The 144,179-nt window shown below is 38.7% G+C and overlaps 6 protein-coding genes and 1 long non-coding RNA gene across 9 annotated transcripts in view; 3 read left to right on the top strand and 4 right to left on the bottom strand.

The window, feature by feature from the left end:
* Positions 1-3,616, bottom strand: part of LOC137286892 (uncharacterized) — a 10,210-nt gene extending 6,594 nt beyond the window's left edge. The window contains exons 1-5 of the mRNA XM_067818910.1: positions 2,782-3,616; positions 1,941-2,030; positions 1,071-1,175; positions 467-544; positions 1-38 (exon numbers count right to left, since the gene is read on the bottom strand). The exon at positions 1-38 is cut by the window's left edge and continues 64 nt beyond it. Of these exons, the coding sequence (XP_067675011.1) occupies positions 1-38; positions 467-544; positions 1,071-1,175; positions 1,941-2,030; positions 2,782-3,550 (1,080 nt within the window). The 5' untranslated portion in view covers positions 3,551-3,616. The remainder of the gene's footprint in view (positions 39-466; positions 545-1,070; positions 1,176-1,940; positions 2,031-2,781) is intronic.
* Positions 3,617-39,142: 35,526 nt separating this feature from the next.
* LOC137287119 (uncharacterized) lies at positions 39,143-41,886 on the top strand. The gene is made up of 2 exons (XR_010957016.1): positions 39,143-39,547; positions 41,228-41,886. It is a non-coding gene; the product is annotated as an uncharacterized lncRNA (long non-coding RNA).
* Positions 41,887-42,747: 861 nt separating this feature from the next.
* Positions 42,748-49,809, bottom strand: LOC137286767 (uncharacterized). Its single transcript, XM_067818758.1, has 5 exons — positions 49,582-49,809; positions 46,036-46,161; positions 45,309-45,396; positions 44,440-44,637; positions 42,748-43,826 (listed from the first exon to the last, which is right to left on the bottom strand). Exons 1-5 carry the CDS (start codon positions 49,606-49,608, stop codon positions 43,294-43,296), a joined length of 972 nt encoding a protein of 323 aa, XP_067674859.1. The 5' UTR covers positions 49,609-49,809; the 3' UTR covers positions 42,748-43,293.
* Positions 49,810-63,616: 13,807 nt separating this feature from the next.
* On the top strand, positions 63,617-71,069 carry LOC137287180 (ADP-ribose glycohydrolase OARD1-like). Of its 3 annotated transcripts, none has more exons than XM_067819351.1 (4): positions 63,617-63,714; positions 67,643-67,728; positions 68,758-68,911; positions 69,747-71,069. In XM_067819351.1, exons 2-4 carry the CDS (start codon positions 67,714-67,716, stop codon positions 70,019-70,021), a joined length of 444 nt encoding a protein of 147 aa, XP_067675452.1. In that variant the 5' UTR covers positions 63,617-63,714; positions 67,643-67,713; the 3' UTR covers positions 70,022-71,069. The 3 variants fall into 3 exon arrangements, with proteins under 3 accessions (XP_067675452.1, XP_067675453.1, XP_067675454.1); XM_067819352.1 differs by having other exon boundaries at positions 63,632-63,718; XM_067819353.1 differs by having other exon boundaries at positions 63,704-63,902.
* A 915-nt stretch (positions 71,070-71,984) lies between these two features.
* On the bottom strand, positions 71,985-76,924 carry LOC137286940 (small nuclear ribonucleoprotein E). The gene is made up of 5 exons (XM_067818981.1): positions 76,739-76,924; positions 75,448-75,474; positions 74,614-74,676; positions 73,799-73,877; positions 71,985-73,077 (listed from the first exon to the last, which is right to left on the bottom strand). The coding sequence occupies exons 1-5, from the start codon at positions 76,787-76,789 to the stop codon at positions 73,016-73,018; spliced, it is 282 nt and encodes a 93-aa protein (XP_067675082.1). The 5' UTR covers positions 76,790-76,924; the 3' UTR covers positions 71,985-73,015.
* Positions 76,925-77,261: 337 nt separating this feature from the next.
* On the top strand, positions 77,262-95,527 carry LOC137286563 (calcyphosin-2-like). Its single transcript, XM_067818490.1, has 19 exons — positions 77,262-77,394; positions 78,129-78,256; positions 78,608-78,684; positions 80,052-80,162; positions 81,680-81,731; positions 82,874-82,975; positions 83,414-83,554; positions 83,806-83,976; positions 84,355-84,422; positions 85,498-85,590; positions 85,956-86,030; positions 86,320-86,412; positions 88,001-88,094; positions 89,363-89,481; positions 90,588-90,679; positions 91,776-91,930; positions 92,483-92,602; positions 92,708-92,804; positions 94,890-95,527. The coding sequence occupies exons 2-19, from the start codon at positions 78,149-78,151 to the stop codon at positions 95,057-95,059; spliced, it is 1,938 nt and encodes a 645-aa protein (XP_067674591.1). The 5' UTR covers positions 77,262-77,394; positions 78,129-78,148; the 3' UTR covers positions 95,060-95,527.
* A 6,079-nt stretch (positions 95,528-101,606) lies between these two features.
* Positions 101,607-142,022, bottom strand: LOC137287440 (uncharacterized). The gene is made up of 25 exons (XM_067819710.1): positions 141,726-142,022; positions 140,191-140,514; positions 138,518-138,678; positions 125,028-125,171; positions 123,916-124,004; positions 123,301-123,651; positions 122,808-122,889; positions 122,277-122,341; positions 121,816-121,891; positions 121,094-121,155; positions 120,211-120,327; positions 118,903-119,493; positions 117,259-117,369; positions 116,228-116,748; positions 114,971-115,177; positions 112,809-112,992; positions 112,204-112,307; positions 111,042-111,233; positions 110,414-110,509; positions 109,616-109,936; positions 108,931-108,999; positions 108,187-108,299; positions 106,510-106,612; positions 106,178-106,371; positions 101,607-103,354 (listed from the first exon to the last, which is right to left on the bottom strand). The coding sequence occupies exons 1-25, from the start codon at positions 141,804-141,806 to the stop codon at positions 103,195-103,197; spliced, it is 4,518 nt and encodes a 1,505-aa protein (XP_067675811.1). The 5' UTR covers positions 141,807-142,022; the 3' UTR covers positions 101,607-103,194.
* Positions 142,023-144,179: the final 2,157 nt, after the last annotated feature.

The raw sequence follows: 144,179 nt of genomic DNA, 5'->3' as shown, positions 1-144,179 counted from the left end.
GATAGTCATTAAAGGTGGGGGTGGATGCGATGCGAGTTCTGCAAGTTAAATGAACATTTCCAGTGAATCACGGGGTTTTTTTTTTCAAATATTTTAATCATTAATATCTAGGACAGCTTTCAGCATATGGTAACCTGACATCTCCATAATTTGTCAACACGTGTTTTTTTTCTATGTTGTATTTTTTACACTAAGGGCTTTCTCAACACGAACATGTTTCATTTTGAATTTTGTGTGTGTCAGAGGGTACCTTCTATAGAGTGGTGTCGAGACCTCGAACACAGAGTTGTTCATTTGACTCACAGAACAAGAGAACCAATAGGCCGCAGATTTAATGCCTACACCTGAAAACGATCAATGTCTATGACAGATGAATGCTAAGATTTGTTCAGCTACTAATTTGATTTGGGAATATGATTGACACATAGGTTTCGCTTGGGAGGAAAACTTCGAAACGCAATCCTACTGGATGGTGTGGTTTCTCTGGCCGACGGTGATGATAACGACATCGTCTCTGACGCCGTTTTCTCTGTCGATGTTCTTTCTGAAAGTGCAGTAGATTATCTGTTTGAAATAATGAATAATGAAATAAAACGTATATCACTGCAAGTATTTGTCCAATACATGTTACTTTTCAACAATAACAGTTCAACTTTAAATGAATTCATAGATCAGTGAACAAAATCCAGTGATTTCTATCCTTAGATCCTCGTTAATCCCATACCAACAATATATCTAGTTTACATTTACACGTTACTTAAAAGTCCCGGATCCAGTCCGACATTGCGCTTGTCTCCAACTACGGATAACTCGACACTATCAGGTCCACACAGGTTCCCTGTAATATACCTTGCTGGGGATTAAAACCTGGAGCCTGTGGCGTTAAGATGTAGAGAGAACGCTACAGATCCTTATTGCAGTTTTACCATTGATATACACGACAGGACATTCTCTCTCGGTACCAGACTCCATTGTGAAGAACAGTTGTTATTCCTAGTACACACGTAGATACACTCAAATACCTTTGAGAACGTATATGTGTGAATTTTGATGCAGAATCATTAGCCTACCAAACGGCTTCCTCGGGATCAGTGTTATAAGCTTTTCCTCTTGAAGCTCATCAGCGAAATTATCCGTGACGTCGGTAGTCGGCGTCAACGTATGCATGGCTGGATCTGAAATTCATTCAAGACATGACCGATTGTGTGAGCCAACTTGAAATATTTTTCGACTTCGTGTGAGAGGAAAATGTAGATGAAAAGATGTAGGCCGTTGACATTTAACTAGAATTATTTTTGGAGCAAACGGGATTCGAACCCGTAATCATGGCTTTGGGGTCAACTCTTCACAAGGCATTGCGGCTCCTTATTCTAATAGACCACCAGTGGAAATGAAATCAGACCAGGTGAGCTTTGGTGTCCGAGACGGACCCTGTTACCGTCATTATACATCGAGTGTCTGGGACAGACCTTGTTACCATCATGAATACATCGCATGTCTAGGACGGAACTTGTTACCATCACATTATAATACATCATGTAACTAGACATCATATTTGTTTTCATGTCGCTTTATTGTAACATACCTTGTTACCATCATAATCACATCGAGTGACTACAACGAGCCAGGTACAATCATAATACATCTCATCACAGGGAATATGCTTGTTTCAATCATGGCTTTTTTCATTAAAATTATTAAAACAGGCCTTATTACCATCACAATTCATCACTTTGACTTATAAACAGCAAAAACATTTAATGTCCATTACCCTGGTATTACTGAGTTCGTAATGCTGTATATGAACAGAACGAAATGGTTGACCCCTTCCACCGCCGACCCTCCCCACCCCCCACCCACCTTAAAATCATCACGATCCCCCCAGCCATAAATTATGAACGGTCCCTTACAAGAACGAATTACGAACATTTTTTAAATACCTGTATGCTCTCCGGAACCCATAGAGAACGTATAGCTTCCATTGTCCTGCTTCTCAGCATCAATTGGAGTATCCGGGGTTAACGTCACGTCTATTGGAGTGAAACATTGTGACATACATTATGCACAAGATCAAATCAAATTTCAAAACAGGCGATCAACAGCATATATGTGGTACATGAGCGGACCTTTGGCCATTTATTCTCTCATCTCATCCGCTCAATAATCACTGTATTCCATCTGCGTGTTTGTCTTAATAATGGTTCACTTCTGCATGTACCCGTTCGTAATAGGTGCGCTTGCAATTTGTGTGTACTATTCCCTTAACATAGGAATGTACACGTCATTGACGAATTTCTTATCTTCTTGGTATACACCTCAATGGTTATCTTAACATCTGCTGGGGTGGTGAAGTAGTCTGTTGGTTAAAAGCGTTCGCCCGTCACGCCCAAGAACCGGGTTCGATTCCCCATATGAGTACAGTGTAAGAAGACTCTTATTGGTGTCTCAGACGCGATATTTCTGGAATGTTGTTCAAACCTCGTCACTCAGTCACTTTGAATCTGCGTGTTCATCTTAATGATGATTCTCTGATCATTTACCTGTATTTTCTTGATAATGATCCTCTTATCATGTGGGTGTAACCGTCAATAATGATTCTCTTATCATGTGAGTGTACCCTCCATTGATAGTTCTGTTATAAACTTATTGTCCTCTCACTGATGACTACTTTACCATATGCATATACCCCCAATAATGTTGCTCAGTACAGACAGGGGTAGGGTTGGGGTGATGTGTGTGTTTTTGTTGGGCGAGTGGCGGTCGGGGACAGAGAGCACCTACCTGGTGTAATCGTGTGAAGCAATTCATCGTGCCCAGTAGCCTCCACAGTGTATCCACTAGAGTATTCGGTCATCAAGACAGGGTCCCAGGTATTAGTGGAGACCACATGGGTGCTCGTGTCCTTAGCTACACCACATGACGTGCCCAAAGGAAAGCAAGCAGACAGCTCCGTCATTTGCTTCTCGATCCCACTCAAGGTCTGTTTCAAACGAGCATTTTCTTCACGGACTTCATCAAAACTACTTTTGAACCCATTGACACTCGTCTGAAGAGACTTGATCTGCCGAGCCAGCTCTTTTGATTCTCGACTGGACCTTCTCACCAGCGCTATAACCCCTTCCAACTGACGATATGCCCAGTTCAAGTGGACCTTGACCAGTTGGTGTTGGCTGTATATTCGGTCAATTCTTTGTTGGTTGTAATCGTCCACTGCGATGCTCAGCATACCAGACTTCAAAATGTCCAGCAATTTCTTTTGGATGAGGCCTGGCAGTGTTTCGCGTACGACCCTGTTCAAGAATTTCCTCTCCATCATGTTGTGAAAAATCAACATTTCGTTTTTCCAGTGAGACCGATGTGCGTAGATTGTATCTTCAAGATGAGACAATTTCCTGTACACAGGACGAAGCTTATGTCCATTGGTAAGAAGTAACTGGCTCGTCATGATGATGACATAAGCTAGGAGATATTTTACATCCATGGCTATTATGTATATGCACAGAAATGACAAACTTACAAACATTAAATATTGAAGAACAAGGAAGCTCATTTATCACGAAGTATCGCTAACTTCCATTGTTATTCGTCTCTATATAAGTAAAATCCCAGCGATAATGAGCTGTTGTAGTCAAGCATGTTCTTCCTGATTTCAATACCACTTTACTTGATGTACTGAGTAGCCTGTGTAGCCCATAACTTCCAGTGTTATGCATTTAGGAAATGCATCGTGTTATGTTCAACACATAAAATCCTGTGAAGGCCCGGGTTAGAAAATTAATCATCAGTAACCAATGTTTATCGTAAGAGGCCACTAACGGGATCGGGTGGTCAGGCTTACTGGCTTGCTTGACAAATGACATCGGTTCCTAGTTGTGCAGATGTTGTGCTTTGGGTCACTGAATTGTCTGGTCCACATTATTTACAGACACTAATTAGCTGCAATATTACTAAGTGCAGCGTAAAACTAAACTCACTCACTCAACACATTTATTCCATCTCGTTTGCAAAAAAGAACCAGATATTCTTTTCCGTAGTTCTTGAAAACTCGGTCTCAAAGTGTTGGCAAATATAACGACAATTTTGCTAGTCAAACCTGAGACGTGTATGTGATTATTAAGTTTACATTTTTCTTCGAAGGTTGATAAGTTATGGCCATTCTTCATATTATGCCAGTAGATCTCATCTAAAGTAATCATTTGCCTCCGGTCACCAGACAGCGAATAGTACCCGCAGCCTTTCACTCACTCACTCACTCACTCACTCACTCACTCACTCATTCACTCACTCACACACTCACTGAGGAAGTTCTGTAGTATGAGGCATATGACTTCTAGCATATGCTTATTTTACTCTTTTATCGGGTAAGTGATATGCATGTGATATCTTACAAAAGTAGACCTGGCTTGTATTTGTCAGTTGCCTTTGCCAGTCTGCGCAAATTAACTAGTTATGTGTCTATCTTTGCTGTGTTATCACTTTTCTTGTGTTAACATACACACACACACACACACACACACACACACACACATATATATATATATATATATATATAGAGAGAGAGAGAGAGACCTTCATGAAGTAGACCTTCATGAAATTTCCCATCTGAGAGAAAACGTAAAGAGCGAGTCTACACTGTTCAGAGTGATTGAGCAATATCAATAATTTCAATAAATCAATAAATTCCAACAATATCAGTGCGGGGGACAATAGATATAGGATTCACACACTGTACCCATGTGGGGATTCAAACCCAGGTTCTCGACATGACGAACGCTTTAACCACTAGGCTACCTCACCCCTTCAGATGATAAAGATGTAACGAATTCTGATTTGGCGATATATCAGCAATAACAAGCGTCACGTAAATCCCGGAGATGTAGTATCACACTGTTCCTTGTTCGGATGTAAGTTCACAACTTGTCGGAGAAGAGTGAACATGACACAGAGATACATAAGGAGTAGTGTCAGTACAGGAATTACTGTTAGATATTGTAAGCACTCCACGCCGAAACGGAAGTACTTACGCGTCATCACTTGGCGTATCACGAGATTGACAATTTTTAATTTAATTCAATTCAATTTATAATTATTTACTGGAAAACCACCAAGCTGGCACTTGAGAGTATGTATAGACTTTCAATAAATGATACAAGCAAGGTGCCCGACTGAATATTGTTTTTCCATCAGCAACCTATTCAAACAGCGCATAAATATTTTTTAATTATGTTTCATTTTTGTTTTTTGGGTTTTTTTGGGTTTTTTTGTTTTGTTTTGTTTTTTAATTCGGGATACGTACAATTTTCTTATGCGTACATGTTTGACAATTCGTACATTGTTTGTAGATACATGTACAAATGTAAATAGTGACGTCATAGCTGTTTTTGTGCTGATGTGAAATATTTCTGTGTGTAACTGACCATGACATGGAGTGCGTGAGTGAGTTAAACTTTTACGTAGCATTAATATTATTTCAGCAGTCTATGACACGGATGTATTGCCAGTGGTGTATGGACAATGGTGTAATGACAATGCATGGCGGTTTGATCAGTACTAAAACAACCTGAAACAATCTCCAAGCGGTTAGGTTGAAGATAACCCGGTTTAAGATATTTATCTCATACGCGTTATTGCTTGATGATATCCACCTGAACATCCCCCATGATATCCACCTGAAGATATTAATACGTTATTTTGATTTTAAAAATACATACTTTACGGGATTATGATGATCCAGACCCGTGAATGTGCGGTTACAGATGGTCCTCACGACCAGTAACCCATGCTTGTCTTAAGAGGTGACTCGATAATTTACAGACCACAGCCATATACTGCTTGACATATTTGCATGCATGGGAACGTCCTCCAGAACGTTCCATTTGAAACAAGAGGGAAACAGGTTGTCGTATAAATATTGAAAAGTTCACTTTCCTCTACAAGACACTAGTTAAACAGTAGCGGTATTGATTTCACGCCACGGTCAGCATATATTGCACGTGCTTAATCGCCAATCCATCTGGAGCAACCAAGTGCATTCGTCCAGATTACTTGCCTCGCCTGCTTGTCACAAACGCGTTCACTGCGCTGGGGTATATAATACTTGTCAGCAATAGCTGGAATATTGCTAACTGCGGTGTTAAGCAACAGGTCATCCAACCAACCTTTCAAAGGGAAACTTCACATTCTTTCTTCAGGGCACTATAAAAGAACAAGAGATGATAAGATGGTTAAATTGTTTTTATTTCATTGCTGAGATCTGTGTGATGTACTCGATACACTGACAGTGCCACAACCAGCTCCATTAGACTACACCTCCGTTCCAAAACATGGTTATACAGAATGTCAAGTCACAAGAATACAAATTCGAAATTTCTCAGTTGAATATTGTGAATGGCCGCCCCGCACATTCACCACTGCCAAACACCGTCTGCTTGATGCTTGTGAACACGTGGTTGGGGATTCTGCGCCATTGCTCTTGCAAGGCAAGTTCCTGCAAATTCTGAGGTAGTTTCCTAAGACCACGATGCCTTCTCCCAAGTGCATACCAAACGTGCTCTATTGGATTATGGTCAGGGGACCTCGATGGCCAGTCCATGACGTTGATTCCAGCGTCAATATTGGCCCACGATATGGACGTCGAGAATGGAGACTGGCAGCCCGTAACCGATTTCGAATGGTCTGTGAGGACAGTCGACATCTAAACATCTCAGCCCACGTTCGTGTAGCCGGCAGAAATCTGTCACGTAGGTAACGTACGACGATTTGACGGTCTTCGGCTCGTGAAGTCACACGTGGACAACCCGACCTTGGGCGATCAGAAGTGGTGCCAGTTTGTTGGAGACGACATTGTAAGTCATACACAGTACGACGGCTGCATCCCATTGTTCTTGCGACGTCAATAACCGATTTTCCCGCTTGCAGCATGCCCGCGGTACCTTCACGTTGCACATTTGACAATCGTGGAATTTAATGTACCGTTAGAACTGTGGTTTAAACGTGTTTTGTTTTCTATAATTCTGGAAGCCAATGCAAACACGTGCAAATGAAGAAAACTTCGATGCGAAGATCACCTGATCGACTGCACATGCAAAACCTGACTTGATCCTAACGTCATTTGCACGACGAATGGATGATTAGAGTGGGTTTTGTTAACGTTTTTCCAGACTCGACAGATAGAGATCCCATTTCGGATATATAGATGTGTCATCAGAGAAAATGTATCTGGTATTTTAAAAAATTACATTTTGTGAAGTTTCTTTTTTGACTCAGTATATAAAGTGAACACGTTTCAATATGTTTTTGTACCTATGTGGGGCACTTTACTTCAGAATCTATACTACAAACAAAATGTATGGGAACACCCTAAAATGTGATATCACATATGACAAACGTGCTGAGGTCATTTATCCTCAAGGGTAAATGCAACTTTCTATGTGCTTAATGGACCCTTTACACCACAGCTGGGAGTGTGCAGTGAAGCAACTGATTTAATATCAGTTTTTTAGTAAGATGAAAATTTGTCAAAACATGGGAAAACAAGAGTAATGAAATACACCAACACCATGTTTGTTTCAAACACCCAAACACAGCAGACAGACTTCCAATGCAGCTTGTATAAAGTGTCCATTAAGCACAGAAATGACAATGACAATTTGTTTTTGTCATTGTCATTGTCACTGTCATTAAGCACATAAATAGTTGCATGTACCTGAGAGTATAAATGAGATCACCAAATTCAAGTTTATTTATGACAATCACATTTTAGGTTGTTCCTATAATTTTTTTTTTTGTAGAATATGCGTTATGTCTGCAAAACGCCAGCAAATCTGAGTGCCGATCCACAAAGCGTTCGTCACGTTACGACCTGTCGTAACTCTATAAGGTCATTAGAGGCTTACGAATGTCGTATCTCTACGAAGGCTTTACGGATCGGACCCAGATGCGTCATGGTATTACAGCTCAGCGCTACAGATCTTTTCAAACGTCTCATAGACGCTCTCTCATTCTTGTGAGAACACACACAATGAAATATGTTTGTTCTCTGTTAGTCAGCTGCCACACAGTATGAAAAGACTCTGTGAAATTGTTTTCACCAAAAAGGGCAGGACCATTAACCTGCAGGTGTTAAAAGTTTACATTTGAAGGTTAACATATTCTCTCCGGTATTTTGCGCCTTTTCTATCATAGCGAAAGGACGTGTAATTTATGGAATGGTCCTTGGTAAATCAGCCAACTTCAGCGAGCAACTAGCCAACCAAACAAAAAAAAACATATAAAGGCAGAAACATTGCTCATTAACCTGCAAGTGTTGTAAGTCTACATTTGACGATTAAAATACTCTCTCTGCTGTTTTGCGCATTTCTGTTCATAAGTAATGTGCGTTTTTTTAACTCCAGTGCCTCTATTGTGTGGAATGGTGCAACTAGCCAACCAAAGTATCATAGTGTATCCAGTGATACCGTACACATACTAGAGTTGAAGTGTTACGACAGACTCACTCAGCGAACGCCTTCAGTAAAACAATATAAGTCTAAACAAATAAATGAAATGCTAAAAAGCACCAAGAATCATGTGCCTCCGGTAAAAAGGTAGAGCGTAAAAGTGGCAGTACGAGCAAAATGACTGCCAAGATTCAAACTCTTACCCTACTTGGTAAATCAGAATAGTCTCAATTTAACGTTGCCATGTTGCGAGTAGCTCCACAATCAAAAGAAAATGCTGTGCATGTCTATTTATGTGGAATTGCTTCATTTTGTATTCAGTTTGACGTGACATGTATTACAACACGGCTTATATAACAAAGCCAGAAAAATCCCCGACAAACAAGGCAGCTTCTCTTCAATAGTTTGCTGGAGTCGGGGTACTCTCTAACCCACGCGCGACGAAACAAAGGGGACGGGCAAACATGAAATTCTGAAAAAAAGGATCCCAAAATATTAAATCAAAACATGCGAACCTGGTTAGCTACACCTCCTGACTTTGCAAGGGTATGGGTTGCCAATGTTAGAATCTACTCAACAATGAGGCCTATGAATACGTACTGAGAGTCACGTATAAAACAAACACAGTTTGATGCTTTGCTATTCCTTTGTGAGAAAGTTTGATGCTTTCTTCTCCTTCTTAGTAAGTAAAGTATATTTCACCATGAGTGCAGCTTCTTATCTCAAACGTCTACCTTAACTTGTTTATTCGCACACTGTAGAGAATGGTGCAAAGAATAGGGTTTCTAGTGTGATGGCAATTGTGCGTTGATGGGAGCATAATTATATACCCCATACCCTACACGCTCCCCACATCCAGTACTACTTGAGTTTACCAACACGAGTACTCCTTTAGCTGTCGTGCATGTGTCCAACTTCCTCACGCAGGTTGCCCTCCGACTCCTCCAAATCAGTCACCCCTGTAATAAGCGCAAACATCCAAACTTACCCCCACCGCTCTACACGTGGTACATCTTAAACGTCCCACATCATTGAATTAACCCAAACCTATCATGCCATCTTCTACTTCTTTTATGTCGATCCCACCAATACCATTGTGACTAGTCCACATCTGGCAGGTCTTCATCACCAAGCTCCACCCCAACACTGTTCCACTGTACGTTCCCAAACCCGCTACGTCTTCACAATCCACACACCCAACACACTATACGATTCCCACTAACCAACACCTCATCTGGTTCTCCTTCAGCTTGCACCAACCTGGTACCTCTTTAATATCCACTCCACCCTCAACCTCTTGACCACATCCGGCACGCCTTCAACACCCATCACATTGTATCCCTTCAATTTATCCGCACCCCGATTCCTCTTAACTACCGCAACACCATCCATGGACCCTTTGATCAGTTCGTAAACAACGTGATGCTATCTCCCAGCGATAAGGTTGAAAATAACCCAGTTTAAGTAGAGATATATGCTTGATTACATCCACTCGGATATGTTGGTACGTTATTTAAATAGATATGAATATCACGTGATCATGATGATCCTCTTCAGCGTCCACCTTCGTCTTCCCGACAGTTGCCTGGTGTGATGTTACTTTCTCGTCTTTTCCAGATTGACACTGCCATCAGTACAGATGATCAAAGTGACACTTCAGCTGTTTGTTAAGTCCTGTATCCATTGTGGGAAACGTCAACACGCGTCCTTGTGTCCTGTCATTGTTTCAGTGAGTGAGTGAGTGAGTTCAGTTTTATGCTGCACTCAGCAATATTTCAGCTATATGGCGGCGGTCTGTAAAAAATCGAGTCTGGACCAGACAATCCAGTGATCAACAACATGAGCATCGATCTGCACTACTGGGAACCGATGACACGTGTCAACCAAGTCAGCGAGCCTGACCACCCGATCCCGTAAGTCGCCTCTTGCGACAAGCATAGTCGCCTTGGAAGTTGAATTAGCAACTAAGATTGTTAGTGGCTGTATCCTCGAAGGGGGTTGAAGTACCGTAAAATTATTGTCCTCCTGACAGGGTACGTAAGTCCCAAAACAGTTGAAGTCAGATTTAATCTTCCACTTATTTAATCGCAGAATTTGTGTCATTTTAATTTGTGGCTAATCTTGCATACAGTCGACAACAGCTGAGGGAATGATGTAAATCCAGCCAGGGACCATGCAGGTAGCAGAGGTACTGTAAGTCTCCATGGTCCCTGATATGTTGATCTACTCTCTGTTGTTGGCGATCTAAGGCCTGTTGTTATATTGTATTGTCCAAATATTGATACTATCATTTTTTTTAAAGTTTCCACGCTAGTTTTAATACCAGCTGTGATAGTCTAGTGGTTTTACTGTCCTTCGTCGACAGGGTCTTCATAATATACATATATATTCTTTTTGGCACGTATGTTCTCGTCACGATATGGCTGCAATATTGCCGATGTGACGTTAAATATTAACTCACTCACTCACTCTATTCGTATAGTATGACCTATATTCGTGTAATATGGCCTCTATTCGTGTACTACGGCCTCTATTCGTGACTGATATTGACTAACCAGATTTTCACCGTGCTCTTTAAATGAAAGTGTACTGAGGAGGGCTACTGTAAATCTATACTGCCAGATATAAGTACTTTTGTCCCATTTGGAACATATACTGATCCGGCACAGTCTTCGTCAGGGGCCCAAAACAGTCCACAACCCTTTCCGTCTGTGTCTATATCTTCCCAGATGGAAAGGTAAAAGTCATCCGGGTACAGACTTGCCCTGTAAATAAGATGTTTACTGATGCTTTTGCGTATTACACACCTCTACTAGAAGATAATTACTCATTTCTCAACATTTTGCACATTCCACACCTCTCCCCGGTAGGTTGTTTATTATTTCGCCGCGTTTTAACATCTTGTTATTCACTGACATTTGATAAAATGACGTAGGTCATGACGGGTGTAATTGTACGCCGTCATTTACATGCCAGCCATAAGTATGAGATTCCTGTTGGAAAGCTGAAGGTCTTTACCAGTTTGCGTGTGTGCTGCTAAGTGGTGGCCAGAGAGTAACGTTCACCTAAAATAATGCAGTGAGACATCCTTGAGTGAGTGAGTGAGTTTAGTTTTATGCTGCACTCAGCAATGTTCCCAGCTATATGGCTCGGTCTGTAAATAATCGAGTCTGGACCAGACAATTCAGTGACCAACAACAGGAGCATCGATCTGTGCTATTGCGAACCGATGACATGCGTCAACCAAGTCAGCGAGCCTGACCACCCGATCCCGTTAGTCGCCTCTTACGACAAGCATAGTCGCCTTTTATGGCAAGCATGGGTTGCTGAAGGCCTATTCTACCCCTGGGCAATCACGGGTCTGTCATTGTTTCAAAGAGATAAATGATAACTTCTTAATAAAAAAAAAGATGACGGATGGTTTAAATGAGATCGAAATTCCAGATTTACTAGTTTGCATATCCCGGTATTGGTCGGTTATCTGAGAGCGAGAACGCCAACATGACAATCCCGTCGATCCATATCAGTGTGACTGATGGCTCTTGTTCCTGTACAGTACTGCATGCCAGCAGAGTTACTGGCAAAATATGACGGGGTTTCCTTTGTGAGCAGTGAAAGTTACCGTAATTTCCGAGTCTGGGCCAATGTAAGGAAATGCTTGTATCTCAGTCTCGTCTAGACATGATAATCTTTGAAATAAATCTTTATTCCACATTCATAGGCACAACGACTGGGATACTGGACACCCGCCCGTCTCGCTAATAAGACGTGAAGGTCAGCAAGTGGTCGAGAAATGACCATTCAGAGACATTAATACAATGAAGGTTTCAGACTGGACGCCCCAATGCCATAATGTTGTTATCTAGACGCCCAGCAGTACATTCAGGCTGCTTCCAAAGTTTACTTTCATGTTGATTGTGTGCATCGCATCCCTGGCACGCTCATACTGGAACCATAAACTGGAGAAAATAACTTGAGTAAATAACAAAGGAAAGATGATGAAATATTGGAGGTTTTGTGTCACCGAAAGGGGCAATTGGACATTCGGTTTGAGATGACGAGAGTTGAGCAGAATTTACATACGTTCAGTATGGCAAACTGCTCGGCCGACAGACTAAATTTAAGAGATTAACCATATTTTATACCATTGTGCAGATTTTAAAAAATATTTTAACATTTATTGTCGAGGTTTGACTCGTTACAATTTGCTCGATAGAGATAAGTTTGAAATAACCAGAAAATAATCGAAATTACAAGATAAAACTCGAAATGACGAGAAAATCGATTCAGTCAATAAAACATGAAGACGAAAGCTCGGAATCGGATTCATGGGGATATACAATGCTATCGGATCATTAAACAAAGTGTGTTTGTTTGTTTGTTTGTTTGTTTGTTTCACGCCACACTGAGAAATATTCATGAATCTGTTTGGAAAGTTCATAAGTTGTTTTTTGCCTTTTTTTAGTGGGAGTGGGGGAGTGGGTTGTTTGGTTTTGTTTTGGGGATTTAAGTCACTTTTCCATAACTAGTCGCAAACCAATTTGGGACGTACCTATATGCCGAGGGTTCTTTTTGTCAAGATGTCGTGAAAAGCATTTCCTGTGGCATTTTTTAACGTTACTGTAGAAGCATCGTGCTGTGCACATGTGCGAGTGGCGGTGAAACGTAAACCATTGATTGCGAAGGGAGCTCTACCGACATACCAATGTACCTTCCGTCACGAACACGCTTCGCAGCAATCCCCGAGCCACTTTCTGCCAAGTATCTTCTCAGTGTGCAATATGTTTGACAAACGAGTAAATCTTATCTAAATAAGACAGAATGCTTGGTCGTAAGAAGAACGAGGAATGTTTTAGTAGACTTGTTCCATAATAAGCCCAAAGGGACTGTTTAAGATTCAAGACGACATGTTTAGTGTTACACAGTCTTATATGAGAAATGTTAAAAGACACCGAACATGTGTTGTCCTTGTGTTGTCATTTTGTCGGGCCCTAGTGTTTTTGTTTTCTCGTCCACGTGGTCATGGGAGATTCTCGGATCCCGTGCACCACCAGCTGAAATGTAACAACAAGCCACACTTGTAGTTGGAACAACTGTGTTTTCAGTCTCTGAATAGCTAAAGACACACAGGAGGGCAGTAAACCAAAATCTATTGTAAAACTAAGAAGAAACGTAACAAAAAACGTGAAATGCCTTTTCGGATGTGTGTTTTTATACTCTTTAAGTGTGTGCAACCACCGTGAACGAGCGTGTCATTTTGCTGTAATGGTTTTCCTGGAATAAGCGGGAAGTGTTTAGAAATTGAAGCGACATACATAAGAAATCTCCATTGTACACTCATGACTATACGTTTTAACAGTATTACAACTGCATGATGTTGTTTGAAAACAGATTTGTTATGAACCAGACAATCCAGTGATTGCTACCAGGCTGTACGATGTCAGAGCATGTGTTTATCACTATGAAATAGAGTTGATAGCAGGTGTTCGCAACGTAGTGCATGCAAAGTAACATTTTAAAAACTGTAAGCATGCTGAAATGAAGTATTTGCTCGATGTCACACCTAGACTGTGACGTAGGGTTTTGTTCAATAAATATTATAAAGTGTTTGAGTAACACAGCATCAGTCCAGAGGAACAATGACTGTCTTGAAAAGGACATCAAGAAGTAGAAAATACAGTCTAGTCGTTTTACTATTCTTCGATGCCAGACTTTTAAGTCCTAAATTTATCGCTTTCAATATTGATACTAAATTACATTGTTCTCTCTCAGCATAAAAGATACAGATATAGCGTTACCCTTATGTATTATCACAAAATACCAACACAACTTCATACCCTGAATGTTGAATTGTGTGAAGCGACATAAAATCCTGACGGATCTCCAGCCAACAACTTGTCATGGCTACAAGCTGGATGTAAAGCGCATGTGAAGTACCTCGGATACAAACGATGAATTAATGTGAAAAGCCACACGACATGGCGATCTGAAAATCCATGTCAACAAACAAAGAAAACTCAAATACTCCTGTCACTTTGTCCGCTGTCTTCCTGTTTCTGGAGCACAACTCTCAAACCGTTGAATATTTATTGATGAAACTTGTCAGACTAGGTGAGGTGAAACGGGTTAAACTGTACGTTAGACGTTTGATTACTAGCTACATTCGCAATGAAGTTACTCTGCATATACTAGGAAAGAGAAGAAAATATCTAATTACTGTACTTTAGCACTAGATGCACTTTAACACATTAGTCGGCTAGTTACACGTTGAAGTTCCACACAAATCACGCTAGATGTTGAGCATAACACAAAATTAAGTGGACATAATGAAAATACTCCATTATTAGAAACAGTATATTCGAGATTCTTCGAGGATGCAGGTTCCATGATGACCAAGTACACAGGAGCTGCCATGTTAGATACTCGCAGTCCACACAACAAATCTTCGTTTTCATTGTTTATTTTACGAACTATACTAACAATAATGTGCTGTCATTTTACTTCATTTCTAACACTCTTTTGTAATAGTTTGTGACATCCCTCTGAACCTGGATGGTTGTATAACGCTACAGCCAGCTTCATGACGTGACAAAGTTCTTCAAACGAGTCCTTCAGAAGGGATGAACTGCTGTATCCAGGGCTCGAGGTCCCAATTACCCGACATTCCTAACTGGCTCATGTTTCAACAAGATTAAGAATGATAGACTTTACTTTACTGTCTTTACACGTAGTTGACTTTCTTTTGCCGTTTCGATCAATTCCAAATCGGCGAGGACATCAGGAGCGTCGCCGACATTTTGAATCTCCTGTATGAATTTGCGTTTTATGAACGGCTGAGTTGTCACTGTCATAAAGTGCAGGGAGACTACTGGGGTCCATAGACCTTGTAGTATGGCCTATATTCGTGTCGTGTGGTCTCCGTTCGTGTTCTATGGCCTCTGTTTGTTTAGTATAGCTCTATTCGTACAGCGTGGTCGGATAGTATGACCTCTATTTGTATAGTATGGCCCTATTCGTGTAGTATTCCCTCTATTCGTATAGTATGGCCTCTGTTTGTAAAGTATGGCCTCTATTCGTGTAGTATGGTCTCTATTTGTATATTATGATCTCTATTCGTGTAGTATGACCTCTGTTTGTATAGTATGGCCTCTGTTTGTACAGCGTGGTCTCTGTTCGGATAGTATGACCTCTATCTGTATAGTATGGCCCTATTCGTGTAGTATGGCCTCTGTTTGTATAGTATGGCATCTATTCCTGTAGTATGGCTTCTGTTCGTGTAGTATGGCCTCTATTCGTGTAGTATGGCCTCTGTTTGTACAGCGTGGTCTCTGTTCGGATAGTATGACCTCTATCTGTATAGTATGGCCCTATTCGTGTAGTATGGCCTCTGTTTGTATAGTATGGCATCTATTCCTGTAGTATGGTCTCTATTTGTATATTATGGCTTCTATTCGTGCAGTATGGCATCTATTCGTGTAGTATGGCCTCTATTCGTACAGTATGGTCTCTATTTGTATATTATGGCCTCTATTCGTGTAGTATGACCTCTATTCGTATAGTATGGCCTCTATTCGTGTAATATGGCCTCTGTTCGTGTAGTATGGCTTCTATTCGTGTAGTATGGCATCTATTCGTGTAGTATGGCCTCTGTTCGTGTAGTATGAGATCTATTCGTGTAGTATGAGATCTATTCGTGTAGTAGGGCATCTATTCGTGTAGTATGGCATCTATTCGTGTAGTATGAGATCTATTCGTGTAGTATGGCATCTATTCGTGTAATATGGCCTCTGTTCGTGTAGTATGGCTTCTATTCGTGTAGTATGGCATCTATTCGTGTAGTATGGCCTCTGTTCGTGTAGTATGAGATCTGTTCGTGTAGTATGAGATCTATTCGTGTAGTAGGGCATCTATTCGTGTAGTATGGCATCTATTCGTGTAGTATGGCTTCTATTCGTGTAGTATGAGATCTATTCGTGTAGTATGGCATCTATTCGTGTAGTATGGCCTCTGTTCGTGTAGTATGGCCTCTATTCGTATAGTATGGCATCTATTCGTGTAGTATGGTCTCTGTTCGTATAGTATGACCTCTATTCGTATAGTATGACCTTATATAATATGCTATATTCATGTAATATGGCCTCTGTTCGTGTACTACGGCCTCTATTCGTGACTGATATTGACTAACCAGATTTTCACCGTGCTCTTTAAATGAATGTGTACTGAAGAGGGCTACTGTAAATCTATACTGCCAGATATAAGTACTTTTGTCCCATTTGGAACATATACTGATCCGGCACAGTCTTCGTCAGGGGCCCAAAACAGTCCACAACCCTTTCCGTCTGTGTCTATATCTTCCCAGATGGAAAGGTAAAAGTCATCCGGGTACAGACTTGCCCTGTAAATAAGATGTTTACTGATGCTTTTACGTATTACACACCTCTACTAGAAGATAATTACTCATTTCTCAACATTTTGCACATTCCACACCTCTCCCTGGTAGGTTGTTTATTATTTCGCCGCGTTTTAATAGCTTGTCCTCTAGAAATTGACCTTGCTGACAACGATCTCAGAATGTCCAAACCAGTTGATAACTGGCCACGATTTGTTGTAATGGAGACAAAGGATTTGACACCATTAAAACTGAACCCTTTTGCTGTGTCTAAGGGTATCCAAGGCATTGTCGGCGAAGTGAAGAATATGAGAAGATTGCGTTCAGGTGCCCTGTTGATTGAGTGTGCCAAGAGACAACAGTCAACTAATCTTTTGAACACAAAAACTTTTGTTGGCATTTCTGTTACCGTCTCAGCTCACAAGACCCTCAATACGAGCAAGGGAATTGTTAGAGATCGTGAGCGATTGCTGGCTGACATGTCGGAACTAGATATCGTTTCCGAGATGAAGGATCATAGTGTACTTTATGTCAAACGTTTCTCTACACGTAAGAATGGCACAACCATCCAAACTAACACTTATCTGTTTTCCTTTTCTCTACCGAATGCACCAAAAGGCAGGTTATTGTAACCTCAATGTTGAGACATACATTCCTAACCCTCTTAGGTGTTTCAAATGTCAAAAGTGTGGGCACGGTGTAAATACTTGCACGTTGTCTGTTGTGTGCGCTCACTGCAGTGAAAAGACACACACAACAGAAGATTGTGACAGTAATGTAAAAATTGTGCTAACTGCAAACACTTATCATTCTCAAAAGACTGTCCTGTTTGGAAAGAGCACATGGCAATCAATCGAATAAAATTTACACAGAATGTTAGCTTTGAAGACGCACAGAAACTGGTTCAAAGCTCAGAACACACACAAAGCTATGGTTCCATTGCCGGAACGTCAGCAGCCACCCCTACAGCCACCAAATTATCTGTAAGTTGTCAGACCAACTTAACATGGATGACAACAGATATTCCCTCAACTTATTTCACCTGCCATATCTACCCAAACAGCAGAACCACTTCCTAGTACATCCCAAATCCAATCACAGGCATCCTCTAATCATGAACCGTCTTCTCTGTCAACAGGGAAGTCTCAACAAATTACTACCAACAAAGGTGAAAAGACAGATTCCTCGAAAAGGCTCAGTGGCAGAACCCCCAAAGGATCAGAAAACAAAATTCAGTTGTTCAACAAATATGGATCACTCGAAGACATGGACGTGTATGAAAACGTCCGCTCTAGGGCACACAGCTTGTCGCCCACCAAAAAAGTGCAGGGTAGATCCCCAATAAAACCCCCGAAAAGATAGGTTATCAGAATAATATTATTCAGTGGAACTGCAGAGGACTAAGGACTAATTTGAATGAATTGCAGCTTTTAATCCAGGATTTTACACCGTCAGCAATCTGTCTACAGGAACATATTTAAAACACACATATTTAAAACACACTCTTGACCTCCGTCATTTCAATGCGTATCAATATTTTGCACCTCCGGGTGATAGGGCAAGTGGAGGATCGTCATTCTTGGTACGACAAAATGTTATACATAGTTCAATAGCGCTTTAAAACAAATCTCCAAGCCGTAGCTGTGCGACTTACATTGCAAGTTGCATTTACGCTTTGTTCATTGTATATTCCACCTTCATCTACTGTCCAGTTAACTGATCTACAAGCTCTTTACAATGAACTTCCTAAACCCTGTACAATCATGGGCGATTTAAATGCTCACAACCCACTCTGGGGTGGTACTACTACGAACACCAAAGGTAAAGTACTTGAGGATTTTCTTTGAAATAATGATCTCTGTATTTACAGTGACGGGTCTGATACATATTTACATCCTGGCACAGGAACATATTCAGCTCTTGATTTATCAGGTACTGACTATAATCTTTTAAATGAATTTGAATGGTTGTTTCACGATGACCTGTGTGGGAGCGACCATTTCCCTACAATACTAAAGCCTGTGAACCCATCTGATGTACCTCCATCATCACGATGGAATTTTAAAAAGGCCAACTGGACTCTACATGAATCTCTCTGTACTTAATTTTATTAATGTTCCTGATGCTATTAAATGTTTCTCAGATGTACTCAATGACACTGCTGACGAGTGTAACCCAAAGTCTTCTGCAGTTCCACACATAAGAAAACCATGGATCAATGATGAATGCAAACAGGCTAGGAAAGCAAGGAAAAAAGCAGAACATTATTTCCGTCGCCATCTTATGGTGCATAATTTAAATAAATTCAAAATTATATATGCTAAAGCATGGCTTACTTTTACACAGAATAAACGCCAATCCTGGAAAGAATATGTATCTAAAATAAATTCGAGGACACCCATGTCCAAGGTATGGAACATGGTCCAGAAAATTAAAGGTAAAGGTACTAAATCTAGTATCCAACATCTTAAACATGGAGAGCAATTACTTACTGATAAATCAGATATTGCAAATAAACTGGGTGAAACTCTGGCTAAACATTCTTCCTCTTCTAATTACGTGCCTAAATTCCAGCAGTATCAAAAACAGCAAGAAAAGAAAACTATTAATTTTAATTCTGGTAATGGGGAAGATTATAATGAACTATTTTCTATTCATGAACTCCATACTGCTCTTGATCAAGCACATGATACTGCTACAGGAGCTGATAACATACATTATCAACTCCCGAAGCACTTACCAGAATCCTGCCTTGAAACTCTTCTAAATATTTGTGATGATATTTGGACATCGGGTAACTTTCCCCCCTCATGGCATGACGCCATAGTAGTACCAATACCTAAACCTGGACGTGATCATACGGATCCGTCCAATTATCGACCTATTTCACTAACTAGCTGTGTTTGCAAGACCATGGATAAATAATCGACTTGTTTGGTACTTGGAAACTAATAACCTTATCACAGATATACAATGTGGTTTCCGTAACAACAGAAGTACTGTCGATCACTTAGTGCGTTTGGAATCATTTGTAAAAAACGCCCTGATTAATAAACAACACGCTGTGTCTATCTTTTTTGATCTTGAGAAAGCATATGACACAACCTGGAAATATGGCATTCTGAGAGATTTACATAATTTCGGTTTGCGAGGTCGTTTGCCCGAATTCATGACCAACTTTTTAAATAACAGACAATTTCAAGTCCGCGTGGGTTGTACCCTGTCTGATCATTACAGTCCCACAAGGCAGTATTTTGTCTGTCACACTTTTCAGTATAAGATAAATAGTTTATAAAAAAGTTTTAAACGATTCAGTTGATGGATCGTTGTTTGTGGATGATTTTAATATTTCTTGCTGTGGGAAAAATATGCATACTATTGAACGGCAACTGCAGCTGTGTTTAAACAAAATAAAATAATATGGTGTCTTGAAAACGGCTTTAAGTTTTCTAAATCCAAAACTAATTGTATACATTTTTGTAGAAACTATAAACCACATAAGGACCCAGAACTATCTTTAGATGGCACTCCCATCAGAGTTGTTAAGGAGGCCAAATTCATGGGCCTAATCTTTGACTCCCACTTCTGCCTCATATTCAGTTCCTTAAGACTAAATGCCTGAAGGCTCTTGAATTGTTGAAAGTTGTTTCCAACTCAAAGTGGGGAAGGGATCAAGCGACCCTCTTACACCTATATCGATCACTCGTCCGTTCAAAACTTGATATGGCTCCATCGTATATGGTGGAGCCTGCAAAAGCAACCTTAAACTTCTTGATTCTGTCCACCACCAAGGCCGACGACTTTGTCTTGGGTCCTTCAGAACTTCACCTATTGACAGTTTCTACGTTGAGGCTGATGAATCATCTCTTGAGCAGCGCCGTATGTTAGCTTTACAGTACATTACTAAGTTATACTCTAATGAATCTAACCCTGCCTATAACTGTGTTTTCAATCCCCATTATGAGGATTTATACAACAAGAAATCTTCGCTTGTCCCTCCTCTAGGACATTAGGAATTAAACCCTTTCTTTCTTCGGCCGTTATTGAGCTGGAAAACATAGCTCCCTCCCGTCTTCTTTCTTCTCCTCCTTGGCAGATCGTTAGGCCACAAGTCGACCTAACATTAACTTCATTTAAAAAATCAGAAACTAATGAATTACAATACAAACAAGAATATAATCAATTAAGACATAAATATAGCAATTACAAATCCTTATTTACAGATGGGTCCAAGGACGGTGGCGCAGTTGCTAGTGCCACTGTCATTGGATCCAGAACAATATCTTCTAGATTACCAGGGTTGGGTTGTCAGTCCAGATTTGAAGAGGTCTTCATGCGACGATGTCGTATTGGCCACACACGATATACACATGAATATTTGCTTAAAGGTGAAGATCCTCCGTTTTGTATCCCTTGTGATGAAAGAATCACGATCAAGCATGTCTTGCTTGACTGTGTGGAATATTCCATCACAAGGGATAACTTTTTTAAATCAAGAACTATGAACGATATTTTTAGTAATGTTAGTGCTCATTTAATCACTGCGTTTTTAAAAGAATTAGACCTGTTACTTGACTTGTAAATAGATTAATATTTTATGATTGGAAGTTGAATTAACAACTAAGATTATTACTGGCTGTGTCCTCGAAGGGGGTTGAAGTACCGTAAAATTATTGTCCTCCTGACAGGGTACGTAAGTCCCAAAGCAGTTGAAGTCAGATTTAATCTTCCACTTTTTTAATCGTAGAATATGTGTCATTTTAAATTGTGGCTAATCTTGCATACAGTCGCCGGCAGCTAAAAATAGTGTAAATCCAGCTAGGGACCATGCAGGTAGCAAAGTCCCAACAGTCCCTAGTATAGTGATCTACCTTCTGTAGCCTGTTTTATATTGTACTGTCCAAGTAGTGATATATTAGTTTTTAAGTTTCCACGCTAGTTTTAAATCCTAACTGTGATAGTCTAGTGGATTTACTGTCCTTCGTCGACAGGTTCTTCATAATATGCATTATATATTCTTTTCTATGTCACGTATATTCTCGTCACGATATGGCTGCAATATTGCCGACGTGACGTTAAATATAAACTCACACTCTCACTCACTAGAGTGTACTTTTGCCGACACAGTAGACACAAGATGGGAGAGTCCAAAGTGAAGTTGTTGCAAACATGTTACAGGACAGTCAGGGAAATTGATAACGGCCGTTCCGGTGTGACAAAAAACGGAAATATCAGGAAATTTGTGAACTTTGTTTTGTATTACTCAAGTACCAAACTGCGATGGTGTGAAATAAGATCTTGCTGATAAGTTGTGAAGGGTTGGTTTTACAAAAGACAGGACCATTCCTCGAGCCCCGTGTCACCCTGTACTAAGGGAAGTGTGTAATTACAATTGATGTTTCCAATACACACAGGTCGTCACTATCCACTTGCATGCACATTATATATTTACTTACGTTAATTTCAGATGTACTTGTCAGTTAGACTTTACACATGAGTATCATAGATTATAAGGGTCAAATCTAGAAACAGGGGAGAGCACTGCTGACAACATGGGCTTTCAGCAATAGCGCAGTGGCAAAGGGTGAAAACAGATGCTTGGCGGACTAAAGTTTATAGGGAAAACAAGTTCTATGAATAATCAACTTCTTTATTGCAATTGGTGCGACGTTTCGGTGCAGGTACTAACGCCGTTATTGAGCAAGTGATACATAGAGTTGTAAAATTAAGAATATATACATAGCTTCAAGTGTGTATATACAAAGAAACGAGGTTGATGTACATTGGATTGCTGGTGAGTGATTTAAGCAGAGTAGGTAAATGTATAGAGTAATAGTGATTAAAACAATATGTTGTATGAGTTTATACAATAGGTAAGTTCATAGTGACATGGTTGAAGAGAGTAGGTTGGTGTACATATTGATTGGTTGTGTTTATAGTCTCTAGAGGTTTCCTAATCTTGTTGTCTGAGCGATTGAATTCCAAGATTCGGATGTTGTAACATAGGATGACATGGTCAAGGTTGGCTATGGCGGATATGGAGTCTTTTTTTTCTCTGGACTGAAGTTTTGTTTTCATTAATTCGTAGTGGGAGAGGACGGGACGTTTCACCTATGTAAGACTCTCCACATTCGATATTACGAACGTGCGCTAGATATAACATCATTGTTTTTTGGTAAAATATGTTTAAGTTTGTCAATTGCTCTGAAAAATTATGGGTCATAAACTTCTTCATGGCGCACGTTCATGATGTTCGTAATCATCGGCACGACTTCGATGTTCAGATGTAAACAGCCTCCAGGGGCATGACTTGTGACACTCTTCTAGAGTGACTATCTTTTCCTAAAAACATAAGCTATTGCCCCGACAACACATATTGATCTGGTAGACTACTCCTATGAGGTCTTCTTTAGGGATTTGCCTGTGGCCTGGAGGATGTTTTGGATGGACTTGCCTCTCTGGAACTCCTTGCAGCTGAAGGAGTCTTATCTGGTGACTAACTGCGATTCTTATTACGAAGGGACCTAATTGGCGACAGGGTGATTTATCTCTAGGGTTGAGGGTGGATCTGATGTGGGCGACCCTGGTTATAATGAGGGAAGACATGAAGGAGATGTTTCCTTTTGTCCTAGGGCTTCCGTTTGTCGAACAGTTTTTGGTTCTTCGGGTACAGGTGGAAATTACGCCATTATTACCCAGCAGAGGATGACTGGAGTTGAAATGAAGGTATTGGTAGGTGTGAGTTGGTTTCCTGTAGATAGTGGTAGAGAGCTTGTTTTCTTGTTTCTGTACCAGGGCATCGAGGAAAGGGGGTTTGTTGTCCGATTCTTCTTCCATTGTGAACTGCATACGTGGATGTTGAGAATCAAATAAATCCATTTAGTCCTGGAAATATGTAGTGAAGGGGTTGTTTGACATCTACTAGAAGGCACATGTTTATTCTAGTAGTAAATTCCATGGCTCTTGCCAGGCACCCATAGCCGTTACAGTCCTGTCACTCATGAAGATAACCTCTACTTTGCTGAGGAGTAGCCAGTGAGAGACTAATTGGAAGCCCATGGGGTTATTTGAAGTCTTGGACCCCAGGCTTTAACTTTGCACAGTGCTTGGGAACATCATGGTAGAACACTGCGAACGATTGCCGTTCTAGCTGCTATGGCAGCACTCAACAAACATGTGACACCACTCGCTTACTCATACTCTGATTGCAAACCTATGATTAAATCGTATATCCGTGATCTGATGCAGAAGAAGTGGGACACCCAAGTAGGTATTAATAAATCACATGCAATGTCGCGTTGGCCATGCTAGATATACTGGCTAGTATTAGTTAATGGCGAAGATCCTCTGTGTTCATCATCACCATCGCAAGGGATAAATATTTCAGTGTCAAAACAATTAAAGATTCTTTATAATGTAAATTATCATTCAATAATATTTTAAGGAATAGAATTGTTGGATAAGTTTTGAACAATATGTTTTGTAAATAGAAAACTGTTATTGTATAAATGGCAGTGTAAATTAGCAACTGAGATTGTTTATGGCTGTCTCCTGATAGGGGGTTAAAAGTATTATAAAATCTTTGTCCTCCTGAGAGGATCGTAAGTCCCAGACCTTTCAAAGTAAAGTTTTCACGTACCAAGTTTTTCAACGTAGTATTTTTTTTTTGTCATTTTAAACCTAGACAAAATTTTCCTACAATTTTCCAGTGACTGAAGGAATGTGTAAAACAAGTTAGGGTCCATGCAGGAATGGATGGGGTGAAATCAGCTAGGGTCCATGCAGGAATGGATGGTGTAAAACCAGCAGGTCCATGCACGTAAGTCCCCATGGTCCCTGGCATGGTGATGTACCTCCAGTTGTTGTGATCTTTAACCTGATTTTCGATTATGTATTGTCCAAACAGTACTAAAAGTTTTAACTTCACATACTATAGTATCTTTAATTCGAACTGTAATAGTCTAGTTGTTTTACTGCCCTTTGACGATTTTCGATTATGTATTGTCCAAACAGTACTAAAAGTTTTAACTTCACATACTATAGTATCTTTAATTCGAACTGTAATAGTCTAGTTCTTTTACTGTCCTTTGACGATAAAAAAATACACATTCATTGTAAACGTCAAATTTGTTTAAGCTATGGTTGAAACACTGACAATTTACGAGCGGCTTACGGATATTAGCGCTATCCGTTCGTGCGTGTGTGTGATGTTTGCATATATGGTGTTGATTTTCTTACATTTGATAGGCGGGAACGTAAATATTTAACACTTTCTGGGCGTGATATGACAGAGTATAAGAAATTAACACCCAAATATTGTAGGAAAACACAATTTCTAGTTGGGTATCATTGTAACTTTTTTCGTTTTTCCTTAATCTACCATCTTTCTAGAAAACCATACATTTAATTTTACTAATGTTGGCGTTCAATGCCACTTTTTACAATGTACTGGAAGACTATTGAATCTTTTTTGTAAGGTTTGGGCAGCGCTATAAAACCAGTAAGATATGAGCGAAGAGTAACGTGAAAAGTCGACATTAAAGTCAACACATCTATGTCCAACATTGTGCCATTAAGATACCACAAGTCATAATTGTGTGAGGCCTGGGCATCAAAGAGTTGTAAGCGTTGTATCGCCTGCACATGGGATGAATTAGCCGGTTGATGAAGGCCATGGGTACTTGGGTCTTCTTGTTGTTTCGGCTAATTTACACTGTAGGATCGTTGCTGAAAAAGTAGAATTCGTTTTCTTGACTGGTTCAACATCAGATATCTTAAAAGTACTTTCGAAATACTTATAATGTAGTTCCTGAGATACCGTTCCGTGTTGTTGAGTCGTTGTTAGTCATATTTTAAAGGTTAACTACTGCAAGTGAATGTTCAGTCACACTTGGAGATAAACGTGACTCACTGGCCCCCACGAAGCACAACACATGCAAAGGGCAAACTAATGCTTCATGCTTAATTTTATTTGTCCCGTACGCCCTACAGTAAAATTATCTGAGATCTTTCATGCGATTTGGGGGCATCGTAGGTTGCAGCAGTGTTTGTGTACACAAACAATCTGCGAACATCTTTTCATTTCTTGTATTGGCCCTCGGTGGCAGATTGTACGGAAATCGTGCTACGCCTCTGCGGCTATTATGTAGAGGCTTCGCTTAGACAGCGCGGTGACCGTGCAGCTATCGAGTCGTTTTGGAGCATGCGAGTACCCGATATAAATGGAGGAGCTTTGTGTACTTATATCATATACATCACCATATCGCACATTGATGAAATAGAAGTTTAAAGTGTATTTTTGTAACCAGTGTGTCTGGCCTCGCTTAAGGGAGGTGCGGGGTTGCCGTCAGTTGACTGCTCAGTTGCACGGGTGCTGCACTTGCGGCGAGCGGCAACCTTGCGATACCTGTAAGATGGCCGCGCGAATGTCCACCGAGTCTACAACCTGTAAGATTTTGTTTGCCTCCATATCCATCGAAAACACGTGTTTCTAGCACGATCAGAGAGAAGCCACACTCACATGTCACACTCACCACGTGTATGACGTATTGGCTTACGACTTTTTATAACTAGACCGACGTATGACTGACTCAGGCGTTGTTTTCAAAGCCACACGCCTGGTTGACATTGGGCCTGCGATGGATCTACGGGGCCCGACTTCTGCCCGTGGCTCCATTACCGCACGATTCGCTGCTATCGCGCCGTTTTACCCCCTCTACGATTTTTTACCCCCTCTACGATTTTAGGTATGAAACAATTATAGTCCCTTACCCCGTAGGTGGTATTGCACGAGCACCACGCGGAGGCCACACGGTGATCGTGCTGTAAACGCACCAATTTGTGTTCAATAAAAATTGTACAGCGATCATAGGATAGTGAAATCGCATGGATATTGTGCGGTCATCCCGAGGCAGACACACAACAGCGGTGCGGCAGCCTGAAAGGCTAGCACGTTCATTAACACAAAAGTCAGCACTATCGAACCTGAATTGTATAATTTGATTACGCATGAGTCCTGCAATAAAACTGAAATTAATGTAACATAATGTGTCAATAGAAGCATGGCCATTCCAAACGGGTAACACAATACTTAGTCCTCAGTCTTGCACTCAGTCCACAAATATGGTCTCTAGTTTCAGAAACAGCATACACAGTCAGTACCATCTATAGTATCCTGCCTACATGGCCATTCCAAACGGGTAACACAATGCTTAGTCCTCAGTCTTACACTCAGTCCACAAATATGGTCTCTAGTTTCAGAAACAGCATACACAGTCAGTATCATCTAAAGTATCTGCCTATATGGCCATTCCAAACGGGTAACACAATGCTTAGTCCTCAGTCTTACACTCAGTCCACAAATATGGTCTCTAGTTTCAGAAACAGCATACACAGTCAGTATCATCTAAAGTATCTGCCTATATGGCCATTCCAAACGGGTAACACAATGCTTAGTCCTCAGTCTTACACTCAGTCCACAAATATGGTCTCTAGTTTCAGAAACAGCATACACAGTCAGTACCATCTATAGTATCCTGCCTACATGGCCATTCCAAACGGGTAACACAATGCTTAGTCCTCAGTCTTACACTCAGTCCACAAATATGGTCTCTAGTTTCAGAAACAGCATACACAGTCAGTATCATCTAAAGTATCTGCCTATATGGACATTCCAAACGGGTAACAAAATGCTTAGTCCTCAGTCTTACACTCAGTCCACAAATATGGTCTCTAGTTTCAGAAACAGCATACACAGTCAGTATCACCCATAGTATCTATCTACATGGCCATTCCAAACGGGTAACACAATGCTTAGTCCTCAGTCTTACATTCAGTCCACAAATATGGTCTCTAGTTTCAGAAACAGCATACACAGTCAGTATCACCCATAGTATCCGCCTACATGGCCATTCCAAACGGGTAACACAATGCTTAGTCCTCAGTCTTACATTCAGTCCACAAATATGGTCTCTAGTTTCAGAAACAGCATACACAGTCAGTATCACCTATAGTATCTATCTACATGGCCATTCCAAACGGGTAACACAATGCTTAGTCCTCAGTCTTACACTCAGTCCACAAATATGGTCTCTAGTTTCAGAAACAGCATACACAGTCAGTATCATCTAAAGTATCTGCCTGTATAGCCATTCCAAACGGGTAACACAATGCTTAGTCCTCAGTCTTACACTCAGTCCACAAATATGGTCTCTAGTTTCAGAAACAGCATACACAGTCAGTATCACCCATAGTATCTATCTACATGGCCATTCCAAACGGGTAACACAATGCTTAGTCCTCAGTCTTACATTCAGTCCACAAATATGGTCTCTAGTTTCAGAAACAGCATACACAGTCAGTACCATCTATAGTATCCTGCCTACATGGCCATTCCAAACGGGTAACACAATGCTTAGTCCTCAGTCTTACACTCAGTCCACAAATATGGTCTCTAGTTTCAGAAACAGCATACACAGTCAGTATCATCTAAAGTATCTGCCTATATAGCCATTCCAAACGGGTAACACAATGCTTAGTCCTCAGTCTTACACTCAGTCCACAAATATGGTCTCTAGTTTCAGAAACAGCATACACAGTCAGTATCATCTAAAGTATCTGCCTATATGGCCATTCCAAACGGGTAACACAATGCTTAGTCCTCAGTCTTACATTCAGTCCACAAATACGGTCTCTAGTTTCAGAAACAGCATACACAGTCAGTATCATCTATAGTATCAGTCTACATGGCCATTCCAAACGGGTAACACAATGCTTAGTCCTCAGTCTTACACTCAGTCCACAAATACGGTCTCTAGTTTCAGAAACAGCATACACAGTCAGTATCATCTATAGTATCTGCCTACATGGATGACGTTTTGAAACGTTTCTGGAATGGCGGATATCTCTGACGAAACGTACGCCCCAGAATGTCCCAGTGAGGCTCACGTTGTCATCTATAAAGATTGGCCTTGTTAATGGTGGGTGATATTTAAAATGAGGCACTACAAGTCTCAACAAGAATTCCTCTTCGTATTTTTGTAGAATCACACCTCCTCTAAATGTGACAAGCTGAAGTTCCCAGTCATACGACAAAGAGCCCCATACCATCAAGGATCCTCCTCGAATGGAACTTCTTCCTGGATATTCCCCTGAGCATATGTCATGTTCAACAGTAGCAATTGTAAAAAAGCCACATATGTTTGTCACTGAACAGGTTGGACAAACCCTCAATAATATTTAGATATTTATCTTTGAAACCAATCGGGCCTACACGAGAACATTGGCTTGGTAAGCGCCTGGCCATACAGACTTTCTCCCGTCAATACCAATGAGCAAAAACCGGATGTCGTCTGAAATCCAGTCTGTATCCAGTCTGTTTCTAGCAGTTTTGTGAGTTGTTGCTGTGGAGGCCATTGCCGTTTTAACACTGGACTTGCTGCAAAGGAACATCGCCGAATACGTCTAGCTGATGATCGTTTGTTTGGTGATATGTTCTCACTAATCGATTTATTGTAGTGGGGTGGTCACCTAATTGCCTTGGAATTTATTTCAGGGACAACCCGGCAATAACCATATCTATGACTTGCCATGTTTGGGCTGACGCTAGCTGCGGGGTCCCATAGAGAGGTTTAAGACAACCAGTACGCGTTTGAGCTCAGTTTTCTAGCAAGAGTGAATGATGATCGAAACTTTATTTTCATGATATAGGGGTGCAAGTGTCTCATATGCATGTGTATCATGGTTTGTTGCGTTTGAGACACGTAATAGGGTATTGTTTTAATTTATCTTTGTGATTTTCCCTAGCAGTTGTATCATTTGTCTCAGCTAATGACAGACGTCCATGAGATCATGCAACACACCATCCCCTCATCAGGATCCTCTTCAAGCTTCCTCTGAGCATAAAGGAGATGGTGCTGTTCGTATCACCTAGACCTAAAAAAATCTCCACAATATCTCTTTACGATATCTGTGCAGCCTCAATGCTTGTTTGCCTCGGCCTGTCCACATTGAAAACGCTCGATGTCCATAGACAATGTGAAACCTTGTAGGTCCCCGTCACTCTCGCTGCCTAAAACATCGTACGGACAACCGTAAACTACTTTGTCTTAGGGCGTCCGTGGCAAATGTGTCCAGGACTCGCTGACTTGGTTAACACATGTGTGTAGATCGATGCTGATAGTGTTGATCACTGGATTGTCTAGTCCAGACTCCATTATTTAGCGGGCATGTCGCCGTGTGCAGCGTGAAACTAAACTCACTCACTCATTCGTATTATCACAATTTGATTATTTCAGTGTTGTATTTGATAAAGATAATAATAATGATCCACAAACATGTGTTCTTAGAAAACATTTCGCGATCGTATGCATGTGGCAAGAGTCTTGTGGGTTTTGACCTTGAATTACCTTTAGTGAATATCTTTTACACGACCTTTCCGAGTCTTTGACGTATGGAAGTGACTAACACTTAGTGACTGCTACCAAACTGTTAATATCTGTTATATTGCCGTTGAGAATGACATGACGCATGTTAAACGTAAAACGTTGGCTAGATATCACATATAAGAGTCATGTCTGCAGGCAGATTTACATGTCCGACTGGGCATATACACAAGCAGCGGATAACGTCTGCACACAGCGGATAACGACAGATGACAGCGGATAACGTCTACACACAGCGGATAACGTCTGCACACATTGGATAACGTCTGAGAGCACGTAACAGGAGACTGAACCGGGTGATGTCCCATACACAAGACAACAGTGCAGGAGTCACGTACGGCCGATTTACAGTAACCGTCCTCAGTACATTTCCATGTAAGGATCACGAACAAAATGTGGCTGGTTTGTACCTATCGCGAATTCAGAACATACTACAGGGTCAAGGAATCTACAGCACAGGGACCAGAGCAGTTTTAGTGGACTACAAGACCGTCACAATTCAGCGTTTTGAGAAGAGAACCATCATAGAGGACATTTTTCCAGACAGTGACGCCCTTGTTATCCTCGCTGATTTGGGATCTATCGAAACAGCCACAGAAATGCAACATGATGCTCAGACATTGGGTTGTGATAAAGTAGAGCCCGTCGTGGTTAAGCTTGTTGAAGCAGGAGCAAGTCAGGAATGCAAGTCATTATTTGAAACTCGGGGCGATGATGACCGTGGTCCATCCATTCTGAAGGAAGCATTTGAAGACCTCTGCCACGTTGTTGAGAGGGAGGCTGGATTTATTGCTCCACCCAAGAGAGCAATACCCTACTCGAAGCCATCCAAGCTTAGCAGACTGTCTCGAAATATAAAACGAATATTAGGACTAAAGTGAAATTATTGACATCACGTTTTTTTCTGTAAATAAAACATGAAAACGAGCCAGTGTATTGTTGCCTGTGAATACATAGTAACCAGATACGAAGATGTTTATACACATTGTGTCCACAGAGGTAATCCAGTTGTGTTGAAAGCGGGATAACTCTAATCAGCTGAGTCGTTCTGATACCTCGAAGATATCATACATAGGAATGGTATGAATTGATAATTTGCCTTTATTCAACATCTTTGAGTATACCTTTACCTCAGAGCTAAAAGGGCATATTTTCAGCATTCCTATAATCTAGGTGCTTCTATTAAGTTAGGTAACTCATCTGAATATAATATATGGATACAATGGCACAGTAAGGATACTTCAGGTTGTTGTAACAAGGTGAGATTTCATATGCTCGTGTGAGGGTTGAAGTACAATGAGATACAATTTGAATATCATACCTGTGCTCCTGAGCTAAGAAAAGATGCGCCTGTTTAAACTGCAGTGTCCGTTGGAGTTTCGTCATGGGTTTTATCTGATTGATTTTTCTTATGGAAATGAATGTCCATATGGGCCCACTTGCACAAAGCGATCTCAGTGCTCCAACATAGGCACAGACTAGATAAGTCGGAGAAGACACTCTGCCTTCCATCTCGCGGGTGAAGAAGAAAGCTCGACTAGCAATCAGTTTCTAAGGTTCCTGTTAAGGATTCTTCGACACCATCACAAGCGATTACACCGACAGATGTCTCTCAAAACAGAGATGTAGATGTTTCGATTGGCGGCACTCGGTTGTGGCATGATGATGTCCTCTTTTCCATACAAAACCAAACGACTACATCAAACACAAACACTTTTTACAGAGGTCGATTGCTTTCCGTTTACGTGCACGTATATTTTTGCTTTGCATGTTTTCTTGGGGTTTTTTTGGCGAATATTTCTTCAAACACTTCTAAAACAAGGCTGAAGTTGTTTCACACAAAGATGACGTTTTGGAAAGAAATAGTGTATTTGCATTGTTATTGCCGCAGTACATTAGCCCAATATCCTCAATATGACCTGTACGTTACTCTTTTGACAGAGTGCACATAAATTATGATTGACAACCATCGGATAACAATTTCAAAGAAACGACGAGGTTGAATGTTTAGTTGTTGAAGAACATAAATACACATTGATATTGGCTTGCATACTTAAAACCCTCGAATGTGAATGGTTTGAGGGCGGCTAAAGTCTGGTAGATATGAATTGCAAATCATCCGGATCCACAGTACCTCTAAGCCATAACATCAACTACGTCTTGAAATAATTAAACTACAGGTTTATACTCACAGACTTCACATACACTCCTTTTCTATATAAACGGCACAAAATAAGTCAGTGAGAATGCAGGTGCTTCGGAAATGAATGTCCGATAATCGACAGCGTGAGAAAGTGTCGGTCTTTCTGAACATATGATTATTATAAACCAGAAACCATTAAGTGCTCATCCAGATTTCTCCTCACCGACTATGTTTATATTTGTTTGGAAAGGATGGGAATGGGAGTAAAATAGAATTAACCCTTAAAGAAAATATTAGACATTGATTGACCGTCTTTTGGTCTTATGCCATTGTTCGGGTGATTGTTTGGCACTCTATGGCCCTCTGAAAATTTGTATCACCTTACCACTTATGTCTGAATGTTCTTGTATTCACCTTTATTATTTTGTTTTACACACCTTTGCTTTCACAGTTTGTCCATAGCACCTAATTACGCCCGGAAAATTCGACAAATAATTTTGTGTTGTGCAAAGCCTGTTTGGCTTACATGTGTAAGCAACAAGCCTGGTCACGTTCAAAGCTTCACAAGACACTGTTACATTTTTTCCAAAAGTTTCGATCCAGTGTGTGACCCTTTCACCGATGCTGTTGCACTCCGTCTCGGGAGGTCACGTTTAATCTCACTAGCGCGTGACTTCTGCACAGTCGGTCGTATGGGCCGCCATTTTGAATTCTTTGGTACAAAATGTTAAATAAATACTTCCTGCGTGTTTAACTGGACAATACAAACGATGTTTTAAATACAGCTTTGAGGTCATTATGTACTTTACAAATTGGAAAGAAGATGTTCATAAATCATTAAATTTTGGTTTTTTTTCACGTTGTCACAAAGCGTGTATTGTATAGTATGGCAAAGGTTCAAACGCAGTTTAAAGCAGTATATGTTAAACATTTCATGAGCACAATCGATGAGGATTATATGCAACTGTCCTCTGAATATTGATTATTTCAGTGTTGTATAACAAGACGTGTATTGTGTAGTACGACAAAGGTTCAAACGCAATTAAACGCAGTATATGTTAGACAATTCAAGAGGACTGTATGCAGCGGTCCTCTGAATATTGATTATTTCAATGTTGTATAACAAGACGTGTATTGTGTAGTACGACAAAGGTTCAAACACAGTTAAAAGCAGTATATGTTAAACATTTCAAGAGGACTGTATGCAGCGGTCCTTTGAATATTGATTATTTCAATGCTGTATAACAAGACGTGTATTGTGTAGTACAGCAAAGGTTCAAACACAGTTAAAAGTAATGTATGTTAAACAATTCAAGAGGACTGTATGCAGCGGTCCTCTGAATATTGATTATTTCAATCATTCAAGGTCACCGTGTTCTACAGTATAAAGTCTCAACTTTAAACATTACATGTAATTCTGATAAATCAGTTTATGATTAAAGAAAGATGGCTTGATATTTTGCTACTGGAAGTTCAACATGTAACAGTCACATGCGGAACGCATACGCAGGTTCTGGTTACAGGTAAAACATTGCGCAATATAGCATCCTGCAACTGTATCATCCTACTGTGTTAAACATTACCAATACTTAATCGTTTATGCAGTTCTGATAAGTTACATCTCACACGCAAAAGCATTTAGGAGCCCAGTTTGCTCTCAGCAACCTGCCCGATTTCTCACATCCCCCAAATTTGGCAGATTTACGTTAAACTATTCAAGACCACGTAATCTCTCTAAGTCCTACATAAAGGTGTTTCAAAGGGCAGACAATCAATGTTGCTTCCTCTCTGAGTTCCCGCTTCTCAGTAAGTGGCGAAGGTAGAGGCATGGAGAGTGTCTCGCACCTGCCTTCCGCGTGTCGGCTTATCTGTTCCGAGGTGACACCTTTGTTGGTTGGTGGGCCCAAGTGATTTTGTCTACAAGACTGCAGCTCGCATCAGTTCACAAATGAGATCCTACTCTTGTAAACCTTTGTCGTTCAGTCCCACAGCCGACCCAAAATGGAAACTTATGGACCTTCTGCAACAATCCTCTGCTTGTTGGTGTCAGTGGTCACCGTGTTCTTCTTGCAATCAGTGTCTGGTCAAGGATTTGATATGTCGGCCATTCGTAATGAACTGACCGTTGGTGGATGGAGTGTGTGTCCGTACTGTGACCTATGTGCCAATATGGACCAGTGTTGGGAAGACTGTGACGAGTACATGTGTCAGTTCTGTCCTTACATCTACCATTGCTATACTACATGCAAGACAGATTGTTGGGACCCTGATCCCGTGGACACGTGGTTCGCCTGGGGAAGGTTGTTCTTCTGATGTTCTCTCTGCGGCTGAGCTGGTATGTTACAATCTTGAACCTTCACACACAAAATGTACTAATGCCCTCACTTATGTACATAACATGTCTTAAGCGTAGGACTAATTCGAAGAAATGTTATGTAACAGAAAGATATGGGAAATGTTGTGAATCTTCATCGAAAACCTTTTTGCAGCGAGACTTCTAAAACCAAGTCTAATTATGGACCTTCCAGTAGATGTTCTCAAATATCCAAAATGAACTATAAAGTCAATTTTGAACGTCCGTTCGAATTCGCCACCGAGACGTTTTAAACCAGATAGAGAGTGAGTGGGTGAGAGAGAGAGACAGAGAGAGACACAGAGAGAGAGAGAGAGGCAGAGAGAGACGTCAAGGAACACTCACAGTCATTTTTGTGGGTTTCATGGACGTGCACCGCCACTACAATGTCAATTGGCTAATACTAAGCTTGATTCACCTGTTTTTCCTCGCTTACCTGTTGTCATACGTGTACATCAATTTGCCTTTCAGAATTCAGGGAGGATATCGGATACTCAGGAAATGTTCATAGGTAACCTGGCAACAAGAATATAGTCAACAGCAGCAAGCAGAACGGAATACCCATGTTCATGTACAAAGTCACAGACTGTTTATTGGATACATTCTTTTATAGTTTTATACAACTGTTTGTAAGTGTGGATGTAAATAAACGAAAACATGTAAACGAACGCGTTATTTATTTACATTTGTACTTTTATTAAAGTTGTTAATCACCTTATTTTCGTTAATCGCTTTGTCAACTGCGGACATCAAAAGAGTTGAAGTACACATGCATTACTCTGTAGGTTGAAAGCTGCGAATGTCGTAAGATGTCATGGCTTGTCTGCAGGATATGAAGCTTAGCGTTATCTGATTTGCAATGCTATCCAGCGTCAGACCACAAGGGACTAAACGTGTGATGGGTGAGGATCTGGGATTTTTTTTTGTATCTTCTGTGTTTGTTCATGTTCACATCATGCTCAGGGATCATAAACAAGCATAGTTAGTACAACGTACATGTCTTCACCTGAGTGTTCTTTTTGAACTGTTTGCAACACATATAACGGACCATAATAAGCATGATAAGGAGTACCTGAGTTAGGCGATTAGACAATACCGACAGAAAAAAAACGAATTTAGAGTTATCTCCCTTATAGCAATTTGAATTCGCAAAACATGGATAATTTCCGTAAGTGACTAAGTTATTCGAGATAAAGAATTACAAATCGAAGCGCTCAGTCAACCGTGTGGATCATTAATTATGTATGAAGTAAGATCATTGGAAATATTCTCAACATTAGATAAATGCATAAAGGCCCTGTTCAAACAAACTTTGAGCAAACAGTGTGTGTTCATCGTTGCTCTTTTCATTTTTCCAAGAAAGCTTGTTGTCTTGTCACACCGCCTTAAAGTACACAGATGAGTAACAATGTTTTCAACAAATAAAGCCCCAAACACCATTACAAACATATATGTTGAAATAATCCTAAAGTGTCAGGTGTATACTTTCTTTTGAACGTCAGTATACTGCTATTAAAGTAGAACCAAGTCGACGTAAACGTCGTAACCCGTAACCCGGTTCAGATGTAATACCATGACACGAAGTAGGCAAGTAGGTACTTCCGTTAAGCACGAGCGTCGTAACTTGACAGTGAAATTATTCACGTCTTCCCGTAACCCGGTTCAGATGTAATACCATGACACGAAGTAGGCAGGTAGGTACTTCCGTTAAGCACGAGCGTCGTAACTTGACAGTGAAATTATTCACGTCTTCCCGTAACCCGGTTCAGATGTAATACCATGACACGAAGTAGGCAGGTAGGTACTTCCGTTAAGCACGAGCGTCGTAACTTGACAGTGAAATTATTCACGTCTTCCCGTAACCCGGTTCAGATGTAATACCATGACACGAAGTAGGCAAGTAGGTACTTCCGTTAAGCACGAGCGTCGTAACTTGACAGTGAAATTATTCACGTCTTCCCGTAACCCGGTTCAGATGTAATACCATGACACGAAGTAGGCAGGTAGGTACTTCCGTTAAGCACGAGCGTCGTAACTTGACAGTGAAATTATTCACGTCTTCCCGTAACCCGGTTCAGATGTAATACCATGACACGAAGTAGGCAAGTAGGAATTTCCGTTATGCACGAAGTCTGTGTAACGTTACATTAGCATAATTCTTGGACTTGTGCTCCCGCTCACAGTAGCATTGCCGAGTCACATTTAACAAGTTGTGAGTGTGTAACTTGAGTTTGTCAGTATTCCTGTTATGTCATGCGTTTGTCATCTATATGTGGGGTGAAAACCCGTAGTCGTAGATTTTTACCACTTTGGTGAAACATACGAGCACGAAGGTGATGTTATAAAATTCTAGAAACAATCGGAAAAACTTGCATTTCAAATTACTATGGTGGATTTCCGGCATACCGCAGGGACACAACTCTGCAGATGGCTACCAGTGCCGTGTACAATTAAGCATCAAGGCCCTTATTCTCGAAACGTTCGTAGCCCTAAGAATTCCTAACTTTGATTTAGCCCATGTGTTAAGAATGGGTTGAAGAAGAAGTTTGTAGCGCCACGAATGTTTCGAAAATAAGAACCCTGGACATGTTGTAGTAATTGATATCATTATTCATGAGTTTCAATAATATATTCCTTGAAACACATGGAACTGTTCCCAAACTGCGACGTCTTGTGTTTATTCATTAATCTAAGTACCACGTGTATTCTTAGAAGATGATTTTATTTAGGAAAGCTATGTATTGTGATGCTTTTTCATATCATCCAATATTCCCACATGAATAAATTGTTCTCATATATATCTAATAATGTAAGATTGTCAGGTTCTCAAATTCGGTGATGTTTTATTGCGTGGGTCGCTGCTTACATCAATGATCGGATTACCAGCTCAACATTAGATTATTTACACTTGGACGTCATATGTAGTCATGCAAAACAAATCGTCACTCTTAATCTTCACTAGAGCCTCAACAGGCGAAAAGATCCGGATTTAGAATTGGTCTTTAGCTACCCTGATTGTCTTAGACTTAGCGAGTTTGTTAGACTTTACCCCACTTTAATTAACACGGTATACGAGTTTTTTGTTTGTTTGTTTCTTTGTTTTTGTTTTGTTTTTGTTTTTTGTTTATTTTTTTGTTTTGTTTTGTTTTGGTGTACGGTAAACAGGTTAAACGATACTAATAATCAGATTGTGCTACGGATAGCTGAGACATGTTATATTACAAATATAGGCTGTGAAATGGCTTTTGACGTCACGCCAGCATACGCACGCAGACAACAGATTCACGCGCACGCACGCACACATCCCTTTTGGACTTAAGCGTTTACTCTTGATATTTTCGATACATACATCGGATGATGGCTTGTGTTTCAGATACAGTTGTCTTTTATGAGTGAGTGGCTGAGTCAGTTTAGCTTTTACGCCGCTTTTAACAATATTCCACTGATGGGGGCACCAGAAATGGGCGTCACAGATTGCATCTACGTAGGGAATGAATTTTTGGCTTTTGGCGATCTGTAGCCTGTTTTGATATTGTATCGTGAACTGTTAGATTTAATTGCTATTTGTAAATATAAATATACATAAAACCAACTACAGATATGATGTGTATGTATGTATGTATGTATGTATGTATGTATGTATGTATGTATGTATGTATGTATGTATGTATGTATGTATGTATGTATGTATGTATGTATGTATGTATGTATGTATTCAACGTTTTGAATTTACAACGTTAAATTTACAAGTTGAGATCGTCGGCCCAATATGTTGCAGTCATGTTTTATACGTGCACGTTAAAAAATCAGGTTTACTGTGAACATTTTTTGTATTATTCGTCCTTAAGGACATTTACAAATCCTCTGATTTAACGCACACATTTGAGACGTATATCATAACAAAATCATGTATAGAAATGAAAACAAGTATGTAATATGAAAGTAACCAAAATACTGCATTATTTTAAGCAGCAAGTAAAAAGCATCCACACGCTCCTTGTTTACTGGATACGGGCGTGTTAAAGTTAATCACCGTAATTTGCGGATGCCCCATGTTTTATATACGTGACATGTATGTTCCGGGAGGCTGTACCTCGAGGCGACATCTGCTGACTCAAGCCTAATACGTTGGTATGTCAAAGTGACAACTGATGAAATATATAGTGTTGGGGTCAATTAACGAAAAAGGGGGACAATCGGTGAGAGAGGAAAGTTGAACTGAAGATATAATATATTAAAGTCGTATTTTGAAATAACTAGGTTTCTCAGATGTAAACAAATTTAATGTTTTGATAATTAATTTAGTTGTCAGGCGTTTCGCATTCGCGTGTATTCTAATGTTTCTCAGCCTGACCTCCCTCTAATTTGGATTCGTCCACGAAGACATTAAAAACTCTAATCCTCCTGGAAGGCTGAAACTCAGCATAAAATAAGCAGTATTTACATCGGCTCCCCTGTATCTGATGCAACAGACAAGATGAAGAAGATCGTCGCTACTCTCGTGTGTCTCTGTGTTATCAGCATCGCAGTCAACGCGCTCTCCTTGGACTCCATCTTGAATCAGAAGGGGAAGGACCTTTGCCAGTATTGCTCCCTCTGTTCTTATGCAACTGACTGCGGTCCAGGGTGTAGCCATGCCTTCTGTTTCTTGTGTCCCTACGCCAATCATTGCACTACTTCCTGCCAGAATGAATGTGTCTCCAGGACTACCCATAGGTCTCGATCCCCAGACATACTGGGTACCCTGTCTCGGCTCATACAAGGCTAGGAGCATGGCACAAGGTAAGCTACACAATACAATCACTCTGGGGCCCTCTGAACCGGCAAAATAGCCTTCCTAGGAAATCATTGCAGTGAGTGAGTGAGTCGGTGAGTGAGTGAGTGAGTGAGTGGGTGGGTGAGTGAGTGAGTGCCTTAACGCTGTAATTCAGTTACATGGCGTTGAGCCAGCTCACTGCATCTAAACTCAACGTATACACTTGAAATATAATCTGCGAAACAATCTAGAAGGAAATGTTACACCTTCAAAACCTGAGTCAATTGTGACACCTGCACGTGGACTCGGGTACCTGTTTAAAGTGTATTTATGTCTTGTTGAGTTACTAGTATTTGAAAGGTCGTCTACATAAGTATAGATTAGTAAGTATATATGTTTGTCTAATGAATCATGTTTGTAGGGTGTGGCATGTAACATACATTGATTTGTTTGTTTTTTAACGCCGCACTTAGCAATATTCCAGCTGAATGGCCGCGGTTTGTAAATAATCGAGACAACCTCATGGTCAACAGTATGAGCACCAATCGATGCAGTATGAATACGATGACAACCAAAACAGGCGGCCTGCCCGCCAGACGTCTCTTGTCTTTAGACGGCTCCTGTCATACGCATTAGATGCTGAGGACCTATTCTAACCAGGGGTCCACTTACTTAGGCCTCTACTATCAACTTTACAAACACTATACAGTTGCCCTAATCACTTTTTACAAAGCTTATCTTAGCACGATTGTAAGACGCCGTAGATTTTAAGATTGCAATCTTAACTAAGATCGAACTCTTCAATGGTGTAAGCGTGAATGTAACCCTATATACCATTATATACAACATGTACAGCACTACATGGAATGTGGTACAATTAAAAATACCATACAGTTTTCAACATTCTAACTATCTTGATTTATGAACCAAGAATGTGATATTGCAACTACAGAAATACCTATGCATGAAAAATATTGAATTACCACAAAATACATTCATAAATTTGGGTCTAGATTTAGTGATTTATTAATAAACTTAAAACATCAATATATAGAGAAATGTATCTTATGATATATCTCCTAAATGTATGATTTGTCAATGGTTGCCAATGCCGTTGATAACTGTTGTTTGGGTTTTTTTTTCTTTTACACAAATTTCAAATGCTCGGCAAGTGTATTTTCCTGTTTGATGAATAATACTTGTATTTTTTCTGTAATGCATAGATAAAAACCCTCGTCTCTCCTCTGACTCAATTTTAGATTTAACAATGAGGAAAAAAATTTTCTGCAGGTTATCTAATTCCAGATTGTTCTAATGATAAGGTAAGACAAAATCAATGACACAAATGTGACCGAAAGAGACTACAATGATCGTAGTTCCTTACAACCGATCCGGACCACTTGTAAGTTTCAATCGTAACTTACAATGATCTTAGCCTACACTCGCTTTGGGCACGTTGATGACGATTGTAACAAAGCCTTAGATCGTGATCTTAAGGACTTACAATAATTGCAGCGCAAATATTGCTCTGTGCAAGTGGGCCCTTGACTTCGGTCAAATACGTTAATCAGAAGGTGGCAGAAATCTATTGGTCTGAGATGGTGGATAGTATTGGCCACATTTTGTCCGCAAGGATTCCTTTATGCACAAAGAGTATCGTGATTTCTTTCAATGTTTCTTTTCTAATGTAGAGTCTCTGTTTTCAGGCAAGGTTGTCACAGAAAGCACGCTCGACCAGAAGTACTCACATCTATTGTGTGTGTGAAGGACAATATCCGTTTTATGTACGTGACGATGACGATATAACCTAGCTGTTGTCTGGTGGCTGTATTGTGTCTTTGTTCGAGAAACCCTTCACTGTCGGTCATCACTGAGATGTCATACCCGTCATCAAGAAGTAAATGTCATCGTAAAGATGTCCAAATGACGTATGTCCTCGTGAATAATACATCCGCTCACGATCACAATGAAGATATTTGTTTGTCATTAACATGGTGTCTGTCAACAGCTGTCATCATGACGATATCTAGACCCTGTTTATTCTGTATGATGACTTACAAATGACAATCACCCTGGGGACTGACGTCATCCAAAGACGCCCAGCTTCACCCAAGCACCCCAAGGATTTATTTAACAGTGGATTCCTGTGGTGCCTTTGTGTCTCTTCTAAACATCGCCATTGCACTGGACTGACAGTTCCCCATCATGCGATCCCTATTCACACTCTTTATGAATTTAATTGTAATTACGTAAGTTAGAAAGCCAGTACGAACACATTACAGTGAAATCAAAATGTAAAAATGTCAGTACCTTAAATTGTCTCTGGTGGTATACTACGCGTGCAATAAAATATATTTTTCTTCTTGTTTTGCTGTAATATTTGTGTCGTGACGGTCATGAAATTGAAAGTGTTAGTATGATCTGTGATGGACGCTGTACGGTTGCTGGTTTATAACATGAACTATGTGAGGTCATTTCTTTTAGTGACATTTAGACGTTGGAGCGGTAAGGTAGGATAACAATATATGGATGGCAACTTCTTTATTGCTGTCAGAGCGACGTTTCGGTGTAGGGTCTAACACCGTTATCAAGCAAGTGACAACGAAACGTCACTCACACAGCAATAAAGAAGCTGATGCCTTTTAGTGGCATTTAAAAGTCATTACAGACCTCTTGATCGGGTGATGAGGTGATAATCCCGAAACAGGCGGGAATGAATATAAACCGATAAAATATTCAGATCAATAAAGGAGTTATTCATCATATATTGTTATCCTTTCTGTTATCCTGTGAGATATGCGTGTAATTACATATGAACAATACATATATGTTACGCGTTATAAGAGTGTGTGTATTACAATGTCTTCATGAAAGTTTAAACACAATTTTAAAAATTCTGAAGAGAACATACCCTCTACAGGGCACCCTTTAGGACGATAACCTGACCACACGTAAATGTCTGACTGTACGTGTGTTTTCAGTCATTTCATATGATTGGTGGTAGTTAAGATATTTGTAGAAAGTTCTTCAGGGGCATGACAAAATCTCTCTTAAGGTCAAAAGACATTGAGTGAGTATGGTTTTATGCCGCTTTTTGCAATTCTACGGCGGAAGACACCAAAAATGTTCCTCACACATAGTACCCGAGTTTTCGGCGTGACGAGAGAACGCTTAGACCAATAGGCTAGCGCACAGTCCAGATCAGAAGATAAAGGTAGGCGGGTTCTACAAAGAAAGATGTCTATTTAAGAAAGACAAAACCAAATAAGTACAAAATACATAGAGTGAGAAGAATTCACTATAAACACAGCGCTAAGGTTTCTATTTCCTGGACGAGACAAATATATATACAGTTCAACTGAAAATGTAGTAGTGTAATACGGAACATAACTACTGAACATGTACTCATATTCCAGTCCATTGTATAAACCTGTACTGTTTCAAATGAATGTTAGGTTAGGGGGAGAGATGTTCAGACAACCATTACACACTATAATGGGTGTCAGTTTTCATAAAATTGGCAACAATTGGAGCATATTGCAATCAATCGTTGTATTGCCATTATAATTAGGATAGATTTTGGACATTATATACTCATGGCAAAAATAAGGGAACACGTGAAATTACAAGCATCAAAGTTTCACACACAGTGACATGTATACTTTGTGAAGAAACATGGAAAAGAATAAAGGACCACTTGTAATTTCAAGTGTTCCTTTATTTGTTTTCATGAGTATATGTGTATATCGTGAGGAACATGTCGGAGTGTGTTTCAGCCAAAATACCTGCCCGTCCTACCATAGGTACAAACCATGGTGCCACAGCGTGTTGGGCAGCATTTACCATTAAAACAGTGAGAGTCTTCCGAGCATTGGTTCCGACACCACCGATAGTACAGCACGTTTCGACATTGTCCGGGTGATACCCTATATGAGCTGGACGCCAGTAGACCACTTCTAGTCGGATATAAACCGGATCTTTTCGGAACAAAACTCGACCGCAGGTCAACACTTTCCCGGTGTCTTCCCACTACGGCAGGGCGTCTGATGGGAGTGGCGACGTGGACGGGTTTTACACCCGTGCGTTCGTTCATTAGCATTTCCCCTTGAGTGTTTACAGTTGCACCCTTTGGACGTGAGCATGACAAGGTTCCGCATGCCGTGGGGCAACACACGTTGCCATGGCTGCAGTCTGATGACACAGTGCAGCCTTTCTCACACGTTGTGTGGGTAGTGGTTGGGGGACAGTAGGTTGAAGTTGCATTCGGATGTAGAGGTTTCACTCCAGGCTGATGTGTCAGGGCCTCTGAAATGTGTAAATGTTATACTGAAGCCCATAGATGTTTGTTTTTCCTAGTTTACACTCTTGGAAGTGACACTATCAGACGCCATGTTTTAGATAGGGATACTGAAGTTGATAAATCTCTTCGTTTACGCATCATTAAAAGTTAGGATTGTAAACTATACAGAAGTATCGTGATCATTGTGAGTTTGCTTCCAATCCTAATGAAATCGAATATCTCGCCGGACAAGGTTCTGAGGGTGTCCAACTTGGAACCGTTTCAGAATAACCTGTCATCCGGCCAATCTAACTTACCAGATCAGACCCTAAGAAAATGACAGTCAGAATGTGTTTTCTAACCATGTCACCTCCAAAACGTTAACACGGGGTATTCCGAACGACAGTTACAGACTACACGCCTGATTCCGTCAGAAACCGTCGCCTCTCTCCCATTTTGAAACGAGAACTTTGTTGAGGTATATTTTCAAAGTGTAGTATGTGGCGAACACGGCGAAAGCAGAAAAGGTCGGAAAAACTGCTTAGTGACTAATGTTAACGATGCATTTCATAGGTCGGTTAAAGCACCTGTAATAGGATGTTCTAATACCTCTGTTCAGTCATAAATAGTCCAGCTTACTTTTATACTGGCATCCAAGCGGTGCATAGCAGCATTTGGACCCTTTTCCATACAAAGATCTGGTACATTTACTGCCGACTGGACAGATCGTTGACCCGTCGTCTGCACACGCGCCGAGTTCACTTCCGTCGGCGGCCATGACAGGTCGGCTGATGAAACATGGATTTACGAGTATCTTGTCGTCCACATACCTGTCACCTGGTTACAAAGAGATTGTTTGCATGAAATCTATGAACATCTAACAAAACAAGGATTTTTTAAAAGCATGTAGCGAGGAGTAATGCAAGTAATAACAATTATTATTATTTACTTGCTGCACACTTATGCCAGAATGTTGTACCCTAGACCTAGTTGAATGTTGGCTCAGTTCGAAGAACATAAATGCTCAAATATCAGAAAATGTTTCCTTAAAAATCTACCCGTAGGTTTCACTATGTACATTAATCCTTACTTTCGGTGTGTTGACAGTTGTCATTCTCTTTTATATGGTAACTTCTTGTAGAATACATTTTGTCTCATTAATCTACAGGCCGAGTGGACCGAGATCTTTTTCAAAGTACATGGTGATTTTAAAAGTTCATTTGAAATATGCTGAACTGCCTCGAAGTATGAGATACTAAAAGCAGTTGTCAGGCTCTAAACAATTTCAACTGCATCAGCACAGACGCCAAAGACAAATACCTCACAAAAGATGGAACATATCAAACAGGTTTTCATTCACTCAAGAAGTCACCAGCATATTCTCAAGCAAACCGTAGTTAACTCACACACACATCCGGAATATCCTCACACTGGCCACGTAAGATTGCTGATGCGGCAATTAGCAATATTCACTCACTATGCTCACAACTACAACCTGCAACACTCACGGATACAGCGTGGCACCAGGGGACACGGGGGGATGAGGCACTGACTCTGGATGATGCGGCAAACTGACCCCGAGGAACACGTCATCGACTGCAAACATTAAACTGTAGATGTGGCATAATGCATCTACTCTCTCTATCATAGCTGTGTACTACACCAGGGTCTGTTTTCAACCTAGTACTGACTGACCGAGTATAGGTTTACGCCACTTTTAGCAATATTCCAGCAATATCACGGAGGGGAAGACCAGAATTGGACTTCACACATTGCATCAATGTGGGGAATAGAACCCGGGGCTCCTGCGTAACGGGCTAATCCTTCAACCACATGGCTTTCCCCACCGCCCCTACAATGTGTTGTTAACGTCTTTAATATATATGTTAAATGTCTCATATCGGCCAGATGCATACACAGACTGACGATGAAACAATTGGATTTGACATTAAGTTGGACCTGATTTGACCATGATCTATATTGAACAAAATAAGTTAGGGATATCGATATTTTTATGGTTGATATTTCGTAGGTGTATCAGTGGATAAATAAACCATTATTCATACCTTTAAAATTTACATATATCTCTAAAAATATTTGTCCAGTATAGATTTGATGTAAAATATTGTAAATGACGTACTGTGAATAAAATCTATATCTATTCGAATACGTTTAATGGTGGTAACACATGTCTTATTGAAGAGGAGAGCTCCAAAATTCCATTCCATAATTCACCTTGCATGGGTCATCACAATCCTTGGTGCTCTGCGAGAAACTTGGGACACGTTCGCCTATCCCCCGGATGTGCATGTTCGGTCCAAAATACTGACTAGTCGCATGACCGACTACGGTGATCGTCATCTGGCGGTCACATGGAAAGATAGCAATAATGATACTTGTTGATTTTATATTTTACATTTTTAACAAATCTTACTATCAATTCATTAATATAGAGACGTTTCTCCCACATCGTCGCGGTTCATCGTTGCCGTTGCTTGTCTTACAGGTCGAATAATGTCCCTTTGCTGACAGGATCCGCTGGCTGTTATGTTTAGTCCTTGATTGCTGTTGCGATGATGACTTACCACTTGCAAGACTTATACACACTTAATATAACACTACGGTACATGCGTAGGACAGGCATTTTAGCATGTCAGTATTAATTCGACCTATATGGGAAGGTAACAGCATATATCAGCTCGTGTAAGTATACCTATCATTAATATAATAAAACAGAAATGATTGATGGGTTGCATACCATGATATGAGTGTATGAGTATGGTTTTAGACCGCTTTTAGCAATATTCCAGCAATATCACAATGGATGACACCAGAAATGGGCTTCACACATGTACCCATGTGGGGAATTGATCCCGGATCTTCGGTGTGACGAGCCAAACCTTTAACCACTAGACTACTCCAATAATAATACACAAATATCAGCCGAACCACTCTCATGCAAACACAATTTGTACAAATGTTTATTTCTACAGAATGCTTTTATCGTTCGTTCGTCGTATAATGCAGCAGTTAGCAATGCGTGGCTGAATAATGGCGATACACATGCAACGCCATCTGCACAAGACTAGTGACTGACATCAATGTCACACACAGTACATTCACTCATTACTGAGGCTCTAACATATAAGACGTACACTTGAGCTGATGAGTATTAATTCGCGTGATGGTGACCTCATCACAAAGTGTTGACATCATTACAAAGAGCTGACGTCATCACAAAGTGGTGAAAACAACTCATGTCCGTATACTGACACCACACATACTTGATTGACAGATCACCTAACACCATGAACCTGCGGTCAGGTGGACCCGTGCCTGCTTTATGACCAAGCGTCACAGACTTCGAGCCCTTCTTCCACAAAGACAATAAATCATCACAGTGGGGTCCGTCCATAAATCTAAAACTGTCCAGTTTGTGAATTACTTTATTAGTTTCCCTATCTATCGCATTAGTTGTTTTATTTCTAACTCATACTTCCTGTAAAAGGACTAATCGTAAGTTTAAAGTTAAATTTATTTAAATGTCACATATTTACTAATATTATTTTGTTTCTATAGTTTATGCATCGCAATTCAGAAAGTTTGGACAGCTCTGCCTTTGCCTCGCTGCCTCTCTCTTAAAAGTGAATTATGTTATTGAAATAAATTACTGATTCACTTTACAAATTATATTTATCGGCTAGGTTGATAATATTTCTCATTCATACTTCCTGGAAAAGGACTAAGAGTAAGTTTAAAGTTACATTCGTTTTGGTGTCATGTCATTAATAACTGAATTTCGTTTTCTGTAGTTTCTTGTTGAAGCAAATTACTAAGTAGCGGGTTACACTATTATTCAATAGTAATACACGAGTAGTAATTATGAGCACCGTGGAGTAATGTTACGATGTTGCTAAACAAATCACTGTAACTGCGTCCCGCAAGAAGCTGTTTAAACTTGTGAAAGTCAGAATGTACATTGCAACATTATGGGAAAAAGGTTGTTCCGGGTCACAGTCAAATGGTCACAATTATCAGCCAAAAATCAAATTCTTATTCTACGCGGGGAATTAAGCAAAATGGACATGATGTTTCATTAACTTGTCTCTGTCATTGTTATTTACGACAGATATTTTACTAATTAGCTAATAAGTCCTTTGGGAGAATTATGTAAGATTTCCAATCCACGTTTGGTTGACAGGTGCTATACACCTCTCCTTGAACAGATGCGAAAAAAAGGGTTTACCACATTCAACATCCCGATTTGCCTACACAATACCAAATCCAAAATCAAATAAGTATTAAACATGTAACTTCGACCGTCCAAGAACAACGGCCACCGTCATCTATCTCATATTGATATTAGTCCACCCTATTCCAATCAACCATATTTTCCTAACATAATAATTACATAATAACCTCAAATACCATTGCATTAAACTATGCCCAAGACACCAAAAGCCACAAAGCTACTATAAAAGTAGGTGTACGTGTACTCTTATTTGAATATTCAAATATTCAACTGCTTCCTTTACACTTAATCCAACTAAAAACAGGTAAAAAGTGACACCCTGAATCCGTTGTCCGGATTTCGGTTCTGTCTATCAATGTGGCTTCTGAAATTTACTGACACGTGGTGGGCTACTTGCAGATGCCATACACCTTCATGGAACTTGAAATTCGTGTTCCCTCTACTGTCATGAATTGGGCTTTCAGTAATAAGAGAGAAAGACCATGGTAGAAGAGTCGATTCCCCACAAATCGAAACTATGAAATAAGTCGAATGTATTTTTTTAACAAACTTCACAGCTCGGATCACTATTCACAAAACAAGTACACTAAATGGTCCCACTGTTTCCTGTAAGCTTAAATTGTCATTCTGAGTTTCAACCTACTTATTTTTACAAAACGGAGATGTTATATCCAGTCCTGTGAACAGTTCATCCAATCACGCATTACTTGTAACCGTCATGTCAAGAGAAAGTGTGTTGGGTCTGCCTTAAAGCATATCGCATTTATTAAAACTAGTTCATGTGTATGTAAATACGACTTCAACGCGCATAGCATATTCTATTTTCTGCTTTAGCGTGGTTGCGACACATCGTGGTTCCGGCTTGCCAATACCTGGGCAATATAAGGTATACGCCCCTATTTGGACGATGGCTGAACTGACACGTACAAAATTGGCTATTGGATGGTGATGGTTTGAATAATGGTATCATAACTGTGTCTTTACACTTTTCACTTTTTTTAGCGTTTTGATTGCCACTCACTGTCTTTTGATTGCCACGCATGTAACCATATGCACTACTATCAATGAATCCAGTAGCAGTAGTAGTAGTAGTAGTAGTAGTAGTAGTAGTAGTAGTAGTAACATTCGGATTAAGATAGTAGCCTGAAACAACGTTAATGGGAAATGTTTTTTGTGTTTTTTGTTTCAAACCTCTTATAAAGCGATAAAGTTATAAAGTTGTATGAGAGTCGTGCATTAGTCCACGTTCAGTGAGCAAGAGTATGATATTAACGAATTACGAATCAAATTATATTTCATAATCCGTACAAAAGAATGAATGAAATAAGCTAATGATATTAAAAGTATATTCCGATAAAATACGCCAAATTCTGATAATCAAACAATTTTGAGAAAGATGCATTAACAGAATGCAAGTTGTCTCAACTAAGTTCTACGTAGAGCCACCGAAGAAACGAAAGGAGATCTATCCTTAAATATCTATGTTGCAATAGCTACGAGCTTTGTACTAAAGATCAGTTTATACTCACCACACACAATGTCATCTGAACAGCCATTGTTACACGTCTTCACAACAAAGCCCACCTACAATCATTGCCATGCCTTTATACATGCGATGCATCCTCACTATACGGGAACACATCAATAAACGTCACCCCCGTGGAGGGAATGTGGACGAACGCACATGTATATGGTAATGAAAGCGAGGCATGATGATTCCCGCGGTTTCCAGGGAATATCATCTGCGACTGTAGACTGGAAATTTTCATTGCAAATGGCGTAATTGATATTGCAAATCAGTGCAGACATCCAAATGTTTAATGTCCTTAAAGTCACCAAGTACGAATAGGTCAATGAAATAACTCTCCGCCTGGTTTCATCCTTGTCGTTGCACTTGTATGGCAACGAGAACATCATACCGGTGTTTCTAAAGACTATGTCGATGACATACATAAAAGTAATCATTATGCATTTATGGCTGATGTAGATGGTTACCGCCTAAAACCCCGTCATCCCATAACCCCTACAGCTCATAACAACAAAGTTCATGGTCCAGTGCACTGCCAATCTCCTGTCTGTTACCTGTTTCATACAATGGCCTAAACTAACTCTTAGTCTCGGAATACATATGATTTGGATTGTCGTAAATAGATATCCATTTAATTAGAAAAGGGGCACCGGAGAGACCACAGATTCAGAACCAGGAGAAATTAGACTTCATCTAGGCAGGGAGACTCTAACAGTGATTATCCCTGATTTACTTCTTTAACATTGCTTCTTTATGTGAAGATAACTCTCAAATGGGAGACACGCGAAGGTCCGGGGTAGACCTTCAGCAACCCATGCCTGTCATAAAAGGCGACTATGCTTATCGTAAGAGGCGACTATCTTTGATCTGGTGGTTAAGCTCGCTGACTTGATTGACACATGTCATCTGTTCCCACCTGCTCATGTTGTTGATCACTGGATTGTCTGGTCCAGACTCAATTATTTACAGACCACCGCCACATAGCTGAAATATTGCTGAGTGCAGCGTTAAATTCAACTCCACTCAACTCAATTCAAATAGGATTTTGGGTGCTACCACTATATGACATGACAAACTAAATATTGCGAACACTAGCCATACTGGTGTAATGTTAGTTTGTTTCCTACATACCGAATCATCTCAAATTAATTACCTCAATTTACTTTCTCCTCCAACACTAATATAAATGATATCATTACCACTTGCAAATTCTCTCAGTGTGTACATCAAAAGGCTACAATGAACGAGTTCAACGTTGAATTCATCGTAAATAGATAAATTTTTAAAACCCTACCAACAACAACACACTCTCGGTCCCTTCTCATCTGTATACTCTATGCAATTTAATGGATCGCTATCATGGAAAACATGCATGCAACAACCTGCAGATAGACATCCATTAAATCTCTTCCTTGAGTATATATGTAGTTAATATTTAACTCAGTTTAACATATCCAATAAATCTTAAAGTGAGTGAGTGAGTTGAGTTTTACGCCGCACTCAGCAATATTCCAGCTATATGGCAGCGGTCTGTAAATAATCGAGTCTGGACCAGACAATCCAGTGATCAACAACATGAGCATCGATCTGCGCAATTGGGAACCGATGACATGTGTCAACCAAGTCAGCGAGCCTGACCACCCGATCCCGTTAGTCGCCTCTTACGACAAGCTGAGTCGCCTTCTATGGCAAGCATGGGTTGCTGAAGGCCTATTCTACCCCGGGACCTTCACGGGTCAAAAATCTTAAAGAACACTATGAAGAAAATGAAAGCGTAAACAAAAAGTATCACTGCCACTTGTTTATCTCCTGTCACTTTAGTCTGTCCACTAACATTGATGCACGTTTGATTGCACCATTATTCTGTTACGGATCCAAAACATGGGAAACCTACTACTGTCAAATTATTGAAACTGTGCACAACAGAATTTATCTCACCTCACACATGAATGTCGCTTTCTGACTGACTAAGCGCTATTCTATTATTTCCAATGTACTCCTCTTACAGGCGATGTATTATCTTCAGTGTACGCTGCTGGGAATTCCGAACTCATTTCTTAAATATACGACAAAATGTTATCGATGTTAACTTCTTCGTAATTGTTTTTTCACAACGTTTCTGGGTTATTCTTTCCACTTCGTCAGATGGATGCTAAGTAACAGTTAAACAGTATATATATATATATATATATATATATATATATATATATATATATATATATATATATATATATATATATATATATATATATATATATATATATATATATATATATATATATAATATATATATATAATCCATATATAATCAATTAGACGCAAGGCTTCACCAATCATCGGCTAATCATCTGTAACAGCATTATCCCACCTAGTATCTTAGCTTTTGTATATTGTTAGTCTATCATCCCCCCATCATAGTACACCAATCAAACACACTGGCTTCTTTTGATTAATCCATATATATATATATATATATATATATATATATATATATATATATATATATATATATATATATATATATATATATATATATATATACTAGTAACCTACATGAGGCCAGAGTGGTGTGATTGGTAAGCATGTATATACAATTAAAACATAGCAGGTGAAAAAAAGGATTAAAATATACAAACAATGGTATGGTGGATTAATTAAAAGAAGCCAGTGTGTTTGATTGGTGTACTATAATGGGGGGATGATAGACTAACAATATACAAAAGCTAAGATACTAGGTAGGATGATGCTGTTACAGATGATTAGCCGATGATTGGTGAAGCCTTGCGTCTAATTGATTTCCCAGGCATTGGGTAGGTAAACCCCTTGGTCTCTGTTCATCTGTGGGGCTAATCTCTTGAAGCTAATGACTTCTGAGAGTTTGCCATTCGTCACCAATCATGGATGTTCGATGCTATGATGTTTGTTGCTTGCCAGCCAATGGAGTGTGACGGATTGTTCACAATATGTTCAAAAAGGGCTGACTTTAGGTCTGATTTTTCTACTGAAGTTCTGTGCTCTTTTAGCCTAATGTCAATTGCGCGAGATGTCTCTCCTACATAGCTACTGCCACAGTCACACATAAGCTTGTAGATGCAGCCCCTGGGCTTGTGAGTGGTCTTGGTTGGTGTACATCTGCCATTGGTCTTCAGAATGGTCTTCAGTGTTTAAGGTCACATCTATACCGGCAGTTTTCTTGAGCAGTCGACTGATGTGGTGGCTAATCTGACCTTGGTAGGGAATGGTAATTCTAACTGGGGATGGTGCATGTTTTGGTTGGCGTTCTTCTTGCTGTTGCAGGGTTGATGATATGGGTCTGTCTACAAGTTGTTTGGGATAGCCGCTGAGGTTGATGAATGTAATTCTTAAATGGTCTGTTTCAGTTTGGAGATGGTCAGAATCACAGATGGATTTGACTCGTCTGGTTAGGGTGGAGACAATTGCACGTTTGATCTGGGGATGATGGTTGGAGAGATAATGTTGTTGGGGGAGTTTGCAAGGATACATCTAGCAATGGTAGTTTCTGTTGGTCTTCTATTTCCACCGTGAACTGGATGCGCAGGTGTGGCTTGTTGAGATGGTCGTGGCCGGGATCTAGGGTGGTGAAGGCGTCATCCACCTTCCTTTACCAGCAGAGTGGTTGGAAAGGGGATGTGGCCATTTCTTAAAGTCAGTAAAACTACCAACAACGTGGTTCTGGGAGAGTGTGTGAGAGCTCCCTTCCAGTATCAGTGCAGCTCAATTATTGGTCCTCCTCTTTGCTTTTATCAAATGATGAATAATTTGGATGATAATGGTAGCACAATATGGACTTCTCATACAAGGCTGATGTCATTGCCGTACGGATTTGATTTTTTATGAATATCTCCAGATATCGGCTGTATGTCCACGTTCATGGAAATGCATGAACCGACATTTTATGACTGCTTTGCTCACTTTGGCGCGCATCACCTTTTCCACCTTCGTCATCCACTATTCGCAATTCAAATCACTTCCATAGGCGGATCCAGAGGTTGGGGTGGCTTTTGTTATAACATTGTGTTCAATGACCAGTGGAACCGAGTGAAAATGAAGTGTGCAATCCCCCTTTCTCAATAGAGTGCACCCCGTTCGTCAATAATCGAGCTCGTATTATATCACGAGCCCAGCTTATATCACACACTTCTCGGCATCGAACCATATTTAAAGGGGCACTGATGCGGAGCGAATAATGTTTCTCGCTAACGGTCTAATTACGAAACCAAACTGCAAATTGGTCAGCGCCCGCTCCCTCGACCGTGACGGACAAAGGGACTAGGCCCCTGTCCATATCAGCAGAATTTCTTCACCTAAACAGTCACGTGGCCGGATGCCCATCATATGCCATTATTTAAAAATATCCATGGTATTTCTTGTGTGATTGTAACAAAATATCCGAGCAGTGTAGTTTTATTTCGGATGCTTGGATGGTATAGTGACTGGTCTAATTTGATCCTATTTCTGTGTTTTTAACCTCGATATTTTTATCATGTTAAGTGAAAATATTATGTCTACAGGCACGTGGCAAGCCATTTGTTTAGTCCGAAAAATTGCACAGCTTTAGATTTTGATAGTTTTGAGTGTTGGTTCAGCTGTGATAGCAACTATCATACGTAAATTTTGGTAGCTATGGTAGCTACACTGCTAGCAAATGCATGTATGTATTCCTTATGTAACGAAGTTCCGTTGGTATCCTCAAAACAGTTTCGGACCATACGTGTTTTCAGGCTGCATGCGACACAGAGATTACATCTTACTTACTGTAACTCGCGTGTGGCGATGTAAACCTACACGTGTTGTTTGGCATCATTCTCTGGATGGTCAATTAATGAATTTATAACAGGTATGATTAGTGTTAACACCACTTAGGTTATTAAACAAAGGTTCCCATTTGGCATTTCTCCTGTCTGGAGTAAATACGCAACATTATAAATTAAGGTCTGTAATGGCAAATGTATTGTATGGTATGTAATATGTGCATGTAAGTGATGCAAGAGGGTTTATCAGCTGAGTTACAAAAACAAACATCGATCAAAGGATTAACCGATAACACACTGATTGATTAATTACTTTTAACTTCTATAGCGGATTTGTCAAAAGGCAGTGTGTGTAGATGTACTAATCTATACTGACTACACCCTGTCGTAAAGTGCGAGTGTAGAAACAACACCCTCCCTTCAAAGAATTAACCATCCTTGCGTTGATTGACTGACTGCTCATTATTCGTTAACTATATTACTTAGAATGGCGGACATCATTCAGTTAGTTGCCAGGGTGTGCTATCTAGGGTGACCAATGAGAGGTTTATCAGGTTTTCACCAATGTGAAAGACGTGAAACGATGTGTTACTTTTTCGCAAATTATACTATTGTAAGACACACGGCATAGAGCAGGATTATTTACTAGCTGCAAATGAATGGGATACATGGGATACATTCCTGAACAAGGTAGTAGCCTGACATTGTTGATAGAATTAGTCTGTTTTACATTCATTATTTGCATTTTGTTTTAATTTATTCGTTGTAGCATTCAGCAGAATCAATCTGGCAGAAAACACACACTAAATCGCGTATGTGTGTGAAATAGGATCCACATTGGCAAACTATACAATGTATAAATGTTGCTGTGTCATGTTAGAAATTTACTAAAAGTATAAGCAGGCCGTGTGTTCTCTTATTAATTTTCAAACTCATACAAATATGACAATAAACTAATTAGGGTTAGGAGACCAAATATAGAGACGTACATTGGCTTCGTTATTTTTCCGTCCTAATAGTTTTTTTTTGCCATTTCTACAACTGGCAGATGATTAACCTTCAAAGTGTTTCATTTGTTTTCATAATACATTTGTAATGAAGTAAAAATGACTTCACCTTAGTTGATCTGTCTTTAATTAAACTATCAATTGCGCATACGGACTGGTCACGAACCAGTCACGAATTCTGGGATATCATCCGGGTACTCAGGGGAGAAAAGCAATAGCAAAAGTTTACACCAATCCACGAAAATTGCTTCGCATCAGTGCCCCTTTAACCCGTGAACTGCTACCAAGTCAGCGTAAAATTATACGTTGATGTGAGACTGGCAGTGGGATGTGGCTGTCATACAAACACCCCGTATAATGCTGCTGGTCTTCATTACATCGAAGATATGAACTCCATACTTCATTAATTTGTCCAAAATATTCCAAACAAAGAGCTGACTCTTTTCCAAATCATCTCAACCGCCGACAATTGAACTCTCACCTGACTGATGTCATCGGACTGTTAGTCCAGGAGGAGAATCTCAAAAGGGGCCTAGAAATAGGATTTCGTAGCCTGCCCAGTGCTGGTTTGATTTGACACTATTTTCAGTTAGTCTGATGTCTTGGGCTCATGAAAAGGCCTGTAATACTCTCAGATTCTGGTATCAGTTTTTTTTCAAAGGCCATTTTATGTGGTGGTGGTGGTTTTTGAGCATTTTCATGACGTTTGGTATATAAAAAAATCACACTGAATGTGTCCATTTACATCCAGTGTTGATACTTTTGATGTTTTTTTTACACATGTCTCTTCTGGAGTGGTGGCTTGGGCACAAAACAAGTAATTTTGTATGGTCATGTCGTGGAAATATGTTTTACAGCTTATTCTTTGAGACAGGGGATTTTAGCGATTGTCCAACTTTTCATGGTAATGTGTGGTGGTAATTTATTTATTGAAAGTTTACATTATTCCTCAAACTAGAATCAGTGTTTTTTGTTTCCTGTTTACTTCTAGAGTGACAGCATGTTATATGGAACTGTTTTATATAACCCAGAATTCAAAACGGCTGCCGAACTGCCCCCTATAATTTATTTGCAGGTTACTTTTCAAGCATAAACACATTGATATTACACTCTTTTAATGTTGATAGTGCTCCCTTAATTGTGAAATGATAACTTCGACCCTGTTGTAGCTATTCAAAGTGGTCTGTCAGATAACCCTTTATCACTTTTTGATACATTCAGAAGCTTACAATTAACTCTCCTCTTCACTTTTTTCATATCATATGTTACTTCATGTCAGAATTGGAGTCATCCACAGGCCAAAGCTGTTTTGGCAACAATCACCTGCCATAAAAAAAGACATGTCTCTGTGCACAATAAATCAGTTCATCTGCATTGACATAGATCTCTCTGCTGGCATACTGACATTTTGCATTTAGTCTATGTCAGTTCAACCAGTCCACGGGGAGCATGACCTCAGGACATCAGAAAAGGGATAAGCTGACCATCGCAAATGCTCCAACCACGGCCAACTGGTGAAGGAATCTTCATGATTGGTTGTATCCACACGTGCACATGGTAGTTAACTCGCTCAATAAGACGTTTTAGCCCGTTGGATGTTGGTGGGGGATTTTATCAATACTTCATCTACAAGCATCACTAGATTATTTGGTACATATATAGCACAACTGTCCACAAGATGTAAAGATTGTCTCGTAAACATCAAAATTGTGACCCATTTGTTGTGTGCAGCTTCTCATCCCTGGGCTTTACAGACGTTTTGGGAGTCAATGTAGAAGAGGAGATTTTCAGTTTCAGGTTCAATCGATGTAAAGGTGACCAAACGTTCGTTTTGGAAGAGTTCAAATGACTATATATGATATTAATCTTTTTGCTCTGCTCAACTGCAAGAAGCTGTGGATAATATCCTCTGGGACAACAACTCCACTTGCAATGATACAGACATGACACGTCAATAATTTGGAAGACTGAATGGATTTTCCCCATCAATCCTGATTAGCACATTGATATTTCTGGTGTTCTTTTTACAATGGCTCATTCAGATGGAACAACGTTAACAAATGCGGTTTGTAAGAGGAGTGAGTGAGTTTAGTTTTACGCCGCAGTCAGCAATATTCCAGCTATATGGCAGCGGTCTGTAAATAATCGAATCTGGACCAGACAATCCAGTGATCAACAACATGAGCATCGATCTGCTCAAATGGAAACTTATGATTTGTGTCAACCAAGTCAGTGAGCCTCACCACCTGATACCGTTAGTCGCCTCTTACGACAAACATAGTCGCCTTTTATGTCAAGCATGGGTTGCTGAAGGGCTATTCTACTTCGAGACCTTCACGGGAGTGTTTGGTCCTTCATTGCCCACTAGCAGAGGTGTAGTGGTGCATGTGGTGGTGTCACACGTAATGCCGGTGGTGGTGCGCCATGTATTGGTGAATGTGATGGTGGTGTCTCATGTACATGTATGGTGGTGTCCGATGTTGAGATGATTTCTCACTTTAAACATAAAGTAAACCAGACATGGTGAAATTAATATTTCGAATCAACGTAATTTTTCTTGCCAATTTAAAATTAAAGTCTTAGAATTGTATTCAACTTAGGGTAAAAGTTGTTTAACAATCGATCATAGTTTCAAATCGTCATTACTGATTTGTATTGCAAGGGGGTAAGCGCAGCAGTTAGAACAGAGAAACAAGAACACGTGCGGTATGTGATGAACGTTAACTTAGACCAACCCAACTTCGTCTCGGCGTTTTATGTAATGTGCATACCCCCTTGTAATACAAACAAAGAAAGTGATTTGAAATTATTATCGTTTTTTAAGCAACTTTCATCCTAAGTTGAATAAAATTCTGAGAATTTAACGTTCAATTGGCAAGATAAAATTATAAGAATTTGCAATCTTAATTTCACTTTATTCGATTTACTTTTTTGTTTAAAGTGACATTCATCGGTACGTTTTCACTGCAAACAGACTGTAGTCACGGAATAACACGAGGGAGTCACGCATGCGATGAGCAGTGATGAGCGCATCACAATTTACAACATTCCCAACCACGGACGACAGTTTGTTTTTATTCATTTTTTAATGATCCATACACCTGTGTTACTTTGGGTTTACCTTGTAATTTCAAATTCAAAATGCGTTACTTGCATTGTATTAGCCGTTGATTATGTTGTAATTATATTGTCTTACATATATATATCTGTAATTAATGAAAGAAATTTTTGTTTCGTTTTGTTTCAATAAAGAATATTACCTGGCCTTACTTGGCTCACGCTAAATCAGAAAACATGTCTCTGTGCAAACACTTGTGATTGAGGTGTTTTCAATAGCTTTAGTCCTTTGTTTCGGGTCCGGCGACTGGGATTAGGTTGCGTAAGGTGGCCGGTTTGCCCTTTGTCTTTTCCAGCTGCACACCGAAGAGACCGAAGCGAGCGACTGAAGTCCCGCTTGGAGTCTGAGCACCGACTCAAATGATGTGAAATATTCGTCGTGGGAACAGAAAGTCTTGAAATCCTGTAGAGGTAGGACGACTTCAAGGATTCTTCGGAAGGGCGACAGAGGACCAGACAGGCAGATGTTCCCAAATCTATTTAGAAGAAGATATGTGTCTTCATGAATATTTGTTTAATATACAGTGCACACTCATTCTCTCATAGTATACAGCCATTTAGGTATAGATGGGAAATGTTGATTCTAGTTTCTGCATGTAAACGGAGAGGTAGTGTAGCCTAGTTGTTCAAGTGTTGGCACGCCGTGTTCATTGACAGTGTTCGAGTCCCCACTTAAATACTATGCCTCACGCCCACTTCTGAGACCCGTCGCTGGACACTGCCAAAAGCGGCATAAAACCACACTTACTCGCTGTTGTTAAACCAATCTACATACGGTAGAAATGTGATTCCTGATGTTTATGCATGACTCATTTCTTTCAGACGCAGGAACCCTGGCACATTCTGGATTTGGTGTTGTGTCCCTCTAAACCCTTCCACCTGGACTTTAGTATACTGGCTTTCCGAGGGACCGATGGGATGAACTTTTGTCTCATGGTGGCTCCATAGTACATCCGCTCTCCGCGTAGCCCCCTGCCGACTGTACATGGAGTAGGTTCGGTGCTAGGGCCTGATTGTACAGTCAGGATGGTTGTTGCAGCAACCCAGCTAGTTTAGGGATGGCACACTCTGTGACCCCAGTCTTTTCAGCATCCCCAGTAGACCCAATGCTGACTGCACTTGACTGGTAGATTTAGGTGGTAGTGTAGATAGGGCCCCCTTCGTGCATGCCCTGTACGATGCTATCTATAGATGGCATAACTTAGTGTTAACCCACAATTCCGTCCTTCATTAGGTAGTTCGGCACAAAGCAAGTCCCGGATGGTCACTTTGAGGATCAGTGTACTGGCCACCTCCTGGTAAAGTATTTCAATATTTCAGTTTAATATTTAGATTAAATTTTGTTTTCACGTCCCGACATAGTTGTTTTGCATTAAAATCTATGGGGATCGTCGAATAACCGAATGTTTAAAGCGTTCGCTCATGACGCTCCAAACAACCACAATTCGATTTCCCATGTGGGAATGATGTCTGGAGCCTATATTTGTTGTTTCTCGCCGAGATATAGCTGGAATATTGCTAAAAGCGGTGTGAAAACAACACTCATGCAGTCTTAATAGGTGTTGGAAGTATAAATGATGTAGAATGATGTACTTGTGTTTCATGTTTGAGTTTTTACTCGTGGAGGCATATATTTTGCATTAATACACACAGTACCAATAATGTAAAATATGTTTACCTTTATTATCAGGATCGTGGATACCATCGTCCTCGGGGCGGAAATGGACCCTGAAGTCCCCCAGAGGCAGGACGACTGCCAAGAAGACATTCCATGGACAGAAGTGGAACAAGACTTCTTCTGGAACAGGATATGGATGTGGATGTTTTACTGTTCGTACATTTTGTGACAATGTACTATGCGTGTGTACTACTGTAAACCCTCCAGTAGAATTGGTAGCGTTGCATACGTTGAGGGAACACGGTTCCAGAGGGGTTTTTTTTCTCAAAAACATTTGTTTTTTTATCTCTGGTTTTACGTGTCGGGCTTCAGTTACCTTTGACCTTGTTCAAATCTCAAATTTGAACAAGGTCAATGTTGACACACATTCTGCTGCAACAATGTTGGTGTTTATGTTCGAGGATTTGGTACGGTTCCATGTTGGGAATGATATTAAAAAACGTAATCCGCACAGCTGGTCCAATTGTACTTGTTTGTTTAGTTGTTTTTGAAAGTTCTGAACTCGAAAAGAACTGTTTTTGTCCATGGAAATCGGATATGCCCGACTTTATCGCCGTGTACGAGTGCCTGTTTTGCCATACACTGCCATACTAAACGCTACCAACGCAGAAACACACCAAGAAACAAGTTCAACATTAAAACAAAAATACATCAGTACACAGGCGTATTATAATACTGTTAGTTCAATGTATGTACCAAAAAATCCAGTGATGTCTGTAGATGAGACAAAACATTAAATGAAAAGCTCCCACCAACATCCAACAGTCTAGAATATCACATTGAGCAAGTACACTACAAAGTGCATGTTTGGAAACAGTATCTGCAGCCAGTCATATTCCTTCACCGGTTGACCATGGTTGGAGCATTTGTAATGACTAGTCTATCCCTTTTCTGGTGTTCTGATGTCGAGAGATTCTGCTCCCCGTGGATTGGTTGAACTGACATAGAGTAAATGCAAAAAAGTCAGTATGCCAGCAGAGAGACTGATTTATTGTGCACAGAGACATGTCTTTTTGTATGGTAGGTGATTGTTGCCAAAACAGCTTTGGCTTGTGGATGACCCCAATTCTGACATGAAGTAACATATGATATGAAAGAAAGTGAAGAGGAGAGTTTATTGTAAGCTTCTGAATGTATCAAAAAGTGATTAAGGGTTCTCTGACAGACTTTTTGCATAGCTACAACAAGAGTTTAGACGCAGTTATCGACCGCGAAGCACAGTTTTCTAATGCTTTGGATAATGTTATTTCATCAGATATTTTGAGAATGTGAAGCTTTATTAACCAGAACATTGAAATTTATGGGGTTTTTTTCTATGCTATGTTAAACATGTGACACCAAATGAATTGTTTTATATATCAGTACAAATTTAGTCCTCTGTAGTGTATAAGTAGTAATGGCAGCCATTTTGAATTCTGGATAATATGAAATAATTTCATACAAGATGCTGTCACTCTAGAAGATAACAGGAAACAAAAACAAACTGGTTCTAGTTTCATTTATTGTGCACAGAGACATGTCTTTTTGTATGGCAGGTGATTGTTGCCAAAACAGCTTTGGCCTGTGGATGACCCCAATTCTGACATGAAGTAACATATGATATGAAAAAAGTGAAGCGGAGAGTTAATTGTAAGCTTTTGAATGAATCAAAAAGTGATTAAGGGTTATCTGACAGACCACTTTGAATAGTTACAACAGGGTCGAAGTTATCATTTCTCAATTAAGGGAGCACTATCAACATTAAAAGAGTGTTATATCAATATGTTTATGCATAAAAAGTAACCTGTAAAAAATTATAGGGGGCAGCTCGGCAGCCGTTTTGAATTCTGGGTAATATGAAACAATTCCATATAACACGCTGTCACTCTAGACGTAAACAAGAAACAAAAACAACTGATTCTAGTTTGAGGAATAATGTAAACTTTCAATAAATAAATCACCACCACACATTTCCATGAAAAGTTGGACACTTGCTAAAATCCCCTGTCTCAAAGAATAAGCTGTAAAACATATTACCACGACATGACCATACAAAATTACTTTTATGCCCAAGCCACCACTCCAGAAGAGACAAGTGTAAAAAAACATCAAAACTATCAACATTGGATGTAAATTCACACTTTCGGTGTGAATTTTTTATATACCAAACGTCATGAAAATGCTCACAAACCCCCACCACATAAAATGGCCAATGAAAAAAACACTGATACCAGAATCGGAGAGTATTACAGGCCTTTTCATGAGCCCAAGACATCACACTAACTGAAAATAGTGTCAAACCAAATCTAGGCATTTTCAGCTGTCTCCTCCTCGACTATATATCCATACATTGTAATAAGCGAGTAAGTATCTTTCACAAGTCGCCGTCTACAGTATGAATGAATATAGCTTTAATTAATACTAAACTATCACATTAATCAACGTGTGTATTTATCTACTTTTGCAAAATGTATGTTTTATGGGGAGAGGGCCTAAAAAAATTAATATATCCTTCTCTCTGTCAAAACCATCTGTCTGGTACTTCCAGTACGTACAGAGGTGTAGATGTTTCAACATAGGTCCACCAGATATACATATATTGATATCAATAAATAGTCAATAAGAAAATCACGTTCTTTGAAAATGTTATGAATAAATATTGTCTGACTTAATATATAATGAAACATTAACAATTTCGAAGGAGTAAAACAACGTTTGTTTAAAGTCCACCAAGTACATCGTAAAATCACTGTGTACAGTCTGATTGAATGAAAATAATGTTACAGAGATTTGATTCCGGATATCCTGTGGACATTTACCGTGTGATAGTCCAGCATGATATAACTAGACTTTGCACTATACCAAGATACAGACCTTGAGAACTAACTGCACGGGATCTCCTGATAAGAATATTCCATTCCAAAACCTCAAACACTAAAACACTAATAGTATGGAGTAACTAATTGATAATTTTTATTTTAGATGTTTATCTACACTTTACATTTAAGGATTAAAGACTTAATTTCTGAACATATTTTAGGATCATTCCATTCATTTCGATCATTCCTTACCCGAGAAGATGTCCGGGTTAGAATTGATCTTCAGGAACCAAAGCTTGTCGTAATTAAGAGGCGACTAACGGGATTGTGGTTCGCTGACATGGGTAGAACAATACTAATGCTGTTGATCATTGGATTGTCTGGTCCAGACTCGATTATTTACAGATCGCCGCCATAATACATTTGTAGCTGGAATATTGTGTGCGGCGTGATAATGTCATTGGATCCCTCACTTCCCAGTTCTTCGTGATTTCTGTGATCTTCACGCGCACGCTTCCTTTAATAACGAAGAATGCATTTGAACAGAGAAAAGTCAGTTAACAATCGTGTTATTGGCATCATATAGCCCATTTTTTCCGTGGCTAAGGTTCTGGCCATCAGTTTGGGCGTTTACTGTTACAAGAAGCCTATGGTCTAAGGGAGATCACTCTATTTTCCTGCCTCCACATGTGATTATTTCACAAACATCAGCAACACAGGAAACGTCGACAACAGCAGGCAGCACGGCGGTGTTAGCACGCAGTAGGTACTCACTGAGAGTCGTTGTTTTCTTTGTTGTTCCTTTTACTCCATAGTATATACGGTAATTAAGTATGACACTACAGTACTAAAAGGGGTGTATTATTTTCACAATGTTACAAGTACTTTCACTTCGGAATTCAGTGATAAATTTGCACCACCAAATGCCTATTATTAGTATTAATTAACAGGTAAGTCGGAATTACTGGTGAGTAATATCCAAAATTCATTACAATTGCAATGTGTGTGTGAGAGAGAGAGAGATGGGGGGGGGAGAGAGAGAGGGGGGGAGAGAGAGAGAGAGATCACGACTGTTAACTGACGTATTTTAGTTCAAATTCACTCTATGTTATTAAGGGGAGTGTGCGCGCGAAAATCAAAGAAATCATGAAGACGTGGAGAGTGAGTGAGTGAGTGACCATAGTATCACGTAGCACTCAATATTTGCTGCTATTTGGCAGCGGTCTGTCAGTAATCGAATCCGGATCCCCTGATCAGTGTCAACCAAGTCAGCGGGTCTGACCACCCAGTCCGTTAGCCACCTATTTTGACAAGCATAGATCTCTCACTGATGATCCCGGATCTTCACGGGTCTACAAATTTATGAATATCCAGGATAAAGTATTAACTCACTGCCACTAGAATGTCAAAAGGAACATTGACAGACCAGAAAATTCAATAGTAACACCATTTATTCAGACAGCAAAATGTGTCTCTACCTCTCAGTATCCAACACTACAGTTTAGACTACAACTGTACCAGTACATTGTGTGTTGCATCATTTTGTTTGTCCTGATTCCTGCAGCTGTCACAGGACATAAAACCTTAATGTCCCTTGCACACATAGTAAACCTCCATTAAATAAGTGTTAAATATGATCAGTCAGACTAATCTCTCTTCAATCTGGAATTGCCTGTTCAGGTCAAAGTTATTTTCTGTTTATTGATTGTTTGAGGCTTTCAGAGGATTTAATACAACCATTTGATGCCAATATCTGTCAGCATGCAAAATACATGGAAATTATCAATATATTAATATTTAGCTGTAAAATGACATTGTTTCAAGTACACTCCATACTTTAAGTTCCTAACAGAAATGGATGTCATTATTTTTTTACTTTCAAAACTGAAAATTTGCAATCTAACATTTTTCAAAATATGAGTAAAAAAGTCACGTTTGTTTTTAAGGTATTTCATCTTAGTTAGGGTTAAAAAAGTATGTTTGTGAAAAGTTCAAACATTTTGATACCATTTGAAACACAAACTTTTAGATAGAAATGCACAGATTTACTGGAATTGAAATTATCTGTCTCAATACATATGTGAAACTGCAACTGGACACAAAATAGAGGACTTTACCTACTGCAGGGATAAATGCTCCCATTTTGTATTATAAATGTAGGAATGTATTAATAATTTATGTAATTCAGTGCATTGTGAAAAACGTCTGTGCAAGTAGTTTTGGTTTAGGAATTACATATCCATGTTGATCATGCTTGTTGTAAGTGGTGACTAACAAGATCAGGTGATCAGGCATGGTTGGCACATGTCATTGCATTCTGTTTGCATAGATCGATGTTCGTGCTGTTGACCTCTGGATTGAGGTGTCCAGATTTGATTGTTTATAGACCATGCACCACCTTATAGCTGCAATAATGCTCAGTGCAATCCAATTCTGTTTTAATGAGAGACCAATAAATTGCCATTGTTATTATCATTACTCCCCAAATTGATAAACCAGGTAAATCACTGATACCTGCTGTATATCAAATAACTAAAACCAATGCTGACTAAGATGTAACCTCCAGCATGAGCAAGGTATGCATCAATGTTTGGTTTCCAACACACAAAATTCACTGGTTGTCTCCCTTCCTTGTTGCCTGCATCAACATATTTCCCAACACACAAAATTCTCTGGTTGTCTTCCTTCCTTGCTGCCTGCATCAATATAGGTGCCTTTCCTGTATCAACTTCCCTGCTCTTTTTTTTCTGTGTCATATATAAGTAACAATAGAAACAAAATGTAATCTGTCTAAAAGAGGATAATTTACAGTACATCTGCAGAAACACTTACAGTGAGTTAGTGCAGATATTCTTTCATTTCTGACTGTCATGATGTCAACTACTAGAAGATTTCAGTTAAAAGTATATTTGTATTCTCTGTGGATGTTGTTTAGTTGTAATCCATATTTCCAAATACAGGTTTCAGGATTTGAAATTAATGCTGGTCCACAATTCTGAGACTAATGTGTCTCAGGGAGGCCTAGTGATATCTGAGACCATCTATCATATGGTCTCTGGTGACATGTATTTGTTGACTACAGTCTTTAGATACAGGGCATTTAAGAAACAGATGATTATTGTGGATGACTGACAATGAAAACTTTTGGATATGTTCTTAGTTGAGCTTTTGAAGAATTGAAACAACATGCTGTAACATATCCTGGGTCATTTGTTGTGAGAAGACACACGTTCTTCATTAGGGGCTAATGGTCAGCTCAGTTCCAGTTCCTAAAGCCTAATGGCTAAAGTGTCCACTCATCATGCCGAATATTCAGGTTCCATGTCACACATGGTCAGTTTCATGAATGGTGTTTCAAAGTAACAGGGCATTGGGTCCTTTAAGGTTCAGTACCCCGTTTCACAAAACTCTCGTCAGCCTAAGGTCTCGTAACTTTTCTCGTAGCATTTGCACCTCCTATGTTACAGTATGCCAGGTACAAATGCTACGAGAAAAGTTACGAGATCTTAGGCTTACGAGAGTTTCGTGAAACGGGGCCCAGGTGTCGGTCTAACCCACTGAAAATTCACAGGACCTATAGAATAAAATTAAACACATTTCAGATTTAATATTTCTTATTATTGGCATTGAAATTATTAACATCATATAATAACAAGCATGAAATTATAAACAACAAACAAGTGTAGGAAGACAAGAAGACCTTTGATTGTAGACATTTGTAGGCATCTCTGGGAAATCACTATGTACATGCAGTTTGCGTTCATCAATAAGTGTCATAAGAGACATAATAAACAGATTTTTCTTTCAACTTATGTGTTTGGTTTTCTATCACAGTATAAACCAATCAGTAGCATGCCTTAAAAATATTTCTGTGCAAGATCACAGGCCACAAAGCCCTTTTTGCTGTGAAAGTACTGCTTGTTGTTTGACAAGTGAATTAACGTCTTGAAGTTTTTTCATTTGTTTTCCAGACAAACAATTAATTACAATTCACTCATATTCGATGAATTGCAACATAGCCCTTGAATTCAGTTTGTTGCTTGTGGTCACCAGAACCGAATATTAATGAAGGTGTATGATTTTTTAGGGAGTAAGTTTTACTTGAACCCTTATTTCTTTGTCCAGAGTGACATACACAAGAACAAGAATAGCCTAGCAGTAGCCCAAGTGATGTTAGTTTGGCAAGGCCGCACATGGTACTGTCCACAATAACTAATGCGCACCAGCTTGGCATGAGATAAATGGTTATCGCTGGGACAACTTAACACTGTTAACATTAGCGTTTCATATTGTCCATCAATAACTTAACTACAGACTATTCTATTTTTGAATGATTGTTCATATTCATTACCAAATATTTGTGATACATATATTTGCCACATAGCGTATTTGTTGCAGCCCAAATGAATATATTTAAATCAATTTTTGGAGTATAGGAAAAAGAGATTTTCATGTTTATCATGTTTTCACTTCCTCTTTTGGTAAGTGTAGTATGTAAACCAAACCAATCTAGACATAACTTGTTTCATTACACCAACAGTAAAATCAGAACAAATTGGCATTTAATCTGATGCAAATCTTTTTCATTTTGCACACTTCCCAGAAATGCTTCCATTGATTCACAATGACTGGATACAACGTTATGAATATAAATATGACCAACAGACCAACTTTGTGACTTGTATTCCAGTTTCAAGGGTTGTGAAGTTAGGACAGAGTCTCTGGTTCCCCGCACAAGTCAACAGTAGTGTATCTGTCCACATGGCGACGTCAAGCGTGAGTGGCACCTTTCACCTCTTTGATTTATCCATTTTTTTTAGAATTTTCTTTCCAAAGCTTCAGGTTGGTAGTTGGCATAAATTGAGTTTATGAAAAGAAGTTCAGGTTTGTTAAACTTTGACCCAAAAACCATCTCCATTTGCCCAGGACTATGCATAAGCAAACGGGAGTTGTCTCCCTTAGACCAGTAGCTTCTCTAGGCATATGCCACACCAGTTCTACTGGTACATAAATTATCAAGTGATCGGAAAAACTGAAGCTCTGGAATCTGATGCTAGTTTGAATAATTTCAAGGAGCTTATCAATGAATATTGTGATACAATCTATGAACAAAATTTGAATGTCAGACTTAGAGTTCACTTTTTTCATGAGGTCAGGTGCTGAGATCAACACCTCTTAGGTCTGTGACACATTGATAATCTGATGGCTGTTAAAATATACACTTGTTTATCAGGACTTACTTACAGTACTGTTTTTATAGAAATATATGTTTTTATGACAATTCAAATGTGTAAATATGCACCTGTGCCATATGACAACAATTCCCTCAGTCCATTATTCGCACATCAAGAAGAAATGAACCTGAAGCTGTTTGACCACACACATACATGTTCTCTGTGTATCTGACACACCAGCTGTCAAAAGATGCAAAGACGCAAAGAGGCAATATCTGATGCAAAAACAAAATATAATTAGTTGCTTTATGATAAAGTGCTCAATTATCATCAAGAAGTTTTAGTAAGTTATGTTTTTCATCACACTCAGCAATATTCTAGCTATATGACAGTGGTCTGTCAATAATTGAGTCTGGATCAAACAATCTAATGATCAACAGCAACACCTTTATTGAGAATGGTGAGAATGGAGAGTGGATAGACTTATATTTCATGATGTGTATAAAACCTTAATAAATGCTTTGAAAAAGTTGAAGATGTAACGGAGATACTGTAAGGCTTTGTCTCAGGTTTGATGTTCATTGTATGCAACAAGCAAATATCTCAGTCAGACCATTTTCCCTCCTTCCAGGGTTTCCAGTTTGTGGAGATGAAAGGTGACTTGTTCAAGTGCCCTGAGACCGACGCCATTGTCCACTGCGTCAGCCAGGACATGCACATGGGAAAGGGGATAGCTGTGCTCTTCAAGAAAAAGTTCGGTGGTGTAGAAGAGCTGAAGAGTCAAGGTATGCAAGCGTCAATGTTTAGATAATATGTAGTAGTTTGAAATTTTCCCACTGTTCATGTAAATGAAGTAAAGTCACAAGCAGATGTCTTGCAGTCTTATTCATCTTGGTTTTCTTTTTTTGTTACAGAGTTACTTCCCTTAGCTGTACCAGGATAACCTGGTTGTGACCGACATTATTTTTTACAGCTGATAATCTGCTTTGTGGAAGAGCCACAAAGCTCTCTGTGAAGTATTTCAGATTTTGGACTAAAACCTATAAGAAAAAAAATATTTTGGCCAGTTCCTTGTTTCCAGTTCTATTCCATCTAGGGCAGATGGGTAGCCTAGTGGTTGAAGCATTTGCTCATCACAGTCGCACAGACAACCTGGTTTCGATTTCCCGCATGGGTATAATGTGTGATGCCCATTTCTTGAGTCCACGTCGTGACATTGCTGGAACATTGCAAAAAGCAGAGTAAAACTCAACTTACTCACTGTTCCATCAAATTCTCATTTCAGTTATTCAGCAGGCTGACCTATGAAGGTCAGAGCAATGCAGTCTTGATGTAAGAGGTAACAAACAGGATGTGAAGGTCTGGCTTGCTGTCTAGGTTGATGAATGTCATTGCATCTCATTGATAGATCTGTGCCCTTGATGTCACTGGATTGCTTTGTCCAGATAAGATTATTTACTGACCCCATGATGTAACAGTAATATTGCTGGGTGTGCAGATCAAGTGACAATCAGCAAATTGATTGATTTTTCATTGATAAATCATTCACACTAATATTCTGTCATTTCTGGTTCAACAAAATAGGACTTTAAAATAGTTCCTTTTTTTTTGTGTTGCTAGGTAAGAAGCCAGGTGAGACGGCAGTTTTGAAGAGGGAATCTCGGTTTGTGTACTATCTGGTCACCAAGCCCAAGTACTTCAACAAGCCTACATACGACACCTTGACATCAAGTTTGCAGGATATGAAGAAGCATGTTGTTGAGAACAAGGTTGGGTCTGTCTCCATGCCCCGCATCGGATGTGGTCTGGACGGGTTGCAGTGGCACAAGGTCACAAACATTGTCAAGGACGTGTTCGCAGACACTGATGTCAAGGTCACAGCTTACACAATCTAAGGAGAATTGATGAATAGCCGAATAATTGTTTTCTGAAACCATTTACATTTTTTATGGTTGCTGAATTATTGCAACGCAACAAGATAGTTTCATTGTTTGTTTTGTTGATCAAAGACCTGTTGGAATGACAGGTATCTGAATGTAAGTTATTATTTTGTTCGGATGCTTGGTCATGCCCATTGTCTTTCATGTAACTCAAATGACTGTGATCTGAATTTCATAGGTGTGACCATATTTGCCATATTGAAAGTCTGAGCCTTCACAACTATTTATGTAGTTGTCTTGGTGCAGTGTAAGTGGTTGGTCCAAACTGATTGCAGTATCTGTCGTGTTCCTTTTCTGATGCTTTACGACTTTAGAGTACAAATTCTTTGTTTTTTGGATACGAGTATGTGGTGAATCTGAACAATGTATTTCTCTGTTGATGGATTGTTTGGATGACTGAACCACCCTACACTTCTATATCAGCTGTTCACTTGAGAGAGATAAAAGGTTTCAATGGCGGTTTCAATACCAATGACAAGTTACTTAAAGCACTGTGTGTCTGAAAACGGTTGAATGCGATTAATTGAAATAGAGGCTGACAGTTGAGCTTAATTTGAATTATGGATCTTATTCTCCTGCTACTGCAATGACATTTGTTGTTTAATTTTGTGACAAAGTGACAGTCTTTTTCAAAGGGAATGAATATGTTCATAAATATGCTTCCTACTGTACATCATTCATTAACTAACTCAACAAGAGGTTAAAGAAGAGTTTTTGTTTCAAATGAGAAGTTATCTGCCAATGTGAGTGGGTATTGCAACACCTTCCAGTTTGGGATTCTTTAACGTTTCAAGTTGCATATTCTATGTATCAGTATTTGAATCTCATCTGTAACTTGTGCCAGTGGAATATTTGTGAAAGACCTATTGCCCAGTGAAGTCTTACCTTTTCATGGTCTAAAATATTTCATTTGTGTAATATATATTTTTGTATGTGTCATGATGGTTGTTTAACATGCATGTGTACATACGTGTTATGAAAGTAAATGCTTTCTTTAAGTGTGCGTATGTGTTAAATTGTTAATCCTACAATTAAAAACATCAGACATCACAGCAACAGTGTGGAACTTCAGCGGCAGATTATTTGTTGTTGTATTCTCAATTTTGTTTGTTTCTTGTGTAATGCTGCATGTGGCAAACCTTTATCTTATTATGGCATCAGTAAAGAATTCAGTTGGAGGCAACACGAGCACCTATCAACATATTCGGCATCAGATGACATGCTTCAGCCAAAACCGTTTATCTCACCTTCTGACAAGCACAGGTTGCTGAAGCTCAATTGAAACCCACACTGTTTTGATTATGATAGTTGTGTGCAGAAAAGAAGTCACTATGATGTCCCCTTTCTATTTGATGATGCATGTGATTGCATAGAGACGAGCTCTCGTGACTAACATTCAACTAACCAAACCCTGCCCTATACATATACTAGGCAAAATAAGTTAGGAAATTTGGCTTTTTTGATGATATTTTGTCAGTGTGTAAGTGAGTAAATATATCATTATTTAAAATTTCAAAATTAGCATGTTCCTTACTATTTTTGTCCAATATTCATTACGGTCACTAGACTCTGTACCATTGAGAGCTGCACTGTTACAAACCACTGGTTCAAGCAACAGTCTAGGTTATCAGGCTGAAGGCTGACAAACTTCACCAGTATGGGAGTTACCATCATGTGCCACACCCAAAAAGACAAAATTTTCATGATTTGTGCAGTTCTGAAGGGATATCAAGTTACCTTGTAAAGATTGTATCTAATCTTTCTTTCCAAGCTTTCAACAAAAACTCTAATAACAGATATGATTTCAGCAAGTGTCCAGCTCTCAGTTTTCTCTAACCTCTAGTCCTTCATGAAGTAAAATTTAGCACTTTAGGCTCCTTGAGCATGTTCATAAACAGACAAAACAAACTTCTTTGCATTGTATCTAAAATGTGTTTATATGATTGACATGTTACACTTCATCAGACACTAGAGAGACGATCCCTGCATTGAGTTAGCAATGTCCGGCATAAAAACATCTCAAAGTCTCGAGACAAATAGAATGAGTGGATACCATTTTAAGAGGATTCAGGTTGGGTATCATACCACATCAGTTGAAAACTGAAATCGTATGAAATCTTATATGGACATTACATGATTTGATAACAGTATCTCATGTTAAAAAATAGGGAACAACAGAACCGAGTCTAAATTTCAAAGGACTCAAGTTTGGAGCCATTTTCTGGTGCAATTACAAGGAATGAAAATCAGCTACTTTGTTCCCCTGTCTACAAGTGCAGGAACCAGGTCCATTATGGCCTTCCCACTACTGCATCCATTCCTTGAAACACTGTGTACATAAGACAATTGCACAACAATCACTTCTCATTCATGAATGCCATACCGTAACATAAAATTCCAGTTGAACTGATCTGTTTCATACAATCTTCTGGCAGTGTTTATAAATACAGAGGTTGGTGGGGAGAAATCTGCTTTGCACCTTTGGTAATGGAATCTTGGGATCATCTAAATTATCATCGCTCATTGTTTTTTGTTAGAATTTAATTTAGAACACTGGCAGTGATTTAAACGACTTGTGTCAAAACAAGATAGTCAGGTCAGTTAAAAAGATATCATGAAACAAGGTCAAAATCTCCCAAATCAACATAACTAGTTTGGGACAGTAATTACATGTATGTAGCTGAGTCACTCACTACAGAAGCTTTCAACCTCTTGCAAATATGACTTTTCATATGAAAAATAAGATTTTCATTAGATCCGAGATGTATATGAATCGTGAAAAATGAAGCGGAGCCTCCCGGTCAAAGTATCAGTAGTCTTGTCCATCTCCACAAGTCCACAGATGTGCAATGACATATTTACAATGAGAACACACTTCTCATAACATCTAAATGATGTGATGATGTCCCTCAGACCAAAGTCAATTTTATGAAACACTCTGGAACTGCATCATGCTTCTTGCTGCACTTGCTGAATCAGTGTGATGTTATCTCCCTTTAACATGATTCTCCCTGAAATCAGAAGAGACAGACATTGCTTGATGTAAACGAACTAGGAGAAACATCAGGTAATAGATCAAAAGCATCATGCTGAATTACAGTCAAATCCAGATGAGTCGAATTGCTGGCGACCAAGTAATATATTCAACTTATGGATGTATTCGAGACATCAGTATGTCAATGATGGGAGAAAAAATGGTCCAGACCGACAGGTACTTCGAATTATGCACAATATTTGAGGAGCTGAGGTTTGACTCGTTGGGATTTAAGTGTATAATAAATGCGTAGATTCAGGTTATTAAATACATACATAATGGACTTACTTATCTCAAATTCAAAATACATGCACACAGCACTATCTCCAACCATTTACTTTATCCCAAACTTGACTTTACCTTTAGAATGTTGTACCTTCATGTCAAAGTAAACACTTACCACATTACCACTTTTGAGGACAGCAAACAAGGTTGCTGAATTTGCATGGAATATAAATATGAAGACCATGTTACATTTTTTCAATCATTTGTTAATAATAACCACTGAAAGCTGATCAATGCTGCATGTTGACATCACTCTGTATGTTGCTTTTTCATGTATACAAGCCCACTTACCATCAGCCTTAATCCACCTCCAAAAAATGCTGAGGCAAATACACTATCATTAATTTTGAATACTGCTAAATTGGAAATCCATGGATTCGTAAGACTTTAAAATTCAGTCACACTCTACGTACCCAAATTCTTTCTGTTTGGCGATTTCATGTGAACCTCTTCTGCATCATCCAAGACCAAATTCATGTACTCATCAAATCCCTGTAATAGCAATGTCAATTCAATGGTAATATGCTCACTGGATCACCTTTACATATATGCCAATGTCAAACATGAACAACATCACCTTACTCAGAAATAGGTGGATATGCTGATGTACTATACAAATTGGTCCCAAATTCCCCCTTGAAAGGAATACACATGCAAGTGTGAAGAGGAAAAGAAGACAGGCAATGTCCGTGTCTATCATTCGTGTAACTCCTGTGTCAACATTGGTCATGACATGCAAATTGGCACTCGTCCATAAGGTCCCAAATCCTTACTACCTGAACAATAGCGTTAAGTTTCAGGAATCCCAGTATCCACATTGTGGTGATTTTACCCAACAGCATACAACTGAAGGTTTGACCATGTCTTTCTCACACAAAAAAAAATACTGTATGAATGTGACCAATGTTCAGATTATGTAAAATTCAATCTCCAAAGTTATTTTTCCAGATTTTGTCAGAAAACAATTCAATTTTCAAAACTCTGCATGAAACATGCTTGATGCAGCACCCAGAAGTGTTCCAGTAACATGGCTGCAGTCTGCAAATAGTGGAGTCTGGACCCAGCAATCCAGTGATCAACAGCATCAGCATTGACCTACATAACCAGAATAAGATGGCACGGGTCAACCAAGTCAGTGAGCCTGAACACCTGATCCTGTTAGTCGCCTGTCGTAACAAGCGTGGCATCTTTATGTGTCCATATCATCAGAAATTACAGAGACACTTACCACAATACATCCCTCTATCCTAAGATTGACTTGCTCATACAGCCAAACTGATATTCTTGATCTCTAAAATAGAAAGATACATAGTTTTACATAAACTGAAAAATTGTATTACTCTATTTACCATATCCTTGAAGAAATTGGATAATAGGAACAATTCAAGTTCACTCAAAACTAGTTTTTTTAACAAGATTGGGAACATCTGACTCAGAAAAGTCAGAGACAAGACTATTATCAGTGATTATCATGTTAAACATGGGCATGACATTACATGTACCTGCGTTACAGTTCATTACATAACCATTTCTCTTAACAAAAGCAAAACAGCTTTACAATATGGCAGGCTTAGACTGGTGGGTCTACTTCATACATCCTTCGACAGTTGTTGCATCCTTCCGTTATGAAGACAGTGTGATCTCTTAACAGTGTTCCAAATGAAATCTTTGAAAGGTTACAGTTTTCAAATGGAACTTGTTTTGGGCCAAACAGATTCTCCATTTTCTTTCTTTCACAATCAGAACCTGCCACTTGAGGCACGGTTGCAGGCACATACCAGAGGAATATAATCTCACATAAACATTTGTGATACATCTCTTGTATACAGTGACGCTCATATTACGGCAACCTCACTGCAGAAGTGATATATGTATGGGCTTCATGACAGGAATGCTGCACAAACAATGTTTTAGTCATAACACCACTTTAAAAAAGTATTCGAGTGAATATCATGAAATATCACTTGTCAGTTTTTGTGGTAGGAAAGTGATTAGCCTGTATGCAACATTTCTTTTAAACAATTTTAAGAACCGATTCATCATTTAGATTGTATATACTTACATTTTGAAGATATCTGAAAATAAGATTCTGGAAGCAGTCAAGGAAAGAAACAGCAAATGGCAATTGTACAATTAGGTGAAAATCACTTCATGAAGGATCTAATGTTTTCAAATACATTTGAACCTTATGCTAATATTGTGAGTTAGCGAGGCAGATACGTCCACTCCACTTTGAACAGTTATATCATAGTGTCAGCTTAATGTTAAGGGAAAGCCTAAAGTGATGCAAATTTCTCATAACATTACTGCATTGATGAAACCAAAGAGCAAGGGTGTATCTAAGTAACACTGATTACTTGCATATCTGGATGACTATTTCAATCTACACATATAATATTGTTACTAATATTTAGACTGAACTATGCACAACTGAACCTGGGGTACTACTACATATGATATGGGCTAGAATGCAGTTTACTGGGCACAGCACCCTTTACGATCCTTAGGTTTAGGGTTAGGGTTAGGATCCCTTTACAATCCTTAGGGTTAGGGTTAGTCTTTCTTTACGATCCTCAGGGTTACATTTTGGGTTTAGGGTTTAGGACTAGGCACCCTTTACGATCCTCAGTGTTAGGGGTACCCCTTCCAATCTTTAGGAAGCACTAATAAATCAATAAAAGTGCGCCCTGTAAAGCGCAGTACTCCCATGATATGTGCAAAACCCATGCTGCTTGATCAATCACATGTATTATAGCACTTGAGCTCAATGAAAAATATGGTCGTCCGCTGCCGACTTTTCGAGGCATCTCACATTCTCACGCCATAACGAGAAAGTAACGTTATAAGGTGTAAGGAAGGGGAATCTTATCGGAAAGGGCGAGGGGAAAAGTTATGATTTTTCCAAGTTGGTGAAAACTCACGAATATTCGCTACATTGCAAAATTTTGATAATTCAGACTTGCACCACTTTCTAGTTACTGGTCAGTGATGTAAACAACCGCTAAGTATCACGCATCTGCGATCTCGGCAGAAAATGTGTCTACCGAGAGAATAGGAAACCCGCGAGAATAGGAGACGGCCCTACATTCTGAACATGTTCTAATCTGGATAACTCCCAATATGTACAAATGCACAATATCATTACGATTTTGATTCTGAATTAAACTGATATTGTACAGATGACAGATGAACAACCGTCCCCAATGGCAAAAATGTATAATCAAGTAATTTCATTGATGCAATTTCAGCACTGAACATGTATTCTCATTACTGTTCATTCATGAACAGTAATATGTCGTTCTGAGACTTCGCATTAAGTCTTAGACAACACACAAGCACTCAGCAAAGGATACAATAGGTTGCACCATAACCTTCTGGACCTTTTGACCACCCTTGTAAGCCATGTTTGTGTCTTCTCTTGTAGCTTTAGCTTGCCTACAAATTATCAGAAATCACGTTGTTCTTACGCGCCGGAAAATGGCGTCTACCCGACAAATACAAAATGTGAAACGAAATAAGAACGGAACGTATATGAATTCCTTCAGGTGTTGAAGGTCCTACTGCATATTGTGTACAGCCTGTATTTATTAACAACACTATATCACTATATATTGATAAAGTAAAATTGAATCTGAACAGAAACATAGTTAAAAATAAATGATTCTCTTTTTCATTACTGTCTTTCATTCCATTCTCAGGTTCATCTTTTTGTAGCAGCTATTAGAATTTTGACAAAATATCTAATATTTTGTGTCAAAACAGTAATGCTATGGGGACGCTATGTTTTTCTACGTGCATAATAATTTCAGTACATGAACTATTAAACATAGGGGGATTTAAGGACCCGTTGATAGTACTTCCGGTTCGTATAGATTCACTTCCGGTTCACCAAAAATATTTATGTGAAATTTGATTACTTGACAACTGACGGATATACGACTTTTACTCGTGAAAGCAAATTAACTCAGCGTCACCGATTGTGCCAGTATGACTGAATATGCAGGCGGATGTAAGTTTGAACTATCAAAGTTATGACCGTTACTAAGAATTATTTCAAGTTATCATATATGGCAAAACTCGTCCTGTTAGTCACTGATCCCGTTCAAAGTAAATTATTTTTTATCATTTGGATGCATCGTTTTATTTTTCCATTGCATGTGAATGCTAGAATGCAGCAATGAACCTGATTTGATCTTTGTCCACAGTGTATTCAAAATTCTTACTTTCCTCTGCATTGTATTGTGGAGGTGCTTATAATATTAATTGTGCCATTCTCAGCTATTCATGCTGGATAGGCGTCAACGTGTTATTGTCAAATTATGACATGATGGAGATAGTAGTTCATGTGACCCAGTTACAACTTGCAGTTTACAGGTTACAACTCTTGCTTTACTGATCTCACTGTGATTGTTATGTTTAATTAGGTTAGTGTATGCTACACTCTTTGATCCCCTGATCTCACACTCGTTTACAATCCCATGTATCCTTGCTTATCCCACGTGGTAAGGTATGTGTTAGCCAGTTTATTTAACAAATTAATTCACATAACTTGAAGAAATTTGGTCCAATGATCACCTGTTCCTTTGGTAAAGTGTAGACTAATAAGATTAAGTCATTGAAACAGTCTGAAACAAATATCCAAGGTGTATGAAATATTTGCACAGTGTCCACATCAACCCCTATTCACACTGACACAGTCTGCCACCATTCCCCCTTTCTAGTAATATATGGACTCTCTTTAAGAAATCTTACTACTGAGAGAGATGGAGCTTGGAATCCATGGCAACCCGACCCCCAGGGCCCAGCAGCGTCAGCTACCTGGGGGAGCATCTCGACCAATGAGTGGCCGGTCTGACAGGAATCCAATAACGGTGAGTTATCTTCACATGAACCAAGTTCTAATGTAGAAGCACATGGTTTCATTCGACATCATGGTCAGTTTGTGATGGATAGATCAAGTTTAGCCGCAGCAACCACTGAATTTGGTAGTCAGTTTGGTTGTTGCTGAACAAAAATTTTCCTTTGAATCTAATTCATAATGATGCCAAATGAATGTTACATTTTTATCCCTCTGTACAAAAATAAGTGCTTTATTTAGATACACATTCCTTAGATTTGTTTATTTGGTTCCTACTTTACAAGAAGCCACCTAGATCTGACTGACCCTTTTTATCAGAAACAGGCTTATTTCCTTTTTCCAAAAATCTAGTTTTCTTTTGAAGGGAGAGGATATGCCTGAACGTCCAGCTTCCCGAACAGCAGCTACCAGCCATAGTCGACCACAAAGCCGACCGGATGGGTGAGCTCATACAATAAAGCAGCCATCAGATATGGTCTTTTTAGTGGCTTTTCTCACAAACAAACAACTTATCAATAATAATAGATGGGAGTTCAGTAGTTGTGTCAGCTTTGAAATACTCATCTTATGTTGAAGTGGTTTGTTGGAGTGGAGCAATAGGAGTAAAACAATTCATCGATTGTATCAAGATCATCATAGCCTCTCGTCTTATGCACTGCATTGATAAAAAAAATGATTTATATATATCTCGATTTATTTATCGTGTAGGCAGACAATACAATGTTGCATCACCACAAGTGATGATGTATCCCCATACCTCTTTATTTATTTCAGAAAACAATCTGGATTAATCAACTTCAACTCAACTATTTGGAATTGATAATGGGACTGTTACATCTAAATGACAAAATGTAATCTGTAAAATATGCAAAACTCTCTCTCAACACCATTAATCTCCATTGTCCTTTGACATCATTCAGAATTCAAGCAATTCTCCTAAGTTCTTTTTGATTCAGACCCAAAAAATTATAAATGGCACACTTGTTTTAACGTGACGTGCCATTATTATGTCATAAAAGGTCTGCCATGTTTAGGGGCAAAATTTATAGAGGGTCACAGAAAAGTAAAAATTAAAGTCTACTTACCCCTAAAATAAACTTTGGATGCCTAATACTTTGATGTGACCTTTACTTATCCTCACAGTTCTTTTTCTTCTTGAAATTGAAGAGTATAGTGCCTCAATATGATGCAGAGGTATTGACCATGTTGACTGCCAAACCCTAAGAATCTCCTGAAAAGTTCTTCCTTTGATTTGATAACATTCTCATTAATCTGCTCACAGCACTTACTGTCGATTTCATCCTCATTAATCCTTTCTAGTAATTCAGGTTGTGGAGATGTCTTTGAACAGTCCTCTGACTTACTGTAGTTGGTACTGCCTCATTTACAATACTTGTAATATCCCCAAGTGAATTTCTTCTGTTGTGTTTGACAGTTCTCAAAGGTGTCTGTCTCCTCTCTCTGTGGGGCCTACCACATCTGGGAATGTTCTCTTCATTATTCTCCAATACAAATGAACTCTGAAAACTTTGAAATGGTGCTTTGATCCCCCTGGGCGGCATCTGCAATATGCGCCTGTTTAAGTCCGGCTAAATTCATCTCAATAATGATTATCCTGACCTTCTTTGACAAGCTTTTCCTTCTCTTCCCTATGTTGATAAGTTGACCTTGGAACTTGTTGGCGTGAAGCAGACAACAAGAGTTACTCCCCCTGTGAAATTTGATACCCCATCATTTTGTAGATTGACCACACCAGCATTATAACATGACACACCTAGTAAAATCTGTTTGTTGTATTCATGTTTCAGGGTGCCAGGCCTAAATCTCCGCTACCTTGCTGATGATGATTCAAGGCCGTCAAAACCAATAGACGTGTATGAGTACTCACTGCAAACTCCCAACACTGCCTCAACTGTCAGGTACTGTGTAGAGAGTTTTAACATTCATGGTTTAAATTTAGTCTTAAAGGCCTATGTAGGTGTTTTTGTGGAATGATTTTGTTGTTTTTTATTGTTATTTACCTCTCCCATTTAAATGGGAATATAAGTCATTAAAGGACTGTTTTGGGAAACTTTCTTTACAGATTTAATGTTAGATATTGAATAAAACTACTGCCTTGAACATGTCAAATATGCTGAAAATATGTAAGGAATGTGCGAAGTCCATTTCCCGCCATCCTCGATATCTCCAGGGTATACGTTCCGATAAGTCTCCACTATACCCGGGACTCATCTACGGGTCGGCCCGATGATTTTATTACGTCCCTTTGCTGGCTTCACATTCTCACAATAGCCGTGAAAGTTTGCTCGCCATGCGAAATGGGGGAAATCACACAGACATATTTTTAGGTCTGAAACTTTAAAAAGAAATACATGTGTATGTGCAAAAACTCCTTCTACCTCTTTCAGAGAACCTCTGCATGGTTTGCTTTGCCAACTTTAATCGGTTAGATAATTTGAAAAGCGAAAGCGAATTGTGATTGGTTCGCTTAACTCCCCAGCGTAGCCACCTGATTGAATAAAAAGCCAGCCAAGGGAGGTAATAAATTTATTGGGTTGAGCCGTGGATGCATCCAGGATATAGTGGAGACTTGTCATAACGTATACCTTGGAGATATCGAGAATGATTTCCCACATGATATTGCTGGAATATTGCTAAAAGCAGCATAAACCATATTCACTGATTCACTTTCATGAACAGTATAGCTATTTGTATACACCAATTAATGGTTTGTTTGACAAGACAGTATGGTTTGAAACAGACTATAAATTATAGCATGCTAGTAAATTCTCAGTTTTTTTAGCTTAGACATTGTCATAAATGTCACAATATTTTTTTAACATGTCATAATATTTGACGTTTTTGGCTTAGATGGGGGCTGTGGAGTAGCCGAGTGGTTGAACTGTTTTCTTGTTATGCTGAAGTCCCAGGTGTGATTCCTCACATGTGTACAAGTGTGAAACCCATTTCTCATGTTCCTGTAATGAGCATGTTTGCTGAAATGTAGCAAAAAGTGGCATAATTCTAGACTCATTCACTCACTATTGGCATAGTAGATGTGTCTACAAGCAAAGCACACAATCAGCGTGTTTGCAGTTCTTTTTCAAATCTTCATGGTCAGTCTAACACATACTGAAGAACCATGTCAAAGCCATGATGATGTTTCAGTTCCAGTTGAGTATGTCTGACAGAGAGGATCTGGATTCACCACATACATGTACATAAGAGGTCATATCATTACGTCCTTCTGGAACGGTGGGTAGCCTAGTGGCTAAGGCATTTGTTTGTCACACCAAAGACTTGGGTTCGATTCCGCACATGGTTGCAGTGTGTGAAGCCCATTTCTGGTGAGCCCTGCCGTGATATTTTGGAATATCACTAAAGCACCATAAAACCAAACACACTCACTCATTATGTCCTGCTTGTTTTCTTACAGCTGGGGTACTGGCAGATCACAGTATTCACAGAGGCAGGCTACAAAACCACTGGTAAGTTACAGTTTGTAGATAAGTGGAAGATTTGTACTGAGTGTTATTTGTTTCCATGCAAGAGATCTGCTTTGTAGTAGGAACTTGTGTCAGGTCCAAATGAGATTGCCCAGTCGTCTGCGGTTCACCCAGATGATGTTTCCAGGTTTATACAAGTCCATGGGTTTAACAGCAAGTAGTGCATATCAGAGACTTGCATCAACCTGGGCTTCTCTCACACAAAAAAGCTGCAAGGTCCATGATATAGCTGGAATACTGTTGAAAGCAGCATGACTCAACTCACTAACTTACTGGACCTCATTTGGCTGAAATTGAATATTTTCTATTTATATGTGATGAAATATCTGTAACATTATACTAAAATGGTATTTTTAATTCATAACTAGTATTACAAGATCATCAGTGGTAAAGATGATAGCTAACATATTATTGTGGAATATTGTTTATTGAAGTATTGTGGAATACTGTGTATATCTGGCAATGTATGAAATAGTGTCTGCCCTGCGGCCCGCTGCTTGCTTGTTTACATGGCTGGCTTACATCTTAATTTTATAGCTAGCCCTGTGCGCCTTTACATTTTTTAAGGTATATATTTGACCATGTCATTGACTATGGGAAATATTTTGAAAATAATTTACAATTTTGGTAACTAGATGATGTCTGTATAGTTCATGATCAATCAAACTGTAACTTCCACAGATCAGCCAACCCATTTATCTAACACTGAATGTGACTGGTCTAGAGAGTGCTTTCAGCCAATGAATAATGTCATTCTTTTCTGATGGCAGTGACACTAAGTGAAATAACAGTGACAACCAAGTTACAGTTATATTAAATTTGCTTTTGCACATGTTTCAGTTTACATCACTACCTCTAATTCATTAAATACTTTCTTTTAACACCATATCTCAATTTCCTATATTTAATACAGGGCTGGTTACATGTTAACAGGGCCGGCAACATTGTTGCTTATCAGCACTATGGGCTTTCTGTCTTTGTGTAGGACTTTCATACACTCATATATGGTAGTGCTGTTGAATACTGTGTAAGGAATGTTCTTTATAAACTGAATCTGTTGACAGCACAGGCTCTTTGAAATGCCTTATTAGATCTCTTCAAGGGATAGTTTTTGTTTTGTGTAGATGCTGAAATCCGCCTCTCGTCCTAATGGTGTCCCGGGACTGGGCCTCAGTGACGAGAAGGAAGTTAAAAAGCCACCATCAGCCAGGATGGTGAAGAAGGAGGTCAGAATTAACTTTGTACCCCTGTAATTTCATTTTCTCATTGTTATATCTCGTTATATCTCTTGTAGGGTTGAGATAGGTGAGATTGCCTGGCCTTGTAAGAAATGCCTGCAGCATATCTGTTTTTACTGACAGTCGTATTATACGGCAAATTAGTTTGCAGACCTTATTGTAGTGTTAACTAGAAAAAAACAGTTCATGTAGAAAACAGGCATTTTAAGGCTGTGATGGTGGAATTGATGTTAGGCTTTGACAAGTTAGATACAGAGTAAAATAGCAATATTAAGTCTCTGAGAGGAGAAGCACCACACTGTTTTAATTACTCTAAGAGCTCCACTATGTTTTTAAAGTTTCATTGACACACGCTGAACAGAAGGAACGTGTGTCTCATAGCCTGGTACATCAGTGTTAGATCTAAAGATGTGTATATTACTACAGCCTAGTGCATGGGATGGCCCCGCTGTAGCTGAGAATGTGCGTCCACCATCTGCCCGGCATCAGGAGATGTACAAGCAGTACCAGGAAGAGATGAAGCAGTCCTACAGGAAACATGTCCAGGCTCCAAACCATGTTGGCCAGGTTCGTAATGCCATGGGTTGCATGTGTCAGTAGCAGGCTGTTCTTGAGTTAATAAGCAGTCTCAGTGTATTGTCTACAAGTAGACTTGAATAGGTCCCATGTACTCTGTTGCTTGTCATGAAAGGCCACTAATTTGGATCTGATGGTCTGGTCTTGGATCAGGTTATTCAATCGACTGAGTGTTGTCATATCCTGATGGTGTATTGTCAGTCGTTGGCTGTGTTTGTTCATGTGTTCCTGCTGATGTTCAGGATGAGGTGGAGCAGGCTGTCCAGGCAGTGAAGAAGGCTCACTCCTCATCACCCAAGGACAATGGTCACTGTGTCCAGGATGATCATGCAGATGACCAAGAAGACAATTTGGACGACAGCTGGACGAAACATAGATACTCCAGCAAACAGCTCATGAAGAAGATGGATGCTGTAAGATAGTCTTTAACACTCATTGTTCTGAATACTGAAAAACTACTGATGTTCTCTCGGGAAACTATATATTGTGAGGGGCAGATTTATCAGCTAATAAATACTAATTTAGATATTGTTGGTTGGACCTAATATAAAAATGTTGAGCCAAACCACAAAGAAATCCTCACAAGATGAACTCAGTTGTGACAAATGCAGCATGTTTTTCATCTTAATGTTATGTTTGTGTTAAGTTTTGGATAGTAAGGGTGTTGATTTTAAAGAAATGACTTTGCATCCTGTCTTAACAATTTTGGAACATGAAATACTCATGCTATATTAGTGCACACACACACATAATTTTCAATGTGTATTATATTGTGATTTCTCTCTGTACAGGAGGACCTATTGGAGTACAACAAGAAGCAGAAACTGATAGAAACTGTGCTGGCTGACCAGCTGTCCAGGTGAGTGGGTACAGTGCTGGCTGACAAGGTGTCTGTGTTAGTTTTAGTGTTGGTGGATTTAGGTTAAAGACTGCAGTGCTGGCTGACAAGGTGTCTGTGTTAGTTTTAGTGTTGGTGGATTTAGGTTAAAGACTACAGTGCTGGCTGACGAGGTGTCTGTGTTAGTTTTAGTGTTGGTGGATTTAGGTTAGTGACTACAGTGCTGGTTGACCAGGTGTCTGTGTTAGTTTTAGTGTTGGTGGTTTTAGGTTCGTGGGTAAAGTGCTGACGGACAAGGTGTTTGAGTTAGTTTTAGTGGTTTTAGGTTAGTGGGTGCAGTGCTAGTTGACCAGGTGTCTCTGTTAGTGGTTTTAGGTTAGTGGGTACAATCCTGGCTGACCAGGAGTCTGTGTGAGTGGTTTTAGATTAGTGTGTGCAGTGCTGGTGGACCAGGTGTCTGTGTTAGTAGTTTTAGGTAAGTGGGTACAGTGCTGGCCGACCAGGTGTCTGTGTTCGTGGTTTTAGGTTAGTGGGTGCAGTGCTGGCTGACCACATGTCTGTGTTAACGTTCGTGGTTTTAGGTTAGTGGGTGCAGTGCTGGCTGACCACATGTCTGTGTTAACGTTTGTGGTTTTAGGTTAGTGGGTGCAGTGCTGGCTGACCACATGTCTGTGTTAACGTTCGTGGTTTTAGGTTGGTGGGTGCAGTGCTGGCTGACCACATGTCTGTGTTAACGTTCGTGGTTTTAGGTTGGTGGGTGCAGTGCTGGCTGACCACATGTCTGTGTTAACGTTCGTGGTTTTAGGTTAGTGGGTGCAGTGCTGGCTGACCACATGTCTGTGTTAACGTTCGTGGTTTTAGGTTGGTGGGTGCAGTGCTGGCTGACCACATGTCTGTGTTAACGTTCGTGGTTTTAGGTTAGTGGGTGCAGTGCTGGCTGACCACATGTCTTTGTTAACATTAGTGGTTTTAGGTTAGTGGGTTAGTATTAGTAGTCCAATGGGTGCAGGCTGTTTATCAGTTTTTGTTTGTTTGAGAACAACAATGAGTCCAGGGAAAATACACACATATGTATAGTGCTTTATTCTGTGTGCAGGGCAGTGATCAGTGATCCAGAACAGAATGACCGCAACAAAGCATACGAGCCTCGGCGTGGACGAGGACAGAACCGCTTTCTACACGACTCAAAGTAAGCTCGGAGAAAACATCCTGTATTTAAATTGTAAGAGTAGACTAGTGATTGAAGCATTGACATGTCACACCAACGACCCTGGTTCTATTCCCTACATGGGTAGCCCCCATGTGGCAACCCCCAACATGACATTGATGGAATATTGCAAAAAATGCAAAAATATTTCTAAATATTTACTCGCTCGATTAATGATGAAGGAAACTTTGAGCAACTTCATGCCATTCCTCTGAACACACTGCTATGGCTGCACAGTTCTGGGCTTTTATGAATATGTACGAGTCAAATGGCAACTTCAAGGCCTGGATTAAATAATATTCATTGTTCAACTGCTCCCTGAGAACATCATGTATCTCTGTTTGCAGAGTGAGCACAAGGACCACACACACAGAGAACCTGCTGTCCAAGAGGGTCCGCTTTCAGGCACGGATCATCACTAGGTATTGGCACCCATCACTGATTCTTGTCTTCCATGCTATGTTCTACTATGTTATCTGTTGTCTGCTCTGGATTGTCTGCTCCAGACTTGATGGTTGTCTGACTGACACCATATAGCTTGATTTTTACTGAGAGCAGCATTAGACAACAAAGGAAACAAACAAATCACAGATCCAGTACGAAAAGTGGATATCAAACTGAATAAATATTATATTGAGCGGAAACAACACTTATGATAGTGCTAAACAGAGAAATGATCTAGCTGTTTCATAGTGTCTGACTGTTTTTCAGGAATGGCCATGATGCACTGAGGGAGCTGACCGGCTTCTTCTTTCATGTGGACAACACACTGACCATTTATGAATTCAAACAGTTTGGAAAAAGGTAAAATAATGAAGTTTGTGCTCATAGGGACAGTTTATAATTTATGGCTAGGAGGGATGATGATAACGCTTATGGAGAAGCAATGTGAATGACACTTAACGCACACCACCTACTCACCCCCACCCCCTTAAAAAGTATGTACAATGTAATTGACCCCCTTGTATGTCATGTTCAAAATTATAGCTGAAATGGATAGAATTACCATTAGAATGCCCACTTGTTACCAGAAATGAGAGGGCCACTGTAACTTGATAATGCTCCAAAATATTCTTTGATGGGGGGCTATTATCATACCCTATGTTAGGTGACATCATTTGGACATGGGTTCAATACTGATGATATTTCAAACTCTCATTCTTCACATGTGCCAGTTTCCAGTTCCAATGCACTTTCTTGCCAGTACCAACCTGAACATTTATACCATAAATTACAACATGCAGCAATAAAAACATCGACTGGAACTCTAACATTGTTGAGAAAAAATGACGGCTGGTAGTATGGGCAAGAACCAAGTTTGAATGTCATCATGCTCAATAGTGATGTCATCTGTTTTCTTCTGTGACATTTCCATGTTTCTAAAAAGTGGGTCAGTGACCTCCATCATTTGTTGTTGGCTGAAAATGCCTCAGATCTATACTGTTGTTTGTGTTTATTTTATTAAAAATTCTATCTAATTAAGCTTAGTTGTTTTATTTCATTAAAAATTCTATGTAATTTAGCTATTGTTTTATTTCATTAAAAATTCTATTATATACTTATGTAGCTATTGTTTTATTACATTAAAAATTCTATTATATACTTATTTAGCTATTGTTTTATTTCATTAAAAATTCTATTATATACTTATTTAGCTATTGTTTTATTTCATTTAAAATTCTATTATATACTTATTAAGCTATTGTTTTATTTCATTTAAAATTCTATCTAATTTTGCTATAATAACTGTAAAGCTATTATGTCAGATCATTATCATTCGCAGAGGCCCTTGTCTTTTCTCCAGCCTTTCTTCATCAGGCAGTGAATGGAAGATCTCAGGCTCCTGTAAATGACAATGTCCTGATGAAAAGCCTTGCTCATGTATCATTTGCCATAAATTATGAATGGTCCCCAAGATATTAAGTGTTCTGACAGTTAGGGAACAATGGAGAATCTTGTTGCATCTCAACATAGCCACTTTGATTCTTACTGATAGCTCACACAGAAACTAGAATCACTAGGTCTTTTATTTGTCCAACCCGTGAAGGTCCGGAGTAGAACAGTCCTTCAGCAACTCATGCTTGCTGTAAGAGGCGACTAACAGGATTGGGTGTCCAGGCTCACTGACTTGGTTGACACGTCACTGGTTCCCAGTTACGCAGATCGATGCTCATGCTGTTGGTCACTGGATTGTCTGGACTAGACTCAATTATTTACAGACCGCCACCATATAGCTGGAATATGCATAAAACTAAACTCACTCACTCTATTTTGTCTAGTAAGGCCTACGGACTATTGTACTTGTGCTTAATTGGTTTATCATTATCACTTCTTGCTTTGCTTGAATTAATTGTTGTGAAGTCATGTAATACAAGTTTCTTCTTTGTGGCAGTGCAAAGGCAATACCGTTCATCAACAGAGGTCAGTTTCTCCACATGAAGGGATCTAGAAAGGACCAGCCATACACACTACTTGACATATACTCTGTAAGAAGGGACTTAGTTGTTTTTGTATTGAGAATTATTTTTTAGACTTTAGAGGACATGATACTATTTTAATGTCCTGTAACTTCATAACGGAAATAATTTATAAAGTTATGGTAGCATTGATATCACTTGTCCTGTGTCATGACCAGTCACTGCTTATTACCCCTGCCAGCTATTGCATCAGTGAATGGTGATTTAACTTCTAGCTTCCAACTGACCATTTCTTATTTTCAGTTAGTGCTAATAAACTGTTAGCTTCATTTTGGCAAGTTTCCTCCTTTTGTTATGTTATTGTTGTTTTCACATGTATTGTATGTATACTTTATGCCCCAACAGCAGGAAGGGGGGGGGGGGTAGCCTAGTGGCAGAGCTCCAGTTAACTTTTGGCCGTGTAGGTATGATACCCATACTTTTGAAAGGAAGTGGGTACTTCCAATTTCAAGTGGGTATTGATAGGTCTGGATACCCACAATTGTGTTTCAAATCTGGGTATTCATTTCAGATAGGTATAACAGGTGCAATATTGTTTTATACAATAATAGAATAAGACAAAGTCCGCCAAATTATAACTAATACAGTTTTATCCATATGTGCCGTAAGAAAATATGTACATTGCTCTACTTCGGTATTGGTGGTAAACAAGATACCTTGATGGCTATTAGATGATATAATCTTCACTCTTAACAGTTATCTTTTGTTTTAAAAAGACTTCAGCATTTGAGCATGTAGAAACTTCTAAGTTCTATTAGCTTGAATTGATATGATACACAACATGATTTTGAGGCATTAGGTAATTACGAATTGTTATTTTGACAAACTGTAAACATATATATTTAATGTTTTTTTATACGTTGGCATTTATTTTTCTTGAATATTTTCACTTCATCATAGTGTATATTTTATGCAAATACGCAGCTTATCTGGAGCTCTGTAGTGGTTAAAGCATCTGTTCATCATGCTGAAGATCTGGTTTGATTCCCCACATGGACACAATGTGTTCAGCCCATTTCTGGTGTCCCCTGCCATAGTGTTGCTGGAACATTGTTAAGAGCTGATAAGTCCCAGTTTACACACTGACTTTATGCCTACCAGTATTAATTTACCTATGGAGGGGTGAGGACTCACACCAAAACATTGTGTTCCACATAGTAATGAAAGTGACATCCGTAAGTTATCTCCTCCGTGTGTGTCACTTCGTAACACCATCTGATACTGTGCCTTTGTGTTCAATTTTCCTTTGATTTTATCATGTGTATGGTCTTTTAAAGGGAAGCAACTTACTGATCTCCACGACTGGACAACAGACCATACCAGCATCCATCAAGGGCAGCAAGTTTATCAAGTTCCGTGTCATCAGTGTAGATGAAGACGAAAAGTCGGCCCTACTGTGAGTTCTTGTTTGTTCTCCTCCTCTGTCATGTCAGTCTGGTAGTACAGTTCATTGGGGATTCCATTGTTCACTGATGATCTCTTTGACATGGATATCAACATAACAAATATGGCATTCCTATTCAAAGGCCAATCTAGGATTCTGCAGAGTTGAAGTGAATGTTGAGTGTGATAATCACAGATGCACTCACTCAGTGACACACACAATCATTTCAATTATGTTTTCATGATTTGAATGACAATCTGAGATATTATAAGGGTAACGCTATTTTTCAGGGCATTATCATTTGCAGAAGCCCGAGGTCTTTCATTAGGGCAGTTGAAAAGACCGAGGGCTTCTGCAAATGATAATGCCCTGAAAAATAGCATTACCGTTATTATAGCTAAAATGAATAGAATTTTTTATAAAAGAATAATAAAAACAGCGGCATCGGTTTAGAAGCATTTTCTGCCAACAACAAAACGACGGAGGTCACTGACACACATTTTACAAATATAGTCACGTCATGGAACAACAGAGATGACGTCACTATTGAAAGTGACGACATTCGACCTTGACCTTTGCTCATACTACCAGCCGCCATTGTTTTCAGTGATCAACAACGTTAGACTTCAAGTCGATATTTTCATTGCTGTATGTTGTCATTTATGGCACAATCATTATGGATGGCACAAGCAGGAAAGTGCATAATGGCACAGGCACATGTGACGAATGTGAGCCAGATATATAGTCAAAAATGAACCCAAGTTCATTCGAGCCGTAGGTGATTGAACTTCAACAGTTGAGCTACTTATGACGTCACCTAACAACAGGCTTGGTAATGGCCCGTCGTCAAGCATTTTGCGGGCGTTATCAAGTTACAGTGGACCACTCATTTCTGATAACGTGCGGTCGTTTTCATGATAATTCTATCCATTTTAGCTATAAGTTTATGATAATTTGCTTTGTTGAAAGCTGTATAGGTACTGTGGCTCACTAATGGTACTCATTTTCCATTTACAGTTTGTGACAACTAATAAATGTTCTACTTACCGAGGCACTGCTTTATGCTCTGATCTTTGTGTCTGTTAGATTAATAGTTGGGATATACTTTGTTTTAACAGTCACAGCAGTCGTGGCCAGGAGACATTTGCCCGTCTGCAGTATCCCACCAAGGAGGAGTATGAGAACCAGAAGATCCTGGAGTCAGTGCAAGGTGAGCATCTGGAGTGTGCAGCATGTGCAGCATGGGCAAGACATTGCCTCTTACATATGACCTTCTAATGTGTCAAACAGGTGGTCACATTTCTGTGTTCTTCCCCAGCAGTAAATGTTGCTGCCGGTGATGTAAATGTCTCTCACTCCTCAATTGCTTTATCACAGACCACTTTGTAGAACTGACTGTTTTACAAACATAAGAGACTAACAGTGGGATCAGTTGGACATACAGACTGGGTTGACAAGTGTCATTGTACCTCATTTGCATAGATCAGTGCTTATGATGTCAATCGCTGGATTGTCTGGTCTATGTATGGTTATTTGCAGAATGGAGTCTTATTGCTGGAATGTTGTTGAGGACCAGTTTATACAACAAACAATATACAACACAAGACACTTATAGTTAAATTAGTTTGCCCTATTGCTTTATTAAGATGTGACTAGATCAGATCAAATGATCAGGATGGGTGATTGTAAGCCATCATACCAAGATGTTATGACATGTTGCTCATAGTGTCAACCATTGGTTTGTCAGGCCCAAGAAAATTTTACTTGAAGAACACCATCACAAAAACATGACAAACATGGGTATTTGCTGATTGTTACATGTTCCCTGTAGCTGGGAGATAATTATTGTTATTGGATGAAATAGACTGTAGTTGACAATATCACACCTCTGTCTACAGTCAGTAAAATAGGGTCAGCATTGCAAGGGTGTAATGACACACAGGATCAGCCAGCCCCATACTCAGCTTGTTTGTTTGTTTGTTGCTGCACTCAACAGTAACGCAGCAGTCTGTAAATAATCAAGTCTGGACCAGATAATCCAGTGATCAACATCATGAGCATCGATCTGTACAATTGGGATATGATGACATGTGTCAACCAAGTCAGCAAGTGTGACTACCCGATCCTGTTCATCGCCTTGAACAGCAAGCACGGGTTGCTGAAGACCAATTCTAACCAAACACAGCAAACACAGCCCTTGATAATATGGTACTAGTGATCTCTTTCAACAAGGATCAGTCCTCAAGATCTGTTATGCTATGGATTGCTGGAAGTATAGATGGAATTCTTACCTTCATGCTTTTCAGATGTAGTTCAAGAGAAGCTGAAGAAGCGTGGCATCAAGACAGTGACTGGCCTAGGAAGGTGGTATAGGAGTCAGGACACAGATGGCTCCGGACTCCTCACTCACCACGAGCTGGAGCAAGGGCTGGTCAAGTTTCGTCTAGAGCTTCCTCAACAGGTGCCACCATAGCTACACAGCTGTACATACACAATGACACATACTAGTGAAAGTAAAATTTTTGTTACCTTCACAATAACTAGATGTACTCTATTAGAATAATGATCATAGACAAAGATGGTATAATTCATAGTGTTTCCTCATCCTGAGTCATGCTTATTATGCTTGACATCATGAGTCAGGATAAATATCAAATATCAGTTTTACTAAAAACACTACATATTTTCCCTTATCTTGACTCATGACGTGAAACATAATAAGCATGAGTCAGGATAAATATCAAATATCAGTTTTACTAAAAACACTACATATTTTCCCTTATCTTGACTCATGACGTGAAACATAATAAGCATGAGTCAGGATAAGCAAAAAATGTTAATTTTACTAAAAAAATTACATTTGTCAGTGTTAAAAAGGGACATGTTCACAAGAGGTTTCTAGTGGGATCAATATTTTTTACTTTTATACCTTGTTGTAAACTCTCTTCAGTCTTCAGTGCAAGGTTTGGAATCAAGAATGATCAACTGACATACACATTGCTGATGGTTTCAGATCCTGGATGCTGTGATAGATATCCTTGACCCTGATAACGAAGGCCGAGTGGACTACACCGATTACATGCATGCTATCATTGGGGAGATGAATGAATATCGCAAATCTCTTGTCATCAAGGTCAGTCAGCTGCCAAGGATTCATTGTGGAGAAAACAAACATGTCTTGTCTGTGTCCTTTATACCTGTTGTGTCTTAAACATATATCCTGTCCTTTTCATTTCAGGCATTTCAGAAGATTGACAGCAGTAAACGGGGTTTCATCATACTGAGTGACATCCGGAAGTTCTTCAATGCCACAGTCAGTGCCCGGGGCCGTCCAGGTCTGTCTCTTGTATCTCTCTCTAATGTCTCTCTGAAGTGTCTCTAGCATCTGTCTCTAATGTTTCTTTCGCTATTCTGTATTGCTCATGTCTCCCTATTATCTCTCATGCGTCTCTTGAATGTCTCACTTAAAGGTCACATGCAAGAAAAAAACAAACATAATTAAAACACATTTATCACTTATTCATGACATATAATATACATTGCTGCTTTTGAAAAAACAAACAAAATTGTAAGCGTACAATCGCGATTCAAAAGTGCAATATTTTGTACTTGGGCTTACTTCACCCGAAACGAAGTCCTCGGGAGACCGAACCCAGTCATAGTGGGTGGATATGCACTCAAGTGTAACAACGGCTTCCGATTGGCTGTTTCATTTGTTTCATTCATTTGTGTGTACAGAAAGATGATCTGTTTGATGGGCATTTTAGAAGTATGGCGAGTCACAAGAAAGTAAGATTCTTTATGGATAACAACTTCTTTTTGTGTACTTGATGCGTCGTTTCAGTATGGATTCATATACTGTTGTCAAACAAAATCATATACACTAAAAGAAGTCGGTATCCATGAAGAATGTATATAGAGATGTTGGATTTTGAAAATACATGTTCTTTGAATTTGTGCTCGATCCAATGAAAAATCATGTCAGAAGAGATGGTAAACTACTGCGTGGCTGGAATCTGTCATTTGTCCAAGTACAAAGCAGGACTTGAAACTGACAAGAGTTTGCACCAGTTTCCGTCAGATCCAGTCATCCGCAAAAAATGAATGTAGTTTGTTTGCAACCCACAGACATAAAAACATGTCATGTGTATCACACGTGCCTAATTACATAATGTGGCAGACACGGGACTCGGGTGCACGAGTCATAAATCAACTTCTTTTCTTTATGTCGTATAGTCTGATAGGTGTTAAGTTCAAATTGTACGTGGTCAATGATTGAAGCTGTGTATTGCATGTTGTCTTTAGCAGACAGGCAGGCAGACATATAGGTGTGAATAAACCAGACACTGAGCTTTCTCTGTGACAGAGACTGCTTACCACAATCAACAAGGTTTTTTTTATGTAACAAGTAGATTATTTACTTGTTTGTGTACACAACCAAGATTAGACTAATGCTCACGACCTCAGACTCTGGGCATGCATACTGTGCCAAGCTCCAAGAACCTATTCACTGCGCATGTGTTGTGGATGCAGCGCAGCACAGCTGTTGAAACCAGTTTTCCCCCCAGCGCTGGGGGGAATTTAGTGAAACGTTTGAACTCCGATTTCGCTGGCTTTTTTTTCATCACGTTTTTTTTTCAACTTTATAGGTTGAATTGGCATTTTTTATGATTTGTTTCGGTAAGTGCATACCGAAAGGTACCAGGATCTGCAAAGTTGTGTTTTATGTTGCATGTGACCTTTAAGTATTTTTCTCTCATGACTCTCACTAGAATGTGTCTCCAGTGTCTCCCTCCAGTGTCTCTTGCTTATGTATGTTTCCATCACATCAATATTATCTATTGGGCATTTAGTAATCTTATGAAATAAAGAAATATATAACTCATGAAAGTCATCTCAGCCATGCAATTTGTAAGATTTTCTAAGGACACTACCATAACATAGAGTAGATAATCACAAGGCTATTGCACATATTGTCAGACAAGAAGCATGGCCATTTGTGGGATGTCGGTCAGTTGGTCAGTTTGTTGTTTAAAGTCACACTCAGCAATATGGCTGATGTGTGTAAATAATCAAGTCTGGACCAGACAATCCAGTGATCAACAGCATGAGTACCAATCTACACAACCGGAATACGATGACATGCATCAACCAAGTCAACCACACAATCTAGTTAATCGCTTTTTATGACAGGCATGGGTTTCCTGAAGACCAGTTCTCACCTGGATCTTCATGTGCACTTTTTATGAGAAGTAAACTGAGTACACATGAGCATCCCTGGCATAGAGTCAGGGCCTTGTTTACTGAGGTTTAGCAGGCATATTTATAGCAAGGTGTTAGAGAAATGTAGTGTATACAAAGTTGTGGGTGCTGACAAAATTGTTGACAGGATGATGACACTGTTTCTTTCCCCTGTGTAGATGCAACTGGGACCTCGGTGATCCAGGCTTTCCTTGAGTCAGTGATGGCGTCACCCAAACAGGAGGAGGTGTCCTATGTGGAGTTTGAGGAGTACTATGAGGGGCTTAGCATTGGCTTTGACAGCGATGAAGACTTTGCCAACATACTGCGCAACACATGGACCATATAAACATCTTGAATACAGATTTGTCATATGTAGTGTTTTGATGAAGTCAGATGTTATGGTGATAAAGCTGGTCACAATACCAGTACAAAATATTGGAGTTACAACCATTTTAGCTCCAAAATTGCTGGTGGTAGTTGTGTTCTACAATTTGGCATTTCATGTCAAGGTTAGAGAGTTATTTATTCAGTAAGACGACAACAAATGCATTGCTGCCTCTAATATTAATACAATTTTGTGGGGAGTGATGACATAGCTGTACAATTTTAAGACAGTGATAGGCCAGAGAATGCAAGATGCTACATATCATATGTTCAAAGGATGGATGTTACCATACCCAAAAGATTAGTGTGAACAAGTTGCTCTTTAGTTCTTCAATGGGTGTATGTGTCTCTTTTAGGGCATTTGGACAAGTAGAAGCCTGAGATTTGATATTAGTATAATAATCAGTAATAGAAGAAATTAGAATAAAAAGTGTGTGATACAGAAAGAAACATGCATACCCAACCAAGGTCCATACTTATTAAACTCTTAATGTCTAACAGTAGGCTGTGCTTGTGACTAGAATTTTACATATAATGTGCTTATGTATAGAATTACGTCGTTTCAAAAAAAACAATTGTACAGCCATCAAGAATTCACCTTGCCAGTAGTTTGTTTATTGCTGCTGGTATAGCTACTTTTTCTTGCGGTATAAAGCTGTGTTAAGAGGTGTTTCTGTGAATGTTTGTGCCGTGTGTATGTAAAATGAATTAGATGATATCATTATCTCTGGTGCTGATCGAGTCACAATGAACTAAAGTATGTATGCAGTGTATATAATTATCTTATGTCATATCAGTATCAGTAATATCACAAACATGCTGATGGGTTTGATGTTTAAGTATCAGGTGTGTTGATAACATAGTCATTACAAACATTGATGTTGCGAGATGGGAAAGACTACTTAAGATCAGACCAGAAGGAGCAATTCTTCTACAGACATGTACTTTCATAATTCTTCTTGAGACATTCATCGTGAGATGTTGGGACCATCATGAATAGATGAAAACTTGGGCCTGCTTCACATTTACAGGCTGGAGATAAGTTATGTGTAAAGAAAGTCAGAATTTGTCAGTCGGAACTGTGATTGCAGAGACGAGGAATGTAAGTATAACATAACCTGAATATTACCACATCACAACCCAAACCACCTCAACAAAACCACCTCAACCTCGGCCACCCCAACTCTACCTGCTACACAGAAGTATTTCTTTTATCAATAGCATGGAACACAAGAAAATAACTATTTGTCTGTGCCCTTCACAGCAAGAAGTAGGTAACTGATTTCTGCATGACTTCAAACAAGTCAGATTTAAGAAATACAGTTCACTCTACCACCATACAGCCCCGGGCCCCATCTCACAAAGCTGTCATAGCAGTATGACTATCGTAAGTCAATGCTTCAGAATGGGAGGTAGGAATGCTACACGGAAACGTTATGAGATCTGAGACTTTCAAGAGCTTTGTGAAACAGAGGGCCTGAACTATTGTCAAATCCCCATGAGTCGAACAAGTTATAAGTTTGACATATCCATATGTCTATGAGGGTAGAAAAAGATGATTGAATATTGTACAATGTCTATATTCAGCACATCATCTCCAAATATAGCACAACAATACATTAGATGGCATAGATAATGAAAACAAATACTATATAAATATGAACTCATTTGAATACTAGCACAGTGAAATACAAAACACATGTACCTTTTACAATCAAAGAGCAAAATCTATCAGCAATCAACAGATATACATGGCACAAATGTACGTTATGAACACAGCTGTCAATGGCAGGAAGGTGTGAGCCATCCTGATTTGTTAATTGGATCAGCTACACCAATTAACTTCTCATTGACTGACTTCAGCTTATGTATACAAGATTGCCGTTGTTTGAATCTCATGGCACTGAATTTCCTTCTTGAGTCATTGTGTGTATTTAGTAGACGAATTCGAGTAACCAGAAGTCAAATGATGATAACTTCAACAGGGAATGGTCGGGACATTGACTTACACTTTATATTGGAGACGCCTGCATTTGACTCATGGGAATTTGACTGAACTATGGTGAAATAAAAGGATGCGTGCGTCAGACTGCTTTATCTTCTGATAAAGTACTGTCAGCACCTTTGATGTTTCACCCAAATATCTTAGAATTGTCTGCTTTTTACAGGATTTCTGACAATACTGATATATTCCTTTGCTCGAGTCCAGAATACATATCTGAGAACCAACATGGTTGTGATTATCTGCAGTATGCCTTTTTAGTGATGATGTGCTCATTAAATGTTATGGCATTCCGTGATGCTAGTTGAACAATGTTTTAAAATTCAACATGAAAGATAATTCATATATCATGTAACATGCCGATTACATGATTGCAATAAAGTGAAATTAGAGTATTTATATGTCTACAGTTTGTACAGTTTTACAGATATTTTAAGGCTCCATGTCAAGATGTGTGAACACAAAACTCATACCTGGTTGTGTTTAAGATGGTTGTGATGGAGATAGTGGATGGTTTTTTTTAAGAAATGAGCATAGTAACCTGTTACTTCATGATTTCTTTGTTTGGACAACACTGATAATAAGAAGGGTCATATCATTTGCAGAAGCCCTAGGTCTTCAATTAACTGCCCTTTAAAACAGCTTTACCCCTATTATGGCTAAAATGGATGGAATTTGTGTTAAGATAAAAGACAAAATTTAATTGTATGTTTACTTCAAACAACTCATGACACTGTTAGGCCATAGAGCAAGATTCATTACGTGATTCTGGAGCATGACATCATTAGGTTTACAGAACAAGACAATGCTGCTGTGATGTCATTTCACAACAGAACTGATAATGGCTGAATCGGCAGGCCATTATCATTTGTAGCTGCTCACTCATTTCTGATAACTTGACAGCAGTTTCATGATAATTCCATCTATTTTAACTATATCCGATATTCCAGTTCATGAGATATTTTACATGTTCAAATGTCCTTTGGATTTTTTTCTTTTTGTTTCAATGGAATTACTCTTTTAATCAAACTTTGTAAATTGTGATATAATATGATTTTATTGAAACATTAGCTTTCCGCTATTGTTTGCCCTCCTGTACATTTTCCAAATGTCTTTTGTTAGAATTTTCTTGATGTACTGCTTAAGTCTTTGTATGTAGCTGATTTTGTATGTTGATGTGATTTTGTACAGAAAAAGATCATTTTAATGCACATGATGTCTCTCTCATTGTTCCATTTGTATAAACTTGTTTGTATATGAGCAAATATCTTTTAGGCATTCCAAGTTGTTGATTTTAGTACAATGAGCACTGGCACAGATGCACACCATGTTTTAGCTAGCTGTATATCAAAGCTGCAAACTAGCAGGAGTGAATTCAGGGGTCACCTCAGCTCATGGCAAGAAAGTGAACTGAAATTAACAGACATTGTCTCCTTTTGTAAAACAGTTTTCCAGTTTCAAACTTTCGTGAATGTTGTCATATTCAGACAAAAAGATGGAGATGTGTAGCAAATATACTCATAACCAAAAATTGGGCATCAGCGGATTTGTAACATAATAAACAAAAATGAGTGTGAATTCATTATTCATGACAAAAGGAAATGTAATTCAAAATGTAAGGCAATTCAGTTGTTCTAGATCTTCATGTAACAGACAACAAGTTGCATCATATAAAAAGAGCATTATATAGAAGGTATTGTCCAGGTAACTCTCCATTCCTTAAAAATGATAAGAGTTACAAGGATATTACCCTACTTTAATTACATTCAAAGTATTGGGGATATTTCTGTTATCAAAACTGAATGTCAATATGACAAAACTGGTACTCATTGCTCCACTTCTGAAAATTAATCAAGCGAGCAGACAATGGTATGACATCACAGATGTAACTTAATTGGTCATAATAGTGTATGGACACAGTATGGACAGATGATATATGACATGTCACCATCTGTAGCTGATGTTTTCACAAGGACCATGACAACACCATGCAACCAATTTCCACTGTAACTGTATACAGATAAGAACATTTTGTCTCTGGTGTCTATAATGAGTGGATCCCCCATCAGGATCCACACTGACATCTGGACATGCACCTGACAAAACAGACAGCTATTGATCACCTTAACAAAAAATAATTGATCACCAACCCACAAAAAATGTCAAAAATATGGCGTACCTATTGACTTGCCAGATTTACAATTTGCTGTCATACAAAAAAATTGGTTAATTTCTGGTTATCAGTATGTTTTGTGTATTTCATCAACATAATATGAATTATTTCATAACACCAGAAAAAAACATATATTTGTCATGTAATTCAGTGTGCCAAGACACAAATGGAACAAGAAGTGTTATCTTGACTACAAGTCATCAGAATGAGTATGTTTATTTAGGTATATGAGTGCTATAATAGTAACACTATATGACAACACCTAGCTCATGTAGATGCACAATGTCTACACTGTAGCTCTGTAGCTTGTAGTTAAAGGATCCGTCCAGTAGCTAACCAGGATTACATGTTTGAATAGCTTAACTGTACACATGAGATTCCCCACGAGTACAATATTTGATGAGTAAAATTTGATGAAAGTGATGTAACAAGGATTTTGACTTGAGTAAATGGAGAAGGTAACATTGCATTCCTGTTTATCATCAGATGCTTTAGAACAATAAACCGACGAGGCGAAATGATGTGAAGTAAGGAAATGGAAAATCTTACAACTAATTTCTTATCATCTACTGGGTTATCAACTGAAATTTGAATTTTTAAAGTTTTCATTTATTTTCATGAATAAAGGTTCATATTAAAAGTATCCAAACATACATTCCTGGTTATGCTAATTCCACACATATTTTATGAGTTTATTACATAGTATTTTTATCAAAGCGTGTACTTTGTCATGCGTCTTGAGAGAATATCTCGGACAAACATTCCATTCCAAGGTTGTGAACTGTAACATAAAATTTTTCATATTTATTCATGTTTTATATTTATGTAATTTATATCTGTACGATGTTGACACTGTACATATCAACACTGCCAAGATGGTGTTCAAAGAATATTCTATATGCTCACTGAAAATTGAATCTATCTATGTATATGTATTGCTGTAGCTGATGTCACATGACTGTGCTTGTAGATCTGTGTCTATCCTCTCACTGTAAGTAGAGTATATCAAAGTATCTGAATGTATTTTCCTAGCTGAATAAATTTGTAGACCTACATGTAATAGTGGTGTAAAATCTCATTTGCATATTAAATATTTTTATTTCTGATTTGTTTTTAGCACTTGTATTTTTAAGTGGACATTGTAAAGATGTCCTCACACTTCAGGTCCTGACAATGTTATTCCAAGTTGCTTTTCTTGTTTAGGCCAACATTCCAGGTTGTAAGAGACAAAGGTCTTCAAAATATCTTTAAAAAAACATTATTTCAAATTATGTTAAGGAATATTAACAATATAGGAGTTTACCTTTTCTAATAATTTTTTTTAATATAGTTGATTGTAGATTGATGCTCATGTTGTTGAAAACTGGATTGTCTGGTCCAGAATGCCACCATATTATATGCTTGAAAATTATTAAGCACAGCAAAATCACATTCCGCAGTGGGATGTCTTTCTTATAATCAGTCACTGGATTGTCAGGTCCACACAGGATTATTGCTGAATATGCCCTTAAGCAACAAACACATCAACAAAAATATGTTTTCCTCCAAGAGATGTTTCTAGCAACGGGTTTCTTGAACTGAGGTGAGGGTGAGATAGCTTTGAGACAAGTCTTTAATAGCTATGGTTGGGGAGGGATTCCCACAAGTCTACAATGTATGATGCCTTGGTGTTGCATTCCATTATAATGCTGGAATCGCTAAAACTAACATGAACACTAACTCACTCATAGACTGACAGTCATTTCACTTCAAGAATACAAGTTATTGTACAAGAACTAGTCTCTGTTGTTTAACACCACTCTCAGCAATTTTCCAGCTGTATGGCAGAAGCCTGTAGATAATAAAGTCTGGACCAGAAAATCCAGTGACTGAAATCATGATCATTAGCCAATTCAACTGAAATATGATGCCATGTGTCAACCAAGTCAACAAGCCTGACCACCTGATCCTGTCATTTTGCAACAGGCATGGGATACTGAAGATCAGATTGCATCCCAAAGACAAAATTAGCAGTCAAGCACTTTTGGACATTTTGAAAAAGCGGAGAATTCAACTGTATTTTACAGCACATGGAAGAACATTGTAAGGTTGAAAAGGGAAATGTTCTCAGAACCAGCACGCCCTCTATACTGCCTTTTTTGCAGTCCCAACGAATGCCTGTTTAGAGGGCTTCCTCTGTACCCTGTTCAACATCTTTTGTTTTGACGTAGCCATTATGTTCTGGGCAGCTGTATCCAGGCTGCCAATACTGTGGTTATTTCAAAGTTTGAACTTGATGTTTCCTGCTTATTTATGTTATGATCAGATTGCTTTATCCCCAAATAACAAACAAAATTATGACAAGAGAGGTTTATTTAAAGGCATTATGATCATGGTGATAGGTAGAATAGGGTAAATAGTTTATGACAAAGACTTGAACAAAACAGGTTCTCAAGGATTCAAGGATTACTCACAATGACTTCATGTACAAACAACAATAGCCCTTCTACAACAAATACAAGTAACAAACCATATCACAGATAAGCTTTGCCTGGCCAGTGTGATGACCTCCTGGACAATCCTTTCAACATTAGGCAGCTTTGGTCACATACTCCTCAGGGAGTCCAGAATGAAATTTAAGTGCACATTATTCACTATTGAACTGGGTGAGAAAGTTGCGCTTCAAGCATGCCTTGGGACATAGATTTTGCAGATTTTAAATTCACACATTATCTATAATAACTGTAAAACATGTCTTGAGATCAAAAACATCTCTCCTTTAGCACAGAAGCTAGAATATTGCTGGAAGATGTACACATTAATATCAGTTGTGTTTGAATATAGTGGAACTGTTATATATAAGTGTTTTACATTCAGTTTTTACAAAGCTGATATTTGTTGTCCATGAATTTAGACAAAATCCATGATCATAGTTTCGTATAGGTCCACGACATATTCAAAGGAAAACCAGTAACCCTAGTGGGAACTTAAATTGAGTAGATCCCTAGCACTCTACTGCTTGTCATGGTTTACATGAAACATTCATTAAACAATGTTTTCTGACAAACTGACAGATATAACAAACTGTTTTGTCCCCTGCACTTGCATTGTAACTCACTATGACCATGATTTATTGTACTGAATGTAACATGCTAACATGGACCTGGGGACTGATGTTCACTTTCAGACCTTGATTATTTGTCGTGTTCTGTCTCTGCAGATTCCAGCAGTTCCTGCTCCCCATAGGATTGAATCCCAAATTCAACCTGATCATGATTGTTGGTCTGTTGGTACCATACCGCTAATCAAGATTTTAAGCAAGGTGGAACATATTTAAGACCTGTATCGGTTAGAGCATTGCCACTTCATCTTGGACCCGTTTCAAAGAGCTCTTGTAAGCTTAAGATCTTTTAAGTTTCTTTGAAGCATCCCTACCTCCCATATTGTAACACAGGAGGAAAGCAAAAACAATTAACTAACTCCATCATTATCCTTGACCTAGGGGGAGACAACCTCAAGGAGATAATTCTTTGAATTGTTGACAGAATGCCCAGAGACAATTTTGGATAAGATCATGGAAGAAGAAGTGAGTGATTATGATTTTTTGCATTTTTAGCAATGTTCCTGCAATATCATGGAAGGATACCAGTAATGAACTTAACACATTGTGTTCAGCATGCCAATTTAAGCGATGCCCTAACCATTAGACTGCCTCACATCTCTGGAGACCTGAATGACAAATCTAGGATGCTGTCAAAGATACTCTACCCAAATAGTTTTCACAGTCTGCACCACCTTGTCGAGCAGAATGTTTAGACCTGTGCATGTAACAACCAGACGACCAGCCAGAAGTAGTGATAACAAGACTCCTTTATGTATATGACCATGAGATTGTGGTTTGGTAAAGAGCACTATTGCAGACAGAGTTCCATAGGGTCTTATTTCAGCTAGGTGGAGGATCAATTATCTCCTCAACTTCTAGAGGTATTTCTTCAGGGGGTAGTACTTCAGCTGGTTTCTCCACTGAGGCTTTCTCTGTAGGGGGTTTGGGTTTGTGACGGAATGCTTGCATTTTAGCAATTTTATCATCATCACCCATTAATCTGAAAAAACAAAATGCTTCTTTAAAATGCAATGACAGAAACAAATTCATCTAAATAGGATGTCTTTTGGCATCATGAATGAACATACTGTAACTGAACGTATATTATCTGAAGATATAGTCTGAGTTTTGAACGTTTCTAAAATTATCAGCAAATGAGTCAATTACCATGTTGAAATAGATTAAGAATCTAAAGTTATTTTTGTAAAGCATGCATCTGTTATAGAGTTCGCTCTCTCCGACATCCGACAGCAGGATACACGTCTGGTGTACACAAAATCAGGGGTAAACAGCCAACTTTGTAGAAATGAATTCATTAACTCTAGCAGGAACTGCTGGCTCAAGCAGGGATGCCAACATGCCAAGTTTAGCGTAATACGATGCCAATGCGATTGCACTAGATATTGCACTACAAATTTGAAAAAAAAATTATTAAAATTCGGATATATAGACAAACACTTATATTTCAGTTTCAATTAAATACATGTTTGCAAAAAAGAGACAAGAAGAAATGCAATGTTGATAATTTTAAAATCTGCTGTTAGAGGTATGTTAAATCAATTTAGCTTCACTCTTGATTAGTGTCATATTATCATTCTCAGAGTCCTTAATGATTTTAATATGATTATTATTATGTTTTACAGATTAGAAATGAAATGCAGCAGAGAGGGTTTGGGTGATCCTGGCACAGTCAGGCTGGTAAAGCTCATCATCAGCTCAGGGCCCTTGCCCCCTCTACACGCAGCCCAGACAGCGAATGGGACTTCTCCCAGGAAACACTGCCTAGTCGAACCCACCAAGAACTTTCCGGAGAATATGGAGGCTCCCCAACACTGCAGCCTTCTGCATTACCCAGATTGTCAGAAGGGCTGTGCTCCCGGTGGAGAACCCGGGCACTCTCCTGATCTGCGCCAAGAGATCACGAGGTACCAAACCAAGGGCACCGAGAACAATGGGGAGCCTGACGACAGTGTACTTGGGATGCAAGTGAGACATTTCAAAGGAGAGGTCCGCATATTTATCATGCTTTTCCTGAATCTTGCCAATCACGTTGCTGTCAAAAGGGACAGAAAATTCTATGATATAAATAATTTCATTGGCTTTATCAAAAAGAACAAGATCAGGTTTGTTGGCTGGAATTCGTCTCAGGCTGTATATTGGCCTATTCCAGAGAAGTTTGTAGCTGGCATTTTCCAGGACGCCCTGGACATGTTCAGGGTCGTACCATGGATGGACCTCGGAGTCAAAGCCACAGGCATGGCGGAGACGATCATTTAGTAAAAGCAGCGATCCATGCCATCATGTCTTTTAAGATGTGCTGTTTGTGCCAAGGAAGGGCATCCACTGACAAGGTGTTGGACAGTCTCTGTAAATTCATTGCAAAGACAACATTTCATATTGATATTTTCTTTAAGAATCACATTCTGGCGATTGCGAGTGGGAAGTGACTGGTCCTGAGCAGCAAAAAGGAAGCCCTCAGTTTCACATTTGAGACCAGCCGACTTCATCCAGGCGAAGGAGTCGGTTGGATTGCTGTTCTGTTCCACACACTGCATGTACACACGATGCAATGGCTTCTCAGACAGCTTCTCCACAAAGGACCGACTCTGGGCAGAATTGGTGAAAGACTTCACCTGGTCTACTCCCATCACTGCACCATTCAGCAGTACATCGCCATCAACAAAATCAACTTCAAATTTCAGATTGTGTCCAATAACCTTGGCACACTGAAAATAGCTGTGGAATTCCTTGCTTTCATTTCATTATCATTATTATTATTATCATTATTATTATTATTTAGTAGGCTACTAATTCTATGGTCAAACTACTGATTTTGATCCATGAAAGTACTCTTTGCAATGCTTTGGGGGTCAGCATCTCTGCTCTAGGTTCAGATCCAAGATTAATCCAAATTCTCACTGAACCATAGGAAGTTTTTATTATGAGGGGGTTTGGACTATAATACATCCTCATATCTTAACAAGCAAAATAAAACAAATACAGTGGAATACAGTGTCTGTTACGGATTTGACTGGGACCGACCCATTTGTCCAGAGTCCGTATTGTACAAATACTTCTGTTACTATAGACACGCCCACAATGAGATACCTCCCTTTGCTAAGGACACCCAACAACTTGTATGCATGTACATTAGTTCTGTTTTATTTATACAATATATGTATACTCAGGATAGTTATACTTCCACTGGGAGAAGTCTGATAACATGGTTTGTTTCTGGTTCTGTGACCTTCCATGTAATACAATGGTTTCCATTATGTCATGCAGACTGACACTAGATAGGTGACACTGATTAGTGAGTTAGGTGACACTGATTAGTGTGTGTTTAATTAATTAACCCACGTGAATAGAACTAATGGAGATTTTTATTCAATGGACTGTTATTGTAGTCATCTATTTCCGAGTTCTTCTTAAAGCAATTTGATTGTCGGGACTACTATTTTAATCACTGAGAGTGTCTGCAATACAAAGCTTTAATGATAAATTTAGAACAATTTTGCAGGGACTCAGAGAGGAGTCCAGATTTGGGTGAAATCTGCATTGCACAGAGTCCGCATTTGACAGATTCCACTGTATCTGATATGCTGGATGACTGGATACAGTTCCAGATTAAAATATCGGTAAAACAGGTCTAGACTGAAATAGTGTTAAAAGACGCCTCACTTAATAACAGTATTATAAAACGAAGCAGTTATAGTTGAATATGACTGCTTTTAAAAAGTATCTTAATGATACTCTCAATCTGTCTCCCAAGATTTGCTTTTTGTGACCTGGATCTGCCCATCTATTATTTGGAGTAACTCACTTATTGTATGTTTCCCTTGGCCAAACCATGAAGTAGGAGAACACCCAGGCACGTGTGATGCCCTGACCATGCCGGATATTGTCCAGGTTCTCCCGGCGTTCAAGATTCACTTCCCGACGTTTCAGAGCCAACTCTCGTCGACGTTCCAGCTCTTGCCTCATCGTCTCCCTCGCCTCAGCCTCCATGCGCTGAAGCTGAACACAACAGGTGAGGGTTAGTGTTACTGCATGAGGTTGACACAATCTAGGGTTGATTGTGAAAGGATTTTCCCTTATTAATTCCCATTATATATTAAATATATTCTTCTGGAATAGACATTTTTGCTTACTTACTTCCTCAAGCCTCTTCCTCTCTTCCTCCCTGTTCCTCTCTTCTTCCATTTCCTTCTCCCTCTTCTCCTCTGCCAGTCTATATTCCTCCAGAAGCATAGCCTCTCTGTAACACACACAGCTCTGGTAGCTTATCTCATTCTCTTCCCACAGATGTTACTTGTCATATTTTCCTATGACCTCTGTTCTAATACTGCCCTTTCATGGTGCAAGTGTTCAGGATTCATGATTGGTTGCAATCAGGTTTTTCCGGAATCATTTAAAAAACGACCATTCATAAGGCCTTAGTATTCTTCAAGAAAACTAAAATCTCTTCCCCAGAGCAAAGCGCAAATGTTTCTTCTCAACAGAACACAGCCATGTAATGGCAGATTAATGGTGTCTCCGTCACAATCGTTGACAACGAACAAACTAGCCTTTAGGAGAAGGGAGATAATTTGAGTTGCTATTTTTTCTGACTAGTGGCTTTTATGAGAACCAGGAAATATGGCTGTATGAAAGCAGAGGTTCATAGGAAGATACAACAAGTAACCTCTCTGGGAAGAGAATGAGCTTATATCTGAGTTTAAGCAAACATGACTCATATTGCATTCTGAGTTGCATCCCTCAGCACTGTCACCATTACCTGTTGGTTATACTTTCAATTCCCATATATGCCTTGATCATGGGTGAACTGGAGTAATAGTGGTCTGTACCAAACAACACTCTCACAATAATAGTTGTTCACTGGTCGCAAGGGGGCCATGGACTCATGTACCCTCGAGGTGTGTTTATGTTCCACGAGCCCGCATAAACAAACCTCGAGGGTACATGACCAGTGGACAAAGTATTTATCTTACCAAACTCTTGAATTTTAATTTTGAACTGCTTGAAGCACTTCTGTTGAATGCGAGGCAAATCGCCATTTTGAAGACAACACAAGGTAAACAGATTTAGAGTTACCTCCCTTCCATCGATTTTCAATTGCAAAACATCAGTAATTTCCGTGCTTGATGCGTGATTCAATGCGTGTCATTTAAGGCAAAGAAGTACTACCATGAAGCACCAGAAGAGTTCCCAGCCGTGTACATTGAAAATAACACATCGCCTGTAAGCGGGGTACAAGCGGGGTACGTTGAAAATAGTAGAATAGCGCTTAGCCAATCAGAGAGCGACATTCATGTGTGAGGTAAGATAATCTCAGTTTCACTGTATGTACTTCACTCATTCAATAACTTGATATATTGTAGTTCATTGTGTTCAAAGCACCATTATACCATTCTCTCTCTCACTGTAGGAAATTAACATCCATATGCAGAACTGTATTTATTATTCAGAACTGCAGCGATACCAGCACATTGAGCAGGCACTAGTTGCATGGATATGTGCACGATATAGATATCATATAATAAAAATAATACTAGAACTGGTCGTATGTAGCATGTGCATGAGTGCACATTTGTTGATGTCAGACCTTAAGTGGGGTTTGGGGTGGGAGTGTTGTGAGATCTTGTCTTAGGATTCTATACTGTGTTGATTCATCAATCTTATACAACTGTTCTTCAATGCACATCCAACAATACATGGCTATTCCATGCATACAGTTGATATTATGATTCCACTATTTGAACAACGTCATTACTACCCCTTGGCCTATAAAATAAATAAATGGCCAATCCCTTAGTAATAAACATGGCAAACCTCTTTTTCCTCTCTTCTTCCTCAATTTGGCGAGCAAGTTGCTTCAGCTTCCATCTGCGTCTCATGGCATTTTCTCTCTCCTCGACCAACCTCTGCATGGCCTCCTCCTCTGCCTATAGCAAAATATATTCCCAAATCAACATCCACATTTCAACATGCTCACTAAGTGTCCAGTATCTTCATCCACAGCTGCATCCTGCCAAAAGGTCTTTAAAAGCCTGATGCTTGATGTATCCTTGCCTGGCACTTAGCATGTACAGGATAAAATAAACACTGAGTGGTGTGTCCATGTTAAGCTGTGAAATGGTACATTGTAAGCACAATTCCAGGTTGTTATATGCAGCCACATGTTGCTATAAGAATGAAATAGTAATGAATACCAACACTGAAGCACCAGGCTTGCTTCAGAATATGCAGCCTTATTAACCTAAAGATAAATTTGTTGAATTCTGATTGGCCAATTGCTACCATATAAGCAGATTTGCTCTTCAGGAAATACAGAATTTACAAGGATCTTACAGTCCCATACACCCTTTCAAAACACCATATAACTGATATTACATAAACTTTAAGCAACTGGTAATATTCAGTCTTGGATACATGGGGACAGATTCCTTTGGGTTTTAAAGGCAAAACAGCAGTGAAGATTATTGGGTCTAAACATTCCCCATATTATACATACTACCACTATCCCCATTGTTAACCATAGGGATCTTCAGGCACAAAGACAACACTTCTCCTTACCTCCTTCTCCAGATCCCTCATCCTCAGTTCTTCCTCTTCTGCCTCCCTCTGGGCCTGCCTCATCTCTTCCTGAACAACACAGGAAAATAATGCAAAAAATAAAATTCATATCTGGGTCTAACCCTGAAAATGCACATCTACGGATCATGGTTTACATGTGTACAACGTTTGGTTAAGCTATCACGAATAGTTTAGGAGAAATGCTTCAGACAAAGCCTGACAGATGCACAGTATGACAGACACATGGATAGACAGAGAGAACCTGTTTCTATATCACCCACATGTTTGTTGTTGCAGGGGATAATAACATGTGATCAGTTGGACGACCTAATCAAAATACAGAAATGAAATGAACACAGTTAAAATGTGTATCAGTAAGAGCAATCCCATGACAGGGGAGATCAAAAAGGGGTTTCAAACATTGTACCTGTGTGGGGAATCAAACCTGGGTCTTTTGTCTGATGAACAAACACTTTAAGCATTAGGCTACCCCATCACCTTGTACTGGTATCACAAAGGCTAGCATGAAGTGAAGGGTGTGGCCAGTCTCTTTATTTGGGTATCAAGTGCGGATTAAAGTAGTTGTGTTTGGTCTTGTTATGCAAGTCATTTAGGTAACCTACACAATACCTAGTGCAGCTTGGTGAGTTTGAGAACCATGATCAGACGCTTCCTCACGGCTCACCTCATACTTCTCCTGTGCTGCTCTTTCCTCCTCCTCTCTCTTCAACCTCTCTTCTGCTTCCAGTCTCCTCTTCATCTCATTGTCAGCAATCCGCTGCAGCATTTCAGCTTCCTTCAGCCGAGCTGCCTCTATCATTTGTTTCTCCTTCTCTCTTTTCCGTATCGCTTCTTGCTTCCTCCTCTCCATTTCCTCCCTCCTCCGTTTCTCTCGAGCCTCACGTTCGATTTTCCTGACCATGGCTACCTGAACACGTGCATCCTCCTCTGCTTGTTGGATGGCCTCTTCTTCTCTCCTCAGGTCCTCCATCTCCTCAGCCAGATCCTACATGGAATACATAAATGTATATCAATACACAGTAGGGTCAGTGAGTGAGTGAGTGAGTGGGTGGGTGAGTGAGTGAGGGAGTAAGGTTTTACACCATTATTAGCAATGTTCCAGCAAAATCATTTTCAGCTATATGCAGCGGCTAAACCATACTTTACGTGATAGAAGTCACTTTATTACAGTTCAGTGAGTAGATGAGAAAGGGAATGTTTTGAGTTTTCTCTTAAAAGCTGGGAGAGAGTCACTGTTCCTGATGACATGGGGGACCATGTGGAACAGGAGCTGCAACTGAAGAAGGCTCGATCTCCAGCCTTTGTCAGTGTTGACAGTTTACATCAAGGGTGAGGTGTACCAAGGGTAAAAGGATTTGCCTGAAGCATTTTCAGTTAATGTAGCAGTGAATATTACTGTGTAATGTTTAGCTGTGTTACCATTCCATTTGTCAAGAATGTAAAGACAAAGCATAAATCTTACCTCTGCCTTCTTCCTTGCCTCCTCCTCCTTTGCCCTTCTCTCTTCCTCTCTGGCTCTGATCTTCTCCTGCAGTGCCATTGCTTCCTCTAGACGTTGCTGTGGGCAGAGACATGGGAGTCTAGCAGGCATATATCAGCTGTACCTACTCTCCAGTACATCATTTCACTAGCACAACATATCAGTACAGAAATTCTGGTAGCTAAACTGCTCATACTTTGTCACTAATCCTACTTATTTCTTACACAGTCAACAGGTTTCTCCCCAGTTCTACCCGTTTCCCATTCTTTCCTCATTCTTTTCATCCTACCTGTTTTTCCATGAGCATACCTATTTTTCGTCCTCTGAAACTGTTTCTCACCCATAACACCTGGTTCTCACGCAAACACATGCTTTCTACATCCTCCCCAACCCTCCCCCCACCTTGTTTATCCCCAATTCTACCTTGTTCTACCTGTTTCTTCATCACACCTGTTTTTCCCTGAACCTACCCATTATTTACAAACCCCACCCATTTCTTACCCTACGAATCCATTCCTCCTTCATACCACCTGTTCTTCTCTCCATCCTGCCTGTTCCAACATAACACCTGTTCATCCCATCATAACACCTGTTCCTCCCTCCATCCTACCTGTTTCTCCCTCATCCTCCGTTCCTTAATGGCTGCCCTCTCCTTCTGCAAATCCCTCTTCTCCTCTTCCATGGCCTTCTTGTTCTTCTTCTTGGACTTGGGTCCAGCAGGTGCTTTGACTACAGCTTTGGGTTTTTCTGGGGTCTTTGAGGTTACATTGTCAATCTTAGACTCTGCCTCCTTCACTCTCTCCTTCATATAGAACAGGTGCATGTTAACATCTCCAGTTGTTACAAAATATCATTTACTGAATATATTGTTTTCTGTCTATGTTACCTAAAGCCAAACAACTGTCCAACTCCAGCTGATGCAACCATTTCACAGCACTTACATGCAAAACAGTTGCTACTTATCAGATGAACACGAACAAGCTGCTCTATGAATAGACAACTTCTTTATTGAATTGGATACGAAGTTTTTGGTGTAACTGCTAATATTCCAACAGCCTTATCTTCAAATGAGTGTCATCCTTTGCAATATGGAAATTGTCTCTCAAAAAACCATTGTTCTTGTTCATCATACCAGCTTCTAAATGCTAATCAAAGAAGTCACTTATCAGCTGTACATGGAAACAGTACAAAACCAATCAATGCCTAACAGGCAGGTTGTGCAGTTCAGTGTGTGATCCCCTTTAAGTCAACTATTCTTTACTCAGATCAAACCTGACCTGACAGCACATGTGGAGTATGACAGGTGAGCATTACCCATTACTTTAACTTTTATAAAAGGCAGGGACCATTCATAATTTTTGGCTAGAAGGATGATGATGATTTTTATGGAGAAGCATGTACACAACAAAAGACCCCACCTAGATTTTATGAACAAAGCAAGAGATGCCCAGCATGTCATATATATAATGACCCAACCCCCTCTCATATCTTTTTAAGCATAATTTTAAAATATTTATATGTACACATTTCTGACCTCCATTGTACATGTGTACAAATCTGATGAACCCCTAACCTCCCCTTTACAAAATGACACACCCTTAAAATCATCATCACCTCCTAGACATAAATTCTGAATGGTCCTTTAACCAGTACAGCATCAATTATCACTAATTTCCGTGTCAGCTATATGGGTGCTATATTTATTCTGAGATTTACTGATACATCAGGTATAACCTGTTCTGCACAAGGTGTTCTTTGACAAACAACATTACCAGCAGTGCTTCCTGTGCCAGCGTCAGCTCCTCAGCCGTCAGCCCCTCCCCTGCATCCACAGCTAGAGTTGGTCCTGCCAGTGTGTCCTCAATAGCAACACTCACTGGGAAGCACAGACAACAGAACAATTCTCAAAAACTTGTATCCACCAATCTATTCACACTACAAGTTTTTCTTCTTTTATACATGTTGTCAAAGTGTTCACCATAGCTTGGGTTCAATACTCTATATTGAGACAATTTGTCAAGCCCATTTCTCAGGTGCCCTCTTCCATGATATATCTGGGTATTACTAAATGCAGCATGAATACTTACTTGAGAAAACCTACAAAAACACCTAATGTTCCATTAATTGAAAACCAAATTTCTAGCCACTGTTGTCATCAAATTTGTCAATTTCCTTTTGTACTACTTTTCACTTATCAAGAACTTCAAGAGTGAAAATGCTCAAGGATGCATATGATGGATGCAAAAATACATGGTAAATATTTATTGGAGAAACACCTTTTTCTTTCCATTTTCACCTAACCAGAAATTGGGCAAAATAGGCTACAATCAATGACAGCCACACTTTATCAAGATGGTGTATATCTGTAGAAACATACTCTGAGCAATCTCATCCTCCAGTTCCTCTTGAGATTTTGATGTGCTACGGCGTCCCAGAAACTCCTCCATGTGAGCTGGCAACACTGCCGACTTGGTCTTGTCTGACTCTGTCTCCACATGTCGAGCTGGTGGCTTCTTGACTCTAGCCTTCTTAACAGGAGCTGCTGGTACATCCTTCTCCACCTGCATTGCAAGTCAGGAATGATACAGTAATGTACAAGTGTAATGATGATGATGATCTTATCTGGATCAAGATTTTTTATCTGATACAAGAGCACTCTGTGTCAAGATTTGATGAAGATTTCACTTAGTGAAACTTTCATGTTGAAAAAAAAACAACACCAAAGGTTAAACATTCTGAGATTGAATAGACAGGACACCAACAGTGAAATATCTGAATTTTTAAATTAAACATGACCAGGCAGTCTCACATGTTAAAATATATTTAATGTCTTTAGATATTTCATAAACTAAAAACCCAAAGGAGGTCAAATTCTGTCAAGGGTGTTTTTGTTTGAGGGTTTTCCTTAAAGATTGTAATTCCTGAATTGCCATTGTTAAAAGATGAAGCAACGTGACTGCAGAAGGCAATGGATGGACAGAATGGAATATAAAATCTGGTTATGATAACAAAGGCAGGATGCAGGAGCTGGTCACATTTTGGGAAGGTGCTTTAAACTTCTTTGACTGTTTCATTAAAAATGAAGCAGCATTTGGATCATTTTATTCCACATCAATCTCTGCCTGATAACTCTTGTAAGCCTCATTTTGAATTCATGCTATCAGAGTTATAAAAATACAAGAGTTTAACAACACTCCTACATAAATCTCTTATGAAGACGTATCAAACATATTTTTTCAGTTAAAGTACTTTGATTTTGAAAGTGAACTAGACATATACAGTCTGCTAGTAACTTTCAAAGTAATTATGACATCACATTAGAAGTCAAACGAGCAATATTTTAATAGTGGAAAATCGTTAAACATTCTTGCATAAAGAAGAAAAGAATCTACAGTCAGGCCGCGTTAGTCCGGACCACGACAATCCAATTCCCGCGATATCCGAACAATAACTACCTGTCACCAATCTTGTTTACTATGTAAACTCATTATCTGTTGATTCAGTAATCCGGTGCTTCACTCTCCGTATCCGGACGCTGATCAGTGGTAACAGATTAGCTAATTACACATAGTTTTGCTTCATTAATCCGGAGGTACATCAAAAAGGTTCGGATAATCCCTTCACACCATGAGCCCCATTCAGTGGTAATTGTTAAGTGACACTTCCAAGGTGAAGATGTCGTTAGTTTGTGATTTTGATCATTTAGTAGGTCTCACTTTTGGTTAGTTGGCGTAATACCTGTCATACTTACTTCCTGTATAAAACACTGATCGTGTCAAAATGAGATCAGCTGACGCTTGTCAGTCATAATGGCAAGACCCGCCCCTAGGCGTAAAATATGTGAAATTACTGCCGTACAAAAAAAATGAAATTTGTAGATACAAAGAAAAAACTCGAAAGCCAGTTTTGATCTTATGTGAAACATTTTGGTCAAGATTTCGGACATTCTATCGACAAGAGCACAATTTCGAACATCGGATATGGTTTGTGATTGGCTACGACCATTTGACAGACAGATGCAATCACGTGGCTCACACATGATCTTACTTTGTGACAATGCTGCCAGGCACAAGTGTGCCAATGACCAACGTGAAAGTTCATTTCATTCATTGCATTTAATCCAGTGTGCCGACCGGCCTCAAATGCTTAATCTCCGAGAAGCACCGAGAAAACTGGCTGGTCCGAAGTAAAAAGCTCCACCATTCAGAACTGTTACCGTCATGTAGATTTCTATCACAAGTGAGTTTTGTTACATGTATGTATAATCTATCCAGACATGATTATACGCACTGATTGATTATTATATGAATATTCAAGTTGTTATGTCTACAAACTGTAATAAAGTCTTTTGAAACTTGTAATCGTTCGTATATTTTTGTATTGCCATGTCAGATGGAAGTAACTCTACTATAGTTGTGTTCATAAAAGTTCGTTTCAGTAGTCCGTACGTTTCACTATCCGAACGTTTTTGATGAAAAACAGAAGTGTCCGGATTATCGCGGCCTGACTGTATACTTAATTCAAGTGGAGTTAACTCACTTCCTGTTTGTCCGTCTCAGGTTGAACTGAGGTGATATCCATTACTTTAACAAACTTCTTTGTTTCAACCTTCGCATCTTTCTGATTTCCTCCCTTTGCTGGAGTTCTAGTCTTCGAAACTGGTTTTGTGGAAGGCTTAGTCTTAGGAGGTTGAGGTTGTCTCTTTGTCTCAGGTGGGGTTTCAGAGACAATTTGAGTTTTTATGTCCTGTACACATAAAATCAATCATAGTATTTCACTAAATATGGTACATACTACTGGTATGGATTTATGTTTTAATCATACATCCCATTCAATGCTTACATCAATAAACATACAACTTTCTGCACATTCTTTGTTATCCCTAAAAAAAACCAACACATTATAGATGACAGCTATCTTACTATTTGCATGATAAAAAACTGATCCCTACATTAGTATATCATCAAAATAGAATCTTCACATTGTAATCCTTACTTTGAGTGTAACCATTTCAGCAATCCATGCCATGACTATAATGACATACCCGATATTGACATGCTACAATCCATGCCATGACCATATTGACATACCCGATATTGACATGCTACAATCCATACCATAACCATATTGATATACCATACTGACATACTACAATCCATGCCATGACCATATTGACATACCCGATATTGACATGCTACAATCCATGCCATGACCATATTGACATATCCGATATTGACATGCTACAATCCATACCATAACCATATTGACATACCCCATACTGACTCACTACAATCCATGCCATAACCATACTGACATACCCGATATTGACATGCTACAATCCATGCCATAACCATAATGACATACCTGATATTGACATGCTACAATCCATACCATAACCATAATGACATACCCGATATTGACATGCTACAATCCATGCCATGACCATATTGACATACCCAATATTGACATGCTACAATCCATGCCATGACCATACTGACATACCTGATATTGACATGCTACAATCCATGCCATGACCATATTGACATACCTGATATTGACATGCAACAATCCATACCATAACCATAATGACATACCCCATACTGACATGCTACAATCCATGCCATGACCATATTGACATACCCGATATTGACATGCTACAATCCATGCCATGACCATATTGACATACCTGATATTGACATGCTACAATCCATGCCATAACCATAATGACATAACTCATATTGACATGCTACAACACAATCTAAGCTTAAAAATTCATCCAATATGTCAATATGGTACCTCGTTGAATGTGACCTTGCTCTTCTCCTTAACTGGAGATGCAGCTGCTTGGCTCTCCTCTTCCTCCAATATCTGTCCAGAAGGAGAGTCCACTCTCTCAAATCCTGCTCCAACAACTTCAGCACCTGCTGCTGATGCTTCTTCATCCTTCCCCAACAGTGACCCTCCTCCCTCCTCCACCTCATCCTTTGCAGCAGCAGCAGTGACTTCATTATCCTCATCCGAAGCTTGTGTAGTAACAGGGCTGGGTGGTACAGCATCTCTGTCACCATCTCTGTCACCATCTCTGTCACCATCCTCATCACCTCCATCACCAGTAAGGTCAGGATCAGCAATGAAGTCACCATCCTGAACAGGTTCAGGATCCAACTTGTGATCTCTGTCAGCGCTATCATCTGGTATAACATGGTCTTCTTCACCGATATCTTTGTTTGCCTCTGACACAACATCAATAATGGATGGTGTGTAAGACTCACTTGTCATCTCACTGTCCTTAGTGTCTGTGAATGGCACCACTTCACCTGGAATCAGATCACAAACATGACCTTATAAGAATATTACATGACTTCATTATAACTTTTCGGCAGTGGGTAGTCTCAGTGGTTAAAGCAGCTCTTCACACCAAAGACACAGTTTCAATTTCCTACCTGAACGCAATGTGTGAAGCCCATTTCTGGTGTCCTTTGCCACAAAATTGCAGGGATATTGCTAAAAATGGCGAAAGAAAAACATACTCCTCCCTCACTCACCATAACTTTATTAACATAAGTGCCCTTCTTGTCAAGAGGCCTTAAACTCAGTAAGACAACATATCACTTATAAAGACCTCTGATCAGTCATTTCAGAGTGGTAACTGACAATTACAATTCAGCTGCAAAACAGCACACCTGGCAAGAATCAAAACAAAACAAATGAGCGTTATCTCCATTTAGACTTGTGTCTACAGTCACTACGTGCTACCACCATTATAATTTATTGTCTGACATATTTTATGTATCACAATGTAAAATGGCTGCTATATAAAATGTCACCTTCAAGCTCCTCAAGTTCCATTTTGTCCTCCTGTTCCATTTGTTGCTCATCTTCTAGGGCATTGTGAGTTGTCTCCCCTTCTATCTGCATGTCATGGTCCTGTGTAATGCCTAAATAACATCAACAATATGATAAGCAGTCTTAAATCTTGAAGTGCACATATTATCAATATACAATAGAAGATCCCAATAATTAATATAAACACACCTGGGAGGGCATGTCTAGTTTCACTTTAGAAGTGCAAGGATTTGTTTCCTGAGTACCCACTTAGTTAGAAATCAGGCTGACAATACTGACACTGTTTGGGGTTCAGTGTATTTTAAGACAAAGTCAGTTAGTATGAAATATGAAGACAATATAGTTTTGGGTTTAGAGAGAGTTCTCTTTTTCACTTTTAGATCATAAGTTTCACATCCTTGGAATTTTCCTGAATTACCTTTAACAAGCAATTGACCACTGATTATCAATAATATGGCGACGGAAATTTCAGTCATTTCCTTTAGTGTCCTTACTTACTGCTAAATCCAAATAATACTATGACATGTACTTGACTGTAAATATTCACATATTGATCATATTTGAGAGGAACAATACATGCCACAAATATATTTCTGCAAAAATATATACACATGTTAATTTTGCACTGATACAAGTTAATTAACATGAAGTACATTAAATATATGTACTAAAAGTTTTAACAATAAGAATAAGATGTTAGGAAACAAGCTTAGTGATCTAATTTAGTTTCTGAAATAAACATACATTTTGACATTATTAATCAAAGCGGTGAAAAGAGCATCAACATGTGAAATCTGAGAATATTTTACAGATAACAAATCAATATGCAATACCATTCACTCATTTAATGCTGAGATCAACTAAAACAAGCATGGTGTTATCAGTGATCTGGTATAGATCATACTGTTAATGAAAAAGTAACATAAGGCAATGGATTCCAATACCAGCTGCTGAAATACAATAATGTTATTGTTAACATAGGTACATATATTACACCCATACAATCTATCATAACATCATCAGATGATTTTTAAAGAATACTGAAGACTCATCAAAGTTCTCTCCTATAAAAACTTTGGTTTTGGTATGTTTACACGCTATTTGTCAATCAGTTAATGTTCAAGAAAGATATGTTTAACCCAAAACCATATATTGTACCATCTGAGGGGAATTCAACCCGGGCCTCGGGCATGATGCGGGAACGCTTTAACCAGTAGGTTTCCACACTGCCCCATAAATAATTAACTGAAAATACATCTTAATGCATCACAGAATGGATGTAAAGGATTGTGAGCTGCATGTTCATGATGAGCCATCAACTTTCATTCTCCGGGCTCAGCTTGTAAAACTTCACTTACTCCACTTGTAACGCATACAACTCATAATATAAAATATGCAGACATGTTTGCATGATAAATTATTTGGATGTATCGCAATACAAAATTAGATAATAGAAAGCAGAGCAATCATATATGAAACACAGGGTTACACATTGGACATGGGATGAGTTATTGGTGCTGGGTACAGTGTGAGAGTACAGTATGACGGTACAAGCTGTGATCATGCATTCACCACACCCTGAGTGCAGACATACAGTATGAGGAGGCACTGCACTTCAGACTTACTCTCTGTCATGAATACATCGTCTTTATCCTGAAACTCAACTTCATCAGTAGGTTCTACTTTCTCTCCAGAGATGGATTCTGACCTTGACCCAAGTTGCGACCCTGACCCAGATGTCAGCTTTGGCCCTTGCTCTGACCCATCATGTGATCCTGATGTTGAATCTTGATCACGTTCGTATGAATCTGGATTTAAGTCTTTCAGATCTTCTGAATCCCTTCCTTGTTCTACATCAGAACATGCATTTGATCCTGACTGCAACTCAACCTTTGACCCAGGGAAGGAAGCAGCAGACTGTGGCCTTGACCCTTGTGTTGACTTTAATAATACTTCAACAAGCGTTCCCTCATCAGGGGAGATTCCATTAGAGACTGCTGCATCAAGATCAGCACCATGGGGGGCAACATTGTCAAGAACAGTATCATGAGTTTCTCCATCGATAGCTGGAATATAATCAGCCTTCGTCTCTTGCAGTACTAAGGCAGAGAGGTCTGTGGGTGATGGTGGTGGAGACAGGGTTGGGTGGTGGGTGGGGGAGGATATGATATGTGTTTCTTCAGTGATATCCGTGGTCAGTGCAACATCATCTGCACCTGACAAGGTTAAAACAGTGGAGATCTACCTCTAAAATACTGTCTCTACATTTGCTCAATTTTACCCTAAACATACAAACTGACAACATTGTCTAAAAGGATATAATGAACTGATTCTAGTGTTTACAGTTCCAAACGAAAATAAGAACATATCGCCTTTTACTATATCCAGTAAAAACCTAATGAATGTCATGGTTCATTTACTGCCCCCTCTGCATGTTAGCATTGATGACATTGCCTGTTTAAAAGACATTGTTGTCTTGTATAGTCTTGAATGAGCCACACTGCTAAAGCCTTCCCTTCAACCAATAGTATTTAGATCTACATCTTGATTATCAAGCTAATAGGTAATGATGCCGTTTGAATAATTTGATGAAAACTACATAAGCAATATCACACATGATAATGACATGGCATGGAACACAAGCAGCTTAATCTACAGTCAGTGCTAACTCAGTTCTTCTGAAGCAATTGGAACTAATTCTACAGGAATATTTACACAACTATATTTGCTATAGCTCTATGTATACTACATCCATATCTGAGTGATTATTTGCATAACATAATCAATTTTTGTGGCTTTTCAAATTTCTGTAATTAGAATACAACAAAAGTCTGTATAATTTTCACACTGTAGCAGACCAATGTAAGCCTTCCTATCTATGGAAACCTATGTAACAAGAACATCTGTAGCACAGCCTCCCAGCTTGACCTTACCCTGAGTTTCATCAGTGAGGGGGACTCCAGTGACTTTCTCCACAACTGCCTCCTCCTCCTCTGAGTCCGACACTGCTCTGTCAATCACCATGTCAGCATCTCCCGCAAGTTTAGTTGCTGGAACAATTCCATATCACATGTTTTATGATACTGGGACGTTACTTTAACTTTGCATATGATGATACATTCACCCAACCCTGATATGTGTTTTACTATTGTGCCTCTCAGAGTTGCATCCATTAGTCAAACCAGGATTTGCTGAGTGCACCCATGATTTAATCATTAGAACTTTACCTTCAGAAAAAAAGTTACTACACATGTATTTGGATTATAATATTGAATAAAAATTCTGAATGAATTTATGTAACTTTGCATTAAATTGACTCTCGCACCCTCTACCAGATGAACATATATTTCAAGCAAACCCCATAGAGTTATCTCCCTTGGAATGCTCTTTACAAATATCCTGTAACGCAACTTGTGATTGAGGTCAGTTCGGCAAACACCTCCAACACTGCATGCAACAGTTTTCAATGTACAGAGCAGTCATTTACATTCCATATATGGCAAGTGTTTAATTATCTATTTCAGACAAGTCATAACGATCATTATAGTAACATTCCCTGCATCAGTAGGAAGCAAAAGTGAGTACATGATGAACCCTGATACATATAATAGTCCAAACTGTGTGACACTGTGCCTTTAAGATCTTGTTGAATATGACTGAACTTATATACATAGTGTCACAGTGTGTGTGGCAAGCCAACCTGGAGTTTGTTAATGCAGATATCCACACATATCTCAACATCTTTTCCTATGTCACATTAAGGAAGTAGAAAAGCAGGCTACCCAACCACCCTGAATAAGTCAAGCCATCGCCTACCTTTATACTGTGGCATCAGAGGCTTTGTGACTGCTTGAACCTCAACTCCAGGAGACCCGCTGCTGTAAACACAAGCGACTCATAGTGTCAAGCTGTAGAAACATCTGTGTGATTTTAAATTGTCCTTTGTAGATTTCATCAACCAGAAAGAAAAGCCACAACCAGAAAAAAACATACAATTGTTAACCAATGAATCTATAGAATATACACAGTTAATCAAGGAATCTATAGAATATACAATTGTTAACCAAGGAATCTATAGAATACAGAATTGTTAACCAAGGAATCTATTAAATATACAATTGTTAACCAAGTAATGTATGAACTGATCCTGAGGCACAGAATCATCAAATAATTTTCTCAATAAATTATATGATCACCATGTCAATGGAATCCTATACCAAACCATTTAGCAATGCTTGATTGTAAATTAAAAGACGTCCCAATGGTTGGAAATTTATCCAAATCCTGTAATGTAGCAGTAGCTACTCGTGCTTTTGACTGGAAGGTTGCTGTACATAACTAATCAGAACCAAGGTGATGTTCTGAACATTACTGTCAGCTACGCATTATGTTTGATCTTCAGCACATCTCTGAGTACCTCACCATACAAGTCTGGAGTCAGCATATAATAAATGAACCTCGCTAAGACAATTGAGGCTCACAATGCTTGATCCTATTAGTTACCCTTCAACTAACTGTCACCAAAATGTCAGACCTACCCTTTCTGACTGTCCTCCTCCATGGCTGACAACTTGTCAGTCTCTCCTCCAGAACCTGACTCCTCCATCTCACCATCTGACATGGAGCACCATTAAGTGATACAGCCAATGTAAGCAAACTTTTACACCACTGTGCTACCCTACCACCCTTGCTGTCCTACAATATAGCAGGGATGACCCTAATATAACACCCACTTCATTATGCTTACACACAACCACTAGTTTTAACAATGACGCAATCACTAGATAAACAGAGTGGAATTCATACCAGAGATTGGCATTATGAAGTGACTGATATCATTAATAATAGATATTTTCCCGTTAATATATGATATTCCTAATATGACATGATTGGTGACAACCCTTCACCTCATTGTACCTGTGAGTGGAATCACACAGAGGTCTTTGGTGTCAAACACTTTAATCACTAAGCCACCCTGACTGAGTTGAGCATCACCTACCTTTATCCAGTGGAATCAGGGGCTGATGTGTGACTACCTGAACAACAACTTCAGGAGAACCACTGCTGTGAATACAGATTACACATTGTTTCAAGCAGTATTTATAACTATCTGTGATTTTGTGTTTTCTAGACTACATCAACCAGAACAAAAAGTCACAATCAAAAATTTAAAAGAATATAATTGTCAACCCCATACTGCTGGAGTCAGCAGATAACCAAACCAGTGTTTGAACAATATGAACCTTGCTAACCCCTTTGACTGATTGAGTTGATATTGCTCTCAGCAATATTACAGCTATAAGGCGGTTGTCTGTAAATAATCAAGTCTGGACCAGACAATCAAGTGATCAACAGCATGAGCATCTATCTACACAACTGGGACACAATGACATATGTCAACCATGTCAGTAAGCTTGTCCACCTCTTACAGCAAACATAGGTTATTGAAGACCAATTCTGACACAGATCTTTAGAGATACCTTGCTAGGACTTGCTTCAGCACAGTTAACCAAATGTAGCCTTGACCTACCTCTTCTGTCCATCTTCCTCCATAGCTGGCCACTGGTCATCCTCTCCTTCAAAACCTGCCTCCTCTGCCTCTTCCTCAGCATCTGAAATGGAGCATCATGGGAGAGATATACTCACACATGTTCAACTATTTCAGTGATTTTAAAACTTTCAACTTTCAACAGCAGCTTCCGTTCAATGTGAATCATTGTCAATGGTTTGAAAATCCTTCAAAAGAACCAGTGTTTGGTATTATGAAGTGATTGATATAAATAATAATATACATTTTTTCTCCTAATATATGATATTTACCATATGGATCCACACTGGATAATAAGTACTTGATCACAAAATGCTGTTCCTAATATCATGGATATTTCTGATGTAATTTCAACTCATGAAGCAGCTTTAGAAACTGCCCAGTTTATCACAAAAGGACAAATGACCTGGTGAATTATTAGGCAACAGATTAGATGTATCATCATCAGAAAATCTGCCCTGGATCATCAACCCACCTGAGAGTATAAGAATCTCCTGCTCCTCTGCTGCTGACAAGGCTTCACCCATCCCCTCTTCCTGCTCAGGCAGGATGGGCCTCTTCGTACCTGACACATTGTCATTGACTGGGGTTGCCTCTCTACTGGAACGAGACCTGGCACTGCGAGATCTTGAACTGTGAGACCTGGTACTACGGGTCCTGCCACTATTTGACCGACTGGATGACCCTTTAGCTGATCCCTGGTTACTTTCTTCCTCTTGAACCCAAAGCCCAGATTTTGTGGATGACCTTGACCTAATGCTCGATTCAGATGCAATTCGGGGTAGATTGACAGTTGGTTCCGATATTACAGATGCTGATGCTGACACTACAAAAATAAACATTCTATTTATTGACAATAATAAAATAAACAAACAATCCAAAAAGGTTTGAGACATTCTGAACTGCAAAAAGAATAAAATCTGTCAGACAGAAAAAACAGACTGGCGTAAGAGATGATGACATGGTGGGGCTTACTATGGAAGAGGTCCAAATACAGGAAGTTTGGTAAGTCTGATGCAAATATCGGCATAAAGAAACAAAAATAGGATTTTCAACAGGGAATCTCATTCTAATAAGGAAAGAGTTGTACCAGCAGATGCAGGTCGACCAAGATAAGTGGAGGACTTCAGGGATGCAGTGAGCTTCTTGCTGGACAGAACACGCTGCTTGGGGGTTCCACTGATGGTACAAACAAACACATGGATTTAGATTGATTATATAAGAGTTCAATAATTTATATTCTTATGACAGATATATGCTAAGCATGTAATCTATTTTCATCTATACGCCTCCAGAAATTAAAAAAATATCCTTTGAATAAATAAGTAGACAGTAATTTCACAGACTGCTTATTTAATCATCAATAACTCTATATCAAACCACACTTCTCTAGAATTAGGTAATGCATTTATCTCAAGAATACTAACTATCAGCCCCTATGGAAGCTACCATATATCCTGTTTCAAAAAATTATGCATTTAGATTACAACATGAATAAAAAAGTTTTTAATGAATTATGTAGCACTGCATTTAATCAACTCTCATGTCCACCACTGGCCAAAACATTATTTTAAGCAAACATCGAGTTATATCCCTTGTTTTCTTTACAAATATCCTATAGACAACTTGCGATGAGAACCAATTCCACAAACACCAACAACACTGCATGCGACAGTTTTTGATGTACAGAGTAATTGTTTACATTCCACATATAGCACATGCTCTCTGTTTGTAGGCTATTCGTGTCAAAGTTTGAATTAATGATTTCTAGCAAGTCATTAGGGATAATAAGTTTCTTACTGCATCAGTAGACTCTAAAGTGTGTGCATATGCCACAATATATAAAATATAGGCCAAAATATTGTCAAAAATATTGAAGTAAATGCATACTGTGATTCCAGCCTCGGCTTTTAATGCATCCTGATTTGTTTAAGGGGAGCAACTCTGTACAGTGAATTTTTTAAACTCAGACTAGTGGATCATCCGTGTCCCAAACTGAGGCAGAATATGTAATACTTCTATTCAAAGTTACCTGTGCCAACTTGCCAACACTTACCACAGTCACACACTCTAAGGAGAACATTCAATTTTCTGTCGCTGTCAAGCATATTCAGTTTGAGTCAGAAAACAACTTATGGTTTTACTTATTTCCTACTTTCACAGGAAGTATGAATACTATTATCGTTGTCAAACCCAACATACCTTTTTGATTCTGTGAAATCAGAAGAAGTCACAGATCTACCACCAACTGACCGTGGAAATGCTCCATCCAAGTCACGTAAGATCTCACGCAGTTCAGGTGACCTTGACATAGACCCAGAGTCACCTTGGGCATACTGGCGACTACTGTAATGAAAGGTGTTCAAGGTGAGGTATAGTGAGAACATCAAGAAAATATCTACAAGACAATATGATAATTCTAAAAAATTGTAAACACAATGTAAACAGAATTCAAAATTTGGTGACTAGTCCTATTGCAACATAGTTAGAACAAGTCTTTAACTTCAAGTACTAACAGTGTAGCATTATGTATTTATAAAACAAACTTGCATCAATGTCACTAAATTTTTTTAACTGCCCCAAACTAACTGTCCTTTTCTTTTGGGAAGATCTCCCCAGAATTTCAGTATTTAATCCAGAATTCTCTATGTGACACCTGTCCAGCCCAATACATCCTCTGTGTCACCATTACTAAATTCCACTCTGTTTTCTCTTTCTTGGAGTGGTGGCATAGCCTAGTTGATAAAGCATCAGTTCATCAGCCTGGGTTCGATTCCCGGCACAATGTATCAAGCTCATTCCTGGTGTCTCCTTCTGTGATATATAGTGGCATATCTGACCTCATTCACTCACTCACTCACTCACTCACTCACTCACTCACTCAACTTCATGAATCTCTCATCCCAACAGCCATCTGTACATATCCGTCTTCAGTTTTGTCCAAGATTCTCTTTATCACACATGATGAATCCCTCTATCCCTTTGCTGATTCCTCCCTCCCCCTTCCTCTCCTCTTGCCCTTAGTCAGCCTCTTGTTTTGACTCACTACCCTTATATGAATAATGGAATAATTGAGCAATCATACAACAAATCAACAAGGTTGCTAAAAGACAGTATCACAGTAACTGACAGGTCAATAAAGAAAACAATGTAGTCTTGTTATATAGGATAATGTTCATCAAAAACACTCATTTGTCTGTGTGGGAAACAAAAAGGATGCAAGCAACCACTATATTCTTCTACTTCACAGTTTTGTTAAAATTTCAAGAAAACCACTTATTTTTTGTAATACCTTAGTATAACATTTGTCAAATTTCTTATGGGAAAAAATATTATTTGGAAGGTACAAGCCACAACCTTTTTCCAAAGAAAATCAGTCGGTCTGACTCTAATTTACACACTCCTGATAAAAATATTGAACTATCTACGATCACTTAATGCATTTTGATTTCTGATACGGGCAATCTTTTCAAACCATTTTTTAGTCCAGCCCTACTCCTAATGTTTCCGTAGTCAACCAAAATATTGACAAAATGTCAACAAATCTATAAAGCTAACAGAGAGTTGACCTATAATCAGCCTAGGTCCTAAATTATAATACCTCATCTAAATACGGTCTTATCACGGCTGCTGCCACACTCCAGGATATCCCATGCTTATATATAATCTAAACCACAAATGTGTCTGAGTATTGCAACCTGCGGTTGATAGTTGTACATTGCTGTCAATATCAGATGTTCACAGCTATCACAATGAGAATAGTAAGCTTAAACTGTTGTACATTACACACCTTGATTTGTACAGAAGATGATAAAATTGGTCAAAATTAAAATTCTATGGGTGGAACATACAACAGATTTAAAACATACTGTTTTTTACTGATGAATAATCTCCATACAACATTTTTACATCTGCACGAAATTGATAACCTCCACTACCTCCCTAGAACAAAAATGGGTGATAAAATCTGATAGTAACTTCTTTATCATAGCTTGTCAGTAAGGCAAAACAGACTCGTCCTTTCAACAAACACCCTGTGTCATCTCTGATTTTCGATGATGCCTTCATATAACTGCTCAAGCTATTTTGCCAGCTGATAGTCAAGACTGTTTTTTCTTTGAGGCTAATGTTTTACATTTACATTAAATATTTAACAGAAAAAAAATGATACACATCCCTTTATATTTGTCCATCAGTATATTGGTACTACTATTACTGCAAAATCTACACTGTTGCAGCATATTGTCTTGATATCAAGACAAGTATTGGGACATAAATAAACTCTGATATATGTACCATGATATATACACTGTACATGGATAACAATGTAAAACCGCATTTGTTTGTCAAGTAAACGCTGATTCAAATATCCTGGAGTACCACTATACTGTTTACTTCAAGGAAGACCCTGATTCAACTATTGGTCATTAATCACACCCAAATATGTTCATGCTATACACCAAGTGGAAGTTAATGACATTAAATCATGTCACTTGTGAATATTCAGCCCAGGACACAATGGTCGGAAGATCACTTGTTGCTATAGTGACATGTCAACACTTTTCAACCAAGGGCTAACAGGTTTTCTAATATAGCCACTATACAATGCAGGCTCCACTGCCAACCAATATATTCAACAGTTCAAACCTTTTTTCATTTGCATGAATGTGTTCCTGAATATATAACTCTGAAGGAGAGTTGGACAGTCTGACCTAGTCAATTGCTGGGGCATTGTAACGCCTATTTAAACTACCAGGTGCTTGATAACAACTGAACTAACATGTTTCATACATGGTGACATTTCTCATCTGTGTTGGGTTTTGGACTGAAAATATACTGTTTCATGGGTGCAGTTAAAAGATATCACATATGACATCAGTTAAATCAGTTAAACTTTTACATAAATGAACAAGATATACTACTCACAAGAACTTAAAGACAACCCATTTCTTGACAAATCAACTTTAGCAATGTGAAAAAATCAGGTGTTCCTTAAGTTCTGTTGAGTAATATACAATCAATTATCATGAAAATATTTAATAGAAATATTTGTGCATTTTTCAGCTGCTGACTTCTTTCCTGTATCAATGCAGCTCTCTGCTGAATAATTTATATAAAATGTAACATTAGTGTGTGGCAAATAAGAATTTAAAAGGGTGTTTCTAGTGTAATTCAACAATTATTAGAGAAAGTTGACAACAAGTCAACAACGAGATTAGAGTACTTATTCAAAGAGAGTAAAGAAGTTCCTCAAATATGTCAATAAGTATTTTGTCACACTGAAATTCATGGGTTTCAACAAAGTCATCAAAGTGTCAGAGATCTGTATCACTTTAGACCTACTATTATTCTGTTAAAGCAGCATTTGAAATAGCTGCCTGCCAGACCACCCGGGACTGCCAGATTCTCAAATTCACCTACCCGACAGATGGGTTAAAATTTAGACATGAATATGAAGAAATTCATCACATTTCAGGATAATACATTATTATTAATTCACTCATGAAAATAAATGATGAATTCCCATTGGATGATAAACTATGTTGCTTAGTTGTCAAACCTAGAATTTTTGCAGGCAGATAAGATAAGTTTTGGTCAGGGGTGGCAAGTTTTACATCCAACCAGCCCTGTGTAGCTTGGCTGAACATTTTTTGAGTTTCATACCCTGGTTAAATACAGCATTAAAACTTATTCAAAACAATATTCAAACTATAAGGAGGCAGTCTGTAAATAATCAAGTTTGAATGAAACAATCCTGTGATCAACAACATAAGCACCAATCTACAAAATTAGGAGACGGTGATGTGTGTCAACCACTTCAGCGAAACCTGACCATTACTTTCATCCACTTTTAGAGCATGCAAAAGAAAACACAACCATTAACAACCTGTATTATTGAAACATGTTTCCACACATTCAGTACATTACTTCTGTTTACATGCACCACGACACCTATACATATCACCATATCCTAGGGTTGACAATCCTCTCCATGTTATCATAAGCAATTTCATAATCTGCATGGATATTTCTGTGCTTGACCTCTGCAACACTGGTGATCTCCTCCAAACAGAGTTAGCCCCCTATCAGTGTTGTGGCCAAAGACACACACTCTCCAAACAGCTTCAAGTACTCTTATCTATGTCCAAGTTACTGAAGTGCCATCTTGAAACATGGAAGAACAGTATACTAAAGGCTTACTGTGTATTTGAAATATGCAATAAAGTCTGTCAACATGAAAATAACATACCCTCTTGTGAATACATACTGTTAATAACGTTACGTAACACTGTGGTTGGTAAGCATGAAATCTTTGGTGTATTCTATTATACAAATGTTTTACCCACAAACTGTTCACAAACTGCCCCCAAATTGAATTCAATGAGCTTTGTTGTAAGACCAAAACAAATAGCTCACAGCATGAAGTTTGTTATGAAGTAAAACTGCTCTCCCAGAAGTCAACATCAACATAACAGTTCATTATAATTTTGATCACAAATCCTTGATACAACCTTTAGGGGATGGACGCTTTAAAATAACTAACAGCAGGAGTCACGTAAACCACATATACCCAGAGTGATTCTGCCAAAACTAACATATCTTGGGGTTATGACTCGCTGTGAGAGAATAAAAGAAATTGAAAACTAACAGAAAGAAGCTGTTCATTTGAAGTGCTGTTGTCAAAAGACTTTCATTTCATCAAAAACAGTTGTAAGCTGCATACTTCTTAGCAGGGTATAACAAATTTATTGCTTTGCTAAGAAATGTATTTCCCTCCCAGGCAGGAGACTCAATCAAGGTCACATGTACCAAAAGTTTTATTCAAACTGTTAGCTAATAACACTTTCCCCAACATTTTGAAATATTATAAAAACCTTTCAAAACTTTTGAATATTACAGAATTTTTCTTCTTTCATGTGCATTTTAGAAGTTGAGTTGATGAAGAATGATGAAAATTTTTATAGCTACACAGCTTCTTTTATCCTATGAAAGGCGATGTTTTCACATCGATTCTAATGCCATTGTTTGCTTAACAATGATATTAGAATGTATGTCTCCTTTCATAGAATAAAAGAAGTGTTGTATATCCATAAAAATTGTCATCACTCTACTTCATTTTTGTATAAGAACTGTTTTGATAAAAAAATTAAAAATTGTTCAGTTAGGAAATAACTGTCTCAATGGACAATGAAATTCTATATGAAGTAAATAACCTGTAGGTCAAGTTTTCAAACATTAATCATTCTGCTCTGATGATACACTGACAGTTTGATATCCAGTTGACTAGCCCAATTCTCTAGACAGAACTCTACCATGTGATATCTACAATTATCTACCACAGGTGTACACTAGATTACATGACAACGCATGACACAGGCCGAACATTTAGAAAAATCTTTTAGCCATGATCAGATATTGGACAAGTGAGAAAATTCTTGCTTAACTATATCACTGTATCATTTGAAGACAGATTAGGTTCAGAAGACTAGCAGTCCAGGCAGGTTTGACTCAAGCCATCCAGTAACAGGAAATAGGCTCCAGACTATTTAGCATAGTCTCCCTTTAAGACACACCAGGATCCGCTGAACATGGTAAAATAAGAAGCCTTAATACAAAGGACAGACCTGATATACCCAGTGCAATACATTTTAAACCTATAGCAGTTACAATATTTCTACTTAGATTGTGATGTTATTCCAATATTACATCAAAATATTCAAAACGTACCTTTTTAAGTAGCTGAAAGAACCTTATCATAAAAGGAAATACACATGTTTTTCAGTAAATTAGAGAAGTGTATACTACAAATATTTAAATATTGAAAATACAATAAATTTTCACACGAATGAAAATTTCTTCTATAGGTGTGAGTGAAACACACAACAATATATTTCTAAACTATTTTCATCTTCAGTCAAGTATGAGAAACATTATACCAAAACAACCCCACTCTGAGAATAAGCTCTACAATGTTCCTCCTTAAAGCAGTGGTACAATATGGCTTTGAATGGTAAAGTGCACTTTCACAATGTGCTGTACAGATACAATGAGGTGAAATCAGGCAGAACAAGTCATTTCTCACCTATTGCTAGCATAGATGGCAATGGGTAAACTGATATCGACGATCCATTGACGACATGTCACAACAGTGTTGATGAAAGTGGCCCTTGATAAAGAATGCAAATAGCAATTAACAGACTGAAACTGAACTTCTCTGAAGGACTGTGTAGGCCTTGCCCATAATGAGATTCTCAGATTCAGTACAAGTGAATGATTATGGTGTTGATCAGAGCTTGTGATGTTTTGTCTTGCAATACACAAAATTTATTTTGTGTCCATGTACCTACAGCACTAAATTCACATAAGTACAGGAATATTTTACATGGAAAAATCACTAGTTCACCACCAGACCTATCTATGTGCTAAGGTTGGTGAAGAAACATGGAATGGTTTTAGAGTTCTGCTTCCAGAGAAAGAGTACTAGAACCAATTTCAGTCTAAGTCAAACTTGTGGCCATAAAAATGCAAGAAATGCTTTATTAAAAAATCCAAAACTAGTGAAGAAATTTCGGTGAAGAAATATTGAACAGTTTGAGTGTTTTGCTCTGAAAAAGGCAAATGTGCACAGATGCACCGACAGAGTCCATTTTGATACGTCCCTGTAAAAAGTGCTGCGGTGAATAAAAACAAATTACCATCTAATACCATCCAATCCCTACTTGATATCTCCCAATTACCAAGACACCACTGAGTCTATTCCAAATATCTCCCAGTCCTCAACTGATACCATCCAATCCACACCTGATATCTCCCAATCCACAACTAATATCATCCAATCCACAGCTGATATCTCCCAGTCCTCAGCTGATACCATCCAATCCACACCTGATATCTCCCAGTCCTCAGATGATACCATGTGACACTATCCAATCCACACCTGATATGCCCCAATCCATAACTAATATCATCCAATCTACACCTGATGTCTCCCAGTCCTCAACCGATACCACCCAATCCACGCCTGATATGTAACAAATGCATAACTAATAACATCGAATCTACACCTGATATCTCCCTGTCCTCAACTGATACCATCCAATCCGCACCTGATTTCTCCCAATCCAAAACTAACATCATCCAATCCACACCTGATATCTCCCAGTCCTCAATTAATACCATCCAATCTACCCCAGATACCAAATACAAATTACCATCAGATACTATCAGATACCACCAGATATACCATCAAATACCACCAAGATACCACCAGATATACCATCAAATACCACCAAGATACCACCAGATATACCATCAAATACCCCAAGATACCACCAAAGCAGCACCAGGTTGTTTACATCCTGTCCCCACTTTAAACAACTTATAAAACAGTTGACTAATCACTACCAGTACCACTTAAGGATGAATGTTTAATTTCACAAGGTTCCCCTTCCTTGACACTGTTTTACTGTATCACAAGAAGCACTTACTGACAGTTCTAGTCATGAAGCATGAAGGGCACCAGGTGAAAAGACACAAGGTAAATTCTGACAGATTAACGTAGTCAACCACAAACTGCACCATGGGAACTCTAAGTGACAGGGCAGTCTTTAGACAGCACTGGAGCTCATGTTCAATGCATGATGTACATTTTCTAAAGTTAGACATACATAATCAGTTTCCCAACTAGAAATAAGGATTTCCACTCCTCAGAGTCTAATACATCATGGGTATTTAGGTACAATATGCTTATGGAAGATTCAACACTAACACAAATTATCTTTGAAAGCAACTTGAAGAAATTTTCATGAAAAATAGTATATTTGACCATCTACTTCTCAAGAAACACACCTCAATGCATGGGTTTTACACTAAGTATGTTAACAATGTATATAACCACTGCTTTCTACATTGCAAATGGATAGATTACTCTGGAGGGAGGATTACCTTGAAATCTAAACCCATTCTTCAGTAATGACATATACCTGTGGATAAATCTTTGGACAAAAAAATAAATATACATTGAATTATTTAAATTTATGAATTTCATCCTTTTCAAATTCCTTGACAACATTTGTAGTTCATCATGTGTCAGTTGTGACTCTCCAACTCCTATGTAGTATTTTGTATTTGTAACGTCAGAACTGCTCTGAGTCTGTCATACAGACTCCAAAACAAATATATCCATGAGATCCTATGCACGTCTAGAATATTAAGCAAGTCTAGATAACCACAGTTCCTGAAAATGATGAAAGTCTCAGAGTTCCTTTTCATCAAAGCTTTTATTATTTTTTTAACTTTCTTACCCATAAAATATGTTCAACATGTTCATTTCAGAGACTATCAAAGAAAAACACTGTACTGTTAGTCTTTAACTAGCTCCCTAAGAATATTACACCTAAATCCTGACTGTCATGGCTTGTGGGTATATGTACTGAGTCCCAATACAGCTGAATCAACAACTACTTGATCCATGCTTACATAATGTATTTACCACTGAGGGATAAAACAACACACAGCCTAATGCCAAAGTAAGTGTGATAAGGCACAGCACTGGGTCTGTGACTACCCACCATACAAATCCAGACCATGGACATCCATTGATTCTTATAAAGCTCTTGGAAATTGCATATGAAGAATCACCAAACACGTTCAGTTGTCTTTCAGACACTGTGTCAGGAAACATTTCCCACTGACAATCCTATATTTTGCCAAATCAATTTCTTGCCCTTCCACTAAGAATCAGTATAACCAATCTACATCAGTATAAATAATCTCTTGTGAAGCTAATTTAATAAAAATTTATTCACACACATTTTTCTTTGGGATATATACTTTTATGCAGTCTCGTTTTTGTCCTTATAGTGTATTCATAGTTCATAATCCAATTCAATTGCTGAAGGTACCAGCCATTGAATACTAAGTTTTGTTGGTCAGATATTTTTAATGCACTAATAGTCTGAAAATAATTACTCTTACATTCAGGCTTATAAATTAGTACAAGTGTGCAAACCACTGGCATAACCATATCTCATTTTGATATCTTCAAAATGAATTTAATCGTGCAGTTATGCTGTGAATATTGTTGTGAATATTCTATACATCCTGACATTTAAGAGCACCAGAGGAGGCAATTTTATTGTGTTTTATTTGTTGCAGATGCTGATTTTTAACTTCTGAATCAAGCAGCTCAAGTAATCAACACCTATCAGTGAAGAAATCTTTCTCCAGAACCAACACAACCATTACCCTGAGAATGAAACCGTGCAACTGACAAGTTTATCCTTCAGATCTGAGTTCTAAATCTCACAAATACCCTCAGACATGTATTACCCCTTACATAGTAACTGAGAAATACAAAGATAGTCTCTGGTAATGAGAAACACAAAGATATGTCATGTATAGTAATTCCACTGTATTCATGACAAGCCAGGTGCTACAGTAGCAACACTGGCAGAATCTAATATCATCTTACACAAAGGCAGTAAGTGTATACTCTGATACCACTGGTACAATCTCTAAAGAAACTGTTAACTCTCCCAGCCAAAGTGGTCTCATTACCTGATAATATTATTACAAGTGAAATCTTACTCCAACTATATTGACATGTGGTCAATACTTGCACAAAGATCATTGTGTCCAGAAAGAACTTGTGTCAACTTCAGACTGGCATACATGTACACTGTTATTATTGGTAGGAAATTAAAATGTACTCTTTCTAATGATAGTCATATAATATACAGGCATGTTTTGTTTTAATCACAAATGCACACCAGCAGCAGGTATGGTAGGAGTGAATGAGTGAGTGAGTGAGTTTAGTTTTACGTTGCACTTAGCAATATTCCAGCTATATGGCGACGGTCTGTAAATAATCGAGTCTGGACCAGACAATCCAGTGATCAACAACATGAGCATCGATCTGCGCAATGGGGAACCGATGACATGTGTCAACCAAGTCAGCTAGTCTGACCACCCGATCCCGTTAGTCGCCTCTTACGACAAGCAGGTATGGTAGGAAATTGTTAATGTGTCATAAATATATTTCACTCTTTAAATGGGTCTCAGGTTCATTGTGTACAGCAGGACCTTAAAGGAGTGAATACTCAATGCCAATTGCCATAACTATTAAGGTCTAGACATGGTTCAGACTGACAGCCACAGCAAAACTCATTCAAGTAATACAAATGAGACTTTGTTTTCTTATTACTCAACTTTACGATTTTTGTCATCCAGTCACTCAAACATGGAAATGTAAATATATTCAACATGAGTGCATTACTAGAGTGAAGTCGTATAGGGAGAAGGAATACCTAATGAACAACAGTTACAAGATGTAATAGAAGAATAATGCTGATACAGTAAACAGAATCTACACTGTCACTGAGTGAGTTTAGTTATGTGTATTACTCAGCAATATTCCAGCTACATGGAGGTACTCTGTAAATAATTGTGTCTGGACAGAGCAATCCAGTGATTAACAGTATGAGTATCAGTCTATGTTATTTGGATATGATGACATGTATCACATGTTTCTAAACATAAAAAAAAAACTATAAAATACAAAAACAAAATAAAAGATTCACGCCTTTAGAGTCTCTGTAAAAGACATGTGTAAGCTAACTGAGTTTCCTGCAGTGGTTTGAGGAGAAGTGGATAAAGTACACCCCCTGTTGTATGGGACGAACAGGATGAACAGAACCAAATTCAACTAAGTTAAAAAATCTGTAGAAGCGACAAAATTTAGAAGCTAGATGAAAAAGGTATGAGAGTCGCAATGAAACACATGTAGAAGCTCAATCAATTCTGTTGAGCTGTTTGTGTGGAGAAGTGGATAGACTTCATCCCCTATAACACTAAATTCAGAAAGAATTTCAACAAAATTTATGTAAGTTCAAACGGCATTAAAACTGGAAAAATAAATAAGATACAAAATCAAAATATGAGGTGCACACCCTTAAAGTCCCTATAAAGCATACATGTAATCTAAACGAATTCCATAAAGTAGTTGTTGTGGAGAAGTGGATTATAAATGTACACCCTCACTTCATCCCCTATTACAGAAATTACAGTAGAAAATTTTTTGCAAAATGTACCTAAGTTCAAATGTCACTAAACTTACAAAAAAAACAATAAAATACAAAAACAAAATGTGAGATGAGTCCCAAGAAAGTCCATATATAACTTCTTTCAATTCCATAAAGTAGTTTTTTGAGGAGAAGTGGATAGAGTACATTCCCTGTTTCATATGGACAGAGGGTAAACCCACATACCCCAAGCCATATTATGGCAGGGGCATAAAAAATGTTGCTTTGGGTTTTTTACCATAATACAAACATATGGTATGTTAAACAGTTTTATGAGAGGGAAACAATGAATGTGTTTTGAAAGACACACTACAATATGTAACATTCAGCATTTCTTGGCTCCAAACAATTATAAAAATATTTCCCAGCATTATGCATCATAATCTCACTTAATGTAAAGTAAATTTCTACTCTCTAGCAATGTTGACAGTAATAAAAATATGTTGATAACACTAAAGTGTGTGTCTATTGTACTTCGCTTTAATAGATCGATAAATATGCACTGAAAAGTCAATACTTGCATTACCATATCAATGACATATTCTGATCACTAACATTGATCTCACAGATAATCAATAAAATACTTAAAGCTTACATCACCAGTCTGTCAATCACAGACCACAGCACTGACAATGGAATATGAACCTTTGGTTTTTTATGTCACTAATTGTTTCAGTCTGTCAATATGCACTGATACAATTTGGGAAAAAACTTGAAGAAAATCAAACACATGGTCAAGTAAAGGGCAGTACAAATAGGTTTTTCCATATTACATCAATATGTTTTCATAAATGAATCAGTATTTACAATTTAAGTCAGACTTTTGAAGATATTGTTTTTCCCAATGGCTTTATGGTTGAGGAATGTGACCAAGTACTCAAATTCACTTTGCCTTGACTTAACATATTTCGTTTAATTAAATGAGAAATAGGATATTTCAGATTTTTGTCCTTTCTCTTATAAAATAACTTAGCTCACACTGCTGTTCATAAATTTGATTTACTAATATTAAGATGTATAAACAATTCTTGATTCATCCACCTGAGCACACTGACCAAGGAAATTTGACAAATACAAACTTCACCAGGCCTTAAATTTATAAATGCAGCTTACTTACTTATGTTTTGCAAAACCATATGTGAGATACATGTGATTTATCACAGTTATTTTCACCTTCAAACCAAACAGAATTTCTTTCTGTATTCCTTTTCAGTGACATTCTGTTTGCATCAGAAAAAGATTTGCAAAAGACGAAAGAGAGGACTACTATAAAAGGGACATGTCACAGGGTTAAGGAAACCATGGGAACCAGTTGATATAAACAACCAAACAATGACCCATTGCATGTCACCTACATATTCATTGTAAAACATCATTATTAGTCAGCTGACTCATGGACTCCTCATAAACACCAGCAGAAAAACAAAATGTGCGTGGCATGCAGATCAACAGATGGTACAGCTTTATTAATTTCCTTTCCTCCCTCTTACAAAAAGCTAAATGGTTAATCACCATAGCAACAGAAAAGATAAACATCACACACCCATTTAATTACAAATAAATCAAATCTGCCAATGTTTTTGAGACACACAGGTAGAAGCATATGCGGTACTGTTGTCTTAAAGAAGAAAATTACCTCAGGAAATATGTTAGGTGAAATTAATTCATTGATTGACGAGAGTGATCACTACCCTGGGTCATTTTCCTTTGTTACACAAGGAAACTACACCTCCGGTAATAAAGTATGCACTGTTGCAATGTGCCAACATTATTGTTTCGTTACCTTGGGGAGCTCAATATTGGGCAAATTTTATTGTCCATGCAACTGAGTCAGAAATCGCAATATCATTTAGCATAACTCTGTGACAATTGGAATTATGTGTATCAAGTTTCATTTCTACTTTAACTGGGGGAATTGTTTACAGAGTTGAGAAATTTACAAGAAACTGCCAGAAATTTCAATGTGTAGCAGTAAATATTCAGTAATTGCTTTAAGGTTGAACCTTTAAAATTTTGGTTGACAAACTAAGCTACCATACATTTTGCTCAAATAAAAAGATACTTTGATACTGTGTTTGAATTAGGATGCGTTTTCTGGGTTTTTTCAGGATAAGATGCTCATGGCAAAATTCTTCATTTTGTGACCTGTGATATTGGTTCAGAATGTCTCTGAAATGGAACATTAAACATATCTATCTATGTAAATTTCTGAAAGACTGAAAAATAATTTAGAGGCAGCCAAGAGTTAACAAAGTGGATCATAGACACCACCACAACTGCACTAACACAAAGAATTCTGTGCTGACCTTGACAGAGACAATCCAAGAACATTCACACAAACATCTCATTGACTCCACACATGCACTATCATTAGGTGATGGGGTAGCCTGAAGTGCTTAAGGCATTCGCTCATCATGCTAAGGACCAAGGTTTGATTTCAAGCATGGGTACAGTGCGTGAAGCCCATTTCCCTCTCCCCAGCTGATATTGCTGAAATATTAACAAAAGTGGCATAAAACTCACTCACTCACTCACTCACTCACTCACTCACTCACTCACTCACTCACTCACTCACTCACTCACTCACTCACTCACTCACTCACGTCTTACCTGGACCTAGACTTCAGATCACGGAGATAAAAATCCAAATCCGCTCCTGGTTGAGAATGAGCATCAAACTCAACATCTTCTGGTTCGGGAGTCTGACGTACGAACTTCAAGAATGTTTTATTGCGTGGATCTGATACACTAGAGTTTTCTCTGTCATACTCCTAAAGAAAGCGAAAAAATAGAATCTTCACAGTACATGTCAACTTCTCTAGTGTGGTCTATTTTTCCATATCAGAACATCTTCCATTTTAGGGTCAGTCGTATGATAAAACACATTTTTTCGATGACCTGCAATATACTGGATTACCAATTAGACAATAGTCATTTACATATTACAAGTGGTACCTGATAAGAAGATGATCAACTGATTTCTTAATACAATGGCTCTAAAGTTAAATCAGTGTATCTTTTATAGCCATAGACAGAAAACATGGCATATGGGGTAGAATTAGCCTTCAGCAATCCATGCTTGCCATTATCGGCGACTTACCTGTCGTAAGAGGCGACTAATGGGATTGGGTGGTCAGGCTCACTGACTTGGTTGACACATGTCATTGGTTGCCAATTACACAGATCAATGCTCATGTTGTTGATCACTGGATTTTCTGGTCCAGACTCAATTATTTACAGACCGCTGCCATATAGCTGGAATATTACTAAGTGCGGTGTAAAATTCAACTCACTCACTCACTATACTATTGCATATAAAGAGGACTGGGATGCTACACCATGTAATGATATGATAAATATTGCAATATTTCACCTGTGATACAATACGTATCACCATATATACACCCTGAAAGAATGATTTTTTTTTATTTTTGTATACAATACAATACAATATGTTGTGATAACCAAACAAGTAACTCTATCATACTTGTGTATTTTTCTCTAAATAAGAATGTTTAAGATAATACTGTTTTGAATATGCTGTGTATCATTTCATATCAATACACCAGTCAACGATACGACAGCTGTATCACACTTAAATGCATCACGGTGTATCTGTGCATCAGTGAATAATCCCAACCCTACAAATAAATATACATAACGGAGTCTGAATCAGGCAAACTAGTGACTGAAATAATGAGCTATGATTCATTACATCTCAGAACAATGACATCAGATCCCCAAGTTAGTTGATTCACATGGGATGGGATCTTGGGACCTTCTCTGACTTGCAATCCTTAATTTTTTAGTATTCTCCAGATGAACGTATTTTAGTGACATGCTCTAACCATACATTTTTGTTGTTCTTTCTGTTTTATTATGGAAGTGGCAGTATTTCAGCTTTATGGTAGTGGTCTGTGTATAATCAAGTTTGAACCAGTGATCAACAGAATGATCATCAACCAGTGATATGATGACATGTCAACCATGTCAAGAAGCCTGACCACTGAATCCCATTACTCGTCTCTTATGACAAGCATGGGTTGCTGAAGACCAATGGTCTGACTAAAAAGACTCTTCTAGTTACTTCCACAGATGACAAAGTACTTATTTTTTAGCGAAAACATTAAAATTACAATTGGTGGGAAATATCAATAAATATGTAACAAAAGTAAAATAAAAAGAAATGATATCAGAAAAAGAGTACAAAAAATAGAAATGAATAGAACTTTTTTTAAAAAATGTAAAAGAGTCAAACTGAGATATTGCTTTAAAAAACTGACCTGGCCTCCATACTGAAGCACAGACTTGCACAGCCGGTCTAGCGTTCCAAGTTTCAAACTCAGGTCAATCAGATGTTTCCCTTTCTGTTTTCTGCGAAACTTCTCACTTGGAACATTGGTTGTTTCAGTATCATCTGGAGCTGTGAACAGCAACAGTGCCCCTTTCCGAGTCAGAAAGGTTTTGGGTAGGTCCAGTTTCCCATCAGAGTTTTGGAATCTGATTCCATAGTTTGCTGTGGTGGGTGCAGAGTTTGGCCCACGAGGAGAAACAGTAACGCCATGACAATGTGGTCGAGTGGATTGAGATGTTTGGGGGAAGATAGTCTGAAAAAAATGGTAACAGGGTAGATCTATAATTATAAAGGCACACTGGCAGATATTCTTATAATTAACGTAGAGATTGTACCCAAAAACATGTCAAGTCCTGAAAGTGCCTTGCCATTATTGTTATTTTAATTCTTCAAGAATGTTGGAAATTAGTATTTTTAATTCTTCAACAATGTGAATGTCGAATAGGAACAGATAAATGTTTTAAAATGATTATACTACCCTTCTCACACCAGTATTCAAAAGATGATAGTATTATGTATCAACACCAGTGCATGACACAAACACAAACCCCAGTCAGACATAAGGGCTGGAAACTATAAAAAGCTGGAAACTTTAAAATGTTTCCAGTCCAAAATGGGTAAAAGGGAGGGGGTTGGTGTCACACTGTACATTCAACTGTATAAAAATCATCATCACAACCCCGCAAGCCATAAATTAAGAACAGTCCCTAACTAGACCAGAAAATCCAAAGAAAATAACTTGTTTTAAACTGAACTATCTGTAAAATATTATTTAAAATTTTAACTAGACCATAGGGCTGGCAAGCTGTAAATTTAGATCATCCATCAGAAATCTATAACTTGTCTCAGACATGAGGACGGGTTTATTTCATACACTATCAACACATTTCACATTTCCTATACAAAGGTTGATGCAGAAAGAATTACAGAAAGAATTTTTATAATTCATAATTAAAGGAACCGCTGTTAGTTACTTAATACCAGTTAATACATTTCCAGAAATGACTTCTCTAAATATGGAAAAAATGACTATTCATATAAATGGTAAAGTGATGATTTCTTAATCCCAAATGCATACGTAACAATTTAGAAAATGATACATATATGTTATTGGTAATGTATTTGTTCAGTCAAGTATTTTGTCAGTGATTTGTCATTTTCAAACATGTTCAAGAAATTAGCATACATGCTATATGCTACATTAAATATTCTCAAAAGAATATAAAAGTTGTTTTATCTCCCCCTAACTAAAAAAATATGCTTTGAAATATAATATTACATGAATCATTGACATTCTGTTACTTTGGTAAATCTTTTCTGTTACCTTTCTTCCTGGACATTTTATATACATTACTTCTAATTTTATGCGATAGGTAACTGAACTATATTTTTGGGAACATTGAATGGCTTTAATGCTAATAAAGAAATGAAAACATCCATACAAATGACACAGATGAGACTTACCGTAGTTTCCTTTCCAAGGATTAGATCAACGTCCCCATTCCACGACCCGTATCCCTTTGCTAGAGAACTAAGTACTGACATTTCCCCCCGAAATCCTAAAATTAAACTCTCACAAAAGAAGGTTTACATTTCAGGTACTTGTTTCACTATAAGTTGTCAACATCATGTAGTCAAAGTCCCCCAATCCAGGCAACTGCCATCTAACTGCAGACTTGTTGACACTTGAGTGTTCGCCAGGGACAACGGTTTAGGAGACACTCGCGCTGATCTTTCTCCAATAGTGTTCATGACAAGAGTGATATATCACTTCATTCAGTTCAATCACTTTCTGTGGGACACCTACTGGCTACCACCCCTCAGGTGGAAAGTAGACTGGTCCAATATTTTATGAGTGTGGCTTTGTTTTTATTATTGATTTAATCTGATTCTAAAGTATTACATTTTCCCAAAAGGGAACATTAATGTGTAGTTAAATGTTTCAAAATCTGATCCCGCCTTACACCCCTAATGTTTACATAATATTAGAATAGTCCGGAATTAAAAGCGCATGCGTGCAATCAAGACACGTACTTCCGGGTTAATCGTCAAAATGGTGAGTAGGTATAGGGGATGTATGTTACGAATCCATAGTAATCGAGCGCTGTTTGACGTTTATTTCAACTGACAACTATTGCACCGCATAAAATAGTATTGTATATATCGTATGCATTCAATATTGTTCTAATTTGGGGTATTTTATGTGTTACTGGAAGAAGATGTGCCACGTATCACTAGCCGGGATCCTTCTTCCGGTTAAACATAAACATTGCGATATTTCATTAAAATATAGCGTTAACTTTACATGAATACAGAATTAGTGACTGCACACGATTTCATGTATACATGGGTAGTTGTGAAAGTATAATCGTTGCAAAGCATTCACGCTGTATGCTATCCTAAACGAAAAGATACGTGACCACTACACTACAGTCGATGTTCATCTTGATGATCTTCACAGAAGATGTTCATGAGGGAGTACTGGACTTCACCTGACGCACTTTTTAAATAGTGCTCCGACCCTAACACTAAAGATCGTAAAGGGTACCCATACCTAACCCAAAGGATCGTAAAAGGAGCGGCCCCCGGTCAACTGCACTGTAACCAAGATGAAAAATTGAACTGACGTATCCATAATCTAAGTGAATGTAAAATCGTGTGAATCGGTTGATTTCAGTGGTTTATTCTGCTTGTGTACCTTTATTTTATCCCCATGTATTCATACACACAATATGATGCGGATTTTTTAACTTCTGTCAGCACTTACAGTGTTATTAACCTCAAGGAAAACAAGCTCTGTATGTAGCAAGTCCACACCATTTTTAGATCAACGGTTCAGATTTTTAAAACTATTTTTCCAAGGTTTGTTGATACTTCAGCATTGCAACAAACTTTACCTGATTAAATTCTGTTCTTGATCAACAAGGTGATCAAGTCAACTACTGTCAACTCTGCGAAATGTCCACATTTCCATTTTTGTAAAAAAAACCATCACACCTATTTATTTCAAATACCAAACTATTTTAAGTAAATGTTGTTGAACCACAAATATATTAATAGTCTTTTCTATCAGCACAGTGCTTTACAGAGGAAAAATGTTTCATCTGGAATTATACGTCTGCTTTGAACATCCTAGAACTTCGAATCAACGTATGTTTCAGGTCTGCAGAAGAAGGAAACAGTTCATTAACCATCATGACTGATGTACAATGTCAATGTTGGCAAAATCAGTATCTTAACACTAAATTATTGAAACAGATTCAAGTTAGAGAGTCAAGATTATGAACTGCTACCTTTGTTTTGCATCAGTTAAGATGAACTTAAGATTGTAACATGTTTTCATATATTCTAATCTTAAACCTGTATCACCAGTGTTGAAGATTCAATTTAGACAGTGCTCTAAAAGACAGTGCTGAAGATACCATGTTTCAAACCTGAAGCAAATCTGATGCTGAATTATATCAGTGTATGTTGCGAGTATGTTGTGATGCTGTAATGTGCAAAAAATACTTACTCTCTACTCAAATCTACCTCATGTGTTTATGTAAGTGCTGTGACATCCACAAATGAATAATGCTGAATTCTGTTTAAATTAAAAGATCAATAAAATATTGTCAGTTTTCAAATATTACTATTATTAGCCACAATTTTGTGTTCTGTGGCTGTCACTTCTGGATACAGACAGAAAATGCATGTAAATCTGGCTTAACTACCACAAAATGTTTTTATTGAAAATAACATACAAATTGCACAAGGTATTTGAAACATAAATAATGCTTTCCTACCTGTTTAATTATCAAAGTACACACATTTGAACACTTTAAAATATATCAAGCATGTTAAATAAAATTACTCAATGAATGAGTTAATGACACGATCATTGTTAGCTGGATATACACATGGAGTTGTCTGCCCCTG

Source organism: Haliotis asinina, chromosome 6, assembly GCF_037392515.1.
Source record: "Haliotis asinina isolate JCU_RB_2024 chromosome 6, JCU_Hal_asi_v2, whole genome shotgun sequence".
NCBI classification, from domain to species: Eukaryota; Metazoa; Mollusca; class Gastropoda; order Lepetellida; family Haliotidae; genus Haliotis; species Haliotis asinina.
This window is presented reverse-complemented; position numbering and strand designations above follow the sequence as displayed.

Bases quoted from the DNA above. Each gene is read 5' to 3' on its own strand.
- LOC137286767 (XM_067818758.1), bottom strand. From the start codon at position 49,608: ATGGCTGTTCAGATGACATTGTGTGTG. The intron at 46,162-49,581 runs GTGAGTATAAAC...TGTGACCGCCAG, and splicing joins TTCAGATGACATTGTGTGTG to ATGACGATCACCGTAGTCGG. The intron at 45,397-46,035 runs GTGAATTATGGA...TAATGTTTGCAG, and splicing joins ATTGTGATGACCCATGCAAG to TCGATGACGTGTTCCTCGGG.
- LOC137287180 (XM_067819351.1), top strand. The intron at 68,912-69,746 runs GTATGCAAGCGT...TTGTGTTGCTAG, and splicing joins AGAAGAGCTGAAGAGTCAAG to GTAAGAAGCCAGGTGAGACG.
- LOC137286940 (XM_067818981.1), bottom strand. From the start codon at position 76,789: ATGGCTTACAAGGGTGGTCAAAAGGTCCAGAAGGTTATGGTGCAACCT. The intron at 75,475-76,738 runs GTATCCTTTGCT...GACTGCTTCCAG, and splicing joins AGGTTATGGTGCAACCTATT to AATCTTATTTTCAGATATCT. The intron at 73,078-73,798 runs GTACGTAGAGTG...TTCTGATTTCAG, and splicing joins GCCAAACAGAAAGAATTTGG to GGAGAATCATGTTAAAGGGA.
- LOC137286563 (XM_067818490.1), top strand. From the start codon at position 78,149: ATGGAGCTTGGAATCCATGGCAACCCGACCCCCAGGGCCCAGCAGCGT. The intron at 81,732-82,873 runs GTAAGTTACAGT...TGTTTTGTGTAG, and splicing joins GGCAGGCTACAAAACCACTG to ATGCTGAAATCCGCCTCTCG. The intron at 83,555-83,805 runs GTTCGTAATGCC...GCTGATGTTCAG, and splicing joins CTCCAAACCATGTTGGCCAG to GATGAGGTGGAGCAGGCTGT.
- LOC137287440 (XM_067819710.1), bottom strand. From the start codon at position 141,806: ATGTCAGTACTTAGTTCTCTAGCAAAGGGATACGGGTCGTGGAATGGG. The intron at 121,156-121,815 runs GTAGGTCTGACA...TTGTGTTTACAG, and splicing joins GAGGAGGACAGTCAGAAAGG to CAGCGGGTCTCCTGGAGTTG. The intron at 103,355-106,177 runs GTGAGTTACTCC...TTGTTTTTTCAG, and splicing joins CCAAGGGAAACATACAATAA to ATTAATGGGTGATGATGATA.